A 118,806-nucleotide genomic window follows, 5' to 3' on the forward strand; every position below is an offset into this window, starting at 1 on the left:
AATTTCAAATTCTTCAAGTTTCCTATTTCCAAGGGAATGAAACCATTGATTTGATTAGAATAAAGAAACAAAGAATTCAAATTAGTTAAATTACCCAAAGTGGAAGGGATTGGACCTGTGAGCATGTTAAGATTGAGGTACAAATGGGCCAAATTCTTCAACATCCCTATTTCTGATGGTATGAAACCACTAATTAGATTTCCACGCATTACCAAATAGGTGAGATTGGTTAAAAGACAGAGAGATGAAGGGATTGATCCAACGATTTGATTAAAAGAAATGTCAAACCGTACTAATTTGGTGAGATTTGTTAGTGAAAGAGGCAACTCACCTGTTAGATAGTTGGTAGACAAATCAAGATGAGTGAGTTTGGATAGAGTACCTATCTCAACTGGAATACTTCCTTTAAGTCGAGTCATGTGAAGATCAAGATAAACTAAATTAGGGAAGGAAGAGAGGTTGAGATTAAACTTATCTACGTAAAGCCGATTAGCCAAGTTAATCGTTGTGACACTTCCAGAAGCATTGCAAGTAATACCAGGCCACTCGCAACGAGTTGAGGTATTGTTGGTGTGGGCACTCCACCATCCACTCTCCAGCAAAGCTTCGGCTTCTAATTCCAATGATGATAATTCTGATGCCTCCACTAATTCAACTATACTATTCAAATACATTCCACAAAACAAGAGTGCAATGGAAATGGAAACAGATACGGAGGGCGCCATGTTTGCAAGTGTATGATTGATGAGAGCAATGGCAAAAGGATTAATTGTTATGTTCATGACTCCAGACACTTTAAATAGAAAGACAAAGGGGGCCGGGGCCAGACTTTGTGGACTGGCAGACCAATTATGGGCCTGCAAATTTTCCACCCGTGCTTTCCCCGAGTCGTCTTGGAAATTTCCTTTTGAATCGAAAGTGTATGATTGATGAGGAAAGGACTCATTGTTATGTTCATGACTCTGATACTATAATGAGAAGATATATATAGAGAGAGAAAGTGTGCTTTATGACATATATGTACAACCACGCTCACATTACATTTCCAAGGCAATTAATCCATGAAGTCATACTTACTATCTATATATATATATATATATATATGACCCCTCTTTTGGGTGAAATGTTTGAAGGTGCATGCGCATTTAGAATTCCACGTCTGGAAACGGAATCATCTGGCAAATTTCCTTTCGGAAAAGTGAACGTTTTCGACATTGCCGTCGTGGGTGGATGGATGACTCTTATTCTTAGTCTTCGCGTGCAAAACACGGTCTAACTCTTACTAGATGACTTGCTGCATGAGATGCTTCGACTTCGACTCGGGGCTGCTAACCGTTGAAAATATCTATATTCGACTGGAATTTTAGAATTTAACTAGCACAGGACCGGCGCAATGCGCGGAATTATTTATTATAATTTAATTTTAAAATTTAAAACACATCTCCATTGTATTTTTTTATTATAGGTCAAAAAAGTTGTGTAAAAAAATCTATCATGCCTATTTCAATAAAAAAAAAAAAGGGAAAATTACAGTTTACCCCCCCAAAGTTGTCAGCAATTTGCAATTCCGCCTCCAAAGTTTCAATTTTTGCAATCCACCCCCCTAAAGTTTCAATTTTTTGCAATTCAGGCACTCCGTCAGTCAAACCCGCTTTGACTGACGGAACAGTGACCACGTGCGACGCACGTGGTCACTTTATGCGATTTAGTGCCCAAAATACCCCCATCAATTGGTTACACCTTGACCCACGCCCAAACCCATCTGACCCACGCCCCGACCCTGCTGACCCAACCCAACCCAAACCAGACTTGCAACAAATAAACAAACGTGAAAAGCTACCCGGCATTCTATCATGCACGAGGTTCGTTCACCTTGCTGACTCACGAGCGAAAGGGACCCGAGAGAGGTAGAACCCACCTCTGACAGCCACGCGACAAGCTACCCGACACCCACTCGAGATCAACCCAAAGCTCCATCTTTTGCGCCTTTGTGTACGACGAGGTGAGATTTTGCCCATTTTGATTCGAAAATTTTCACCGAACCATGTAGTAGCTTTCTAGGGTTTTTCGTCAATTGGGGTTTTCTTGAGGGGGTTTTAATTTGGTAATCCCTAACTCTGTGATGTTGATTTATTGTTAACAAAGTTTTGTTTTCTATTGTATATTGATTTATTGCGAAGAGAGAGAGAAATGATGGAGTATACCTCAAGTTCTGGAGCTTCATCTTCACCGCAGAGGCTTTGTTACTGTGAGCGGCCGATGGTTGTAAAAACAGCTCAAACAGAGCACAATTTCGGGAGGAGGTTTGTGGGTTGAGAAAATTACAAGGCACGTTTTATGTTTATGATGAGTGTTGCGAAAATTTGGGCAAGTTTTTCAAACACGTGATTTCTTGTTTATGGTTGTAATTTTTGTAGGGTGTTCTTTAGGGTTTAGGGTAAGTATTGATAATTTCTTGTTTGAATTTCTTGTTTATGGTTTTAATTTTCGTTGTTGGTTATGTGTGTTTAAGTTGAGTAGTGATGGTTGTGGGTTCTTTGTTGGGTTATTTTAGGGTTTAGTTATTTGTTATGATTTGTTTAGGTGTGATGCTTGTGTAATGGTTGAAAACCAAGATTTGTGCAAGTTCTTCAAACTCTTTATCCATTTCTTGTTTATGGTTGTAATTTTTGTAGGGTGTTCTTTAGGGTTTAGGGTAAGTATTGATAATTTCTTGTTTGAATTTCTTGTTTAGGGTTTTAATTTTCGTTGTTGGTTATGTGTGTTTAAGTTGAGTAGTGATGGTTGTGGGTTCTTTGTTGGGTTATTTTAGGGTTTAGTTATTTGTTATGATTTGTTTAGGTGTGATGCTTGTGTAATGGTTGAAAACCAAGATTTGTGCAAGTTCTTCAAACTCTTTATCCATTTCTTGTTTATGGTTGTAATTTTTGTAGGGTGTTCTTTAGGGTTTAGGGTAAGTATTGATAATTTCTTGTTTGAATTTCTTGTTTAGGGTTTTAATTTTCGTTGTTGGTTATGTGTGTTTAAGTTGAGTAGTGATGGTTGTGGGTTATTTTAGGGTTTAGTTATTTGTTATCATTTGTTTAGGTGTGATGCTTGTGTAATGGTTGAAAACCAAGATTTGTGCAAGTTCTTCAAACTCTTTATCCATTTCTTGTTTATGGTTGTAATTTTTGTAGGGTGTTCTTTAGGGTTTAGGGTAAGTATTGATAATTTCTTGTTTGAATTTCTTGTTTATGGTTTTAATTTTCGTTGTTGGTTATGTGTGTTTAAGTTGAGTAGTGATGGTTGTGGGTTCTTTGTTGGGTTATTTTAGGGTTTAGTTATTTGTTATCATTTGTTTAGGTGTGATGCTTGTGTAATGGTTGAAAACCAAGATTTGTGCAAGTTCTTCAAACTCTTTATCCATTTTTGTTTATGGTTGTAATTTTTGTAGGGTGTTCTTTAGGGTTTAGGGTAAGTATTGATAATTTCTTGTTTGAATTTCTTGTTTAGGGTTTTAATTTTCGTTGTTGGTTATGTGTGTTTAAGTTGAGTAGTGATGGTTGTGGGTTCTTTGTTGGGTTATTTTAGGGTTTAGTTATTTGTTATGATTTGTTTAGGTGTGATGCTTGTGTAATGGTTGAAAACCAAGATTTGTGCAAGTTCTTCAAACTCTTTATCCATTTCTTGTTTATGGTTGTAATTTTTGTAGGGTGTTCTTTAGGGTTTAGGGTAAGTATTGATAATTTCTTGTTTGAATTTCTTGTTTAGGGTTTTAATTTTCGTTGTTGGTTATGTGTGTTTAAGTTGAGTAGTGATGGTTGTGGGTTCTTTGTTGGGTTATTTTAGGGTTTAGTTATTTGTTATCATTTGTTTAGGTGTGATGCTTGTGTAATGGTTGAAAACCAAGATTTGTGCAAGTTCTTCAAACTCTTTATCCATTTCTTGTTTATGGTTGTAATTTTTGTAGGGTGTTCTTTAGGGTTTAGGGTAAGTATTGATAATTTCTTATTTGAATTTCTTGTTTATGGTTTTAATTTTCGTTGTTGGTTATGTATGTTTAAGTTGAGTAGTGATGGTTGTGGGTTCTTTGTTGGGTTATTTTAGGGTTTAGTTATTTGTTATGATTTGTTTAGGTGTGATGCTTGTGTAATGGTTGAAAACCAAGATTTGTGCAAGTTCTTCAAACTCTTTATCCATTTCTTGTTTATGGTTGTAATTTTTGTAGGGTGTTCTTTAGGGTTTAGGGTAAGTATTGATAATTTCTTGTTTGAATTTCTTGTTTAGGGTTTTAATTTTCGTTGTTGGTTATGTGTGTTTAAGTTGAGTAGTGATGGTTGTGGGTTATTTTAGGGTTTAGTTATTTGTTATCATTTGTTTAGGTGTGATGCTTGTGTAATGGTTGAAAACCAAGATTTGTGCAAGTTCTTCAAACTCTTTATCCATTTCTTGTTTATGGTTGTAATTTTTGTAGGGTGTTCTTTAGGGTTTAGGGTAAGTATTGATAATTTCTTGTTTGAATTTCTTGTTTATGGTTTTAATTTTCGTTGTTGGTTATGTGTGTTTAAGTTGAGTAGTGATGGTTGTGGGTTCTTTGTTGGGTTATTTTAGGGTTTAGTTATTTGTTATGATTTGTTTAGGTGTGATGCTTGTGTAATGGTTGAAAACCAAGATTTGTGCAAGTTCTTCAAACTCTTTATCCATTTTTGTTTATGGTTGTAATTTTTGTAGGGTGTTCTTTAGGGTTTAGGGTAAGTATTGATAATTTCTTGTTTGAATTTCTTGTTTAGGGTTTTAATTTTCGTTGTTGGTTATGTGTGTTTAAGTTGAGTAGTGATGGTTGTGGGTTCTTTGTTGGGTTATTTTAGGGTTTAGTTATTTGTTATGATTTGTTTAGGTGTGATGCTTGTGTAATGGTTGAAAACCAAGATTTGTGCAAGTTCTTCAAACTCTTTATCCATTTCTTGTTTATGGTTGTAATTTTTGTAGGGTGTTCTTTAGGGTTTAGGGTAAGTATTGATAATTTCTTGTTTGAATTTCTTGTTTAGGGTTTTAATTTTCGTTGTTGGTTATGTGTGTTTAAGTTGAGTAGTGATGGTTGTGGGTTCTTTGTTGGGTTATTTTAGGGTTTAGTTATTTGTTATGATTTGTTTAGGTGTGATGCTTGTGTAATGGTTGAAAACCAAGATTTGTGCAAGTTCTTCAAACTCTTTATCCATTTCTTGTTTATGGTTGTAATTTTTGTAGGGTGTTCTTTAGGGTTTAGGGTAAGTATTGATAATTTCTTGTTTGAATTTCTTGTTTAGGGTTTTAATTTTCGTTGTTGGTTATGTGTGTTTAAGTTGAGTAGTGATGGTTGTGGGTTCTTTGTTGGGTTATTTTAGGGTTTAGTTATTTGTTATCATTTGTTTAGGTGTGATGCTTGTGTAATGGTTGAAAACCAAGATTTGTGCAAGTTCTTCAAACTCTTTATCCATTTCTTGTTTATGGTTGTAATTTTTGTAGGGTGTTCTTTAGGGTTTAGGGTAAGTATTGATAATTTCTTATTTGAATTTCTTGTTTATGGTTTTAATTTTCGTTGTTGGTTTTGTATGTTTAAGTTGAGTAGTGATGGTTGTGGGTTCTTTGTTGGGTTATTTTAGGGTTTAGTTATTTGTTATGATTTGTTTAGGTGTGATGCTTGTGTAATGGTTGAAAACCAAGATTTGTGCAAGTTCTTCAAACTCTTTATCCATTTCTTGTTTATGGTTGTAATTTTTGTAGGGTGTTCTTTAGGGTTTAGGGTAAGTATTGATAATTTCTTGTTTGAATTTCTTGTTTAGGGTTTTAATTTTCGTTGTTGGTTATGTGTGTTTAAGTTGAGTAGTGATGGTTGTGGGTTCTTTGTTGGGTTATTTTAGGGTTTAGTTATTTGTTATCATTTGTTTAGGGTTTAGGGTTTGAACATGCCATACTTCTCGCGCATGGCTTCTAGTGTCAATATATAAGAGCATCTAGGGTTAGGCGTGATGCTTGTGTAATGGTTTAGGGTTTAGGTATCGAATTTTATGTGTAATGGTTTTTCAACTACACTATCATATTCAATAGTGTAGCAAAAAAAAAAAAAAAGATTGTGAAAAAAACTTTAACCATTTACCTATTTTAAATATAACTATAAAAAAAAATGGGTATGTGTAATATTGTATGTGTTTAGATTGGTGATTAATATGTGTTTACTATTTTATAGATCAACCGAGATTGTGGTTACTTTGAATGGGTTGATCCTGAGCTGTGTGCGAAATGTAAAAGGGTTGGAACTTGGTTCTGGCGAAAGCACCAAAAATTGTTGTCAGAAGCAAAGCGGTGTGAAGACATGGTTCAACTTGAAGTCAGTAAGGTGAAGGTAGAAATGGAGAGAGAAAATCTGTGTTTGAAGGTAGAAATGGATAAAGAAATTGTCCGGTATCATAAGGAAGTAGAGATTGGGGAGATCAAACTCCATGCAGTTAAGAAGAATTACCAAACAATTCTTGCGTGTTCCTGGGTAATTTGTTTAAGTGTCATTTTCGTTTTGTTGTTTGGATACACTTCAAGTGGTGCGTATGAATGCAAGCTTGGCCGTTTGAAGTTGAATTGAGGTCTATGTAATTTTGAGATGACATTGTGTTTTTTTATGTTTGTGTTATTTTGGGAGCACAATGTGGTATTTTGTAACATAAGTAATTGTGGGAGCACAATGCCGTACGTTTTAGAGCCGTGCAATTGTAGAAGCTTATTTGAAATGTAATGTACTTTTTAATGAATTTATTAGTTGCTATGAATGTAATTTCCTGTTTTACGTATACACGAATTGCGTGTATGGCATGTCACTTGGGTATTTTGAGTTTTATTTTTTACCTTTTAAAAATAACATTTATCATTTCAATTAAAAAGTGATTTTTTTTTTTTTTTTTTTTTTTTTTAGTAATTTTTGATTCAAACAATATTAAAAAAAAATTAATGTGATGTAAAAAGTAAAAATATTAAGAATTAAAAAAAAAAATTGAGAAATAGTAAGTGGTCAATGCCAAAGGAGCTATTATTATTATTCTATAAGGTGTATGTATCAAAAGATTAAATTAAAAATTAAGAGCATTCCTATTAATCTTTTCAAAGAATTTGAACAGTAATTTTTAAAATGAATCAAATATCAAATTCCTTATACATTTATCTACTTTAGTTAAATGTTATTTTTTTAAAAAAGAATAAAAATAAATATATAAGATTAAAAAATTAAAAAAAAAATTATTTTCGGTACTTGATATTTGGAATTTGTTAAAGGAGTATTTTTAAAGAAAAATCAAATTTAAACACATCAAGAATTCTCTTAAAAAACAACTTCGATTTAAAATTTATTTTTAAAAATAAAAAATAAAAACCCGACAAGTTTGAGTTAACAGGACTTTTTCGTCTTGGGCTACATTTTTGTAAACTAGGAACGTAAGCCGGGTGATCCGCACGAGTCCAAGATGTCAGCCGAAGGAGCTTTTGTTCTGCTGAAACCTGTCTTTCACTTCACTCAGCTTTTCAAGTCAAGTACAATGATATGACAGAGTGATTTTTCTCTTTCGTGGCGTGCCATATCAGCCACTCCACTGAGAATCGGAGCTGATTTCTGAGGGGAGCAGAGTAGCTTCGAGGCATTTCTACCGTTGGATGACAATACTTTTTTAACTATGGCACCGAAGAAGTCAAGGACTCGCCGGACTAGAGTGGTGCCCAACCGGAGGAATGGCCACCGGCCGCCAAGTTGTATGGCGGGTAGGAGACACTTGCACTTCTTCAAGATCATACTCCCCTCTTCCATTGACGGCAAGAAACTGGTAATGCATGCCTTCTCACTACCACATATGCTTGTTGCTTTGTTTCTTTGTCTTTTCATGTCTTGAAAGGGAGGGATACATTGACTTGAAAATCAAGAATTATATCCAACGATTCCCATTTATCGTACCCATTTTTGTGGTTATGGCTATCAACCTACCACACATGATCCAATGCCCAAATACGACATCATATAAATTTTATAATGTTATATATATATATATATATATATATATATATATATATATGGTATGATGCTTGAAAAAGAATGAGAACATTAAAAAGAAAAAGCAGAGGGTCCCCTGAAGGGGTGAATTGCTTGGGGAACCATCCTCGCAACTTTATCAATCGCATGTTGAAACCAATCCACAACCAGGCTTTTAAAATTGCAATACAAAACAAACAACCTTTGGATGCATATATCTTAAAAAATATGTTTTCCTTTTACTTGTAATTTATCTCAACGGCCCTTTTTATCTTCCTGAGATTATATATGAATTAATCTAAATTCTTTGATGACGAGGGCGTGCATTCTCAGGGGCCTATACTTTTTTTTTTATTTTTTTTATTTATTTTTTTGTCGTGGGGCTCCGAGTGGTCAAACTTCCGCATGATCTCTTAACATTTCTTTTTCGATTAGGATTCCGATCCCTTTCATTCCTTTCTGCAATCAAACCATTTTTTTTATAATCTGAAAGAGAAAGCCAATGCCAACATTGTAATCCCATTTCAGCAATTGCGGCACCCACCCTCCCCTGTGTCTCTCTCTCTCTCTCTAATTAATTTAAAAATTAATAATAATAAAAAAAAAGCTGTGACATTGTTTTTCATTGTAACAATTATTGTAACAAAAATTCAATAATTAATTTTTTTCTTTTAGACAAAACATTAATGCAATCAACAGCCAGCACCAACATATTTCTACTAGAGCAAAGTTGGTGCCTTTGGAGTTACTTGTGCCTGAAAACAATGACAATTGCAGTGCACAGTGCCGCTCACAAACAGCTTCTTTTACAAGACGGCGGCATACTACATTGACCGGTAACCCCTCCTGTCCAACAAATGTAAGCCTTCTAAGTAACCAATTGACATAAATAACATAAAGAGTTGAAGCTTAATAAAAATTGATTATGAACAAGAAACAATGCATGGTAAGCAGTACCTGGAAACCTTTTCTCAAACCCTTCCTATAAATCATGCGGCTCCTACTTTCACGGATAATTTAGACAGTATTTCTTTATAGCAATAGTGAAATAAAATAACATGGTTAGCCAAATACTCTTTTTTGCTGGAAAGAACATGACAAACAACCCACTTGAAATGTGGTCCACGAAAACAGTGGAAAACTGTGTGTATAGGATGGATAGTTCACTGATGAAACCGCACAGAAAATTTTTTGAACAGAATAGGCAAAATAATTTTTTTTCTTTCTTCTAGAGTAAACAATTCAATTCACACTAGAAGTAGTTTTTTAACCCCCCCCCTCAAGAGTCAAGACCAACTACTAGTATGTAGGTTAACCCCATTCCAATATTGCTTCAGCCAATACTAGCATATAGGTTAAGTCTAACAAAAAAACAAAAACTGGAAGTAACATATGGTCAGCAAAACTGAAATTATCTTATAATAGACGTCTGCCCATAAATCAATCAAAAGAAATCATCCTTTTGAGGAAAATACATGGCCAAAATTTTTTTAAGAAGATTTCAAAATTGGTCAAACAAAAAAATTTTGTGTTTTACACAATCAAAGCCCATACATTGATCTTTAAAACCACAAAGTATTATTTAACAATTAACATCAAAAGTATTATTTAAATTTTGTGTTTTACACAATCTAAAGTTTTGAACAGTTAACGGCTTCCACAGAAAAATGGAAGCCTATAATCAAATTTTAAATTAAGATAAATTCATGTGTTTACTATCTCCAATGCATATTGCATTAACCCTTCGAAAAATAGACTTGGTAGAAAATAGAAATACAATCTAAGTCAGAAATAGAACCAAATAGAACCTGATATGCCATATATTAAATAAGCATAAAGAAAAACAACTCCACTCAATGAGATTGAACCAATTACACAATAGATTAATTCAAGTTCCACAGCGAGTAAAAATGCCACTTTACTAATGACTTGTCTGAAAGAAAGTGCAAGGATTGATCTTACCTTCAATAATTTGTGAACAAAATCAGCCGAAGTACTTGGTCCAAATACCTAAAACAAAATGAACGTATCATTTGCTGTAATAACAGTAGAATCGAAATAAGAAGATCTGGCTATTGAAGTGAAAATAATAATCTAGACGTGTCAAGATGAAGAACTATAAATTGAACACATACCCCCCAGAGTATGTGTCAAGTGGTGCAAGTAACCAACTAACACATTCACAATTTCCATACAAAAAATGTCCACATTTCCAACCTACTTCCAACCGAGTCGAAACTTACCTGCAACACATTACCAACTTCCTACCACATATGCTGTTATCCATACATATATCCAACAACCAACCGCATATATTGTTATCCATACACATTACAAATGAAAATCACATATATTGTTATCCATACACATTACCAAAAAATAAAACATATCAAAACCACAAAAAACACATAAGGCTAGTTGTCCATGACTTTACGGCTTCCATTGTGGATTGAGCCGTTTCCTCTTGCCTTCCATAATTTCAATACCCTTTTTCTACTATTGTTGCAATGCGTTTTCCTTTCAACTTTGCGATATTATCAGACTTTGCTACAGTACCATCAGCATGTGGAGGTGCAGCAGTAGTAGGTGCAGCTACACCACCTCTGCCTGCACCACTTCTGCCTGCAACACTTATGCCTACTCCACCTCTGCCTGCCCCACCTCTGCCTGCAACATCAATGCCTACACCACCTCTACCTCCACCACCTCGAATTGCAAATCCCCTCCCCATTTTAGCCCGTCTAGGTCCACCACCCATAGTTTTCCGTCCAGTTCCACCACCTCTAGTTCTAGGCCCTGTACGTGAAGGTTGAGTTTCAGCGGGGACCGCTTCAGTGAGGTCAATATGTACAGGAGCCCGGGTCGGTGTACTACGAAAAATACCTCTAATCCTATCAGATGTACGAGTCCTTGATGCAGGACCTCCTGTGACCATTACAGGAATTTCAAGGGCATCTTCTGTACCTTCCACCCTGCCCCATGATGCAGGTAAGGTAATTCCTACCCCAGGTTCAAAGGGGGCGAGATCGTCATTTTGGCCTTCAACAGGTGGAGGTGTTGCGCCTCTTTCAGCTCCAAATCCAGGGGGAGGTGTGTGCTCTCTTTCATCAACAAGTCTGGGGATTACAAATTCACGTGGAGCATATGTAGGCTGACCTTTCCCCTTACCCTTCTGCAAAATCACAACAAATGAATATATATATATATATATATATATATATATATATATATATATATATATATATATATATATATAATACAAAATAAATAAGTACTAGATGGTAGCAAAGATGTTATATGTCATATTAGGGTTTATGTGAATAAATGTACAAAGTAAAGACGGCTATCATATAGTTAAGTACCTTGAGTATGGTTGATGCTTGTGGACCAGCGGTTGACCCAGATGCTGTATTGTTCTTCTTCAAGGCCTCTTTATTCTAAACAATACCATAGAAAGTAAGAACAAATTATGAACTAATAAAAATATACCCATTATGCGTTGGGTATGAGAAAACCGACTACTAAAACAACATAATTTCTAAGTACCTTTACTGCATTTGATGACTGGCTGGGACCACCACTGCCACTACTTTTCACCACCTTAGCTTTCTGATAACATCAAATGTAACAATTGTCAAGTGACTACATTTGCCTACAAACCGTAAAAAAATGGCAGTACAAGCGCCTAAAAATGTCTACCTTGCCCACAACACGTGTCTTGCTTTTACCAGTTGATCGAGTATTGGACCCAACACTTTGTGACTGCATAAAAAATTGGAAACAAATATTAGCATGTCATACAAAGTCTAAAACAAGCCAGTTAAAACCAGGTTATCTATTAAGGACGATTTAATAGGGTTGAATAACACTTACACTTGCTGTAGGGGGGGTATTAAGCTGACTTCCTGAAGATTGATTAAGTGGACAGCTCCTCTTATTGTGACCCAAACCAGTACACTTCGCACATCTCATCCTTGCTCCAAATTTCCTAATTCGGTTAGGATTTTTGGGGTCCCTACTCTCATTAGGAGCCCTCTTTCTTAACCTCTTTGGTCTCCCGGGGGCTACTCTAATTGTAGGTGGTTCCAAATGATCATGTCTGGTCTTTATCCATTGTTCCTGACTAGGCATTGGGTAAATTATTGGTGCATATGCCTTCTTGTACGTCTCGATTGTGTAGCATTCATCAACATAGTCCTCCGGATTCCCACAATCATAGAGTACAGCAGCAAATGCATGGGGGCAGGGGATTCCAGTGATTTTCCATTGCCTGCAACCACATCGTCTTCTACGTAGGTCTACCACATACTGTTTGTTGCTGGGAGCAGAAACCTCAAACATTCCATCACCAGCATAGGTTGCAATGCAGTTCATTGCATCCAAACCAATTGCCTCCAATTTTTGCACAATCCTAGGGCACAACCTCCCTATCAACTTCGCAATCCCTTCCCTCTTAGCCTGATATCTCGTCAACAGCTTTTTTCTTATCATTTCCAACATTGTCAAAATAGGCTTGTCACGAGCCTTGAGGATGTATGAGTTGAAACACTCGCAAATATTGTTTACCAGCAACTCACACCTTGGAGCTTCATTAAACCAAGCTCGAGACCACCCACTGGGGTCAAGCTTGTTCAAGTAATCGTATGCATCCTTACTAAGTTTCTTCAATTCTTCCATATGAGTTGTAAACTCATGTTCAGTGTATGCGGTTGCTGCAGCCCATAACTGCTCTTTCAATGCCAATCCTTTATGGCCCTCCAAGTCTCTGAAGTTGGCATACAGATGCCTAACACAAATTCGATGATCCGCTGTTGGAAGCACAGACTCTAAAACTGGCATCAGACCCTGCACAACAAATTAATAATGCATGAAAAAATGACCAAAATAATACAATTAATTAACAAATTTGTTTAAGTGTGATTTGAAAATTATGAGCAAAAATTAAATGTAACATAACTTACCTTTTGTCTATCCGAAATAAATGTAGGTCTGCAGCCCCTTTCATGCACTCCAAGATCGGACACTAGGGTTTCCAAAAACCATGTCCAAGAGTCCTTGGTCTCAGCTTCGACAACAGCAAATGCGATTGGGTACATATTATTATTCTCATCCCTTCCAACTGCAGCTAACAATTGTCCCTTGAAAGGCCCTTTCAGGAAGCATCCATCCACCCCTATGACAGGCCTACAACCATCAAGAAACCCCTTCTTCATTGCAGCAAGAGAAAAATACAATCTTTCAAACTTTGGAAGCACATTTGGGTTTGGCCTGTCAACCTTCATCATCATACAACTTCCCCTATTCGTTTGTCTCAATGTCTCGCAATAATCCCACAGGTGACCATATTGGTCTTCAAGCTTCCCGAATATTTTTTTACATGCCTTGGCCCTAGCCCTGTACATCATACTTGGACTCACATCCACTTTCCACTTTTCCTTCACTTCATGTTGTATGACATTCAAGGGCATATTCGGGTGAATTCGGAACTTCTCAATCAACTTGTTCGATATCCAAGTTGAGTTCACAATGGAGTTCTTGTATTGCCTACCACACACATGTTTAGGCTGCATAGATCTTATCTGAAATGTTTGTTCATCAGAAACCTGCCTTGCATATACTCGGTACCGACACTTGTCATCCCTACACACAACAATAGACTTTCTTCTTTCATTCTTTTTGAACCTAATTTCCTTGCCCCTCAAAAGATTGTACTCCTTAACTGCTTCTCTAAATGTTTGTATGTCTGGGAAAGTCATGTAGAGATGCAACTCTGGGTTAACTAGGTCCATTCGCTGAAATTCGGGCGTTTTTGTAGATGTCCCTTCAGCTTCTTCATCACTACGGGGTGGTGACTCCAATATGTCACTTCTAGCCAATTCTGAGTTTGTGTCATCATCATCTACTTCTTCAAATTTTTTATTTTTCTTACGCCCACTTTCGGACCTAATAGAAGCATCAGTTCTGCGGGCCTCACCATGGTTCCCATCTTCTTCATCACCTGTTTCTTCCTCCTCACCCTCATTGTCATAACCACCATCACCATCACCAATGGTTCCAGCTTCACTAGTTCCTGCTCCGGTTGCTCCAGTTCCAGTATCGCCTTCGTCAACATCTACATCAAATAAATCCTCGTTATCACTGAGTTTGCCTTTCCACCAAGGGTCATTGTAATCAACCCTTCCCTCCCCTTCATCGTCATCTTCTCCTTCGTAATCCTGAACATCACCCTGACCCTCCCCAAAACACACGACATACAAATGCACAATATATTGCCCTTTATGGCAACCAACCATGAACAATACGTCGGCATCAGAGCTGATTAAATGCAAACCCCCCATTAACGTCTTATCAGGTTCTCTGAAGTATATTAGATCCCCTGGCTTGTACCCGTAGTCTTTACAAATATCTTCAAGCTCAAAAAAAGACAAGTTGTCAGGATCATACCCTTCACCATGAATAGCAACTTCTCCCCCCACGTAATTGCAACCACAACTTCTGTCGAATCTACCGCCATACCTAACCTCGAACACTAGATTCAAAGACATCCTACAAAAATAATGAATAAAATGTATGAGAAGCAGCTTTAAATAAGTTTACCAATATAATTATTGCTTAAGAATGAAGTTATGCAAATCTAAGCACAAACCCTAAAAATACATGCAAATATTTTGGAAGCAAGACAACCAGGTGATAATTCAAATATTTGTTAGGGTTAGGATTTAGGGTTTAGGTTTCTTAATATTTGAGAGGAATGTGTAGCGTGGTGTCTTGTGTGCACATAACGTAAGTTGGAGTGTCACATCAATAATATGAGTTATAATACTACATTGACTGTTAGAGTAAATGATTTTCAACATTGCATGGAATCTAATTTGATTATGTAGCTGATTACAAATTAAAGCCAAATCTGTAAAAATATAGATATGCATAATAGAATAGTGAAGCTAGTTAATTACATTAGAAAGAAAAGGAGAAAAAAAAAAGGAGGAAAGACTGTTAGAGTAAATAATTTTAACCAAAACCCCTAAATCGCACTTATTGAAACCTCTAGCTCAAAAGACCTAAATGGTATAGATTTTACCTTATTATTTATCACTATTTATTAATGAAATACTAAATATTGTTCAAACTTATCCTTACATAAAACTACCCTAGCTATTATAGAACAATCAATCAATCCAATTACATGAAACTCCCACAAACATGATGGTTATTAAAGGTTCATATGTCATACCTTTTTATTTTTTATGTAATACATAATGAAAACTTGAATGAAAACCCAAGTAACTGCAGCTCTACCCAACGACTTTCAAATTTGGCATTATCATCATTTTAGGGTGTTAATTAATTCAGCTTATCATCTCATCTCCTCTGCTTGAAGAAAAACATATGCCATCTTACCTAACACTAACATCGTATTGGAAGAAAATATATATACATGTTTCTGGAAGAACATTTCTATAATATATTGTGATTCTCCTTTTCTTTTCTTGTAATTAAGTCTTAGCGTAATTGCTGACATTTATGCTTCGTGGAAAAAAAAAATTAACGTAAATTTGGAGCAAGAAAGTCATAATCATATAATTACTAATAGATTTTACTTTCAATCTTCAAAAGGAGAAAAAGGGTTGTATAGTAAGAAGATGAAATAAAATTAATGATATATTCTTCCCGTGCACATATAACATATTTCATACTGGTTGATGTAACGTGTTTTAAACGTGATATGAGAAACCACTTAAAACACGTTATATGATGTTCTCAATGGCTAACTCAATCGACTGGAGACCACGTCTTATGAAACGAAAGTCACTAGTTCGAATCTCTCTCTTCTTCTTTTTTTGTCTTTTCTTGATAAATGAATGCAAATAGTAGTATTTTTCATAAAATAAAGAGATAATTTAGTGAATTAAGATAATAAAATTAGTTTTTTAATCTTTTTAGTCGATTTTATGCTTCTTGAAATGGTGGATAATTGGTGATTAAGTTTTATCAATCCTGGGTAAGTTTTATCCAAAAGAATATTTCAATGACCATTAATCAATTAATAAATAATCAGGCTGATCTTGAAATGAGAAAATTACTGTTTGGCGTGGACCCAACTTCTTTGTCTCTAACATGATATATATATATAGGGGTATTAAATTGGGCAGCTAGTGTGAACTGAGTGATGCTGATAATTAAGAATGCTTATAAATTGGGTTATTTCTTTTTAATTGGTGAATTAATTATTGTATGATTGTTGAATGTTACAATCAATGATGCAACTTCTATATAATCAATTTAAAGGATGTAAAACCGTACGAGGTGAGAACTAAAAGCTTGTGAAATAACTTTTATAAAATCTAAAAAAGTACTAATAGATTTGTTTTGTTTTTTACAAGATAAGAAAATGAACTACAACAACAAACAAACCGGAAATAAAAATCAGAAAATATAGAAGCAAATACTTAAGCAATTTAATGATAAAACTCAATTTAGACAAACAGTTAGCTAGCATCTCACTGCTTCGGAGGGAGATCTCCAAAGTGGAAGAAAATTGGGAGTGCAAACTAGAGGACCACTTTTGATATACATGCAAATCAGAAAAGAGGACCACTTTTGATATACATGCAAATCAGAAAAAAACATTGGGACCACTTTTGTTCACACGACAACATTATACAATTTGGGGACCACTTTTGTTCAAACACAAACAACCAAGTTTACTCTCTCTCTTCGCAATAAATCAATATACAATAGAAAACAAAACTTTGTTAACAATAAATCAACATCACAGAGTTAGGGATTACCAAATTAAAACCCCCTCAAGAAAACCCCAATTTACGAAAAACCCTAGAAAGCTACTACATGGTTCGGTGAAAATTTTCGAATCAAAATGGGCAAAATCTCACATCGTCGTACACAAAGGCGCAAAAGATGGAGCTTTGGGTTGATCTCGAGTGGGTGTCGGGTAGCTTGTCGTGTGGCTGTCGGAGGTGGGTTTTACCTCTCTCGGGTCCCTTTCGCTCGTGAGTCAGCAAGGTGAACGAACCTCGTGCGTGATAGAATGCCGGGTAGCTTTTCACGTTTGTTTATTTGTTGCAAGTCTGGTTTGGGTTGGGTTGGGTTGGGTTGGGTCAGCAGGGTCGGGGCGTGGGTCAGATGGGTTTGGGCGTGGGTCAAGGTGTAACCAATTGATGGGGGTATTTTGGGCACTAAATCGCATAAAGTGACCACGTGCGTCGCACGTGGTCACTGTTCCGTCAGTCAAAGCGGGTTTGACTGACGGAGTGCCTGAATTGCAAAAAATTGAAACTTTAGGGGGGTGGATTGCAAAAATTGAAACTTTGGAGGCGGAATTGCAAATCGCTGACAACTTTGAGGGGGTAAACTGTAATTTTCCCTAAAAAAATATATATATATTAAAAGTTATACAACAATATATTACTGAATATAATGACAAAATTACACATAAGATTGTATGAATATATTAATCACATAAAAATATACTATCATAAGAACCATATATAATTTTAGTTTTAATCCATATAAATTAAAACATATTAAAACATTCTCATATGTGTAATTTAAAAATAGAAAGACAGTGTACAGAAGAACAAAAAAAAAAAAAAAAGTAAAAGAAGAAAACCTGGAATGGGTTAAAACATAAGACCTTTAATTAATTTTAATTTAAGCATATTAAAAAAATACATAGTAAATCATAGAAAAAGAAAAAAAAATCAAACTTTGACATCAGTTAAAATATAAGACCCATAAAATATATTAAAATATTTATTCCCATATAAGTAGTTTTATAAAAGAAAGAGATAAAAAATCATGGAAGGAATATTGGAACAAAAAAAAAAAAAAAAATTGAACAACAAAGTCAATTAAATTTACAAAAGAAAAATAAGAAATTTGAATGAAAAATAATATATAAATTAGAACAGAAAATAAGGAAAAAAATGAAAAATAAAGCAACATGAAATAAATATCTCTTTCTCTATATTTTTCCTAGATCCAACGAAATTCAGAGGTATAGGAAAAGAAGTATTATCAAATATATATATCGTAAAACGAACTACTTTTAGGACGCATAGTTTTTTTTTTTCCTATGCGTCCTAAAAGTAGTTCGTTTAGGAAAATAAAACAACAAAACAGGAAAATAAATGCGAAAAACACTCAAAGCGGGTCACGGCAGCCGGAGGAGACCGATCGCGAGCTGGCCGGAAACCGCCGCGGAAGGTGGCACAAAAAGCTTGGCGCGGGAGGGACGCGTGAAAAGACCCGACAGCGAGCGGTGAGCAGCAAAGCGAGCGGTTGATTTGGTCTGTTGTTGATGACTGTATCTTTAGCTTCGGCTATGATTTACTTCAGAGCTTTTTACTCTGTTTGTAAGAGCTTTAGGCTCGCAACTTTTATCAATGAATGAGTATGATATGTTTCAAAAATAAAAAATAAAGAGAGAGAGAGAGAGAATTTCGAAACTTTTTGTTTTCTTCATTAAAATAATTAAATGCATTACAAATAAAACCCCTAGGATCTAAATGCTCAAAACTTGTTCATTCTTTAAAACACTACGTGTTGCAATTCTAAGCACTCTTTAAAACATGGGCTCAGGACACGTGTCGCAATTCTAAGCACTCTCTAAGCCAAAACTCGGCTTTTATGTATATGATAACAACCACTCATCTTATTCGCCAAAGATGGCAGCGTGGCCATTTTATTTTGTTTTTTTTGTTTTTTTGAAGGAGTCACTTTATTTTGTTGAGTTTTTTTTTATTTATTTTTATTAGAAAAATAAGTAGTCTCTACGTGAAAGAATAAATTGATGAAACAATTTTCTTTAAAAACATAAAAGAACTTTCCAAAAAAATTTATGAAATAATTTTCATATATATATATATATATATATATCTTAAAAAATAATACTTTTAAAACTTTATATTACAATCAATAACTTTTTGACATGCATTAAAAAATAAAAATAAAAATAAAAATAAAAATAAAACTTTTTGACATGAACTTAGCTTTAAGGCTGTTTCTCCTGCAACTTGGGCTTGCCCCCGTACCAATATTGGGCCTGGCCCACCCAAAGAGAAATGAAAATTGCATGGGCCGGTCACTCAGGATAAGGGTTTTCTTTAGTTGGAACTTGGTAGCACAGAGAAAATGAGAAAACTATTCCCTTGCTGCTCGCCACCGTCAGTCAGTTTTAAAACCCAGAGCCACAAAGCGCACTCTCGCTCAAATTCTTAGTCTCAGAGAAACATTCGCTATTTTGATCCGTTTGGATTCTCCAGCTTCAAAAGGTAAGCGTTAATCTTTCTTTGTTTTTGTTTTTCTCTCTGGATAAAGAAATGTTTCCCAAAATCTTGATGACAATTGTATTGTTCTTGCTCTAGATATTATTTTAGGGTTTATTGCTTCGAGCCCCAATAAAACAGGAACTTGTGTATGTATATTAGATTTTCGTTGGCTATTTCTTGTTTTTCTTGTTAATGTATAAGCTGATTTAGTTTTAGTCTTTAATCTACGGTTGGCGATTTAGATTGCAGTTCTTTTCTTTTTCAACTGATAGATCATATGGTTAGGTCAAAAGGATTGAATTTTTGTAGCTTACTTGATGATATTACGTGCTGGTTTTATTTTTTAAATTAAGTTTTCATTTCTACTTTTATTTTAATGCCTAACAAAAAGAGTTATATGTGTAACTGCAAATAATTGATTCCTTTGAAGCTATTTCAGTTTTGAATGGAGGGAGGAGACAGCATATTAGAAGCCATCTATGAAGAGGATTACGTGGAGGACATTGATGATGTTGAGATGCTTGATGTCGAAGAAGAATTGGAGAAGCCCAATTCCCAAAATGAGAAGGGACTAAGCAGTGGCGGAGATGTGAATTTAGCAAGTCAAGGATGTCAAAGTAAAAACAGCAAAAGAAGGGCAAATAAGAAGAAGAATAAGAAAAAGAAGGGTGGCGGGGGGCCTAAAGTTACTGACATAAACAGGTAATTTTCTGCTAAAGTGGGAAGAAAGATGGTTTTCCTTTGTATTGATGGAGCGTCTATCCTCATTTAGTTACTTATTTTACATGGCTCTCTGATTCACATATTTCTTTCTATGTTGATAATCTAAAACTTCAAAATTTTAGTGAGTTTCTATATCAATGCGCATATACGTTAAAAGTATCATAGAGTTGTTTCAATTTAATTGCATCACTTGTTTGGTGGTGTTGTCTTTAGCCTTTGCTACATGTAACATGATGACCAAATAATCTTGGCTACCTTTGGTTGACTTGGTCGGTGTTTTCATGCCCTATCTACTAAAGTCTTCATTTATAATCCAATAGATCTGCAATATGTCTTCTTTGATCTTTTTCTTTTATTAATATCGCCGGAAGAAAGCATCATCCTTTTCACCCTCCTCGCATATGTTTTCTTACTTAAGGTTTCCTTTTATGCAATAAACATAAAAAATGGTATTACAAATTTATCAGCATTACTAATTGTTCTGTCTATTTAATTATATAAGGATTTAGGAGTTCATGCTTTGGTTCTAACATTTCTTAATTTCTGTCCTTTGCAGGTTTGTCTTAGATACATGTAAGCGTCTGAGAGAGAGAAAATCGTACATGGTATATGCGGCTGTAGGTTGTTTGGGAGTTTCTGCATTAAGTGATCTTGTCAAAGAGGTAGTTTACCCTTTCATGCAATCTGGTGTTGGATTCACAGGAAAAGCGTAATAGATCAAATATATATCAGCATAATGGGTTCTGTGAGTAGAGGAAACTGTGTCTTAAACTTTAAGTACTCATGGAGAGAAACTGCATTATATAACTTAATCTTGAAATTAATATCTTTCTTTCGTTTCCCTGTAATATGTGCTATATAATTATTCCCTACTACTTTCATATCTTCAGCAAATCTGAAATATGGGTTCCCATCTGATATTTGCCTGGTTAAATGCCTTTGCTGGGTCTTTGTTCCTTGCAACCTTATTCGCATAAAATTATTTGTTTGAATATCCTTTCTATTCTGCCTTCTTGAATAGCGCTGGCTTTTGGCCTCTGTATTCGACCAAAAGACTGTCGTTGGGTGAATGGGCTTTGGACTTAGAATTACGATGAGAATACCCTAGAGTTCACTCTACTTCTTGAGCCATCTGCCTCTTCTTTCAGTTCTCCTTTAAACTATAATATCAAGGGGAAAAGAAATCCTTTGCTATGGGGGTGGTCAAATACGGTTTGCTTGCTTCATGGGATGATAGGTGAGAATTTTGGTTGTGCTTGAATTTGGACTGGCCTAGGGCTGAAAATGCTTATCCACTCTATTTAAGGCCATGCAGCCTTTCTTAGTTTCTGATGCTCAATATTGTTTCCCTACCCTTGCAGATTTCTCTTGCAGAAGCCATTTTGCTCCTTTCAATCATGTGCTCTGAGCTATGATGTCCTCTGGCTGAACCACTTCGTGATTTGCTGTTTGTGTAGGTTGATATCATTTTTTGTCCTTCTAGTTTTGTCAGTCAGTATGCATGTACAAAGTAATCCCTCAAATAAGAAATAAAAATATTTGACAAATATTACTGCTTTTTAATACCAATTGTTGACCAATTTTAGAATTTGAACGGAACAAACATAAATCAAAAATCTCGCTAGTGAAACCAAATATTGTTTGTTTTAAAATTCCTCTATATGGTTAATTTGGTAGATTTTTTATTTTAATATGTAAAGTGATCGTGGCGCCCAAATTATAGCATATTGTGTTACTATTCTTTGCACTATAAATTTGATTAAGTGGGTTTTCTGTCCCCTGTTCATTGACTACATACTGCCCATTAACTTAGAGGAAAAATGGTTACAAATCACTAGATTTAGGGTCTGTAAGAAGTGATTATTTTTAAGGCTAATAGTGTATATAAATTGAAACAGGGTTATGGATTTACATTATGCACATTATGCATTATGTTGTGCTTAGGCTTTTTGGGCAATCATGATTAAGCTCTATGCAGGGATAGCTGACTGAAATTGTGTGTATTAACATCCTTGGCCTTGTTTACATTGTAAAAAGAGGGCATATCTTGAAGTCTCTTTTTTCATTAAATCTTAAAAATTATGTGATTTCTATGCATCAAGATGACTTTTGATATTAGAGAGGAGAGGAGAGGTACTTGATATCTGGGAAAAGGGGCTACTGACTTTTGATACTGTTTCATTTCTCTTTTACTTTCCCATAGTAGCTACCATTCTGCAGCTAGGATATCTAAAATGGTTATGAAAGTTTCAGGTGGATGCGGTTCAGGCTTGTGGAGGTCAGATGACTGCCGATGGCGGACGCTTACGAACAGGTGGTGGTGTATTATGGCGTGTCATCAAAGCCCGAGACCCAAAAGCCTACAAAGATATAATGAAAAAGGCGAAGGAGTTTGAGGTTTGCAACTAAACTTCTTTTATTTTATATAACTTGTACTACCATGCTTAAGCTTAAGTGTTTCTTTTCCCTTTTCTAGTTGCATACATTCAGTTGCTCATATGTATGTTTGCATGTATGCATAACTCCTAGATGTTCATGTTTGCATGTATCGATAGGCTGTGTAGGTTAAAAAAGGTGGATCTTGGAAAGGCTTCCTGAGAAGCCCTTTTATTATGTTTGGAGTGACGAGAGATTGTTTCTTGATGTCAAGTAAATTTCTGAAGTCCACTGAGTATTACATAAAAAAATAATAACCTGGTAAGGGATATAATGTTCTTTAAAGCTTACACTACCTGGAAATACATATACACGCGCAGATGTGCACACACCTACATATTCATATATACATATATATATAAACACGCTCGCAAAGTTAAAGCTTAAACTACGTGGTAGTCCAGAGCTCCTGGTATAACAAATTTTTAATCTGAAAATGTAAATTGAAGTGCCTATTCCACTCGATCATGCTTAAGTTTCTTCTTCATACTCTCTTTCTCGGGTTTTTTTTTTTTTTTTTTTTTCAGTGGGGGGTGTCAAGACGTGTCCACATTTCGTTCATCTACAGTGCAAATATATTTTTCGTGCCTCATGTAAATCTACAATTGCATTGATATCCTTTTCCAAGGTCATACTGAGAAGAGGGTGTGGCTGTTAAAACTAAAGAATCTAGGAGTCAGCTGTCGAGTATTAAAGTGGAAAGACTACATTTCATGTTTTACTAAAATGGTTTGTTTACTTATTGGATCACTGGCTTGCCTTTACCCTCGACCAAAAAAAAAAAACCATAAGAGAAAAGGAAGAGAAGTTTGGTATATTTGTTTGGTAAAGCAATGTGGTGGGTGTTCATTTGTTCCTTTGCTTAAGTAGTGAACACTGCCTTTGTATATAAAATTGCAAATATCAACTCTACCCTCAGCCCGTTATTTTAAATTTTTTTCTTTGGTTCCAAAAATTTGGTGAGTAAGCTTCTTCTTGCACTAGCAGCAGCATTACATTTCTAGTGAACTGAAATTTTAGTTACACCATTCATAATAATTGTTTGAAGTGAATGTAAAGTGTCGACTAATCTTTCTTTATCATTATGCAGAAGCAATTCAAGCAACCAAATATTAGGCAAGAAACGGGGCAAAAGAAAGAGGGTGTCTCACCTGGAACTGCCCATGCTTCTACGAATGGGCCTCCAGTCAATTTTTCAGACGGTTCCCAACCTATATCTCAGGTGCAGAATCAACAGGAGCAGCCAAATACTGATATTAAACGAGTCTCTGTTCATGATAGGTTACGGATACCTGTCTCATATGATGATAGCCTTCTTGGAGAAGATCCTGAGAAAGAAGCTGCTTGATTTTTGGATAAAGGGGAATTTACTTGTGCTTGGCATTGGAAAACATTCAGGGATGGTTGTTGGTTTCCATGCAATAGATAGAACAAAATGTTTAGATGCATTTGGGTGGGGATGGAAAGATGTTCCTTGGAGGCAAGAGCTCTCTCGATTACTTATTTCTTGTTTCTTGAGCAATATTAATTTTGTTGAAAGCAATTGTGACGTGTATTACTTTTCCACTCAACATGTTTTAAAATTGGGCTGGCAATTTTTAACACGATCCACAAACTCAACATGAAATTAATGAGTTAGGGTTAAGAGGTATGACCCGTTTAAATATGATACGCAAACATGAATTTTCACCTCTAGTTTTTAACCAATGGTTACACAAAGCGGTGGCGTTCAAATCTTAAAATAGTACACTTATCAAAGAAAACAAAGATCAAAATTTGTGCCGAGGCCATTGATACGAGCCAAATCTGCTAGCTCAAGCTTCGGGGCACTTCTTTTGCAAAAATAGGCAAACAACACTGCAATCATCTACTTTTGAAGAAGGGTGCCTTTTCCATGCGGTGGTAGCTGCCTCCACCACCATTCTTGCCGCTGACTGTTCGCTATCTGCTACCCAAACAATGGATGCAACTTGATCATTACTGAGCACGTCCCAGACCTATGTTTTAATACACAAAAAAGAACCAAAAAAATAATAAATAATTTTTTTTTAAAAAAAAAAAAATGTTATTCCAATTAGAAATATAAGGAAAAGTTGAATGATGAATTGGTGGTTACCCCATCAGTTGCAAGAATGATGAATTGGTCGTTGGAATTAAGGCGGCGATAGTAGATGTCTGGGATGGCAATGACGCCGTGGCTTTTGAGAATGAAGTCTCCAAAAGCTCGTGACATGGCTAGGCCCGGAGAGTCATCATTGGGCAGCCACACTCGTTGGATGCGTGGCTCTTGCTTTAACGCACCCACTCGCCCATTGCATTTCCTTATTCTTTCTGCTTCAGCTATCTCACAAATTCACAATCAATCATTTTCAATTACTACTACGTGGAAATTTATGTGAAATTGGACAAGTGTTTGAGGTGAATACAAATAATAAAGTAATGTTATATAACCACATTAGTAATTTAATATCTCACTATGCTGACGCGAAGAGACTAGTAGTTATTGAATTTTTATTTTTTATTTTTTAATAAGAGTTGATCTAAGGGTTAGTGTACTCTGCCACATTAGCATAACGAGATATTTGCGAGATATTAGTGTGGTATATAGCATTTAGAATAATGTTATTTAATATATTGTTATGCGGTTGTCATGCAACTTGATGACAGTGAAAATCAGTCATTGGATCAGTATTTGTAAAAAAAATAAAATTCAAAATTTGATTTTTACTACCATATCATCTCAGTTATATCCAGTCGTATAGTCTACTAAATAACATTATTTACAACATTTCTCAAAATAATATATACCCTTTGGTCCCAAGGGCAAAACAGTACCCTAGTCCTATAATTTCTAAAATTGTTAATGTGTTTTCGAGAGTACTGTTTTTTTTTTTTTTTGGTTTAAAAAAATGTAAGAAAAAAAAAAAAAAAAAGCGAAAATATTTTACAACCGTAGTGGTAAAGTCTTACAAGGTAAGCCTGGCTTTAAGTCGGTGGTTAATTAAACGGCCACAACTCTATTATCTGTAATTGTCCCTAAAACCGCCCTTGAGTCCCCGAGATTAGCTATAACAAGATCTTCACCCTGTTTTATAGAAAAAGAAAAGTAAGATTTAACTTCTCCAAATAAATTCAGAAACAAAATGAAGAAAGGCTAGCTAGAGAAATAACTTGTTCATCTTTTTACCTGTCTGATGACAACTACAGCGGCGGTTCCACTGCAAGAGAAGTCCAAACTCTCTTGAAGCTTTATCTCCTTGTCCATCACCTTGAAGGCACCGATACAAGCCTCCTTCCATATATGAAAACTCTTGCTTGGTACAATTTCATGATTTTGGAAGTTTTGATGATCATCTGCTGCTGCTGCATTAATCTGTGCCAGACCATTCTTCTGGCTTAGAATGAGCGATGGCAGACGGCTATTTACTAGCTTGCTCACTATATGACCATTCTTCCCATGCCCATCAAAAACTCCACACAAAGCTCCATCTTCCAGTCCATAGCCCTTATGAAAACAAAAATAACTCATGTTTCAATGGGGGAGCTTAATAACATTACTGCATATATATTTGTTTACTTCCTATGTGACATTAAACTTTCATTGATTTTTACTAACAAATCCAAGATTATATAACGTGATCAAATTGGATTTCAGCTGTGTTGGGTGTCGGGTTCATATTGTGTTGAAGCATGAATATATATAAGACTATATAGGTCAACCTTAATCTGACCCGTTTGATTAAATCGGTCAAACTTCTCGACTCTAATCCGCTTATTTCATGTTGGGTTTGAGTCAAATCGATACATATGTATAAGACTATATAAGTCAACTATAATTTAACCCATTTAATTAAGCGGGTTAGACCTTTCAATCATTCAATTATAACCTACTAATGTCGTGTTAATTTCATGTCAGATTCATAGACCATGTGAAAAATTGTTTGCTTTAGCAAAATAGGTAAAACATTATGATACACAAACATCAAACATAGACCTAATTCATTGCCAAAATCAGAAAGGCTTCTGAATTTTCTTGGAAAACAAAAATCCTTTTCACTTAAGTCGGATAAACCCATTTCATTTAAGACAAACTAGATTAAGAAGTAAACTTTTCTCATGGGAATTATGAAGACCAACTAAATTCTAAAACTGATGAGCATAGATTAAATCTAGTTGATCAGAGACAACCATTGACAAACCTGGTAAAGAATTGCAGCATCTTGGTTTATTCCTTTGCTCCCTTGCTTAGAGCAAAGAGAACCAAGCCCAAGATTTCCTTTAGAAAAATTACTTCCTTCTAAGAACATCACTTTTTCATGGTGAATCTCCCTTGATGAAACTGATGAGCAGATTCCCATTGCAAATGAAAGTTCTTTTTTTCCAGTTATGGCCGAATAATTATAGGAAAAGAGTAGAACTGTAGATGTGGCTCCCAGAGGCCTGAAAGACATCTTTTGATCAAATATTTATTTATTTATTTATTTATTTTTTAATTTGTTGAGGCTACCCCAAGATTCAGTTGAAGGGGCATAGGTGGAGGTGAAAAAGATGGAGACAGTAGTTGACCGTTGACCACCTTGATGCGCTTTACAGGGAAAGGTGATTGGATCCATGGCTAATGGATGTTCTTTTGAGAAATCCCATGGCAATTTTATATTTGCTTAAGAAAAAAGAAAAATTCCATGGCAACTTTGGGATTTTCTACTGGAGTTTGAACAAGTTCATGAAAAGAAGCAGTTGGTCAAAGTTTAGGAAGAATATAGAATTATCAATTGAACGTATAATATTCCTAGTCTTATAGTGTAATCATGCTTCATAATTGTATAATTAAAAGGACCGACATATATATAATACATCATGGCGGTATCTATTTAAGCTGATAAACCTTATCAAACGGATCCTGACCATAGGATCTGAATACTTTTTGAAGATCATCAATAATATATTGAATGATCAGATTAACCTTGTAAGTTGACCTTCTCGAATTTTCTAGATACTTCTATTTAAATTTGGGTCTTGTCCTTCATATATATATATATATATATATATATATATATATATATATATATATATATATGATGTCAACTCCATAATTGGAGACAAAAAATCAGAACTAAAACAAGCGGGAAAGAAGATAATCTTTCATTTATTTTGATGATTGAAGTACACTTTCAGATTAAAAAATAATAATAAATAAAAAAGGAAAAACTTTGATAGGTCATCCTTATAATTGTTCCTACCTTTTCCAATATTCTCCATCCATTCCTTCTATTCAATATTGTCGTACCCATAAAGAGAAAGATCCATGGATCTAGATTGCATTATTGGGAAGAAAATTGTGATCCAATTGTGTCCCATAAGTGCAATGTGTAGGTACTAAATTGTTTAAATTTAAAGTGTGAAGGCTAAATTGACACCTACACCAAAGTTTAAGTGGGATATTTATATTTTTCTAAGAACAAAAGAGCCAAATAATTCCTTCTACAACTTGGGAAAGAAAAAAAAAGGGGGGGACATTTTACAAGTAGAAAGTTTAACCCGCATGATTGTTATAGAAAAATATTCAACTCTCCTCATTATGTAATATCTGTTGTAGCAGATTTTCACATGACTGAACCGAATTGTGAGCTCTTGTAAAACAAACGAAAAGTCATCAAAAAAACGCCTGCTACAAGGGACTAGGGTGCATCTAATGCTTAAGTCAATAAATGGCTTTGAGAATAAAACTAAATTGATTAGATTTAAAGGTCGTTGTAGAGGGCATGGCTTTTTTTGGGAATGATGACTCTTTTAATGCGAGGCTCATTGGATGTGATCCCTAACAGAGTGTCTAATAGTATGCCATCTATGGATTGCTGTTGTACACTAGCTATTTGGTTATATGTCATGCAATATACTATTTTAAGTGGGGCCCATGGTGATTTTTATATATATAAGTTGCCTTCATTCTCAAGGCCGACCTGTCTAACTGGTTGGGTAACTGAGAATTTTGTTTATACTCATGGTAATTTTTATATATATAAGTTGCCTTCATTCTCATGGCCGACCTGTCTAGCTGGTTGGGTAATTAAGAACTTTGTCTATTCTTGTAATTGGGTTGCTTCTGACCTTCAACATTGAGGGTGAAATGTCAATTTTCAGATACCTAGGCGGGACCAGTAAGGAAGTGTCATGCCCTATCCACCTACCATAGTAGCAAATGTCATTTAAGATCACCTAAAACATGTATGCCTTCGGAAGGCATACCTTAGAACATGCTTCGTTTGCACAACATAGAATGACACTTGATAGGGCCCGTGCAGAAGAGAAGATCCTCATAAGAAAGAAATAAACCCCCCAAAGATGAAGATGTGCACCCTTCATAGTTCATACTTTCCTCTCCAAGCTTATTACTCATACAACAAGATTACTGGCTTAAGCATCATAGGCATTTTCCGCCGACACGCCCAACAAGCCTTCGAGCTAACCCCTATTTTGTTTCACAGGCACTCATTAGCTTAGACTCGGGGCGTAGATTTCAGTATCATCATATCATATACTATGGCTCACGTTAACATGTTATAAAGGCTTTACTTAAATTTTTAGATGTAGCAAAGCCTCTTGAAAGTTAAAAGCAACACTTCACGTAATGACTCATTGAGCCCCACTTTGAAGGCCATTGATTAATTGAATGAATTAGTATCTTACCATTTTCAAGAAACGCAGATTTAAATACCTCTGAATAATCATGTATATTATTTTTATTGTTTTTTTTTTTTTATTTTTATTTTTTATTTTTTATTTTTTGAAATTTCAGTGTTATTTGATGGATCAGGAAATTTTGGCCATCTACATGTCAATCGGCATTGCAGCCAGGGAATCAATGAGTCATTAACCAGATTCTCTTTCTCAAACTATCTTGAATCCACTTGTTGTCTTTTATTTGAAATCAATAATTAATCTGAAGATACCAGATTCTTAACATTTTGAATGTCCAAATGAGATATAATTACAATTATCCCAGCCAAATAATCCATGTAATCAGAATTTTGACAAGAAAAAAACTATAAATTTATATAGAAATTGGAAGGTCAAATAGTTTCCTTATTCTCATTTACAAAATGCACGTATCAACTTCCTCCAAAGAAAACATTTAAGTTATACTCACAAAATCAAAAGATAAGAAGGAAGACGAGAATCCGATAACTCATTCAATTGACAAATTCTCATTGGCTTGATATGGGAACACTATCTTCGCCAGGCACCGAGTCTGATGCAGGCGACTTCTTTGTAAGAGACTTGGGTATGTCAACATACTCTTGTGGGCACCGCTGCTGAGGGTGTGATAACAGCACACACATGTGACGGAAGAGCACACGTGCTAGCCCCTGCCCGCTCTCATGTATGTAGCCCTCATATTCACTGACATGCTCAAGGGCATCCACAAGTGCATCATAGACCTCCTGGGGGCAGTTGTCAGGTCCAGGCTTGTCATGGAGGTAAATAACATCCAAAGTAAAGAGTTTCTGGTTTATAGGCCATTGATGTTGTGGCTTTGTGGATGATCTGCAGTAGATAAGAACCTACACACAACAGAATATCACACTGCATGTCCGATTTTAAAGATAGAACAAGCACTAAAGATGTTTCATCCAAGCGACAAGATCACCATCATCAGTAGGTAACAAATTTGCTCCCGTCAGTAGGTTAATCCAAGTCAATTAAGAGAAAATGTCCATGTTGAGGGACACATTCATTAAGAGAACATAAAAAGTGATTCCAACACAACTTACCACCCTAAATATTCGATTCTGAGCACGGGATTTCTTTGCTTCATGAGCTGCCACCCGAAACAGACCGGTAAGATCTGCAGCACCACAAGATGAAGTAGCTGCGAGTCCCCGAAGCGCAGCAATTGCAGAATCAACTTCACTGCTAAACTCTTTCCTAAGCTGCATGATAGCAGAAAGGAAAACAAAACATTTTAGAATTAAACACTAAATCCTTATATTTAAAAAGAAAGTGTAAAAGCAAACTTGTGTTACATCAATATTAATAACAAAGAGCGCATCTCCACAACCCATCTTAACATATCTAATGTATCAAGTGCACAATATGGTATAACTAATGCACAACATGGTGGAGTCTCCTAGAGGAAGGACAAGGGAGATTTGGGTGAAATTTTTTATTTACCTGCCCTAAGAGAGACATTGGTTCACCTCAAAACGAAAGTGTCTTCATGTATTGAGTGGGTTGATTCGGGCCTGAGCCCAGATGGTTTTGGAAGAAGGCCAAGGCCTAGACAAGGTTGTGTTAGTTGAGCTGATAGCCAACCCAAGAGTCAATATTCCATCTAAGCCCCCTATTGTTGTGAGTAGCCCTGGCCCCACTTCCCATGGCCCATTCTAATCCAGTCTCCAAAGGGGTGTGATGGGCTCTGGTAGTCGGGCTAAACTCTCTCTCAAGCCCAGAGACAAACTGTTGCTCAAGTGGTGAGTAAAAGCAGGTTTTGGGTCATCTTCTTCAGGCTCGGACATGGTGAAGGGCCAGGTGCCCGTTCTTTTCAACCCAAAGGACCTACGATAGGCCAGCTGGCAGCTGCGTAGTGCCGTCATCTCTGCCATTGATGTTTAGGCTACGCCGGGATGATGTTTTGGAGAGCTTATCTGTGGCGCTTCTAAGGATTTGGATTCTTGCTCATGGTTGCCGCTGCTTGTGGAGGGAAGCACAGTGAGGTGTTTAGAATTTGCCCGCGGTGGTTCAGAATCTTCGGTTGGCCCAGAACAAAATGTTTTGGTGGATTAAAGTTTCAGAGCGGTATATCGCTAGTGGTTCTTTGTCTTAGGTATTTTCCCAGAAACTCAATTTCAGCCACTAATATAATTCCTGCTCCTCAGATACCACCGACGAGGAGGCAGCATTGATTGCTTTTGGGTATGGGTTCCATGGTGCTGACGATAATGGTGACGTTCCCTGTTCTGCGATTGTGGAGACTTTCACGGAGGTAGAAGGCATTTTAAATTCAAGAATATGTGGTTAAAATCTGAGGGTTTTGTGGATAGGGTGAAATAGTGGTGGACTTCATTTCGTTTTCAAGGCTGTCCAAGTTTCGTTTTGGCTCGCAAGGTTAACGCTTTGAAAGCAGACTTAAAAGTTTGGAATGAGGAGGTGTTTAGCATCGTAGATAGGCAGAAGAGGCCTCATTTGGAAGAACTACAAGATCTAAGAGTTGTTGAAGAAGAGAGGGCCTCAAGCATTGAGGAGAGAGTGAGGAAGGCTAAAGCTGTTAGTGATGTAGAGAGATCAACTCTCATGGAGGAGGTGAGGTGGTGGAGGCAAAAATCTAGGGCCTTGTGATTAAGGGAGGGGTAACAAATGCACAAAATTTTTCCACCGAATGGCCAATTCCAATAGATGAAATAACTCCATTGATTCTTTGATAGATGATAGTATAGTTTCTACCAATCAATCTGAAATCAATGAACACATTGTACAGTTTTATAATAACCTATATACCTACTAGATTAGTTGGCGACCTAAGTCAGCGGGAGATGGAGGCCAATTGGTTGGAGAAAGTGTTGGAGGAAGGAGAGGTTTTGGAGGTGGTGAAAGTTACGAATAGTGATAAGGCCCCGACCCAAACAGCTATTCTATGGCTTTTTCCAAGCTTGCTGGAAGTTTCAAAAAAAGGATATTGTGAAGGTCTTCCATGACTTCTATGCTAGAGGCGAATTTAAAAGAAGTCTAAATGTTACTTTCATTGCTCTCATTCCGAAGACTTCAAGAGTTGCTGATCTTAAGGATTTTCAACCGATTAGTTTAGTGAGTGACATTACAAAATTATTGCCAAAGTTCTAGCTAATAGGTTGAAGATGGTATTAGAGAAGAGTATTTCCAAGTCTCAGAACACATTCATCAAGGGAAGGTAAATTCTAGATTCCGTGCTCATTGCTAACAATTGCCTTGATAGCAGAATCAGATTAGGTGTCAGGTGTGCTATGCAAACTGGATATAGAAAAGACTTGTGATCATATTAATTTAGGCTTTTTATTGTACATACTGGGGAGGTGTGGTTTTGGGAAGAAATGGTGTACCTGAATAGCTCATTCTATTTCTTCGGTACACTTTTCTATATTGGTGAATGGTAATCCCATCGGTCTTTTCAGTAGTTCTCGTGAGATAAGTAACCTTTTGTCTCCATTGCTGTTTGTCATTGTTATGAAGGCTTTAAGGAAGGTGACCTCAGCTGCAAGGAGGGTCGGGTTATTTGGCTTTTCTAGGCCTAGGGTGTTGGTCGGATTGATATCTTTCATCTTTTGTTTGCGAGTAACACCTTGATCTTTTGTGATGTTGACCCAGATCACCTCTGTCACCTGTGGTACTTGTTTTTATGTTTTGAAGTTGTCTCGGATTTGAAGACTAATTTGGCTAAGTCAAAATTGGTCCCTGATAGTAATGTCAATAATGTAGAAAATCTGGCTCATACTTTAGGTTGCAAGATCTCCTCCCCATTAACTATGAAGTACCTAGGTCTTTTGTTGGGCTTCTTTTAAGGCCAAATTTATTTTGGGATGTCATTATTGAGAAGGTTGAATGTCGTTTGGCCGATTGGAAGCGATTGTACTTGTCTAAAAGGGGTTGGATAACCTTGATTAAGAGCACTTTGTTTATTCTGCCTACTTAATTCATGTGTCTTTTCCCCTTCCCGACTAGAGTTGCTAGGCGCAATGAGAAGTTACAACAAAATTTCTTGTGAGGAGGTATGAGTGAAGAGTTCATATTTCACCTAGAAAGTTGACCCAAGGTATGTTCTCCAATTCCTGAGAAGGGTTTGGAGGTAAAAAAAATTTGCGTATGTTCAACCAGGTTCTTCTAAGGAAGTGGTTATGGCGCTTTGCTTATGCGAAAGAGGCTTTGTGGTGAGTGGCGGACTTTAAATATGGTAGTCAGTAAGGTGGGTGGTATTCTAATTAAGTTAATGGTTTGCATGCGGTTGGTCTTTGGAAATTCATTAGAAGGGGTTGGAAGGATTTTTCGAGAATACAAGATTTGAGGTGGGTAGCAGTTCAAAAAATAGTTTTTGGCACAATGCATGGTGTGGGGAACAACCCCTTAAGGTAGCATTTCTGGAGTTGTTTAGCATTGCCTACTAGGGTGCCTCTATGATGGATCATCTTCAGTTATCTAATGGCTCTCTTTAGTGGAATGTTAATTTTGTAAGAGCGGCACATGACTAAGAGATAGAATTCTTCACTTTGTTCTTCAATCAATTGTATTCCATCAGATTGAGATAGGGTGGTGAGTACAATCTTTATTGGGTCCCCTCCAAGAGAGAGTTGTTTGATGTTAGATTGTTTTATATTGCCTTACTTCCCCATGTGAGCAATCATTTCCTTTGGAGGAGTATGCGACTATGCAGTGTAAGGCTCCCTTGAGAGTGGCTTTCTTTGCTTAGTCCGCCGCTTTAGCTAAGATCCTCACTTTCAATAACTTAAGAAAGGGGGATCATGTGCAAGAAGAATGGAGAAACCGTTGACCACCTTTTACTTCATCGTGAGATAGCTAGTGCCTTAAGGAACTCTATCTTCGGTTTTGTTTTTGGGTTAGCATGGGTCATACTTCGTCAAGTGATAGAAGCTTTGAAGATGATGAGAAGATGGCAGTGGAATTAGAGGTCTCCTTCTTCAATACTCTATGCCAGTGGATAGTTGCCTATGAGTTTTTTCATATTTCTAGTATTCATGAATTTCTTTTTATCATTTTTTTATTAGGTGCTTCTCTTATAGACTTCATGTGTACTTGGGTGCGCCATTTGTGTTTTTAATGAAGTTCATTATTAAAAAAAAAAAAAAAAAAAAAAAAAGTAATGATGCGTTGCTAGGCAATTTCTAATGCATGTGTTATGCAATGGAAAAAAGCTAAACATCTTAGTAGCCAAAGGAAAATAAAGTAAAAGCAATTCCTGTAGTAGTGGGGAAGGAAATGGAAGCAGCCTAAACGCGAAAACGGGGCTGTGGAAGCAATACAAGCATCGTGCTACTAGGCAAAGCAGTAGACAGCTGCACCCTAGATGTAATATAAAAAGCATATTTGGGCTTGGTTTGTGTGAGTAGGAAACAAAAAATATTCATTCTAGTTCTATCATCAGCTATGAGTTCAAATATATGAGAAAGTCTAGAGAATGTTTGCTACCCTGCAATTTTTTGTCCCCTTCAAGCCAAAGGGAGGATGAAATTTAACAATGTCAAAGATCTGAACTCTATAAATCCATGAACCCATTTTACAGCCTAAAACTATGTGGGTGTAACATATACCAATGTATTACCCCACATGAATTTGGAAACAATTTCGTAGTTAATCTGCTAGGTTAGAAATGATGTGAAACTTAAATGATAGGTAAAAGAAATCTTGAAGTCATCTACCTTATGTGTGCATCAAGTCCTTAAAAAGAGAATAATAAGTGTGAGGTGGACAATGACTCACAAGAGTGATCAACTACTTTCACATTTTGTTCCATTTTAATCATATTACAATCACCACTTTAGGTAACCCATGTGATCTGTTTATGGGAGGCTAATAAACACTCTCACAGCCTATATAACCATAGTGCCTGGTACTTAAACCTCAGCTTGAAGGGGTGGCCATCCTTAACAAATTGTGGTCTAGCGCTTAGGGTAATTAGGTCCTGTAAGAATAGTGAAAAAAAAGGGGGGGGGGGGGGGGGGGGGGGGGGTGGGGGGAAGGAGAGACTCCATCATCACTGACTGAAACCTGTACCCATTGGAAAACTTTGGGTGCACAATTGCCTAAGCTCTAAAATCCAAAAACTGTAAAGCAATTTTATCAATAGTTCTTTTTTCCCCAAATTTTCCTTCTTTCTTCCATGAGGAGAGATCCTCTTCCTTGTTCCTTTTTTTTTTTACATAAAATAGTAAACTACATGTTACACAACTTTTAAACCAAGCAAAACCCCCCCAAAAAAAAAGAATTGCAAAGAACACATGAACTTATAGAAAAAAATCAAGATCCCACGTAAGTAATCGAGCCATGCTCTCTAATTATAAGCTAATTCAAGATATATCCAACAAAAAAAGAATTTTCAAATTTCGAAGGGAGAGAGAAGTGTGAGTACCCACCCAAGAAGCAGATTTAGAGAGAGTGGCAAAGGCGAAGCGGTGTTCGGGATTAATGGAGAGCTTGGCGTTAACGAAGAGAAGGATGGCTTGCTTGATGGAGTCCAATCTGGTGAAAGGTCGACCATTTGGCCCCATGCTTTTCATTTCCACCAGCGATTCTGCGTCCACGTCTATGCACAACAGTATGTCTTCGTTGCTTATACGCGTCGGTTTTAGCGTGTATCTGCTTGCCCCTGACCCCTCTCCCTCTATAACTACCATTCCTTCCATCTCTCGCTCTCTCTCTCTCTCTCTCACTGTGCCCACCTTGTCTCGAATGAGCTTTGAAGTTATCACTTCCGAGAGAGATGACACAAACGGTGCGTTTCATGTTGGTAAGTGGCTAATAACTGCGATTTTGCACACCTTGGATCCTCTCCGGTTCAAATGGAGAGCCGATTCCTTTAGCGTAAGGGTAGAATTGTTAAAAAAAAAAATTCAGTTCATTTGGACAGGAAAAGATCCAGTCCCACCGAAAAATACGATTTTAAACTTATTGCGAATTGAGTAAGATAATGCATTTTGAAGGACATGTTTGATAATTTTTTTTTGATTTTTTTTATAAAAAATAATAATAATACTACAAATAACTCAACACATAAAACATTTAACAGTTAAAAGACAGAATTTAAAATTTAAAAAACATTAGCAAACAAGCCCTAAAAAATGTACAAAATTATTATTTTATCTAACTTTAATTGTGTTTTTTGAATTTATATTATGTGTTAAAATGTATTTTTTTAAAGAAAAAATGTATTTTTTTAAAAAAAAAATTGCACATTTTTACATCCCAAACTCGAGATATGTTGATTTTGTCTTCCAGAGGTAGTTCAATTAGTTGAGACCACATCTAATAAAATAAAGGTCATTAGTTCGAATCCTCTTCTCTCTACTTATGCGAAGATGTCAAAAAAAAAAAAAAAAAAATACTGATCTTTTTTTATTGAGAATGGGAAAAATCCTCTTAAGTGATAGCTCCCTTTCCTCAAAAAATAAGGAAGAAAAGAATGCCGATTTTTTTATTCCTTATTTCTTATTATAATTTTAAAGAAGGCACCCGAAACACGGAAACGGCGTCGTGCGGGTTGATTGTCAGACAATTTATTCGATCTTCTTGCTTCTTCTTTATTCACTTATTTTTTTTTTCCTAACTATTGTTGCCGTAGTTGTGATTTTTTGGCGGAAATGGCGTGCTTACATGACCATAGTTGTGAAGATCATGATTGTTCATCTGATTGGTCTCTTTACAAGCACGTAGACCTCTCTAAGGTCTGCCTCTCTCTTCTCTTTCATTTTTCTCAGCCTTATGTATAAGTGTTCCTCTTCGTGCGAGTATCAACATTCTGACATTTTGACCGCTTTTTGGTCGTGTTTCTGAAATACCCAGATTGGTTGTTGCAAGGAACAGTGACCCCATGAACCCCCTAAGATGAAAGTCTATTTTTTATTAGCTTAAAGTTGTGAAATAAATAAATAATCCCATAATTTTTAGTCCCCCGTAGATTTTTCTGTTTAAACGTTTTCCCGATAGATATAATGGTAATAAGATTTTGTGTTTGCTGGACTGGTTCTTCTTGATTCCTAAAGAAAAGTAAATTGAATAGGATGCTTGGTTGTTTGATTCATAACTGTATACTGCATCACTGTAAAATGCTCCAACCTTTTTTACACTATTGTTCTTGAACTTTGTAGGACAAAGTTGATTCCCTTTCCCGAGTAATGTCGTTCAATAGGTTATCTTCTTCTAGGTTTTTCTTTTTTTGGTGGTTCTTTTGCTAGTTGGGATATGGAAACTTTGATCATTAGAAAGCAGTATGAGGAAGGGTGAATTTTAATGGGGACGGCAGAGTACGTTTCCTGCCTGTTATTCCTTATCTTTTTTTTTTTTTTTTTCTGCGAAATGTTATTCCTTATCTTTCTGTATGTTGATTGCAAAATCATTCTATTGTAAGCAGAAACTGATATTAGTAGGGATACTCCTTGGACTTAGGTGGATTTTGGGTTGAAGTTTGTGGTGGAGAATCTGGAGATAGATTGAAGTGATTTTGGTGTGTGAATTTGCAAGCTGGGATTTTGGAGTCTGTTTAGGAGGCAGTTGATGTCCTAACCTGAGTTAACATGTTAATTCTGGATTACATCTTGTCATCTTTTTCTAACATAAGGTGGTCGGGATTTGTTTTGACTGGCTTTGAGAGAAGATTGGAAGGCTAAAGGAAGCTCTATCTTTGAAATGATGGAGATGATGACATAGCGTACCTTGCAATGGGAGGGTTGGGTCATATGGTCTTGCAAGTCGTGACAGAAGTGTTAGAAAGCAAGTGGCTGTGGGGGATTGCTATGATTTTCCTTGGAATTCTGGGGTTCTATGCAGTTTTTTCTGTATGTATTTATGAAACGTGAGCTGGACATATGGAACAAGTTAGTGGAAAGAAATGCAAAGAAAACTGAGGTCTTTGTTTGTAGAATTTGCTTTATGGTAGATTGATGGCATTATATTTTCTTTAAGAACAACATTTGGAGTGTTGAGGAACCTTTGCAAATCTTTTTCTAAGGTAAGAAGGATTAGGGTGATTGTGTCATACTAGTATGCTTGAGTAGATCGTGAAGATTTGGATAATCTTATGCTGCACTTTTCTATAGCCTGGGAGTTTTTTTTGTCCTCCAAACTCTTGTTTACTTTAGGAAATCCAAGTGTTGGATTTTTTTTGGGGTGGTCCGTGAACTAGTCTGAGTTGTTAAATCTGCATAATGGAACCCTTTGTCCCATTTTTTCCTAGTTTTTTCTCACAGTGAAATATACGTTGTTGAAAGTATTGCCTCTATGTAAAACGTGGATCAATAAGTGGTGGCATATATTATATTTATTTGTTTATTTACAAATTTTCAAGGAAATGTGCCTCTGTTCCAGATTCCCCGGTTATCAAAAAAATAAAAGGAAATGTGCCTCTGTTGAAATTATGTTTCATAGCTTCTGGGTTTTGCATACCTCACATGTAAATGAGAGGTGGGTGTCTATCCATTGCTTATGGTATATTTACTTTCAACCATCAAAATATATCGATGACAGTTCAGTTTTTTTAATTAATCCTGCCGATTATCTTATGCATCTTGAGTGAAGTTAATCGGCGCCTTGGTGTGATTTTCATTTATGCTAAAAAAAGATCAAGCAATAAAACTCTGTGTGGGCATGGGTGTGTGGGTGTGTGGGTGTGTGTGTTAGGTGGGGGGAATCATATTTGTAATTTCTATAACTTTGTAATATTGTAAATGATATAGATCACTGGAGCTCTTATTTGCTGATTAACAGGATTCCACTTTCATTGGAGTGATTGTTTGATTATACTTTCAACCAAATATGCATAAACCTTGCTTCTTCTGAAAATGAAAAGCATTGGTTATTAATCTTTTTTTTGGGGGGTTTGTTACTTAGGTAACCGCTTTGAATGAGGCTGTTCAAGGAAGTGTTAAGTCAGTTTTTAAAGCTTGGGAGCAGCGCCTTAGTTCTTCTGGGGTAATTATCCTAATGTCTACATCCTCTTTTATCGTCTTTTATCAATGGTAGTTTTTTGGTTTTTAAAGATGTGTATGTAAGTCAAAAACACACACATAGACATATATACAATAGAGGCAAGTCCCTTGGAACAATGCCAAGGCTAACATGGCATCCCCAAATTTATTTTTTTTTTTTCATTCTTTAACAAAAAAGTTATGGATTTAAATTGAAATTAGAAAGAGAAAAAAGGAAGAATGCTGGAGATTTTGGGGTCAATGTGCTGGTCATGTCAACCCTATCTCTCTCTTTACTCAAAATTGTAATTTTCTTTTGCTGGAGATTTTGGGGTCAATGTGCTGGTCATGTCAACCCTATCTCTCTCTTACTCAAAATTGTAATTTTCTTTTTCACAACACAGAGCAGTGGGGCCCATACCTTTCTGTCTAATTACCCTAGTCCATGTGGCTCCTGTTCCCTTTTCCCCCTTCTCCATGTTGATTATTAAATACCAATTGCGAGATTCACAAACTCTTTTCTTTTCCTCCTGTTCCTTTGTGTGTGCATACTCACGTGAGTGCCAAAATGACCCAATATATAGCCTCCACCTGAAAGTTTAAATTTTCCTCGTTCAGTTTTTTTTTTCACACATCTATCTTTCTTTCTTCACATTTTATCTGAACTATATGGAAAGTTATCTATCCAAAATATCTTACAATTATATATGCAGGACAAGGTTTATATCTGCATCACAAGGTCTTACCACTTATTTCACTTGGTTTTGTTAATCCAGCATGTCTGGGATTAGACATAGATGTTGTTTTCAGGCTTGGCTTACCATATACGATTATATCTATTGTATAAATATAATTCCTTGTTGCCAGGTGTATGAAACTCATTTAATCCTCCTTTCTGTGATAGGAGCACTTGGAAAGTAATGAGGGTGATCCAGAGTTACTTGTTTTCATTCCGTACGTTTGCTATCTTTACAACACTAGAAATTGTTCTAAAGAAAAAATTGTACAGAAGGGCTCACAAATATTTTTCATTTCTTTTGTTGGGTTTATTGTGATAGATTTACATCAGATGTCAAGATCAAGAGCATATCAATTGTCGGTGGTGCTGATGGTACAAGTCCTTCCAAGATGAGAGCGTAGGCTTAACCTTTAAAACTTTTCCTTATTTCTCATGGTTTTTTTTTTTTTTGCAGTAGTTAATATTTTGCAAGTTAGAATAAGGATGCAAGAAGGTGTTCTATCAGTTAGATCATATTTACATATATCTGAAAGGACATTCTTTTGTTTTGGTTATAACACAAAACTCTAATCATCCTGCATCATTGTGACATGTATGCAGTCAATAACTTGGTAGAGTTTTTTAATTGGTGTTTTAGCCATAGCATTTTGTAGTTTTAATTGAATTTGTAAAATGCCATATCAAGGGCGGCTCAATATAATTTGAGACCTAAGGTGAAAGTCTCAACGAGGCCTTTATAATTTAACTATAAAAGTATAATCATTTTTTATATTTAAAAACATTGAAAATTTTCATATTAGAACATTGAAACTTAATACTTGACCTTAAGTGATCGAAACTTGGAACATTGGCTCAGAGAATATATAATTTTTACAAAAAGAGATCAAGTGTAGAATGGACAAAGAAAGAGATGAATGATCGATAGAAAAAAGAATGGGAGTTGTGAAAGAAAAGAGGAGGAAAGAGAATTAAAATATAATAGAGTTATGGATAAAGTAGAATGTTAGAGAAAAAAAATTCAGTTTCTATGAGCAGTTAGGTGGACTTTTTGAAAAAAGCCTCAATGCAACTTTCATTCCTCTCATTCCAAAGAAACCCAGGGATGTTGAAGTTAAAATATTTTTGACCCATCGGTCTAGTGAGTTACGCCTCCAAGATTATTGCCAAAGTCCTAGCCAATAGATTGAAAAGGGTTGTAGAGAATATTTCGAAGCCCCATAATGCGTTTGTCAAAGGTAGGCAAATCCTTGAGTCCATTCTTATAGCAAATGAATGCCTAGAAGATCAGATCTGGTGAGCTTGGTGTGCTTTGCAAATTGGATATTGTGAAGGCCTACGATCATGTTTACTGGGAGTTCTTATTATACATTATGAGGAGGTATGATTTTGGGGAGAAATGATGCAATTAGATAGCGCATTGTATTTTTCCAGAGCGCTTTTCTATTTTGGTGAATAACATTCCTAGTTTCTTCAGTAGCTCCCGTGATTTGAGACATGCTTATCCATCTCCTTTGTTACTTGTCATTGTATAGAGGCTCTAAGTAAAATGCTATCAGTTATTGTAGATGAGGGCTTCTTTTAGGCTTTTTTGTGGGGTATAGGAACATTGGTGCGCTTCATATTTCCCATCTTTTGTTTGTGGATGACACCTTGCTATTTTGCGAGGCAAACCCAAAACATCTACGCTTTCTGCGTGCCTTATTCTTATGCTTTCAAGTTGTTTCTGGTTTGAAATTAACCTAAGTAAGTCAGAATTTGTTCGTGTGGGTAATGTCAATAATGTTGACAGATTGGCCAGTATTTTGGGATGCATGGTGTCTTCTTTGCCTATGAAGTATCTTGGTCTTCTGTTGGGAGCTCTTTTTAAGGCCAAATCTATTTGGGATGGTGTTATTGAGAGGATTAAGTGCATTCTAGCCGAGTGGAAGAATCTCCACTTCGACTGAATCTTCCTCCCTCTCTCTCTCTCTCTCTCTTCTTTGCCCCCTTTCCCAATTGTAATATATGAAAATGTTCAAAAAGTTAAGATTATCATGTATTACAGGTACTCCTGAAAATGGAACGAATCAAAATATAAAATCACTCAATCTGATAATTGACATTTATTCTGTACATTACCTGAGATATAAATATGGAGGAAAAAGTTGAATTGTAACTGGAATGCTAGTCACTGCAAACAAGAAAAAGAAACAGGATAAAAGGTCACAATAACTAGAAGAAAATCAAGAAATGGGGCATATATTTATTATATTTTCTTGCTTAAAGTAAATGTTAGTAACTAAGAAATGAAACTGAGTAATGCTTGTTTGACCATCCGAGACTTTTTTCGCTTTTGCCAATTTAGAAGTCATACTTGACTCTGACACTCGGTGAATTTTATGGGAAAATAAGATTGAAGCACTCTTTTGAATAATATGAATTCTGTTAATCTAGTCCCAGTGATTTTCATGTACTTAGAGAGGAAAAAGACACTCAAAATAGTTTGTCACTGAATTAGGTTCATCAATCGAGATGGCATTGACTTCTCGGATGCTCAAAGTATGCAAGCCATTCAGGTAGTTCCTCCTCTTATATTTTCAAGGCATTAATTGTAATTTGAACTCTTAACTTATATGCAACATTTATTCATATTGTTTAAAGGAGTGGGATTTGGCTGAAAATTTGCAAGGAGTGTTAGAATACCAGACAAGGTAATTATTTCTTCCTTTCCTTCTAGTTGATATACATCATACCATGTTTCCTTTTCTTTAGAACATTTCTCTTCATTTTTTTAGTGATAACAAGGTTGGTGTGGTAAGTATAATTAATAGTTAGACTTCCATATGTTAGTAATATAGCATGTCAAGTTGACATATTAGAACTTATGTAAAAACAATTACTGTAATGTATGGGTTTTATTCTTCTGATCAGTTATCTTCTACTTTCTGACGATGTGCTATTTCATATAATTAGATATTCTAAATTTCAAGGTGTGGCAAGTATCACATTGCATTTTCCTGAGAATTTTGGTGGTGACACAACTCAGATACACTATATTGGTTTAAAAGGTGAAGCTACCCAGGTAATCTCATTGCCACAGAAAGGTTTGATGGTTGTTGTTGGTCATACTTACTGAGGGGGAAAAATGGGAATTGTTGCTGGTACTATGATATATTGTCTTGCTTATTGTTACAGTTGAAGAGGGATGTTGTTGCAACAATTGTTTATGAGCTTACGCCGAATCCTTCCGACCACAAGTAACTCTCTCTCCCTCTCTCACTCTCCACACACACTCACACATTGATTAGAAAGTTTTATTTGTCCTTGTGGAATGGTTTCAGTCATTGGGTTTCTTTAGAAAATATTTTTTTGTATGTTCTCTATGCATGACTATGAGAAGATTTGACTAAAGGTTTAATTTTGTAAACCTAAGCTAACCCTCATTCTATTTCTAGCCTTGGGATTATGTCTTAAATGTAACACATATAATGCCCTGGATTAGATTGGATTAGAGAGGGGTAAATTGGATTAGAAAGGTATTGCATGAGTTTGTTCTAAGTCCCACATTGCTTGTGTACTATGTGGAAATGGGTTATATAAGTGATTGCTTTGAGTCTCAACTGTGTTTGGGATTTAGTGCAGATGTGGTTAGTACTTCCTTAGGTCATTACAGATAGTAACATAGTCAATAATGCCATAAGCTTATCTGCCAATGTAATGTGACGTTGAGGCACTGTAGCATAATGTGAACCCTACAAGGATGTTAAGAATTTAAGTAAGGAAAGATTGCGATACCCTTGGATTGGATTGGATTAGAGTTAAGTGGACTGGATCGTGAAGGCATTGTATGGGCATATATTAAATCTCACATTGGTTATATACTCTATGGAACTGGGTTATATAAGTGAATACAAGGAGCCTTACTTGTGACTAGTCCTTAAAGAATATAGCACAAATGTGTTAGCATTTCCTAGATATTGTAAAGGTACTCCTTTTAAGGTAGACTTTTGCGTCTGATCCACTTTTCTCTCCTTCATATTATTTGGCAAAAAAGGAGGAAAAAAAATTGTGCTACATTGGTAGTCCTACATTGGGCCGCTGCTGATCCTTTGGTGATTAGGCTATGTAAAGACATCATAAATTGCTGGTTTTGTATTTGGAAAAATCCCAATTCTTGCTTCCAGTGAATACTGGAGGCGATGAAGGCCCCTTAAGCTTCAGCATCAAACTTAGTTTAGGGGGCAATTGAACACCCTATGGAGATGAAAGTTCCCACACATTTACAGTTAAATTCAAAATCCACAATCTGCCTTTTCAAGCCATTTGAAATCAGAATTGTTGCATACATAAATCAACTCATGATTTTTAAGTTTTTTTTTTTTTTTTTCCCCTCTTTTAATGTTAGTCTTTTGTTTGATACTGTATACTTTGTAGTGGTTCCATCAAAATGCACGGTTTTTGCTAAAAGAAAAAGAATGTTTTGCTCACATGTTATTCCCACCCTTCCTTAAATCAAATTGTTATTATGTTGGGAAAGATTCCATTCCTTCAAATTGTTGAGCATAGTGTTGTGTGTTCACCAGCCAAGAACATTACAAATGATTTAAAGCCAAATTGATGAAAAAATAATTGTGTTGATGTGAACTTGTTTGTTGATTTCTCTTGTTTACTGAAAAGGTTGTGTTCATTTGCAGAGCACGGGCTGAAGGTGGTGGGGGTCTTTCGCATTTGGAATGAAGAGTTGCCTGCTACTTCTTACATGATGCTTCTGGAGTGGATTCTTCTTCTGTACATCTGTTCTTGAATTGTTGTTGCAACTCTTTATTTTATTTTATTTTATTTTTGTTGTGGTACCTCTTTCTACATTGCAATATAACATCAAATTTCATAGAATGCTAATTTCAACCTGTCCAAATTTACCTAGTTCCTATGCTGTTGTAAGATATTGATTCTTTTTGTTTTTTCTTGTCTGAATATCCGACTGTTCAAGCAAATTACTCGTGCTTAACTAATTAACTTAAATGCCTAAGAGTATATTTGTGATTGTGTTTGAGAAATAGAGCTTTTAAATCAAAAAGCGCCTTTTGGCAAGCTTTATTTTTAAGCTTTTACCAAAAATGTGATTTGGCCATTTTTTGGCTTTTTAGATCTTTAAAAGCGCTTTCAATTATTTTTATCAAATTAATACTTTTTTCTTTAAACTAACTTCTTGAGTGTTAAACGTATTTTTAAGCATCTCAAACGTACAGCCAAACATAGCTTAAAGATAATAAAAAGCAATTCCTATACCTTCCTGGCTATGTAATAACATTCGGCTCATTTGGAAGCCTATCCTATTATACTCGTTTTTCTTTTTTCTTTTTTCCATTTTTTTGTTTTTAATTTGGAAAATAGAAAACTAAAACTTCAGAAATTATGTTTGGAAAGTTTGGAAAACCAAAAACAGAATTCGGAAAATACGATTGGGAACAATGGATTATGGGAAGGTTGATTCTATTCTAAAATATCATATTTATTTTAGAATTCATGTAATGTGTTAAAATGAATTAAGCATGCACATCAAAATAACATTATTTTATTTGTACTACAATCAAATATTGTTTCCCGTGATTCTCTAATGAATTTCTTCTTTCTCTCACACGGTGGAATATACTACTAGAAACTATTAAAGTAATATTCATAGAACCTACAGTCAAAGAGCACCAATGAAAAATATTGAAAGAAAGAGTTGTTTTATATTATTTATAGGGAAAAGTCCACATAACCCCTTCAAACTACCACTCAATTGACAATGTACCCCATAAACTTTCAATTGTGACAATCTCCCCCCTCAAACTACCAAAAATTGTCAATGTTCTCCCCAATGACAAAACTACCCTTAATAAAATAAAAACAAAAAATAATAAAACTTCTAGAAAAAACCTAAAACTAATTAAAAAAAAAAAATCCAAAGGGTAGAAAATTAAAAATTAAAAAAAAAAAAAAATCCTTTTTATAAGAAAAAAATTAAAAATTTTCGATTTTTTTTTTGTTATAAAAATTTCATTTTTTATTTTGTTTTATAAATTTTTTAAAATAAAAATTTCCGTTTTTTAAAAAATATATTCGTTTTTTTTAAAAAAAAAAAATATTCTTATAAAAAAATTAAAAAATTTCGTTTAAATTTTTTTTAAAAAAAAAAAAAAATTGTTCTTTTGAAATTAAAATTTTTTGTTTTTTTTTTTAGTTTTTTTAATTTATAAGGGTATTTTTGTCTTATTAAGAAATATATAAGGGCATTTTGATCTTTTTGTTAGTCTTGGGGGGGGACATTAACAATGTTTTGGTAGTTTAGGGTGGACATTGTCACAATTAAAAGTTTGGAGGAACATTGTCAATTTAATGGTAGTTTGAGGAGATTATATAGACTTTACCCTTATTTATATCATTTGTCTTTTCAACCCATCTCATAGGAGGCTATTTATAGCATCAATCATTTTGATGAAAAGAGAGCAATTTTGGTGTAACGTCCTAAAAGTTGCTCACTTAAAAGAATGATATGTAGCATACCTCTTTTAAAGTTACGTCGAAAAATATAAAAGAAGAGTGTGTGTAGTATTTCAGCCCCTCGGTGCAACACGGCACTAAAAAGTTAAATGGCTAATGGTGCAATAATAAAGTAATAAATGATAAATGAGATTTGAAAGAAAACAAAATAAAATATCTTAGAAATCTTGATTTCATGGCTTTATTGCGGATTGATAATTTTCTCCCACAAGAGAAAAAGACATTAGGATCGCCCTTGGATGATTGAAAGAAAAGAATGAAGATAATTTGGTAAAGTCATCATCAGCCGAATTTGAACTCATTGAATTCAAAATATTGGTCGCCATTCAAAAATCGTCTAGACAGAAAAGAGATATGAAGATCTCATACCATGTTGAGAAAAAAAAATATCAGTAGATTTTATATATAGTTCTATTTTATGTACACAAATGTATATATAGATTAGAAAAAAATAAAAAAATAATAATAAAACACATATGAATTATTTAAAGAGAAATGATAGTGTCACAACATGTGCCCAACTTCACTCCTATGTGGCTTTGTTTGGGAAGGATAGTCTTCCCAATTTTTCTCGACTATTTTCTCTTTTTTTAGGTTAATTTGACACTACTAACACTCAACTCAAAATTTTTAATCAAACTAATAAAACACATTAAATCAAAATTTTAAAAATCAAAAAAATTAAAAACAATATATATATACTTTGGAGTGGTGGCCGAACCACCCCTAAGAGTTTCGGGGTGGCCGTTCCACCCACCCACCCACCCCCAAAACTGGTTTTCACCCTTCAAACTAGGGGTGGCTTGGCCACCCCCAAACACCTTGGGGGTGGCCGGCCCCTAAGGGTGGTTCAAAACCACCCAATTTTTTTTTTTCCAATATATATTAGATTTTATATTTTTCAAACAATTCAAACATAATTTCAACTCTTTTTTCTTCTCGATATTTGCAATTTTGAGTTGAATTGAGTAAAATAAAAAAAATTGCATACCCAAACTAGTGTTTTCCCCAAAACCCCCAAAAAAATTTGAAACCTATTACTCTCCCTCTTCCGTTGCTCTCCCTCCCTCGCTCACCCTCTCTCTCACTCCGGCGAGGCTCCGGCCACCGGCAAAGAAGAAGGCTTTTCATCCGAATCATTTGAGGTTTTCTTTTTATCTAATTCTACTTTGCAAAATCTAGGGTTGTTCAAAGGATTTGGATATTTCTTTAGTCTTTTGATTTGGGTATTTCTTTTCATCCAAATCATTTGAGGTTTCAAAAAATTTTGGGGAAAACATGAGTATTGGGTTTCTGTTTTTCTCTTCTTTTTTTCTTTTTTTTTTCTTTTTTTTTTTTTTAAAAAAAAGGCCACGTAGGAGAGAAGTTGGGCAGACGTTGGGCAAATGTTGTAGAACTATCATATCTGTTATTTAAATATTGGAAAATGCTAAAGACCCAACTTTTTTTCCAACTTGGGCACCATTTTTCCCTTCTTTTTTTATTTTTTGTTTTTAAAAAAAGTTAAAAAAAAAATGGTCATTATCATGAAGAAAAATACAGTTTTTTTTTTTTTTTTTTTTTTTTTTTAAAAAAATACCAAATAAAGAAGGACCAAATTGACTGCAATTGCTTTGGAAACCTTCTTTATTTTGATTTTTTTTAATTAAAAAAAGAAGGAAAAAGTTTTGCCCAAGCTAGACAAAAAAGTTGAGATTGTATCATACCTCTTAAATATTTTAAGATTCTATGGAAACAAATTTTAATTTCAGTAATGCTATTTAGCACATTGTTGTACGATTTGATAATGTGAAAATAAAATTTTAGCTATTGGATGTGCACTTTTATTGGCATGTTGTCCTAATTATATGTCAATCATATATCAGTTTACCAAATAACATTATTATTTCCTAATATATCAAGAATTTGATTGTATTTTTAAAAATTATGGAAACTAGCTCATTTTTCTCTAAAAATAACCTGTAAATGAATTTACACAAAAACATTTTTTTAAAAAAAATCTACAAAAGGAATAATAAACAAATCACATTTGATGAACATATCATAAATAGTTTCTGTTATTTTTCTTTTTTTTTTCTTTTTTTTCTTTTTGCTCTCTTACCAATTTAGAAATTTAACTAGTTTCCTATTTTGTCATAAGGTAAAAAGTATTTATTAATGTAAAAAATAAAAAAAAATAAAAAATTGTCTGGCACGATCACAATGTAAACCTCAAACTTTTTTTTTTTTTTTTTTTTGAAGAAATGTAAACTAATTAATGTTTACTAATTAATGTAATTTAAGATTATTATTCACTAAAAATACCTTGCTACTCACATATTCTCATGGGGGATAGGACTAAAAAAGATTTTATTTACAATTATATCCCGCCTTCTAAAATTTCTCTTCTATATAACATGTGATTTGGTTTCCTAAATAAAAAAGAAATAATAGGTGTTAATAATTTTTTTATATTTAGCTTATATTCTTTTACAAATTTAATAAATTAATTATTAAATTTGTGGGGTCTACCATTGACTTAACATAAGTCCACAAATCTAATGATTGATTTGTAAGATAAAATAGCCAAAATTTTAAAATTTTAAAATTTTTTTTTTAAAAAAAAAAATTGACTCCTAACATTTCTCCTTAATAATGTCATCTCCACCAAATTGAAATGAAAGTTTATGGTTCTCAAGGAGTAGCTTAATTTGCTGTGGACCACGCTTAATAAAGCGGATATCACTAATTTGAATCATCCATCCCTTTTCTGTTGCGTAGACATGTAAAAAAAAAAAAAAAAAAAAATCATGGCTTTAAATTTCTGACGTGGAAATTCATGTCATCCCAGTACCTAGTGATGTGGCATTTTCATTTTCATTGAAATTTTTTTAAAATTTTTCTTCGTCAAAAAGTGTGCGGCTCCCCTTTTCAAAAGAACTAGGGTTTAGCTCATACGCGAGAATCAGAGAAATATTTTGACGAAGGTAGGCCTCTCTGTCTTAGTCCTGCGACTGTCTACTGCTTAATTTTTTTTTTTTTTTTGCTCTTTCTCTCGAATATGCATATTCAAACAAATATTTATTTATTTATTTTTTAATGTAAAAAATGATAGTTTTGGTTCCTTGTTTTGTTATTAGCTTCGAATCGATGATTGTATATGACCTTTTAATGCACGTTTGAAGTAATTTAATTGCTTCTGGAAGCAAAATTTTCGCAATCTTTGTTGCGTAAAGAGAACAAAGCTGTTACAAGTACTTATTATGATAACCAAAGAGTGCCGTACTCTCCTTTTGTTTTAATGGTAATTTTTTTGCAAGAAAAGACAACCCCTGAATCTCGTTGAAGTGACATGCTATATGAATCCTGTGCTTTATTGTTAATTAACCATCAAGATGAATAATGGCATTATAGCAATGAAAGGTTTTCTACTAAAAAAACTTTTTTGGAAGTAATTTCTGCTAACCCGAATGGAGCTTAATATTATAGGAATATGTTTTGTCTGAAATATTTTATGTTGCAGACGGAGCTCTTAAAAAAAAAAAAAGTGTAGTTGTTCAATATGGCAGCAAATTACTATGCATTGGGTTGAGTTTTATGCTCATTCTTTTATTTGTAATGTGTAGGAAGGGTGTGAAGTCTAGTATTGGACGCCAAGATGCAGGCTTGTAGTGGAGCTGCAGTGAGGGGTTCGGTTCAACAGCCTGTTTGGACCAAGGGATCAAATTTTATACCAAAAGGGTCCAGTGTTGTTGGATTTCCGCAACATGTAAAAGTAAATTCGCTGAAACCCTGTAGGTGTTCTCGTATTGAAGGAAGTTTGGTTACTGGGAGGCCACCTTCTTCTGTCCCTGTGCCTGAAATTGGAGGTAGCATACTTTACAATGAATTTCTGAAAAAAAATTGTACTTTCTTTTTGTGTATATTGTGTATGAGTGTTTTGAGTTGTTGGAGGTGGCTCACATGAACGCTAAAGGCGTCCTTAACAAGAGGTATCAACATTTGGACTCCACGAGCATATGCATCTAACACAAGCATAATGGTATCCAAGCAAGAAGTGGTTACTGTTTCTGGTTCTTATTAGTGCTAAAATCATAGAGGGTGGGCATTTGTTGGCCTTGGTGTATTATTGGTTTCTTCAATATGCATCCCTGATGATATGGTTGTGTAAATTATATATATGTTCCCAATGTTTTGTTATGTCTAGTCTAGCTTTAGTCGTAGATCCAGCTAGGACAAGCGATGAGCGTTTGTTAGGAGGATGATATGTCGTGTTTGAACACAGAAACTTATTTAGTGTTCGATATTTGTAAAATCTCTGGACTCACTATAACTGTCAATGTCAGGAGAAGCATAAATTAGTCAAAAGTAGATTGATGTCTTCATACTGTCTTTATAACTATAGTGTAATGTTAAGTTTTATCTTGATGACATCAGGATGCCGCTATTACTGGCCATCTTAAGTTAGAAACTGAGCTCTGTTCTACTTTTTGCATCTCTATCTGATCTGACTAGATAAGGATAGGTGTTTTTATTCTTACAGTTTTTCTTCAATTAGGTTCTGTCATCCTTCTGAAAATTTTATATATACTAATTTTGTACTTGTTGAGCATCTGTTTTTAGCATAGGTAAGAATGACTGTTATTTTCTTGCAAGGATATGATTCCATTGGCATACTCATCTCTTGAGGTTCCTACTTATTATCTAATGATAGGTATCAATAATAATTTCTGATAAAATTTATGCTTTATTCACATATAGTGCATTCTGTTAATCAGAAGCATATGAAAAAATTAATCCTTACTGTTGAGAATTAATAGCACACCATTGATTAGCAGGATTTAGTCAAGGCTGACTGTTATGCGTGGAATTGCATGTTATGAAATATAGGTAATGGAAGCAGCTTTGTAGACCATGGCTTGAGTGAAGCTGATCCTGAAGTCCGTTCAATTATTGACAAGGAGAAGGAGAGGCAGTTCAAAAGCCTTGAGCTTATTGCCTCAGAGAATTTTACGTCTCGAGCAGTGATGGAAGCAGTTGGCTCATGCCTGACAAACAAGTATTCTGAAGGACTACCCGGTAAAAGGTATATTTTGTTCATTTAATGCAGGTAGTTATATTTTGTGTGTGTTTGTTTGAGTGTTTTTTTTTTTGGCTAATAGTTTTACTATATAATCCAGGTACTATGGTGGCAATGAGTACATAGATGAGCTTGAGACACTGTGTCAACAAAGGGCTTTGGAAGTATTTCAAGTGGATGGAAAGAAGTGGGGTGTTAATGTTCAGCCGTTGTCTGGTTCTCCTGCTAACTTTGAGGTTTATACAGCGATATTAAAGCCTCATGACCGGTTAATGGTAAATTGCTATCCTCACTTCACTTTAGCTTTTGTTGTTAGAATTTGCTTTCTTGGGATACATGGATTTACAGATCTCTACTTGTAACTTAGGGTTTGGACTTACCCCATGGGGGGCATTTGTCTCATGGCTTCATGACTCCTAAAAGACGGGTATCGGGCACATCAATTTATTTTGAGTCTATGCCTTATCGACTTGACGAATCTACAGGTGCTGCAATTCTGTTATCAAATTTGCTAAGGACAGAATGGCTGATTCATTGACCCGGGGGTTAATTCTAACTTTGTTTAAATATGAAACAGGTCTTGTTGATTATGACATGCTTGAAAAAACTGCTATTCTTTTTCGACCAAAACTCATTATTGCCGGTGCTAGTGCTTATCCTCGAGATTTTGACTATCCTCGCATGAGGAAGGTAAGGGTTTTAGGTTGTTATGCTTGTTTTCCAATAATATCTGTCTTGGGTTGAAGGTTCATATTGTGTCTAGATAACTTTCCCTTTCTAGCAACTTGGTAACTGACCGATTAAGTTTGATATGGAAGATTGCCGATTCTGTTGGTGCTTTTCTCATGATGGATATGGCTCACATTAGTGGACTTGTTGCTGCTTCTGTTGTTGCTAATCCTTTTGAATATTGTGATATTGTGACCACAACAACACACAAGGTATGTGTCACATTCTTCCAATTTTACTGCACGCTCCAATTCAGTTCTTTGGTTTTGGTTTCCTTACTTTTGGTGCAATTAAGTGACAACTGGGTTTTGATCTGAGAGTATACTGATAAAATAACATCAATCCTCTGAAAATCTTGTACCATCTTTCTTCTAATGTGCACAAACATGACCTGATAAATTTAGTCATTTTTCTTTAGTCTTTAAGAGGTCCAAGAGGTGGCATGATCTTCTTCAAGAAGGATCCTGTTCTCGGAGTTGATTTAGAATCTGCCATCAACAATGCAGTTTTCCCAGGTTTACAGGTCAGCTGGACTTTTCTCTTTTGTCTGTTATGAGAAGCTATCATTATTATTGATGTTGATGTTGTTATATTCTTATTACTAATACTATTACTATTGTTACCATTTTTGTTGTTACTTTTGTGCCGTTCCATGTTTAGAGTCTTTTAAATTTTTAAGTTATTTGTGTAACATATTAAAAGGAAAATTACCTATGCAGGGAGGTCCTCATAACCACACAATTGGAGGACTTGCAGTTTGCTTGAAGCATGCACAGTCTCCAGAGTTTAAGGCTTACCAGAACAAGGTACTTCATTTCCCTTTACAATCAGAACTTGGTACCGGGCATGCCATAATAATCATATTTAGCTTAATTATTGTCTTGTAGGTGGTTTCAAATTGCAGAGCTCTTGCTAGCCGATTGACCGAATTAGGATATAAGTTGGTTTCTGGTGGTAGTGATAATCACTTGGTTCTTGTTGATCTAAGGCCACTGGTAAGTTTCTGGCTTCTATGTTTTATTTATTTATTATTATTATCATTGGATAATTGACTCATTCACCCAGCAGAATATGAATCCCATCACTCCCATACATATGTGGAAAGTGGCAGGCCCAAAGACCACTTGCGTCATCTCTTTTTAGTTTGTAGACTTGGATGGTGGTATTTTGCTGCTGATGTAAATGCCGCTACTCAGGATTTGTCTCTTGGCTTATGAACATTTTTTTGGAATTATTACTTCAGTACTTGATTAGTCAAATAACAAGTTAATGCTATAACGTGATGTTTATGAGTTAGGCAAGGAATGGTATGCCTTTCGTGTTTTCCAACAATAACCAATCTTGATCATCTATGACCCCATTAATATTTGGGAAAGGTGTTCTTTCAAATTTTGAGTTTAAGACTGAGTTTTCAATTTGGTCAATTTAACACTAGTTTACAAAGATTTTAAATCTAAGGCCTCTAGTCAATTTTCTCTCAAATAAATAACAAGAATGACATGAAAAGACTATTATACCGTTCCCATTAAAAATTGAAAAGAAACAACAATGCTAGGGTGGCCGTGAGCTACCCCTTTGATTAAAAATTAATTTTTTTAATGACAATGTTATAATACATAATGCATGTCATTTTTGTTATTTATTTTAGGAAATGGTTAGAAGTCCTAGATTTAAAATCTTTGTAAACTCAGATTTAAAAAGCAAAATTTGCAAAAGCACAACGGGTTCTTGAATATTTTCCCTTAATATTTTTGTATGTTTGTTCGGTTTGGTATGACCCCAAAGAAAAAGTGTTGCTGACATATTAACCTTGAGTTTGTCCTCAATTGCTTTTGACTAGGTTATTATTTCAACTATTGAGCAAGATATCTGAGGGAGCAAATCCTTTTTGTGCTATTTACATTATTAATAGTATTTAACATCCCTGTTCTTAATAGGGTATCGATGGGGCTCGGGCGGAGAAGATTCTTGACTTGGCATCTATTACCCTTAATAAAAATTCAGTGCCTGGTGAGACTTGCTTTGGCTGCCCTATCCTATTCCATTTGTTTCTTGTTTGCTTCTTCTTCTCTTGTTGAACTGACACTTGCTAATGTTGAATTACAAAGGTGATAAAAGCGCACTCGTGCCAGGAGGCATTCGCATCGGATCACCTGCTATGACAACTAGAGGATTTTCAGAGAAAGAATTTGTAGCAATTGCAGACTTCATTCATGAGGGTGTGCAGATAACCCTGGAAGCTAAGCGATTAGTCTCAGGGTCAAAGCTCCAAGATTTCATGAAGTTTGTAGCATCCCCTGATTTCTCTTTGATGGATAAAGTGTCGGATCTGCGCCGGAGAGTCGAAGCTGTTACAACCCAGTTCCCTATCCCTGGGGTATAAGATAATGAGAATCCAAAATAATAGCTAAATTAACTTATGTTACAACTGTCTTAATAGATGTGTCGGCTTGATGAGAATTTTTGAAATTGGGGATTGAAGCTACTACTTTATATATCCCTACTCTTTTTTGTTGCTGTGAGGGGTTAAAAGCCCATTTTTAACATTTTTTTTTTCCTAGTTTAGAACCTTTCTTTTTGTCACGGTAAATTTCTGCCGATAATTATACATGTGACAGTTTCTCCCCATCTTTTCACACTTTTCTTATGATCATAAAGTAGTAGATAATAAAATTAACAGATTTAAAATTTAAAATAGTCAAAGCCACCTAGAACTTTGGCGTAGTTTCTCATAAGAACATGCTGTGACTGGCTCACAAAGTTCAACCATTCGAAACTCCGGGCGTAATATGCAAGAAAGCAATTCTTCTTTGTAATATGATATCTTGCAATTTGAATGAGGAGCTTTGAGAAGAATGCAATACCATTTGAGGCTCAAAATTTGAAGATTTTTTTTTTAATCAATGTGCATATTGTTAATACCAACTTCGATCAGCCACGGATAATCATAGTTGAGTAGATTCTGAACCAAGGTGCAATTGCCTTTCCAAATTGCTATAGAAAAAAAAAATAGTAACAAAAATGTGTTTTCTTTTTTGGTACTTACAAAGAAAGTGAATTTGTTCTCCACATTATTAGCAAGGTGTAGAATTATTAGACTTTTCACGATAGGGTCATGACCACATCTTTGACTCACTGTCCAAGCTGGTGATCCCTACTAATAATCCCTTATTCGCAGCAAGTTCGTGATCCTTGATTCACAACAAGATAGTGATCCCTGATTCACAACAAGTTCTATGTACTAAGAGATAACTTCTAGTCCACAGAACAAATGTTATATAAAACCCATCAATTTCAGAGAATTCATACTTCAGGCCCCTCTTTTCATGATATCCTTCTTTGGAGCAAAAGCTTTATATTTCTTCATAATTGAAACATCTAGATGGCCGTGCTTAAGTAATGTTACTTAAATTTAGAGTGACTTTTCGCGTCGTCCAAACAAGTGATGCTTGTGGGCAGTTTTAAAAACAATATCGATAAAGTATAATACAATTGATTGGAAAGGAACTCTGTTTGTATTGTTAGAGACAAAGGTGACTATTGTGACAGGAGTAGGATGAACAATGGGAGTAAGAGGAAATAAATTTGGACTGTTGGAGAAAAAAGTGGCCAATTCTAGTAGCGAGTAAGATGAACAATGGGAGCACACAGAGAGAGGGAGAGAGGAAGTAGAGAGCTCCATTGAGAGAGGTGCAAAGTTCGAAGTTGTTTTTCATTTTCTAATGCACTATACTCAACTGAATTTACTTTGTTTTCATAGACATGCACTCCAAAATTTTATTTTTCTCTTGTATGAAGGCCAAATTGAATTGGAAGATTCAATCTCATTAATTATGAATGCGCTTGGACGTTCAAAATTCTTGGGATTCTTTTAAGTTATATTTGACTTGTAAGCACTTGAAGATATTCATGTTTTGTATCGGTCAAAGAAAATGACCTGATTCAACTCAAAGAAACTAATTACCACCATCATTGAGTTGATTCAAAAACTCAACCCTAGTACTCCATAAATGAAGCCTAAAACAGAGGGCTTTCTTCTTCCACCTCTTTCTTTCTTTCTTTCTTTCCTTCTTTTTTTTTTTTTTTGGGTTGACAAAGGACTGAAGGAGATCAAAACTTCTGCTATGCACATTAAGACAGTAAAAATCAACTCCAATTTTTGAGTCATGCTGTAGCAGTCAAAACTACAATTTTCAATGCTACCATCCCTAGGATCAACTTCACAAGTTGCATAACATACCCCATTCAACTATAATTATGCTGTTTATGCATTTGTTGGCAAAGGATATCATACCTTTTCAATGAGACAGGCAATAATTATTTCTGATTAATGGAACCCTGTATCAGACAAATTTACAATTCTGCACTTGTTAGTTGTCGCAATAACATCCCCAAGATCAACTTCAGAAGTAGTATAATTAAGGCTTTCAGATGCCAATCAATACAGTGCATCACACAAATTCACAAGTAAATGAGATTATAAGAACTGATGAACTAATATTAAAATATATTTCCAAATCCGTATTACCATCACGAATTCAGGGATTGCAAAAGTGTACTCGCATAAAGTTTCACTCCAATGTGTAAGAGGATTAGCTTGACTACACGACTCTATGATATAAAGATGTTAATTATAAGCAGAGACTGATTGGGTAAGATCATAATTAACTTACTTTAGTTCTAGTGTACATGAAGACAATAACCAAAAAAAAAAAAAAAAACTTTGCTCCATAATCCTTGAATAAAAACAAGACTACAGGAAAATCCTAGAGATTCAATGGACCAAAGGAAGCAACTTCAGCCACCTGTCCTCAAAAACAACAAGAACAATCAAAGGGACAAAGCGGGGTACCTCCGGCATCTGCCTTATTGATACCCAACTCCTCTTCCGTGTAGATAGCAAGCCCATCCTTTATCCTCTTTCTAGAACGAGAAGGTGGATCCACAAACCCATCATCATTAGACCTTTTATCCTTCTTCTTTTTCTTCATTTTCTTAGGATTTCCAGTTGCCTCTTCATTTGGCTTCTCAGTCTTTTCTGGTTCAGAGTTCTTCCTCTTTTTTCCTGAAAATATTTCATCAATCTCACTGCTAGCCTTTTTTTGTGCTGAAGAAGGTTTTTCTTCTTCAACATTATTTTCTTTCGTCTGAGTAGCTTTTCTGGAAGAACTCTTTTTTGGCATTGGGAAGAATTAAAGCTGCAGATCCAAATATAATTTATGGTGAGAATTAAAACAGAAAAGAGGAAAGTCTTTGCTCTGTATGGTTTCTGTAAATAATTAGAAAAGAGAGTGGGAGAGAGAAAGACACGTCTATGAATATATTCAACTATTTGATAAGTCATCATTTGGGACCTCAGGAAAACAACACTTCTCAAAGCTTAATACAATGATTTAGCCTAAGTAACTTTTGACTCAAATTATTTTTCAAAACCGAAGCAAGATTAAAACCCAGAAATTTTTGTTTCATATTCTTTCCCTCAGAAATTTGGTTCGAAGAGCAAAATGATTTTGAAATTTCCATCTCAGAAACCAATCAGAAGCTTGCAACAAATAAGAATACCCCAAGGAAAGTTCAAAAAGAAAAAAGAAAAATCCATCAGTAATGCATCAAATTGGCTCCGTTTGGCTGCTCAGAAAACTAGGCGAAAAAAAAGATCTATAATTTCTCGATTACTTTAGCTTCTCTCATGCTTTCAACTAAACCACGAATTTCAGTTTTCTTTTCTCCTTCCACTACTATTCTCAGCAACCAAATCAGATGTAAACGAAAAATTTGCAAGGAAAAATATTAGAAACAATCACACTTATTGATAAATGAATGCACACCAATCATGAACAAAATAGTGGATAATTCTAAAAGAAAAAAGAAATTAAAAAAAATAAATAAATAACAAGAATGTACACAACAGAAAAGTGTATACAGGCACTAATAACATCAATAGCAAAGCTTATCTCACTAAATCAGCCAAGCACTATCTGGCAGTCGATTCCCTTTTCAGTTATGGATTTGAGGACAAGTTTCAACAGAAATTCTCTTAAACCAAATCAGGCTACCAGGTAATCTGGCTAAATCTTGAAACTCATGAGGACGGCCCATGATTGTTAAGGCTCGACTAAGAAAAAAATTCACAAATGTTGATTTTGTGTAATTGAATTGAAAACACCAAGAATGCATCTTTCAAGATCAATCATTCTAATAGTAGTTCAAGACAGAAAATTAGAAAAACAAAAAATAAAATAAAATCAGAAATCAGAAATCGGTAAAGCATCATCGATCCAAATCACGACCAAAAGCATTAACATCCTGTAAATTTATACAAAGTTCAATAAAAATTGAAAAACAAAAACTGGCAGTAAAATTAATAACCCTAAAAATAACAACGTGACAGAGAGGGAGAGGGGCATGTACGGACTGACCTGAAAAGAGAGAGAGAGAGTTTTCGGTTGTCTGAGGAGGTGATGGAATACAGAGAGCGAGAGGGAGACGATGGAGACTCAGTTGGGCTGCTGTTCTGATCTTTAACGGATTTCGATCGCCCCAGCCCACGCTCCGCCCTAATGAACTACTGAATCACTCGAGAAATGTTCTTTAAGGCCGCGCGGTACTTTGATTTCCTAGATAAAAAATTTAGGAGAAATTCAAAACTTCTAAATCACCAAGCATTTTTTTAGAATACCTCTAAATTTTAAAAATTCTTAATTTTACTTTTTAAATTTTGAATTTGATTCTTTTTTTTTTTTTTTTGGCCGTTAAACCCTAAAAAAAACTATTTAAAATACTATATCACCCTTTAATTTTTCCTTTTTTTTTTTAATTTAAAATTTAAAATTTTATAAAATGTTCTTTTCATTACTTTTAACGTCCAAAAACTAAGGAAGAAAATAGATTGTATGAAATTGAAAATTCGGAGCTAATATTGAAACGTTTTGAAATTTAGAAAATCTGGTTGCGAAGTTTCTCATAAATTTTTTAGTCTTCACTTTTTCTTTTCTCACGCCTTCTCAAATTTCCGCTCCTTGCCTTTCCTCTTTGGCGCTTCATTTCCCTCTTCATTTTTTTTAGCGGTAAAACTTTCACTCTCTTCACCCAAACTAATCCAACCTCCAGACAAGTGCCTTACAACCGATACCGCGGCGCCGCTTCCAGCTCCATTGCCCACTTCTACACCAACCTCGGACCTCTAGCCAACTCACCCACCACTTGCTTCGGTACCTCTCTCCCTCTCTCTCTAAATGATTTGATTTTGTTCAATTGGGTATTCTTTTTGATTTCCCAGCTTGGTATTGATTTATTTCCCATGAAATATTGAGTCTTGCTTGCTCTTTGTGGGTATTGCTTGCCATTTGTGAGTTCAGTAAAATTGAGTATTTTCGCAGTTGAGTATTTGCGTAAGAGTCTTGCTTACAGTCAATTTTTCCCAACTGGGTATTTGTTTTTTCCCATGAAAGATTGAGGCAGTGTTTGTCTGCATCCATGTAACCTCGTTGAAAATATTTGAACTAGAGGGAAAATGTTGTTATTTTGCTTGATAATTACCATGTACAGTATCTATAGCAGCTGCCTGTGGCTCTACAATAATTAAAGCAAATCCAATTCCATCAAAATTCCACATTTGATGGAATTGGTTGATTACAGAATTTCACAAGTCATTTAATAGAATCATTTAGCAGTGATTTGTGATCACATTGTGATTCTTTTATTGCACGTTTGAAAGCTACCGCTATAAGATTTGGATATTGCTTGCAACTTGTGAACATTGACCGAGTACAGTGTGTTACCTTCTGAATTCTGATTTTGTTCCCATGCATTTGGGATGGATGGAATAAGTTCTGTAATTTCTGATTTTGTTCTTAGAGGAGTGTTCTCTGTTTTCTCTCTGTTTCTTACGGAAGACACATTATTAGCTTTTGGGATTATTGTATGGTCATCTTCAATCCTTGTGCTATGTCCTCATAAATTGTTTGTTGCACCAAATGCCTAAACAAATAATATCATTAACTCAAGACATTCTTTTCTTACCATTTTACAGAACTGGCGGTCTATTCAAACATTGAAATTGCATTTGAGAAGCGTAAAAGTATTTTTAACACTCATAAAATCCATTAAAAAAAAATTAATCATTTAGTAAAAATATTAAAAGCGCTTTTAAAAGTCAAAAAAATATAAAAATTGTCAAAACACACTTTAAAAAAAAAATTAAAAATAAAACTTTTACCCAAAATCTCTTTTTTGTCTTAAAAGCTTTACTTTTCTAACACAATCTTAAACAGGTTATATGGCAATTCACTTTTCAAGTCTGCAAAGTTTCAAGACAGTTGAGGTGGATGAAGGTTGTTGCTTTTTAAAATAATAATAATAAAAAATATTTAGTTAAAGTAAAGAAATGTTTAAAAAGGCTACCTAAAATAACGAAAATAGAATTTTTTGGAAAATTAAAATCAATTACAAGAAATCTTAAAATCAAATCCCCTTACAGAGAGGATGATAAGAAATGTAGCCAAATTTTGTAGAATGGAACAATAGTGTTCCAAACTATCTTCATTCAGCAACTTCATTTAGGCTCTAAGCGGCAGTCAAGGCACCATAGGTTTGGTTCTTGCTGTTGACTCGTATATAGAGAGCCATCACTCTTTATAATCACAATTCTAACATTCAATCTTTTGGGCTATAATTAAATCCATAAGACCGGACCATCAGTTAATTGGGATATCCCCATTTCCTGTTTTGATTAGATTTAAAAAATAAAAAAAAATTCAAGCAAATTCAACGAACATGCATCAGATTCATGTAAAATGGATTCGTTAACAATTTAGCTGCTTAAAATTTGAAGGAAACCATGGGGTGCTGGCTCCCTCCAATCGTGATCAGTAGCGCTTTCTAGGCACCATGCAAAAGGTGGATTGTTATCAAGTTGATCAACAAACACCCGTGTCTGACTGAGTGCCATAAGACATCAAAACAATTGCGTTTTAAGAAGAATCAAGAACAGCCAACTAGACCAAAACACCTACAAAAATAGAAGGGGGGAAAAAGGCATGAAAATATAACCAGAGTGTTGTGTCATGAAACAACGGTGAGTTTGTTTCAAGGATCTTCGTCCGGTGAGTTCATATGGACTCCAAGCGGCAGACGGGTCACCACCAATGGGCCCCCGCTGTTGACTCAGTAATGGAGCCCGATTCTCAAATCGGACCCATCTCTCAATGCAAAATCATCCGTTTTGGTGGGTTAGATCCCTTTGCACATCAATCAAACATGAGAAAAACACCCAATTCTACCCAAAATCTGAAAACAAACACGAACACAGACGCACACTAAGGAAAATTTTCCAAGGTACCTGCTTGGCCACAAAACTTCAGCTGAAGCGAAACGGATTGACAAGGGCGGAGGACGGAAGCACTGATTTATAGTGGTTCTCGGAAACCCTAAAATGCAGTGGGGGTGGTGAATTACCGAAATGGACATGAGTCTAGAACTGGCAAACGATCCGGCCCACTTTCTAGCCCACTGTCCAGCCCAATGGGCCGTTAAAAGCAACTGCCAGCTGGTCTGGATCTTCTTCCCCAGTGCCCCCACACGGCCCACCGGCACCTGCCGTTTGGTGAAGAGAGAAATGATGAGAATAAGGGAGAAAAAGAAAGATGAAAGCACGTAGGCAGAGAGAGAGAGAGAGAGAGAGAGAGAAAGGTGGCCGAGGAAGTAGCCCAACTTCCACGAAAGAGACCTAAGCTCTAGGCCACCGCCTCACACATAGGGCGAGCTTGGAGACACGTCGCTATGGAGGACTAGGGAGGTTTGGTGGGGGAGCTTTTGACGATTCTTTAATCTCCTTTTTTGACTTTTTCAATTGGCATTTGTTCTTCGTGTTCCAACTAACCCCGCGGAGAAAAGTCTTCCCGACATTCAGTTCCCATTTCTGAGGCACCTCTTTCTTCTTCTTCTTCTTTTATAACGTCTTCTTTCTTGTTTGAAATTTATAAAGGATTCGAAACGCTTCGGGTTTTTAGGGTTTTTATTTCTTAAGAAAAATACCTTTTTGCGATTTCGACGCCATGTCCGCGACGTCAGGCTCCGGTGTTCTTCCCCGTACGAAGGTCTTCGGTTCGACTCAGTACAAATCGGATCGTAGAATTCCAACGTAAGCTTTTGTGTGATGAATTCTCATTATAAATTCTGTGTGTTAGAAAATCCTTGTTTGATGTTTAAAACATTCGGGCTCTCTTCGAATCGGACAGTTTTCAAATCTTGCACCTTTTTTTTTTAACGATTTGTTACTACATGCATATAGATTAAAATGGTGAGCTAATTGTGTTGGATGGTCATTGTACAATGAAGATGCATTTCTGTGTTTCCAGTATTATCCATAAGAAATATTGTTGATCATATGTTACTTTGTATTGGGTTGTTAGATGGATGGTTAATGCTGAGTTAGTCTCTGCAATTGTTGAAATTGTAAGATCACCGACCTTCCTTTAATGGTTTATCCGATTATCCCCTGAAGATTAGATTTTTGCTAGGTTAGAAAAAAAGAGCCATTTACGAACCTTTGAACTAGTGCGGTCAGCTTATTCATCTGTTATCTTCTCAGTAAAAGAGTCTTTCTTCTCTAATATCAATGGACTCTTGGGGTTATGGTTTTCTCACCTGAAGAAGTATGTCGTGAACTCTTTGGAAAAACTGACCATTGATTTTTGTAAAAGATTTCCGTGTACATTTTCATTTTTGTCATAATTAAGTTAAGTAGACGAGCCTTCTCATTTTCTTCGAGTACATTGATTTTTGTGATAATTAAGTTGAGTGGAGAAACTTTTTAGGAGCAATGAACCGACCTTTTTTTTTAAAAAAAAATTTTTTTGTGATGTGCCTGACCTGTTCATTTCCTAGAAGCTAAGGTTTTAACGAAGTTTATTTGCTGGCAGGTCATGCTCCTATACCAGATTTCCCATGTCTGTCTCATGCCACTTATCCGAGGGATTAGAGGATCTTGATAAATCTACATCTAAAGCCTTAGCGATTTCATGTTCTGGCTCAAGTGATAAAAGAAATGGCTTGGTTGGGAGATCAAGTCACTGTAGCCCCATTGAGAAGAGAAACCCAGTGGGGCAAACATTTTACTCCGTGGGAGTATTCACGAACGGTGAAGCTGATATAGGGTCTAATTCACACATTATGGAAGAGAAGGTTGGAGTGTTGCTTCTGAATCTAGGAGGACCGGAGACACTTGATGATGTTCAACCATTCTTGTTCAATCTATTTGCAGATCCTGTATGTTATTGTTTCTGCATCACTAATTGTTTCAGCATCAGTAGGTGCTTTTGTCTCTTTGGGCCATACTAATGGTTTTCATGCTTTGAGTCAGGATATCATTCGTCTCCCAAGGTTGTTTAAGTTTCTCCAGCGACCATTAGCAAAGTTAATATCTGTGTTTAGGGCTCCCAAAAGCAAAGAAGGGTATGCTGCTATAGGAGGTGGCTCTCCTTTGCGGAAAATAACAGATGAGCAGGTAGAATGCATTTCTGGTTGAAATGAAAATGATTTTTTTTTCTTTAATGTTTCTTTGTTTATTTTTTTTTTATGTGTTCTGCAAATATCTTTTAGGTTTGCATAAGTCTTATTTGAGTATAAATTTATTTATGGTTTGTGGTACTTGTTGCAGGCGAATGCACTTAAAATGGCTTTGGAAGCCAAGAACACGCCTGTAAATGTCTATGTTGGAATGCGGTATTGGTACCCATTCACCGAGGAAGCAATTGAGCAAGTGAGTCCCTTATTTTTGTAATGCAGACTATTAACTCTTGGTTGATGTTAAGACACCTGAAAGGCTGTGCGGTCAATTACCTTATTTATATTTAGAAAAAAAGCGATCAATTACCTTATGTTTCTGTAAGCGTCTTGTTTATCAAAAGAACAAAAATAAAAATTTATGTAACATTGTTGAAGTCAATCAAGTAAGCGGTCCCTTCCATCTCCCAATTGGTTGAGTCAAATAGTTGAAGTTTATCTTATCATCTGTGGCAGATTAAGCGGGACAGGATAACAAGGCTTGTTGTGCTGCCCCTGTATCCCCAGTTCTCCATCTCTACAACTGGATCAAGCATCCGTGTGCTCCAGAGTGTATTCAGGTGATAATCTTGTCAGTTTGTGATCTCCCTCTTTAAGCTTGTAATTTGATATTTCTTCCACCTTTTTAAATCTCTTGGAAGTCTGAATGTGAGTCTTCTGTCAGGGAAGATGCATATCTATCGGAGCTGCCTGTTTCTATTATAAAGTCCTGGTATCAACGACAAGGTTACATTAAGTCAATGGCTGATTTGATTGAGAAGGAGTTAAAGAGTTTTTCAAAGCCTGAGGAGGTGGGTTTAATTCTCGCAATGACTGATAACACATGGCTTTTTTGATGTCTGTATCTGTGTCAACTTTATTGTTTTGGTCATTTGATGAATTTTACTTCTTTGGGAACTGTTGCTTATTGTTGTGTGGTGTTTTAGGTTATGATATTCTTCAGTGCTCATGGAGTACCAGTCAGTTATATTGAGAATGCAGGAGATCCTTACAAAGATCAAATGGAGGAGTGCATCTACTTAATAATGCAAGAGCTGAAAGCTAGAGGAACTAACAATGAACATACTCTTTGTTACCAGGTTGGTTGTAGAAATTAAGCTCTCATGTTTCACCCTTGCAGTTCCTTTGCTGGTTCTTAACAGCATCTTGAGTTGCTCTCTTGACACTCCCACTCCCACTCCCACTATAAGATCCCTTTTTCCCGTCACTAGGTTGAGGCTATTTTATCTTTAATTGCTTATATCCTTGTACTTTATTTTTCTTTTTCCTTTTTTCGCCTCTTGTGGTTTTGGAACAGAGCCGAGTTGGTCCTGTACAATGGCTGAAGCCCTACACCGATGAAGGTCTTGTTGAGCTTGGCCAGAAAGGTGTGAAAAGTCTCCTAGCTGTTCCAGTGAGGTATATTCTTCATAGTTAAAGTAAAATTATTTGGTTCGTGTGGATTTTAGTCCTTCATGATACTGAAAAATGTTACGATATAACAATATGCGATCCCTTCTAGGTGCTAGTTTTTTATTAAATAAATACTCTGCACTTATACCAGCCTGCCTTGGTAATTGAATATTTACCTTTGTTGGTGTATTTCCTTCATTTGTAGCTCTGATGAATATGTTAATCTTCATATGAGCTATAGAAAAGTTTCTTAATTGAATGTCTATGTATGTTCCAGCTTTGTGAGTGAGCACATAGAGACTCTTGAAGAGATTGATATGGAGTACAAGCACTTGGCCCTTGAATCTGGAATTGAGAACTGGGGCCGTGTCCCTGCCCTTGGATGCACCTCTTCTTTCATAACAGATCTGGCAGATGCTGTAATAGAAGCTCTACCATCAGCGACAGCCATGTCGACCTCAAGGACCATCTCCAAAGCAGTTGATAATGACCCAATGCAATATATTATCAAAATGTTCTTTGGTTCCATCTTGGCATTTGTCTTGCTTTTGTCACCAAAAGCGGTAATGGCGTTCAGGAACCGCCTCTTTTGAAGGAGATCAAATACAGGAATTTATGTAGTGTCTTGTAGATGCTGGACTCTTAAAGAGAAGAAAAGTTGAAACTAGGTTACAGAACGTGTTTGGGGGTATTGAGGCATTCTCTTGGTTTCGTTTTTCATGGTTTTACTTTTTACACAAAGCTACATAAAGAAGAGAGGATTAGGATTCTTAAATTGCCAAGTTTTGTAAGCAGGCAAGCATAGTTGTGATAAGTGAAAATTTTCCAATATTTTTTTTTCCATGGGTTGTGTTCTTGTGATGGGAAAGCATGGATCTTTCACCATTATCAGTTGAATGTAAAGCATTAGTGCATCAATGTTCTTAATGTATGGGCATCACTAATGAATATTATGATTTGAGTACTTTTATCTTTGCATTGGTTATGATGAATAAACTTATCAAGAAAAAAAAAAAAAAAGGTTACGAACTACGATGAATACTTGGTCAAAGGAATACTTTTCTCTCTAAAAAGAAATATAGAGAAGCTCTCCCATCCCTCTAAGTAGAGATTTTTTTCTCCCCTAAAAAATTTTCATTTTCATTTTTCTTTTGGATGTAAGAGTCTAAGAGATATCACCCTCTGCCTCTTACCTCCCACCTATGTGCTCCTCCACCACTACTAGCGGTTCCATCTTTACCTCTTTATAGTTTTTTCAAATGTTCAAATTTAATTTTACTCCCTCTTGTTTTTCACAGAAAACTTGAAATAACTCTGAACTATTCAAAAATAAATAAATCTCCTCTAATTGTTTTTCTAGCACCTAAGCCAATTAATCTTGCCCCATAAAAAGAAGGGCATCAGTAGTCAATTATTTTCTTTTATTCTCTGCATCTTCTTGTATTGGTAACTGCATATCCAAATGGATTATATTGCGGCATTGTGACATTACCATGGGAAAACGACTTGTATGCCACATTCATCGAACCTCACAAAGTTCTTGAAATCTATGGCAAGTCTGACCCCATTGCATAATTATAGATCTATGGTTTTCTTCGAAGCAACGTTTTTTTATTTTTACTTTTGCATTACAGCATCAATAGCCAAGCATTTTTTTTTTTTTTAGCAACTTAACCAATACTTTACAATAAAACAAAACTATGAAAGGAGGGGTGAGGAACCCTAACACTCTAAAACCAGGCAATACCGCAGGGGCGGAGGGGGGGCAGTCCCCCCCCCCCCCCCCCCCCCACCCCCCTCCCTCTCTCAACTCAAAAAATTTTATGCCCCCCCTCAGCCATGAATTATGCCCTCCTCAGCCATAATTATGCCCCCCTGACCTCTCAGTCTCAACTATGAAAAAGTTTCAGAGAAATGAGGTTGAAGCATCAGCCATGAATTTGAAAGTTTCAGAGAAATGAGGTTGAAGATATACAGTTTCACAACTTTCACTATGCACTGTTTCATTAACAAGAAAAGCTGAAAGGTAAGGCCTACAAGACAAAGAGATGAATTAAAAAAAAAAAAGAAGAGAGAGGCGTATAGCCTGTCAAACCTTCTGACAAGAATAAAAAAAATGTTTTGTTCCTGTCAAAATGTTCTGAGCCACATTTTGTTTCTAACCAAGCTGCAGTTTGGTTTTATTTTGAGAAATTACCCACTTCACGCTCTGCACTTTCTAATCCAAAAAGACAAGTGGGCAATTGTCCAATCTCCTGCATTTTCTTCTTGAGGACTTGCCAACTTTGCGTTTTTTCTTTCACTTTCCAATTTTCAACTTCAATGAGGTATGTAATTAAATTTTTAGATTTAAATTTAAATTGTTCTTGTAAATTAATTGTTTTCATGATGTTGTTTCTAACTTTCTAAGCCACGTTTTGTTCCTATCTTTCTAATCCAAAAAGATTGAAAAGCAATTGTCCAATCTCTTGCATTTCTTCTTGAGAACTTGGGGACATTGGCTTTTTTTCTTTCACTTTCCAACTTCAACAAAAAATTGAGCTATTGGGGTATGTAATTAAATTTTTAGATTTAAATTTAAATTATTCTTGTAAATTAATTATTTTAATATTTATATTGCTAACATGCGTGCGAGAGAAAAATAAAAATAAAAATAAAAAATATAGCGTGCAAATTGCAAAGCACAAAAAGGAGACCAAAAAATCATTTTTTATATTTAATTATTTTTAATTAATTTTATTTTTTTTTTTCATATAAAAAAATATATATATGCCCCCTGAATGAACATCCTGACTCTGCCCTCTGCAATACGGTACATGAAATTAAAACTATAAACAAAACGAGAAATGGATCCAAACAGATTCAGTCCCATAATTCCTTGACCAAAAGGCTAAGGAGAGGGTTGCCTTTATGGTGGTATGTGATGTAGTCCAATGATTAGACTGCTAAAAAAATAGTACACTCACTCTGACTGTGATGAGACGGTTGATAAAAATTACTTTTATTGTATCCGTGAACAAAGGAACATACTCCATGATAGCTTCGAATAAAAGAGAATAATTCTCACTTTATTGAGGAAGAAAGTGGGGATGAACTGTTGGAGGGAAGAGTTAGAACTGAATATCATTGGAGGGGATGGTGGCGCATGTGCCTCACACGCCGGTGGAGGGGGGTGGCGCATTGGCCCCACACGCTAGTGGAGAGATTGCTTAATCCGGCTCATGGTGGATCTGGGGGCAGGGAAGCCAGTGAAAGGGCATGTAAACGGCCAAGGTGAATGGATGATTGTAGATCTAACTACTAAAATTTCAACAACCAAAAAAAGAGAAATAAACATAAAAGTATCAAGAGGCAAAGAGGCAAAGAGAGGAAGAGGAAAGTAGGTGGCAAAGAGGGGAGGGGAGGGAGGGAGAAACGAGATTTGACAACGCCAAGGTAAGCGGCGTGCCGGTGGAGGGACAAAAATGTGGGCCGCTCGTGGTGGGTCAGGGTGCAAAGAGGCCAGGGAGAGGCACATGCAAGGCGGAGGTTAACGGGTGTAAGTAAATTTGTGGGGGAGCGTCGACAGAAACCCACGACAGTTGAAGTGCATTTGATTAAGGTAGGTTTCTGCTTCACTAGCCAAGCATCCTGATTCTTCTACTATAGAACCCGTATTGTTTTATAATTATCTCAAACCTTAGAAACAGTATAGATTATGTATCTTCAGTTTCCGACCATAATGAGTGAGGTATGGGAGTAACGAAGCCAAGAAAACTAGTAACACCAATCTCAAGAACTCCAGGACCCATATTATTATTATATTGACCCTATATATCAGAACCAACCACGATTCTCAAGCCAATATTGACCTGGTTGGATGATCACAGGCGTTCATATAACAGTCGTTCAGTTTTCTTTTCTGAGCATAAGCAGTCATTCCTTTGAAGAACATAAAAGAAGTATATAGATGAAAACACGAAATTAAGAGATTATTGATGCTAATGAATATGTTCATCTACAGTGTTCATATTCTCACAGGAAAACATTTTAACACGTATAGTCATTTGACAGAAGACGATAGATATTAAAACATGCAAAAAATTAAACGATGAGAAGCTCGGTCAGTTCAACTTCAGGAGCAGATCTTCCTGATGCAGCACTTAAACGTAGTAGCCTGTGAATGTAAATCCTCGACCTACAATCTCACCAGCACAGAACCAGGCAAAGCATTCCAATCCAAACAGAGCAGCAATGCCAGCATCCTCAACCTTAAGCTCATTCCTGTTCTTCCACAGCTGCTTAACATAATCAAGCTCCTTCCAGAATGCTTCATTGCGTCCAGGAATACTGTACCACCACAAATAAATTGATAGATCAATTATATTTGACAGAAAAAACCCATTATAGTTTGCATACACTACTCAACTGGAACCACCTTGGACATGTATGACATCCATTGTCCACAATATTTTGACAAGTAAGCAAATTTAATCTAAACACTAATTTGAAGCAACACCATACAAATTTGTCAAAGAGAAAAGCACAACTTTAACAAGAGTGTAAAACAAAGAGTATGGTTGTTATCCACACTAATGCTTAAAAACGTTATTCCTGTTGCATAAGATATAGTTATTAGCTACGATATAATGGGAAGCTGCAAAATTTAGGAAAGAGGAAAGTATGTGCAACTAATAATTGTTACTAATGATATGGTTCTAAAAGTGATGCATGTATAATGCACCATTTTCAGGGGATAAGAAAAGTCTCATCACTATTTGTTAACAGCAATCAACCATCTTCGTAGGTAGTCAGAGTGATGAAGATGAACTCCATATCACAAATCAATTGCTACACAGAGGTTAATAACACCTCATCTCACATTACACAGTACAGAGAATATGTACAACAAAAAGTAATGATAACATTTTGTTCTTAATTAATCAATACATCCAGTTTTAAGCTGGACTATGTATGAGAAGACAATTACAGATAATTCAAAAACATGTATGCAAACACATCTCTTGATTTAACATAGAAAGAAACATGTTCCACTCAACACAAGGTTTCATGCCTGGCTATGGTCAAACAAGCTTTACTCATAAATCAACCCCAAAAAAAATGGTGGATATCAATGACACACAAACTTGTGGGCTTAATTTACTTCTAAAGCAATTTCTTCTATATTAACAAACAAAAACATGTACATCAACGAAGATTAGGCCATGGCTGGCCAAAATTAAATATTCCAACTAATATAACTGTGTAGCATGGGAAAAATCTTCTTTTTCCAATTGACTAATTCTTTATCAACTTCACTGGGGTTGGAAGGCCAACCAAGCTCAGTACATTTAGATTGATCAAATTTTAGACCAAGAGAATCAAGATCAGGTGGAACACCACATTCAATCTTGCACTAATAATCTACACCAGCTGCAAGTAATATAAACCACTATGAACGAGTGAGGTACATATACATATACATGAAATTATGTACACTTGCATCCAAAGCCCCCACCTTGAAAGTTACAAAAGTATGATATCCCAAGCTGTAACATCATAATTCAACAAGTGGAACCACTTTGGGCATAAAATGGACCTTAGGATTCATGCTTCAACAACCAGATTGACAAACTCCTAGAATACGAATCAGATAAAGCGACGGACCTGGCTAGACGAGTATAAAACAATTGCTTTGACAAAAGGTTGCATTTCTCAACGGTAGGTGGCTCTTGAATGTACTGCTTGTTTTGCTCCAATATCTGCTTGTAGTAGGCACCTCCATTCTTGGCCAAAAAGTTCGAAGCTTGAGCAGCCTTGGATTGCAATTGAACCAGCTTGGATGCCATCAACTCCCCAAGCTAAAAAATACTACACAAAATGATACATTTACGCATCCATTAAACCAACATCTCCCCCTTATTAATGGGCAAGCCCCTATTTGCATAAACGGAAAATGTATTCACAATTCACATATTTTCTTCTGTGAGCTAACATTTAACACAAATTCCCCAAAGCTTTACTGTAATTTTGGGAATTAAAATATATATATAATGTACAAAGCCTTAAGAAATATTATAGTCCTAAAAAGAAGCCAATGAGCTATCGCTCGTGGGTTCAAAGCTCACTGGGTGGGTGAGCATGTAACTTACCAATCAAAAAGAAAATCTAAAAAAATTATAGGACTATATCTATAGAAGCAAACAGAAGTATATCTCGGTTCACAAACAAGAACCAAACAAACCCTCTGCACCGCACAGGCAAACCTAGGTGCTCCATCAAAATGGAAAACATAATTGTAAGATCGAACAAATAAATATCACAAAGCAGGAATTAGAGTGAGAAAATTTACACATTGGAATTCCTATTATATTATTGAAATCGAGCACAATTTTTAAGATACATCGGACCCCAATGCGGTCCTGGATATGAATCGATGTGTGTTTGTGTAATAAGCTTCAAGAACCCTAGATTTGCAGAGAGTAAAGAATCAACTAATGAAGCAAGCACAAATTCTCAATGAAAAATATGCAGATCGTAGATATGATGAGCTTATTTACCGTATAAATCTGTTCGTCTTGAGAGAGAGAGAGAGAGGGAGAGAGAGGTTTTGTGCCTCACTCTCACAGTAGCAGCTTGGCTTTCACAAGGTGTTATTCTCCGGTTAACTCCCTCCAGTGTTCCACTGATTACCACTAAAATTCCGCCATGTCATCGTTACGGAACAATAAAATGTTAGACCGGACAAGGACCGTTTCTTCCATTGCGCGAGGATGAAAATCTGTTTTTAAGGCTAAGAAGCTTAAATTCAGTTCCAAAAAAAAAAAAAAAATTCAGCTCCAATAAGAGAAGTCATGGCTTTGAGTTGGTTCAACCACCTCCCAAATGATGGCCTGATCACTCCTTGCATTTTTTTAAAAAAAAATTTTAAATATTTTTTATTTCTTATTAAGTGTCATGTGTCAAATTATGATTAGTGAGGATGTGATATATTAACGGATAAAAAATGATCAATTTGTCTTTTTTGCTCCTAGGCAGAGATAATCACTCTTTAAAGTTCATGGAACTATTGATCAAAACTTCAACCCCCACAAACTAAAAATGCATTTATTCCTTTTTAATAGAATTTTCTCCAACTTCATTAATGTTACTAAAAAAAAAATATGTGATTCATACATGTTCCAGAAACAATCGGGAAATGAACGTACCATGTGCAAAAACAGATCCTGTATCATGAAAACCACCACTGTTTGGGAGATATAAAGTGAATTGGGATGTGGCTCTTGATAACAAAAACAAATGTTTGGGGGTTGGGATTATCGTGCGGGATTACAAGGGATTTCCACATGCAGCAAAGAGTAAAATTTTTCACTGCTTGCATCCTCTAGTTATGGCAGAAGCAATGAGGGCTTTAAGGGCAACAGAACTATGTCGAAACTTGGGTTTCCAAGATGTTATTTTGGAGGGGGATTCATTGGCCGTGGTTCAGGAAATACGCACTTTGGAGTCAGATTGGAGTGTGCATGGACAATTAGTAGCAGACGCTAGGGTGGTTCTTAACTCTCGTAGAAGCTGGACGATTGGGCATACAAAGCGGGATGCAAACCAGGCGGCACATGATCTAGCCAAGCATGCAATAAGGAATCAAATGGATACAATTTAGTTAAAGGAAATTCCAAATTGTATTTCTGCGATTGTTAATTTAGAGCTTATGGCTCTTCTTATTTAGAGTTTTTAATTTTATTTTTTATTTTTTCCAAACACTATATAGAGTTTTTCGCAACTCCAGATGTTTATTGTTTTCTTTAATGAAATGAACTGATAACTTTTCTCAAAAAAAATATATATATAAATTGAGTTTTGTTGGGGATAAAATCTACTATGGGTTCCACTATCTATCAACCACCCTTCATTATCTCTAAACTACCTCCCACTATCCATCAACCACCTGAAGGTGGAACATGGAGAGAGCAGTTACATAAAACCCAATAAAAGGAATTGGTCTTCAAAAGAGACCGAGGGCTCATGCTATATTTTGACTCCACATAAGAGTGTTAACTTTGGCATCAGAGAGTCTCTAGCCAAGGCCGAAACCCTTTGACACTCTTATTATTTTGCAGACAATCTATCGCCAGTCAAGCCGTACCAAAAACTATATCAACAAGTTTTAAATAATTCTTTCAACGAAAAAAAAAAAAAAAAAAAAAAAAAAAAAAGTGTCCTATCTTTCAAGGAACATGCTACTTGGTTGGTTGGTGTTGTTTACTAAAAACGCTCATAAAATGCTAGATTCCAAAATCCTAAACTAAATCCTGAGATTATATTGGAATTATATTAGAGAGCGACTTGGGTACACCTGTTGCACAAAATGTGACTTTTGTGCCACCAATAAGAAGGTAACACCTCAGTCAATTATACAAAACTTACACTTAAATAAAAGACACAACCACACTAGATCATACCAAATAATAAACAAAAACTTGTTTTAAAATAAAAACAAAATGAGGAGGGGTGGCTCCAACCCATGGGGGTGGCCGCCCAGCCACCCCCAGCGAGTTATGGGGTGGCGGCGTGCCACCCCAACCAGATCTGGGGTGGCTCGCCGGCCACCCCTAGGCCACGAGGTGGCCGTGCCGTCCACCTTAGGCCTAGGCCATCTTCTTTCTATTGAGTTCTCGCCAAAGTATCATTCCAAAGACCCATTACATTTTACATGCAGAGAAATCAACCCATCAAAATTGTTCCAAAGAAAGGAATCGAAATCTCAGATGTAAGAACAAGAAGTTAAAAAGGTGGAAACAAGTAGAAAAAATTGGAAAAACCAACGGAACCCATCAATCCCCTTCTCCAAACCCCTCTAAACCAATCTTTACACGACTATCAAAGAATTATCTGAGCCAAAGAATCACAACTAATAACCCAAATACCCAACCAATGCCGGAGGCGACATCATGGAGGAGAATCCAGAAGACTGATCATTTGCTTTGTATGGCTTCCAAAGAATGTCGAGGGGGCAGGATTTATTGGCATCTAGACAAACCCAAGTCTTGCCCTTCCCACTCCAACGGAACCCCATCAATCCCCTTCTCCAAACCCCTCTAAACCAATCTGTACACGACTATCAAAGAATTCTCTGAGCCAAAGAATCACAACTAATAACCCAAATACCCAACCAATGCCGAAGGCGACATCATGGAGGAGAATCCAGAAGACTGATCATTTGCTTTGTGCGGCTTCCAAAGAATGTCGAGGGGGCAGGATTTATTGGCATCTAGACAAACCCAACTCTTGCCCTTCCCACTTCAGTGAAGCAAGCCCTGCCACCCCTTGGCCATGGGGTGGCCGCCCAGCCATCCCTAGTCAATGGGGTGGTTGGGCGGCCACCCCATGGGCTGGGGGTAACTGATCTTTTATTACAAAGCATTTTTATTCTTCTTTTTTCAAAAAAAAAAAATTGACTAAACCTGATATAATCAGGTGGTTTAATTTTATTTTGTTATTATGCTCCATGTTAAGGTGGCAACTCCTCATTGTTGGGTACAAAATGGAGGTTAAGTTATTCTCTTATATTATAATTAAATTTTGTAATTGTCATTGAATGAAGGGCGTGGATCATCATTATAGATAGTTAAAAGAGGGATAGATCTTTGTTATTGTGGCAACATCTTAAGAGACTAAGAGCTGTAGTAATTATTATTGTGTGAAATATATTTTAACTAGTTTTGCGCTGTTGGTTAAATGCCAAATATATTGATGGAGAAGCCATGAGTCAATGAAATGCCAGGAAGATCACCCTAAAATTGTAAGAAATTTTAAACTTATTTATTTTGATTCAATTAACTTGTAAGTTATTTGGTTCAGCACTCTCTTCGCCTTATATTTTAGATTCATCGAGGAACAAACACATCAAAACTGCACGTTCGGAAGTATTAAATTATCCTCACAACTAAAGATCAATAGTTACACAACTTTTCTTGCAAGGGATTTTTGGGCCTCCCTTCCTCTCTGTCATCACGAGCTTATCCCTAGCCTGCCTTCCCTCAATATTCTTCAGCCTGGGTAAAGGATGCAGAACAAGCATCTTCATATAATGGCGTAAGGCGTCTGGATTGCTCTGCATTTTCTGTAATTTTCTTGAAGGGGATAATTCAAGAGGAAAGCATTTTACGTTTGAATTGTCATATTGATAAATTTTTAAACCAATCTTTTGGTTTCTACTGAATTATAAAATCATTGATAAATACGGGTATCTTGTAAAATTGCAAAATTGCTACCAAAAGACGTTTTTTCATAATAGAAATCTTCTATAACTATAGCAATCGACATGTTATATATATATATATATATATATATATATATATATATAAACTCAGAGCATGCCGGAATGTAATTATCACAGCTTGAGTGCCAAGACAGTGAAAATCACAAGGCCCTTGGCCAATTGCTTATCCCACCGTCTCCTTTACCTTCCCCTGCAGCAGTAAATCTGTAATGCATACTGAAACCTAGTTCAGATATCGTTGCATGCACCAACTAGGCCTGCCATATCATATTCTGGTTACAGGCAAAACGCTGCCTCGTGAACTAGAATATAATTATTCCCAACTAGGAAGAAAGAAGGGTTGACCAAACCAAGTAAAGAACATTCAAAAATGCATGATTTAAGGATAAAAGCTGGATGGAGGTGCTTACAGCAAGCAGCATTTAAAAGTAAGGTAACTAGAAACAAAAGGTAGCAGAATTATTTAGAACAAGCAGAGTAAAATATGAGACACAGGTAACGCCAAAGCCAACCATTCCTTACCTTTAACATCTATGACTTCCACAATATAAAAACCTAACTAGACCTAACAATAGGAATACAAAACCATTCATCAAAGCACCAAACTGACCCAACTTACCAGATATCATCAACTCTGGGGCGATGTCTTGGCTACTCCACTCTGCTGAGCAGTCTGAGAAGCAGCAGCACTGCCATCGGCAGAATAAACCGGAGGCTGTGAGTAAGCACTACCATAGGTGCTGTATGGTGGTGGTGCCTGTCCATAACCTGGCTGACTAACAGGAGGTGCACCATAAGATGGAGGTCCGTAACCCGGTTGACCAGCAGCAGCACCATAATTGGATGGTGGGGCACGTTGCGGACCAGAGTCAGGTTGAGCATAACTAGATGTGGGTGGCTGAGAATGGGGATATCCTGGCTGCACAGGGGCAGGCTGGCCATAGCCTCCGGGGGTGCCTGGTGACTGGGTAGCCTGCCCATAAACTGGGGGATTGGCAAGAGGTTTCTGGGCTTGCGGTGGTCCATAGCCAGGCCCATATCCGGACTGAGCCGCTGGTTGATTACCATAACCAGTTTGCGAAGTTGGGGGTATTCCATAACCAGGCTGAGTTGTTCCTTGAGGTGGGTAACTTGCAGGACTTGGGCTAGGCTGTTGAGCACTAGTGTATCCTGGCTGGCTCACAGAAGAAGCCTGGACAGGTGGAGCTTGGGCTGAATCTGCCTGAGATGCATAGGACGGAGTGTGCCCATCTTGTGCTGGGTTGGTCACATTCCCATAGCCAGATGCAGAAGTATAACCTTGCTGCTGATCATACGTTGGTGGCTGACCATATCCAGATTGAGCTGGTGCCTGATACACACCATAGCCATCTTGAGAATAACCTTGTGCCTGTTGATTATAGCTTGAAGGTGGTGGTTGACTATAATTGTAACCAGAATTATCTGCTGGAGCTGCAGTACCACCAGGTGTTTGCTGCTGCTGTGAAGCTGGCTGTTGACTGTAATAATCATAACCACTTCCCTGAGAAGTCTGCTGAGATGGTGCAACAGTTGACTGGTCCCAATTAGAGGCATAACCACCAGAGGCAGGTTGAGGGTAGCCTGGATAAGAGGGCTGAGACATGTTATACTGGGGAGTTTGGCCCGGATATGCTCCAGGCTGCACATATCCATAACCTGGTTGTTGCATGGGAGGAGCCCCAGGTGCACCCCAGGCCGTGGGAGGTCGTGCTTGATAACCTTGCTGAGAATATCCTCCAGCCATTGCTGGATTTCTCACACGATTCTGCATAAAATTGTTTCCACAAATAACAATGGTGAACTTTTCTGCAATGCTACGTACATTTATGCATACAATAAACCACAGGAAGTACATGCATATACATATAAAAAAAATTATAAACGAAACAAATCCAAAAATTCAACAGAGAACGCACAAATAGCAAATATTACCACACACGGATTATTGGATTTCATAGTGTACTAGGAAGGGGGTATAAATGCCTACATACCGTAATGGTTGAGGAGATATTGAGATACTCCAGCAGAAGCCCACCCTCTCCCTATTTGAAGTAAATGGGTACAAAAAGGACCACAATACTGTACATCCTTTTATATAAAAGCAAACAGAGACATACATAGCCTATTGCCGTGAAGAGGCAACAAGTTTATAAAAAAGTGCAACCTAGAAGGCATCTTTCCATAATATCCATTGATGCATTGTAATTAATAAAAAGAAGCATCAGAATAAGAGAAAATATAACATCGAATATCAACATTTTGAGCCAAGTAGACATTGGCCAAGTAAATGATATCTCCTTAAAAGAGCTTACCAAATTTTTGTGAAGACACATTTGCAGCTCGTCATTTTAAACTAATGACATTCTTTTTTTGATGAATCTAAAGACATCTTTGCAATATTATATTAAAAGAACAAAATATAATACCAGCAACTGTCAAGGCTTACTTTTGACTGAAAAGTGCGACCAAAATAAGGATTATGTATGACACTAATTAAATCTCCACGGCTTAAAAATGATTATAACAAAATAAACCGGAAGTATATCAAAAAGAATAAAATAAAATTTACTCAAGTTTACTAATTAAAAAAAGGTGTATGACAATAAAATAAAGTGAACTGGATCTTCTAATTGTTGCTACTGTTGAGCAATGCACTAACAAGAATATAGCTTGTCATAATAGACACTATAAAGGCAATAATCCTTAAGGTTCCTCATCCAATGACAAATAATTCAGTCCAATGACCTTGTACTTCCATCAACAGAAACTCGCAGCGTCTCTCCACAATATATTACTAAATATCAGAAATTAGGATTTAGAACCATACCAGAGTGATGCTGAGGGAACACCAACACAAAGAATTCCATGTTGGTGTCACCAATGGTCCAATAGACACTAACCCTACAATAGTTCCCAATAACATAATCAGTCATAGGTACAGAATCAATAAGCACATTCGACGGTTGTACAAGCTATAATCCCAATAATTATTCACTCGGACATACAGCTAAGAAGTAGATTTGACCAACATTAATCACTTGAGTTAACCTAAACAGAAAAACAAGTACGACAGGCCTGCCTCAGAAACCAATTATCCAATAAATCTGCATAGCACTCAGATATGACAGCAATAAGCACCCTCATTATAGACTGGTAGTTCAAACTATCGAATTTCACCTCTGTCCAATGCCCAAATTCATACATCCACCATCCGCCAATCGACATATACATAAGAATCTTACTGCAGTATATGATAAATTCAGGTAGTAGACAAGTCAAAACACACTGCAGGTTCATAATCTAGATATGAATTCAGAACTCAATCCATAATAGATCCAGATGTATATTGTGCATTGCAAATTACCGTGCAACACAGTTCCTAACTCAAAAACTAGTAACAATACATAATCGAAGAAATCTCAGCCTGAGCCATTAGTAATGCAGAGGCTTAGCTCCTCTTCCAGATTTATTCCGACACATAGAACATGGTCTCCTTGCAAGCCAACGAGAACAGCAGCAGAAGTAACATTCTGGATTTTACAAGTCCAATAAATGGGAGAGAAATTGATGATAAAATAACATATCCAATCCTTCTGAATTAACCAGGTAGGCACTCAATGACAATCCAGAAAATTCTTGATGACATCCACGAAAATAGATAGAAAAAAGATTATTACATGGGATTCATGGGAAAAAAAGTAAGAATGTCAATATCACCTATATCTTTCTTACAGAAAGTGTGAAGGGAGGAATTCGAAAATGTATGGTAGTATAACAATTGAGAGATTATTTGCTGGATAAATCCACTACTGATAACATCATAAATCCTTTCTTCAACAACACAGGCAGCTATGAATTCTAGAAATATTAAACAATAAAACCACAGAACCTATCGAAAGTAAAAAATTATAGAGTAGAAAAGTGACACTGACAAGTGGTACTTTCAGGAAATGAATAAGAATAAACTAGACAAATGGAGAAGCTACTAGCAGAGAAAAGAGAACAGCTGAACCTAAGAGAACAATACCATTAAGAAGATGAACAGGGGGTCGCACAGTACATGTGTGTGTAAGTGTGTATTTAGAGATTATATGAAAAAAATTAAAAGCCAAAAGGAGTTATGTTCCATCTCTAGTCCGATAAACAAGAACCTGTTCATCTAAAAAACAAATCCACTTCCAAAATCAAGAATGCACAATTCATTTGTCTTTCAAGATAAACATAGAATATAGACACACATACACATATATAATAACTGCAATGCATTTTTCTTCTCACTAGAAAATTTTAACTGGGCATAAGAGAAGCAAAGAGTCTTCTAAATCTGCAATCTAACACTAACCAACATACCTCGCTGATGACTTCATTGACCAACTGTTTAGCAGACTCAATTTGTTCATTGGTCCCATCAATCTGTAATGTCCTTTCAATCGATGTATCACCAGGGGGCAGATGCAAAGGTATCACCTGGACAGAAAAAGGAATTCATTCAGAAAAACAGCTTGCCCCAATTGACTCCACAATTAAAATAAAATCAATAAAGACAGCAAATAAATTATGAAAACAAACCTGAATACGAGCTCCAGTCCTGGCTTGCATATTTTTAATTGTTTCTCCTCCTTTACCGATTACCAGACCAACCTGAAACAAGACGCTCATCACAGACCATCCTAAACTGTAACAATAAAAATAAGCTGACAAATACAAAAACTTCTGCATACCTTGTTATTTGGGACTTTCATTACAAATGTGTCAGATCCAGATTGTCCAGTCACTCTTCGCGAAACTATGCCAGAACCGCCAGCTTCAGCCTGGCCAAATACATTGCATGGGGATAAATGATAAGCACAATCACTCAAAAATAATGGAAATGCACTCTGATAAAGTTACTACTATATGCCACTGTCAATATAGCTATATAATACAAAATTTAGTGTAGTATTGTGGCTATTTAGCATAAGGCACTTAAACCACAAAAACACCAATCAAGGTCAAGTTAGCACCACCTCGGAAAGAACTTCACTTATCAGCTGCTCAGCCTTGGCAATCTGTTCTGGACTACCCATGAGCTCCACCATCCTAGTCGGAGAATTGGGATCCGCATCCATATCCCGAGTGACTTGGATCTTCGCTCCAGACTGAAGCTGAAGATATTTAATGGTCTCTCCGCCTTTCCCAATAATAACACCAACCCTACCGTTCGGAATATCAATTTTTTTGCTCGAACTCTGGAACCCATATGAGGCAGGCGCTGCAGGCACCGAGTGCAGACTATGAGGCTTCACATCTGTTTAGATTGAAACAATCACACATTACCCAAACAAATCGACGCAACATCTTGATAAAAAAATTATAACTAATCCACCAAAACACATTCAATTATAGCTCAAAACAAAATAAATCAACCCATTTTATAATTTCATTTAATCTCTTAGGAATAAACATGCTAACACCAACCCTAGTCAAACACTAGAAAGATAAAGAGTCTTAAGAAGAAGAAAAAATGTCAAAATAAGCACTATAGTACAAACGAGTAGATCGAGAACCCTAAAACCAAAACCCTAGAACCAACCAACAAATCCTATACACACAATCCAGAATAGCAAAGGACAGGAAAATAGAACGCAAACCTGATGGAACGGAGCTGAAGCCGGTATCGCTGGAATCGAAGCCAGAAGCGCCATTCTCAATCTTAGGGCGCTTGGCGTCGAGGACACCTGCGCCAACGCCGGCTCCAGAGTTGTTGAAGAGGCGAGCGGCGACCTCCTGGGCGCGCTGCTTGGCGAGCGTCAAGCCGTCGACGGGAGGCGGGACGTTGTTGTAGGAGGGAGGCGGCGCGTGGACCGAGTCAGGCGACTGAGGCGCGATCGGCGCGGAGAAGCCGGTGGGCCTACGAGCACCAGCGGGCGGCGCCGTTGGGTCCTCGTACTTGCGCTTGTTGGTGGTGGTGTCACTGCCGGACGAGTACTGCGCTTCGTCGGCCATTGTAAGCGAGAAAGAGAGTGAGAAAAATGAGAGAAACCCTAGTGGGAGACAGAGAGAGAGAGATTGGGTGGTGTAAGAAAAGGGTGGCTTTTATATATAGCATCAAGCGGCAGCTGTGTATTCTGATTTAATAGAGGAGATTTTTTTTTTTTTGGGGCCGTAATTTTTTTTTTTTTCGTTTATTTTTGGTTGACAAAAGGACGAATATGCCTATTCGCTAGGGTTAATTCTTCATCCATGTTCGTCCTGAGCAGTGAGCACCAATGGAAAGACATCCATATCTTTGCAATTTTTTTTTTTTTTTTTCCATAACATGTAAATCAGGGGTGTAAACGAGACGAGCTTGAGCAATCTTCTCTTGTTTGGGCTCGGCTTATTTAAATTTTATTCGAGCTGAGCTTAAGAATGAGCCAAAAAATCGAGCTTGAACTCATAATAAATCGCACCGAGCCAGTTCACGAGCTGGCTTTTATATTTAATTTATTTTTTTATTATAAATTTAAACTTTAAATACTCTTTAAACGGTTCAAGAAGCCAACTTGCATATGAGCATTTGCTTAGTCTGACTAGCGGAGTATGGAGCCCGAATCAATACAATAAGGCACTTAGTTTCGAAGAGAGGATATGCATCATTTTATAATAAAATGATGCTATTAAAAAAAAAAAAAATTCATCAATTTTTAATATTAATATGAAGAATTATGTGAATAACTATCAATTCGAGCCTTATACGAGCTGCTCACGATCTTAGCCGAGTCGAACCGAGCTAGCTTGGTTTAATATTCAAGCCAGGATTCATGTTCACGAAATATTTCATTTAATATTCGAGTCGATCATAAGCCAAGTTTATGTGAGCTGAGCCCGAGCTTGCGAGGGAGCAGCTTGCTCTCTTAACAACCCTGTGTACAACCGGTTGCACAAGAAACCCCAACCGCTGCACCCAACAAAAAAAATTTCATTGGCGGTTATTGAAAATCAGTTCATAAATAGCTTCACCCTTTCAACAAAAAAATAATAATAATAATAACTTCATCATTTTTTCTTTGATATAAAACTTCAAACCGTGAATTCAAATGAGAAATAATGTTCATATTTCATAATATATTGTTAAGGAAAATGCTATGTATTTTTCTAGTGTTTTCTTAGTATTCTTCCAACTGTGATATGTCTTTTAAAATCACCAATAGATTAAAAGTCAATAATGATAATCTTAAATTCAACGATAATTTTAAAATTCATATCACAATTGGGAGGATACTAAGAGAACACTAGAAAAACACCTAACATTTTCCTATTTTTAATTCAAACTACTAAATATTTGGATTTATCTCATATCTCATATATCTAATGTAAAGATTGCCAATATATGAGATATGAGATAAATCCAAATATTTAGTAGTATATGAGAAGTGTGGTTTTCAGCCGGTTGAACTACATCTTAAGAACAAGTAAAATAGAGAGAATTCATTTTACGATCAAAAATTTGTTATGTTGCATTTAATAGTATACATGACGCTACATCATTTAAAACTTTAAATAGTATAGTAGTGCATATATATATACTATTAAATTTGTGAAATTTAATCTTATCATCAAATAAAACCTCTCCATTTCACTTTAAATAAAAACGATCATTATCCCCAATGATATGCAAATTTCACCAAGATTTGATTTTTATTTTCTACTTTAGAAAAGGTAAGAAGCTGAAAATGTGTAAGAATAATGTGGCAGCCGCATTTCATCTTTATGTACAGTGAAAAGAAAATGCTTGAGATAACATTTTTCACTATAATTCCCTTAAATTAATGCCACATCACATAACACAAGTGAAAAAAGTTAACCAACAAATTTAACTAAAGAATTTAATTGTTTAGCAACTTAATACATTAAGTGACACATTGATAAGTCAATTTGTAAACAATTTATAATAAAGATTGAAATACCCCAACAACACTCGCAATGAAAATATCAAAGAGGATGGTCGTTCATGATTAGTGCCTGAAAAATGCTGCTTGATATTCCAGTTTACCATGTCATCGAATTTGAAATTAGCAATACTTAGACCCTAGGGGGTGGCTTCGGCTACCCCCAAGGACTGGTTAGGGGTGGCTTCATGGTCCCAGGGGGTGGTTTGGCCACCCCCTAGGGCCAAGAATAGGATCCTCTCAAATTCATTTTGAATAGGAGAATATTCAATTTATAGCTAGGATTTCTTCTTAAAAATTCTAAAGCCATCAATAGGACACTTGTCTACTAACTGAAAATAATAATAAAATATTATTTTAGATTTAAAATAATAATAATAATAATAATAATAAAAAATTAGAAAATATTTTTAAAAAACTAAAGGTGGCCGGCCAGCCCATGGGGGGTGGCTGGACCACCCCTGTTTGCCTGGGGTGGCCGAGGCCCATGGGGGTGGTTCGGCCACCCCCAACGGCCTAACTAAAAAAAAAAATCATTTGGCCCTAGGGGTGGCCAGACCACCTCATTGGGCCATGGGGTGGCCGAAGCAATCCCATGGCCCAACAGAGTGGTCCAGCCTCGGCCGGTCTAGGGTGGCCGAAGCAACCTCATGGCCCAACGGAATGGTCTGGCCACCCCCTAAGGCCAAACTAAAAACAAAAAAACAAAAAACAAAATTTAATGGGTGACCGGTCTGGGGGTGGCCGAAGCCACCTCATGGCCCAACAGGGGTGGTCTGACCACCCCCTATGGGCTGACCAGACCACCCTTAGTTTTTTTAAAATATTTTCTAATTTTTTATTATTATTATTTTTGGTTAGTAAACATGTGTCCTATTTATGACTTTAGAATTTGTAAGAAGAAATACTAACCATAAACTTTTTCAGTCCATTTTGGACTAGAGATGATCCTATTCCCTTGGGCCAAACCCATAAATTTAGAGGAACAAGATCCATTTCAGTTCAAATGAACGATCCAGTTAGTTATAATTTAGAGATGTTTGTGTATTTTTACTTTTTGAGAAAACAAAAATACCCATCCACTATAACTAACTGTATATTCTCTACTGGAGAATATCCTAATTGATACTTAGAAGCAACTTATACAACCACCAATTCCTGATTGCACAAACGTGAGCCATTTTATTTAACACTTGAACAAGTAAATATGACAATAATTGATACTTCATGCACTTCCAAGTTAAAACAGAAAAAAAGATGGAAGTTTTACAGTATATGGAGCCACCATAAAAGCTCCCTAATACAACAGGAAACAGAGGCAAAAACACTGACATATGACATCCCAGGATCTAAATTCATAACATGTAAAAAACACTTCTTCTCCCTTTACATAGCGCTTGGGCAGGGCAAGCATAAGCACAGATTGAGTTATTATTGTCATAAGGATGCAGCTAAAAAGCTGCCTAGAAATATGAATGCCCTCACTTGGTCCACCACATGTGGAAATCCTTGCGCCTGTTAATCTTCTTCTGCAGCTGGAGAAGTCCATAGAGTAAGGCCTCAGCAGTAGGAGGGCAACCTGGAACATAGATGTCAACAGGGACAATCCTGTCACAACCTCGAACAACCGAGTACGAGTAGTGGTAGTATCCACCACCATTTGCACAGCTTCCCATGGAGACAACCCACCGAGGCTCGGGCATTTGGTCATAAACCCTGCAACCAAATTTCAGTATGAAACTCAAAAAAAGTTACCTCTCCCTTCAAATATTACAAAGGACAATAACATATAAATAAGTGAATAGTGGTATTTGAAGCAAGTTCAACTGTCAAAATCCTTCGGATGTCCTGATAACCCTCCCTCCCCCCTCTGGGGCAGGTGGCAGGCGCGAAAAAAGGTACTTATGTTGGTGTTTAGGAGAAATTATAATATATTCCATACCTCAAGAGTGGACAAACAACATCACAAGAAAAGTGTGTTTATTTACATAATTCAAAGCAATGAAATTAATGCTGTCTACTAGAAAGCTTAAAATAACAATAAAGCAAGCATGCGTTTCCCATGTAACTAGCTCCTGTAACTGTTCCTTACAGCCCCGCTTGCAAATTTTCATTTAAGCTCCTTCACCAAATCCTCTATTAGGCTCATATTCCACTCAAATTACTTAAGTTTTGTCCAGGTCTTCAGTTATTTTCTCCACGACCTGAGTTTGAGTGGCTTTTTGCATTATATTTTGTGTATACTTATGTATCAAAATGCCACCAACAGAATCATGAACAGCCCAAGAATGTCTTTTCGTTCAAGCATATTCGCCAGCCTCAACAAGCCAAGTTGAAAAGCTTGATTCTATAAAAGCAAATTTGAGCAACTAAAACCTTGGGTAAAAAGGCTGTCAAAAACTACTTTAGCAGTTGCAAATCTTAGTGCCTAGGGGTGCCCAGTGAGCTGGTTATAACCGGCCTGCCCACCAAGCTGCACCCACCCGTAAGGGTAATGAGTGGATTTTTCCCCCATTACCCAAGTGGGCAGGATCTTTTTTTAAAAACTGCCCAAAATGAACGGATAGTTGGTTAAGGGTATGTAGTTGCGGATAATACCTGCTCATCCATTTAATACTATATTATATATATATAATTTCTAAAAGGTAAAAAAGAAAACATTTTTAACTTCTACCAAGACCAATAGACGCCATCTGCACACATCATCTGTCATGCATCTCTTATCTTCTCCAATAACCAGCTGGCGTGCCTTTCCTTCTCCCAATACTTTGTCAGCCACACCAGTGCACCTTTCCTGCAAAAATTATTTCCTTCTCCGATGCTTCACACTCTCTCCCTCATAACAACTCTCTTCCTCCTCACCCACAAAAACCCCGACTCTCTCTCCCCCTCTCCCAACCCCAAACCTCTCTACCTCATGTTCCACACCTCCTACCGTGAGAACCTTTGCTACCTTAGGAGCCTCCCGCATACAAAATCCCACCACCACCAACAACAAGCAGCTTCCCTCCTCAGGCACCATTGACCACGTCCTCACCACCATAGACTTCCTCAAGTCCAAGGGCTTCACCAACCCCAACTTCGCTAGCCTCACCTTCCTCTACCCCAGGCTTTTCTCCTCCACCTTCGAGCCTAACAAGCTTCCCTCCTTGGGCACCATTGAACATGTCCTCATCACCATAGACTTCCTCAAGTGCAAGGGCTTCACCAACCCCAACTTCGCTAGCCTCACCTTCCTCTGGCCTAGGTTCTTCTCCTCCAACTTTGAGCCTACCGACATTGCTTCAGTCTTAGACTTCCTGGCTGCCGACCTCCCCGCTTCCCCCGAACAATCTCACAGCATGACCCTCTACTAATCGCATTATTTTCACTGACGTTGAGTTCTATCTCCGACCAACTCTCAATTACTTGAGGTAGTTGGGGGTGGACAATCTAAGCTCGCCCAGTAACCCGAATGCCCATCTTATGAACATGCCCACAAGTCAAGCGAATGGGACCTATAAAAATACCCGTCCACTAGGGTGGATACGGCTGGTCTCCACCCCTGTGAACATAGAGCGGCCAATTTTTGACATGACCAACGAATCCAATACAAAATTAGTGGGTTAAGAATGAAGAGTCTTACTCATTTAATTAAATGGGTTGGGTCAGGTTGATCTATATAGTTTTATACACATACCTCGGCACGATCCGAACCCGATGCGCAACATTTAGAGTTGACAATTTTTGACACAGCCTGTGAACCTAATATGAAATTAGCAAGTTAGAGTTGTGAGGTTTAACCCGTTTAATAAATGAGTCGGATTATGGTTGACTTATACATGCCTCGACACGATCCAAACCCAATATGCGAACACGATGCTACCCCTACGTGGACGGGCAGACGACTCCAGAAACTGCCCCTGCTAGGAGGCATATATGGGGCCAGGCAGGGCAGGGCTGAAATCTGCTCGTAGGGCGCAGTGTTCAGTTCTATTAGTGCCACAACCTCCTGGAATAACTTTTGAAAATAAATAAAAATATAAAAAGAAACGTAGACCCAGTGAGGCATGATAAATTACTCTATTATGCAGCACTAGGAGCCATATAACACAGACATGCAAGCTCCAATGCTTCAGAACAAGCACAAACATGGCAAAGCCAAGATCAACCAACCTTAAACGTGTTTAGTTAATGAAACTGTCACGCATTCTAGATTAACATTTGAAGATATTGAAATCATTTATTATACAGAAAATGCCCAAGGCATATGGATCCCAACTTGCTTGCTTAATAATTAGTTTCTTTTGTAGAAAAGGAAGCTTTACTAAACCAGTTCTATTGATAGATATTTGTAAGCCTCTTCCCCCAATACTCATTCATGGTTCATAACAGTGAAGTTACTGTTTTGGCAATTCATATCCTACTCTATCTAATATCAAATATGATTCACGACCATATTATGAAGCTCATTCCAAGAGCACCATGGTACCAATTGAGCCCCTGCCACCTTTGCCATACCTTTTAGAGAAGAGTACTTTTTGATAACTTCTCTGACCTTCCAAACCCTTAGCACAACAATTGATTACTCTAACCATCCTTTGCATCTAAGCCCCATTAAAATCACCACGCTGTGGTCATACTACTAATATCTACTTTCAACTATTGGAAAAAGAGGATCATGGAGCCATAAATTATCCACCTTATTCTGAAAGCACAATCCCTAGAAAATAAGATCTAGCAGACAACAATTTCTGAGCCCCCATCCTTATCACTTTCTATCTTTCACAGAACAATTTCTGTAACACCATTTGACCTTCGATGCAAGCGAAACTGGCAATCGCAATTGCAAACAAGTGCCTAAGAAATTAACGCGGGTCATCAAAATTGAATCCTACACAGTAATCACATCCTCTTACGGAACAATTTCCGACTGCGAAACACGTCCAAGCCTCAGATCAATAGTTTAAAACCCTAGAAACCTAAACGAATCCAACAATTACAAAAACATAGCAAACCACTGGAAGACAAAAAGAAAAAAGAAAATGAAAAAGATAATGTAGTCAACCTAAGATCCCACACATTCCATTTTCTCTGCAACCAAGCAGAAAATTAACCGAAAAAAAAAAGGAAGGAAAAGCCTACTTGCGGAGTGCAGGGGCCATCTTGTTGGTGAGAGTGCCGGCGACGATCATGCAGTCAGACTGGCGTGGGCTGGGGCGGAAGATGATACCGAAGCGGTCGAGATCGTAGCGGGCGGCGCCCGTGTGCATCATCTCCACGGCGCAGCAGGCCAGCCCGAAGGTCATGGGCCAGATGGACCCCCGCCTCGCCCAGTTCATCAGATCGTCCACTTTCGATATCACAAACTCCGCCGTCTTCGAAAGCCCTGCCGGAGAGGCAGAGGGAGGTGGGGGCCGCGCATAGGGAGCCGGGGTGCTGGGGCTGGAGGAGAGCCCAGGCACGCTGGAGTGGAGGGAGAGAGCGCGCTGGGCCGAGAGCGAGAGTGGGAGCCGCGTCGAGGCTCGGGTTAAGAGAGCCATGGCTGAGCCCTGAGAGAGAGAGAGGACGAGGGTAACGGAGAAACAAAGGTTTGAGGATGCCTGTTTTGTTTTTAGATGTTAATCATGGAACTTGTTTGCGTATGTACAATAATAATAATAATAATTATTATTATTATCTGAGCAGAATCGGATGCGTTAACTAATGTGAAAAAAGACAAATACAGAGATATGAAATAGAAAACAAGAAACTCCGGAAGTGCAGGGAGAGGAACAAGAGGATGAGAGAAAAGAAAGTGTGTGAGAAACGAAGGATTGAGGTAAATTAAATGATAATATTTATAAAATTATTGGCAATTAGAAAGGAATTTCCTTCTTCTTTTTTTTTTTTTTTTTTTTTTTTAGAATATTGTTATAATTCTCATTTCTAAAAAGCATTTCCAAACAATATTATGTAAAATGATTTATTAGTTTTAAGTACAATTTTGTAAGTTTAGAATTCTGTTTATTCAAAGACTGTTGTCCAGCGATGGCATCGTTTTATGCTATTCTTGTATAGTAGATCGTTGAGACGAGGGGTTAATGTCGATGGGAAAGATTCAATTTGATGTGAATGTCAAATTCCTATAAAAATTATTCTCATATTAGATTTCCCGGACCAATTGCAGCAACAGAGTAATGCGATGAACTGTAATTTTGTTGAAGTTACGATGTTCTTCCTGGAGCCAAATTACAATGGCATGTGTATCAAGCTGCACGCCCACTTCTTGACCCAAGATGAATAAATTAGTTTTAATTGAAATTGAGTTATAGCTCCCTGTCATTTTCTCTAAACCTCATTCTTTTGGTCTCCTTACATCAGCAAACCTTAATGGATGGTAATGAACAACATTGAGACACAGCGGTGCTAAGCTGCCCACGTTTCCTCCCCATATGCCTATAACATTATTCAAACAAGCTTTTAATGAGGCAAGCAAATGAACAACAACATCACTAGGAACTTAAATTCCTCCGTCCGGCTTCAATTTGAAGTTATGTTTCAGGAAGCATTTAAATCAGTATGTTTTCTTTGGCAACCAAAGACCCAAAAAAAAAAAAAAAAAAAACCCCACAATTTGCCTTCACCAACACACCCAACCTCAGAAAAATAGACCTATCAAATAAAAGCCACACATTTGGGTTGAAAGGATGCCCATGAGGTGTTCTATTCTGAAGCCAAATTGACCATTACATGGCAAGGATAACAACAAATCAGCAAATTCTGAAAGAGGAGAAAGAATGGTTAGAATGTACGACAACAACAATCATGATAAAAATTTCACAATCCCTATGATTTGGGTTCAAATAATACAAGGTTGAAGGCCCAGGTATCAAAAAGAATTGATGCAACATAATACTTCCGTCTCCTAGCTTTTATGTTAGGACCCCGCTGGTCTGAAACCTGCAGCGCCATTGCGCACCCTTTCTTTCAGTTGCAGAAGAGTAAATATCAGATCTTCGACCTATTAAGAAATAGCAAAACAGCAATGTCTAGCCTGCCTGGAGCAAAAGGTTAAGTCATTTCCTTGACAGTTTCCACATCCCCCAGATTGAAATCATAAGGTTTGGGAAAGGCGAGATTTGTAAGTGTTAGGTATTCTGAAAAAATGGCGCAGAATTAAACATCACCAGTTTGGGGCAGAAGGCAAAGCAGCATTTGCCAAAGGAACCCAGAAGAGCTTTTGTCTGGCAAAAGTACATTCTCCCAAGACCATCTTTACGCATAATACATGTAGAGGCTATTTGAAGCAGCACAGGCAACTGAGTTCTCAGTTGGATGCCATGCTAGGTGTAGCAACTTTGTGGAGAAATCAAAAGCACTTCCATTAGCATCCGCCCCAGAGGTATCAGCTCCTTTTAGAGTTGAAATGGAAAAAAGATGCGCCAAGCCACAAGTCAAACATTAGAACAAGATTAAGATTATAAACAAAATGTCCTGACGGATAACTATCACAGGTATATTGCTCTTAAAAATGAACTATGTACCTCATACAAAATGCATATAAACTGAATCACAACTCGCCATCACATGAACTAGAATCTCAACATAATTAAGTCACCAATTAACCAATCAAATTGAGCTTAGCAAATTCATTGTGTACAAGTCAATGTAATATCGTTGGGAAGACAAAGCCATTCGGCAGTCACCTGCACGAAGTTTCTACGACTTTGGACTACATTGTATATGAGTTGCAAGTGAACAAAGACATACCTCGCCTGAGGACACGGGGAAGGGTGCCCGGAGGTTTAGAAGGCCTTGTTGGTGTTTGGACTTGTCTCCTGGAAGTGCATGAAATAAATAAAATCACATTTAAAAAAGAAAAAAAGAAAGAAGATGATTTTTTCTGACAATCATATAATACTATTCACTCGGATAGAGTACCCTGTCAAACTAGTTTAAGTTCAGATACAGCTCTTTTTCGCATTATTATACACCTAAACTAGCACGATATACATTTCCAGAGAATACCTCGTAGGGTTTTTGCTGGCTTCCAATGTTGTTGCTTCTGTGCTGCCTTCAGAACAACCAAACACACGGAATAGATTGCTGGAATCATAGGAGAAATAATGCATCAAATGCTAAGGTTGAGGGATCACGAGTAAGACTTTTACTTACGCTGTTAAAAAAGAATCAATCAAAATATGTTTAAAGCAGACCTGTAGGAACCTGTTGCCACATGACGTCCATCTCCACTTAGACAGCACTCAAATTTGTCGAAGATTGAATCATTTTCATATAAATCACACAGCTGACCAAAATAAAGAACTAAAATAAATTGCATTACATGTTATAAATGTACCAGCTCCATTCTACATCACCAATAACTGATAGAGGCTTTCTGTGGAATACGTCACCTTAGGTCTTAAATATTCATGAACCTGAAAAGTTGTAACTGGGCCACGATCCATATTTATGTCCCATAGCTGTCAACCAAGAAAACAAAACCATTTGAGTGAACAAAATGAAAGGAAGTTGTTGGAGTAATGAAATGGAGAAACTTGGAGATCAGAAAGAACTTTACATATATACTTCATTTGAATTCTATTAAGAAGTCGATCTTAATTTAGGTTAGGGAACTACAATACCACTTTATCAAATTTAATCAGAATAATTTATTACAAATCTTCTCAGATTCAAACTGAGACCAAGTATATTGCTCTAACTCATTATTCATTCTCAATTAACCCGTTGCATATTATATCATATTGACCATCTAATCCATTTGCTAAAACTGTAACCATGCCCAGTACTTCAAAGATATTTCAGAACACAGTTTTATACTACTTTTATGTAACTATGATAAATAGAAGAGACTTGTCTTCCATAGAAATTTTCAAACTTCTAGCATACAAATTTTTTCCTATTAACCACAATCATCTCAATCATAAAAACTTCTATAAAACATTACATAGAGACAATTCCCAAACACTAGTCCAATTCTCCCCCCCACCTGCCAAGAAATAAAATGTATCAAGTCTTTCAAAACATTGAATACAGCTGACTCATAGCCATGAACTTCTTTTATGCATAACCAGATTAGAATGAAGAAACATCCAACACTTCACAGCTTCATTTTTAGATATGATGCAAACACAGTTTCAACCGATACATGGAAATAGAAACTGAAACGAATAGAAAATATGAACCTTAAGAGTCATGTAGTCTCGACTAAGTATATATCTTCCATCTTTAGCAAACTTAATATCTGAAATTGAGGCTATTATCTCAGTGAAAAAAGACCTTGAACCAGGCACTTCCTGCTCCTCAAACCTGTACCAATAAAAAGCATAATAAATAAGTAAAATTTTTCCATATATGAGAACATGCTCATGCCTGGTTGTAAAACACCACTCGCGCACCCATACTGAATTGAACTTAAGACCTCACCCTACTTCACCTTTTTCTTAATGACGGGAGGAAATGCTATTCGGACCAAGTACTCTTCATTTATATTCTCATGCTTTTTTCTTTAAGACGCAAACAAAAGATAAGGAATATAAGTAGACAAAAAACTGACAGAAAGCTTACAATTTGCAATGAGTATCACACAAAGCTGACTGCCACATCAATAAGTCAGATCGAGCCCCATGAGCTACCCTATGCTAACATGTTACAATGAGTAGGGTGAAGCTCTTCTTTTCTTTTTTCTTTTGGTTGTAAAACACCACTCGCACACCCATACTGAATTGAACTTAAGACCTCACCCTACTTCACCCTTTTTAATGACGGGAGGAAATGCTATTCCGACCAAATACTCATTATTTATACTCTCATTCTTTTATCTTTAAGATGCAAACAAAAGATAAGGACTGTAAGTAGACAAAACACTGACAGAAAGCTTACAATTTGCTATGAGTATCGCACAAAGCTGACTGTCGCATGTCAATAAGACGGATCGAACCCCTTGAGCTACTGTATGCTATCGTATTACAATGAGTAGGGTGAAACTCTGCTGATGTTATCACCTCTGCACGTGTAAATTCAAGCACCGTGGATACAAATATTTAAATATAGAAAGCTCATTGACCACATTAGCACAAATTATGTACGAAATTAGGTTGACTACATAACTAGAACATTTCAAAATCCAACAGAAACAGCTGAGAGAAGAACAGACAATGAAACAGATTAGATGTCATCTCATCCCCTCACCCCAGAAAAGGAGAACTTAAGGAAGGAAGGTCACAACCTTGCATAACGGGAAAAGTAAATACTAAGCGAAATGGAGACACTAGAAAGAATGCTGATTTATCTACTGGAATAGATTTTTCTTTTTACACTTCCAAATCCTTTAACAGTTCAACTAGAAATGATAAAAGATCCACCAAATCATGTAATTGCCACTCAGGATGCCATGAGTTCTACCAGTGAGATCCTCCATGTTTGCAGGCTTCACGTCAACAATATTGAAACTTTGACTGCTAATTTCTAAGTTCCAAAGATTTATTCGCAGATCATCCGCGGAGATAAAAGTTTCACCATCACTACAAAAGAAAAGAAAAATATTAAGCGATCGGTGAACATCATAAACAGGATAGCTAAAGGAGGCACTCCAGATATAATAACCAGCCATCACTACCGACATGCATATTGCATAGAAGAACACATCAAGTTAGGGTTAAATCCTTTTTTCTTCTAAATAGTGCCTTATAACCATATTGCTCTCAGTTTCACATGCCATGCAGGGAAGAAGTGAATCGACATTTATAACTTGCATCCTTATTGACCAGGAACTCGTAGAATAGGTAGAAGGCAAATTCAGTAAAAATACAAGCACAAAAGTCAACATGAATATGCTAGATAATAAAAGACATGCTATACAGACAAAGCATTTAAGATGAAAAAGGTTAAAGAATACATCCTATCAGTAAGCACCTGTTATTCGAAATAGAATTGATATGATAGTCATGTGCATGAGCATAGATTCTTCGACACTTAGCCACAGGGCTTGTCTCATGAGTGGTCACCTGAATGTAACAAAGGTGTTAGTGTTAAAAAGCAAACCACATACAACCATAACAAGAAAACAGTTAATGCCCTTGCCAATGCTTGAAGCCCGACAACAATGGCATGCTTAATAGCTGCCAAACAAAACTATTTCTTAACTCCAAAACCATTTGGTGCCAGAAAATAAGTAAATCAGATTGAATACAACTACCACAGGCAGACGTAAGGGCGGGACACCCCCAGATGGAAGTGAAGCATCAATGCTCGAATAACCAGAGGGTCTTTCATTACATCCTCCATTCTCCATGCACTGTTTGGAGCTTGCTGATTTACGTGAACAAACAACTGGACCATTTCCCATAGCTCTTGAATGATCCACATTCAAGTCACATACTTTCTTTACCTTCTTCTCTTGGACCTGCCCAGCATTAAATCAATAGCAGCAGAAAACACCACTTATCAGTCTCATCTTAGGAAGTTCCAATTCAACAAAATAGACAGTTGATCTTTCCAGGACTAGTATTGCTCACTAAGTTGTTATACCAGTTAGTGCAAGATCTAACTATGCTGTATATATGCGTGTTGAAAAAAAGAAGGGGGTACATGTTCAAAAGGCTGGCCTCCTAGCTGTCCTATGAGATATCAAGAAATCAAAAGCTTTAGGGTTAAATAGCTCACATTAGAGGCGGCTTTACAAGTGTTATTAACGAAAAAGGGGGCTTTCTATGGTCCTTTTTTCCTTTTCCCCTTAGGATAACAATGGTCCTATATATATATTCAGATTTTCTTAGGAAACCTAAGACAGCTGTCTCTCCAGGATGCATTCTTTATGATCACCCAGATCAAATAAAGGCACAAATTATCCAGCAAAAATTGTCCTCTTATGTAGAATTGTCTATCTCAATGCATTAAATTTCGGGGAAACTTCACTAAGGACCCCCAAACTTCCACTCGTTTTGAAATACCCTCCCTGAACTTCAAAATCTCTCAATTTAGTCCCCTGAACTTTCAATTGCTTTCAATTTGGACCCCTCCGTCAGATTTTAAACGTCACATGACGTTTATACCCCTGACTTTTGTATAAAATTTCAACTTTTAAAACGTTTTTTTATTTAAAAAAAAAAAAAAACAAAAATCAGGGATATTTTGGTCTTTTTTTAAATTTTTAACGGCTAAAATTAACGGAAAGGTCCAAATTGAGAGCAATTGAAAGTTCAGAGGACTAAATTGAGAGATTTTGAAGTTCAAGGGGGGTATTTCAAAACAGGTGGAAGTTTGGGGGTCCTTAGTGAAGTTTCCCCTTAAATTTATTTCCTAAGACTCAATGCATTAGAATTTTCTGATCCCCATCAATAATATCATGCACGTTATCTAGACAAGTGCCCACATATTTAACTCAGAAATAACTAGTTCGGACATCTCTTATATTTCTAAATGGGCCCTCATACAGCAGTGACTAACCATAGCATAATAACTGTCACTAAAATTCTTATTTTCCATTTTTTTTACACATATCCTTTTAGTTAACTACCATCTCTTCAGTTACATTTAGATTATCCAATAGTGAATCAGTGCAACATGAAATGTCCAAGCATCCACAATTCAAGCCCTAAAAGGTGACATGATGATGCCACATCTATAGCATGGTTAGATATGATTCATATGAAGCATCCTCTTTGGAAGCCTAACTCCACGGTAAAACCAAGCAAAAAAAGCCTTTTCAGTCCAAGAACGAATGCCCATTATAGTTAATTAGATTAATACTATTTCATTTCATTTTATTTTATATTTTGATTTCTGTAGACTCGATGGTATTTTCATAATTCTCCAATTGTGAATTGTGTAACATAGTTGTGGACCCAGGGTTTTATTTTATAAATAAAGAGTTTTATTTAAGCTATAGACTTTAATTATGGGAATTAGTCCAGTCCAATCAAGAGTTTATTTACTAGTCAAAGTAGGTTCCAATCCTATGAAGAGAAGTTAAGACCTAGGGTCAATATAAGTGTGCCTTTGTACTCTTAACAATTCGGAATTAATTAATAAAAATGAATACATTGATTTAGGGAAGGCTTGTATGAGGAGGGCTTCTTACTTTTCTGTACTTTCTAGGATACTGTTCATGAGTACTGTTTCACGCCAGTAAACAGATTCAATCTTACTTTCTTCTTATGAGAAGAATGTTGTTTGCCACTGTGGATAGGGGGCTTTGATCAGGTTTCTCGGTGGGGTCCATGAATAACAAAGAGCTCCTAGTGTCTCATCTATTATTTGCAGATGATACCTTGATTTTTTATAAGGCCAATTAATCATCTCCCTTATTTGCGGTGTCTGTTTTTATGCTTTAAAGCTGTCTTGGGGTTGAAAATTAACTTGGCTAATCAAAGTTGGTCCCAGTAGGTTCCATGAAAGATGCTGGAGGCTTGGCTAGTATTTTTTGTTGTAGGGTGTTCTCTTTGCCTATGAAGTACCTGAATCCTCCGTTGGGGCCTTCATTCAAGGCAAAATCAATATGGGATGGCATTATTGAAAAGATGGAACATCGTTTTGTGGGTTAGAAAAGGCTTTATTTATCTAAAAGAGATAGGATCACTTTGATTAAAAGCACTCTTTCCAACCCTGCCCTTCTCGTCCCTTTGAGATCACGATGAGGCCTCTGCGTCCCCCATTGCGCCACCTCCAAATACCAGCCTAGCCTATTGAAGCCTCTTTGAATGATAAAGGCCTTGGACCCCTCCCTAAACGAATGGATAAAATCCTTCGCCTCTGGATTATGAACCAGTGCCTCCACCATGGATTTTAGCGAAGCAACACAACTGGCCCAAAAACGCAACTCAGGAAAATCCACTTCTCCATTCTACCAAGCTAGCGGATGGCAAAACCCCCTTCAACCATCGAAAGCTCAAAAGCTTAAGCCTCAACGTAAAACCAACTCACAAAACCCATCTTCACCACTTAACTCCTAAAAAACACCACCCACTAGCCCACACGCGCCACCCAACTCCTACTACTAACCAATGCTAGAAGGCAAGCTGAAGAGGTCACCGATGCAGAGAGTCAGTTCACCACAATCAATTCTCTCTAGGATGCTGCCAAATATTTTAAAACTAGCAAGTGCATCCCTCAGGTAAGAGTGTTATCATTACTATGTAACGAAAGGGTTTGAAGGCACATATAGCTTCTAGTTCAGCCCCTTGTCGCTCAAGTACAATGGGAGATTTAAGTCAGGTTGCATATCAAATGAGGAAGAATTGAGAAAGAAGGTAGTACTCAAAGCTATATGGAAGTAACATACAAAATGGGAATAAATCTTCTATGGGCTTCCCTCAAGAAAAGTCTGAGGAAAAGCTTGGAAATAGCTCCAACTTTTCTGCCGCTAGACCATCTCGTTCATCTAGTTCTTCTGCTGCATAAAGTAACACAAGCTCGAATCTGAAGGAAAAGAAAAACCAATGCTCTAATTGCAAAGCATTTCAGCTCAACGCCCTAATAAGTTGGTATGATATACTATTGGACAGTAGAAGTGTAACACCCTGGTCTTATATTGGGAAGAGGAGTTGCCCACATAGAAATTAATGGTTTATAGAAAGACGCTCATGGGTATTAAGTTCCACATTACTTACTAGGTAAAATTGGTCTTTTTTTTTTTTGATAGGTAAATATGTATATATCAAAATTGGTCTTTATAAGTGATTATAGGAAAGCTCCAAATTGACTAGTCCTTTTGGGGTGATAACACAAATATGGCCAAAACTTTTTCTTGAGTCGTTACAAATGGTATTAAAGTCACCTAGTAATGCCATATGGTACTGTCAGCACCGCATGACATGAGCCAAACAAGGATATCAAGGGCTTAAGGAGGGGAGTTTGTAACACCCTAATCCTATATTAGGAAGAGGAATTGTCCAAATAGAATAGGTGATTTAAAGAAAGACACTCATGAGTGCTAAGTCTCACATTGCTTAATTACTAAATGAAACTGAACTTTATAAGTGATTTTAGGGAAGCTCCAACTTGATTAGTCCTTGAGGTGATAGCTCAAATGTGACTTATGCTTTTCCCTAGGTCATTATAAGAAGGAAGTGACTATTTGTGCAATGGAAGAAGATATAGGTAAAGAAGTGGAGAGTGTTGAAGAGAAACTTTGACTAGTTCTTCGACCTTCGCTTTTAACTAATAAAATTGAAGAGGACCAAATGGAGAACACTATATTTCAAACAAGAGTGAGGTGCAATAATAAAGTTAAAGAAGATGGTAGGCTCCTTTCTCATCAAATGAGTCAGTTCCATTTCTGATGGATTATTGGCTTTTGCTCCAAACTTGATAGATTCGAGTTTTTTGCAAAGGGGGAGAATTGATGCTGCATATATAGCTGGCTAAATATAAAGCATCCTCTTTGAAAGCCTAAGACTAAGGCAAAACCAAGCAAAAATCCTTTTTGGTCCAAGAACAAGTGTCCATGGTTTGGAGCAATAATTCATTTATTTTGTATTTCCCTTTTTTTAGAGTTGATGATAATATATAGGTGGTGTGTGTCATAGTTGTGGGCCTCGTGTTTTTTTTTTAATAAATAGGTGAGTCTTTATGTATAGCCTTTCGTCCAATCCAATTCAGAGTTTTTTGTTACTAATGAAAGTAGAAATTCTAAATTGATTAGGAGAAGTTAAAATCAAAACCTATATAACTGTGCCTTTGTACTCAAATAATTTACAGTCAGATTAACTAAATGCATTGATATATGGAAGGCCCTTATGTCTAGAGTGCTTCTTAGTCTTCTTAGTCTTCTTTCCTCTCTCTGGTACTGTTCACTGCGGACAGATTCAATCTCAGCTTCTCTCACCTCTCTTACAACCCTAAATCAAGCCTTTTTCCGGAACCATATCAAAACCTCAAAACACTACATGTATTCCCAAGCCTTTACCCATAACTAACCAAAGAAACAAGCCCCAACATACCTAATTTTACTGCCGCCCAGAATTCTTTCCTTCATTCTAAAATCCCAAAGCCTAGATCCACAAATTCTTCTAACCCTAAGCCCACCACAAACACACCTGACTGAATTCCTAATTTTCCTATGTCACATGATGCAAGCATTTGTAATTTGTGGAGTAATTATAATTCATGTATCACATTTTAGGAATATAATTGAAAAGAGCAGTTCATGTAGAACAGAAAAGTTCAAAAAATTCAAAAGCGCTTTCCCTACCTTCCAAAATTTGATAGTTTTATCGTTGGTAGAGAGAAGAAACAGGGCACCATTAGCTGCGTGGCACCATCTAATCTTGTTAATTTTCTCCTCAATTTCCAAGCTCTTAAGATAGTCAAACTGAGTTTTGAAAAGGTAAACAAGGCAACAAAAATTATTAAATCCGCATTCCAGCAAGGAGGTTATAACTATATGCAAATAAACAATTATCATAACTAGCCAGTAGAAGTAATACCTCAGGTTCATGGCTCTGAAACTCAGTTTTATAACGAAACTCAGGATGCCTACTGATTAAATAATCTGTCCTCTCTAGATCTCTTCGATGTCCATAATGCTACATATTTTATGTTTATATCATAGACTATATTACAAGATCGTAACAAGAAAAACATTATGGAAAAATACTATCAACAAAACATTACAAAATCAACAAAAGCATCACAAACTTACATCCTTTGCATCATTTCTTTCAAATAAAACCACCCGACCTCCACGATCTCCAGTAGCTAAGTGGTCCCCAGTTCTATCAAATTCAATAGCAGAAATGATATCGACTGCAGATAGAACAGTCATCATGTAAACAGGTCAAATTAGTAATACTCTCAAACACTATAGCCATTCGGGTAAAAGAAAATAGAAGAAGAAAGTATTCAAGCCAAATCATCAAGTGAATGATGCTTATGACACATGATACATTCAAAAAAAAAAAAAAAGACAATTTTTATTCCAAATAATTCTGTCTAATCCCTCCTAACAAGAAGAGTAAAGGGAAAACCTTACCAATTAACTTGTAGGGTTAATATCCACCAGCTCCAAACTTCACACACAATAATTCTAGTGATTGTAAGGAACTAAAAACTTTGGTACATAATTAATAGACACAGACCACCGAGCAAGATCGAGGACTTAACACCATTTACCCAACTACTAAGCTGCTTCTAGTCTTTCAGCTCAAACAATAAATCCACTTTGAGTCAACTTGATGTGACTCACGTAGTTCTTCAAACTGCTTTGATTATAACACCATGTCAACATGGTGGTAGCTAGCACAGTGGAAAAATACACAAAATTTATAGTCTGAACTGGTGACTTGGCCTCAGAATGTGTTCTGCTGGTGTTCAATGCCATAGTTTAAATATAAATCTAGTGTTTTTTAAGTTAAAAATAGAAAAACACCTGTAGTTTAATTGTAAATCTTGTGTTTTTGAAGTAAAAAAAAAAATACAAAACCATCTGTATTAATAAGGTTACTTAGATCTAAATAGGTTCTCGATTCTAACCTGGCCAGCAATTTCTTGCTAATATTCTCCATAAAACCTCTCGAATTGTAAATCTATCATACCAGCTAATATCTAAACTCCTAGTCCTTAATAAGTTGTTCTTCTATCCTGAATCTCTACAATATTCCAATACAAATCCTAACTAATACTCCCCACTCCCCACCAAGTAATAGTGAATTCTCAACCTTAGCAAGCCAAAGGCTGTTGCATGTTACAAACATATAAATAACTATAATAAAATACTCTTATAAACAAGAAAAGTATAAAACCGCTGCATATGCCTCATGCATAAAGCCTAGTGTCTATAATGTACACATTTGTCTTTTGCAGACAGCATATGCTCAGTCAACAAACATAATAAGTCAGCCATACAGTCATAAACAAACCATACCAATTATCAATAGTAACCTTTTGACATTGAATTTTCATAAGCAACCAAATTAGAGTCACGAATGCATTTTCAGTAGTTTAAGGACTAAGTTAGCCACAAATCCTCTCATCACAGAAAAATCATGAGAACATAGCAACTCTCACCCGAACTACATTATAAACCAGGAGCCATTCGGATACAATGACCATAGCAGATAACTAACTCCTATCCTCAAACTAAAACCCACTCTTATCAGTCAAACTCGCGCAATACGATTCTAGCATTGAATGCACAAATCTCGCTCACCAAAAAGGGATATTGACAATTCATTAGTAACTTAACACAATAAAAGCACATTAAGAAACCATAACAATCAAGCCCTAACAAAAATCTAATCGATAAATTCAAAATCGGAATTGAAAACCGAACCTTCCTGAACTTCTTCCCCAGCCGCCCGTTCGCCGAATACCTGAGAGAAATTCCACTCCAGCGGCTGCGGCGCCCCCGCCGCCGGCGCCTTCGTTGCCTCGTCTCCGCCGATCATTTCTCTCCCTCTGTCTCGCTCCCTCTTTTCGGCAAAATCCGGAACCAAATTAACAATGAAATCAGTAACGAAATACGCAACTCAAATGCACAAACCAGTCGATCTGAGACTCGGCTTTTTATAGGAGTCTCACGGACTCAGGAAATGCAGTCTCGTCCTTCATCATCGTCCTCTCCAATCATACGTGTACGGACAAGAATGACGAAGAAGCCTCTCTCTCTCTCTCTCTCTCTCTAAAGCTATCACTGTGAAATTCACATCGATGAGATTTCACTCACCCTCTCTCTCTCTCTCTGAAACTCAATCTGTCTCTGTGGGATGAGAATCGATGAGATTTTCTCACGCACGAACACACACACTCTCTCTTTTTCTAATTTTTAACTTCTTTTTTTTTTTTTTTTTTTCTTTTTGTGGATGATGATGACCAATGGGGTGACAAAAAATGAGAAAGGAAAGACAGCGATGGAGCAGCGAAAACGTCGTCGCTTCCAAGTGTTTTTTTGGCGGATTGCGTACCTCTGAATTAGTATAATTATTACAAGCACTTCATTTACTAGTATTATTTAATTAATTAAATGCTAGTTTACTTGTCTTCGCGATTTAGGTGAGTGGGGATGGGTTAAATGAAAAATAAATATATCATTTACGCAAATCGTGGCAGACAGACGGGATGGAGGGTGACGATAAGTTGTTCCACAGATGGAAATTAATGATGTTAAGTTGCTGAAAATGACAGACCCTTGCCCGCCCAACTCAAGCTTTTATGGATGACTATGGCGTAGATTACAATGATCTTGTATTTATTTATTCCCTTAATCTTTTTATTGGATTGAAAATAAATAAGTTATCTTATGTACTTTTTTTTTTTTTAATCTTATCTGAATATTATTTTATTAAATAGTAAATTTTTTTTTTAAAATAATAATATTCACATACATCAGGAGAACTATAAGAAAAATCGTAGTATTTTTCTTTTGTAAATGATATGTCAATATATTCATCACCTAATATTTATATCATTGGGAAGAAGATCCTCTCCCATTCAAACTAATCGAAGAGGATCCCGTTGATAATAATTTAGGGGTATTTTTATCTTTTCATTTTTTTATGGAACAAAAATACATTTTCACTATAACTAACTAGATATTCTAAAAAACTGAAGAAGATCCTAATTCATATTACACCAATAAATACAATAGCATTAAATTTTAACCATAGAAAAACGCATATTCATTTTAAATAAAATGAAGAAAATTATATTCAAATAAATCAAGTGCTTGCATTTCAATCATTCTTAACAAGTGCTCAATATTCGGCAAACATCAGCCAGGACAAAATAATCTGAAAATCAAAAGAGCATAATAGGATACATTTTTAGATAACATTTTATATAGGGGTCTTGCCATAAATCAAGTTATTTGTGCCCTCTAATATGAGATTGGCACGTCAGTTTTTCACACCAAATGAGATTATGATGAAAACATATGATTTTTTCATATTCTCTTAATCAATAGACAAAATCCCTTTTTCCTATTTAAGAGAAAATCCACATCACCGAGCCACACTACCCACGCCACCAACGAACGGTTCCTCCACCCCTGCTACACCACTAATAGTTATGGGTATTCATTCTTTGGAGGATATTTTCAAATTTGGTTCATTTTATCTTGTTCTTCAGTTTTTATCATCTGGGTTGTTGGGCTATTTGTTTCTCGTTGAAATCTTTGGATATTTTTCTTTAGTAGTGTGTGTTGGTTGCTGAAAATTTTTTTAAAGCAAATAAGGAAATTGTTACATAAAGATTGGGAATGCTTCTCCGAATGCCTCCGGAGAAGCGGCCATCGAACTACATGTGCACAATAAAGTGCACTACAAAGGCAAATACCAAATCAAAACAGAAACAAAAAAGAATAGACTTCTTCAGCTTGAGAAGCAACATGACCTTCACCAGCTGTAGCAGCAGACGAGAGGCCCTTGATGACAGCATGAAAAATTTTACTGTTAGAGAGCAGAGGAATGAAGTTTTGCTACTGATGTTTACAGAGAAAGCAGAGGAATGAAGTTTTGCTATTATTTAAGTATTGTGTTTGGTTGTAAATTGCCAATTGCAGCTTTCGATCTTTTTTTTAAAATTTTTTTAAGCAAATAAGAAGCGGGTACAAGGATTACAACACCAAAAAAGGGGTAGGCATCCTAACAATACACAAAAAACGAAAATTACAGTGTAAAAAATACACACAAATAGTAGGCAATGGGTCATAAATGACCCAAGCCTCTCTAGAAGGACCGCTAAAATTGGTTCCAAAGGCAAAACTCGGAGCTATCCAAAGGTACCTCACAAGGGATCAGCGAACAAGGCATCCAAAAGGATGCCAATGGAAGGTAGGCACTGAAACCATTCGAAATGGGTCTATCAGAGAAGCAAACCAACATTTGGCAATAAAAATCCCTACAAACAAGCTCAAACAAAGCAGTAATCTAATTTAAAAAGCATAAACATAGATCCAAACCCAAAAACCAGAAACATCAGCAAGGGATTCGGGCAAGTCGCACCGGATCGAGGTTGGTTGGTTAGTTGTAGTTGAAGAAGTTTGTATGTGTATGGAGATTTTAGTAGTTATAGTTAAAGAATATTGTAAGGATCTCTAAAATGAGTATTAATAGTAAAGAACTTGAGATAATGTCATGTTGTGATGATTTTATTAAAGAAGGACATGTTGACAATAAAATGGTAAAATATCAAAATGATTTGAAGCAACCAATTGTCAACTTTTCTTCATATAATGATCAAATGGAACCATGTCTTAGTACGGAATTTGATAAATTAGAAGATGTCCATACATGTTATTGGTGCATATAACATCAAGTTGGCTAAATTATTGAGAGAGAGAAAAATGTAATAAATTATGGGCACATCGGCCATCGCTGATGAAGCCGATATAGGAGACAACATGGGCAATGGTGTAGCCACATAGAGTGTCGTTTGGTGGAGAGAGGGCATCGTTGGCCTAAGTGATGGAACACACTGAAGGAGATGCATAGGTTTGTGCCTACTTTGAACACGCTGACGAAGCCAATATGAAAGATGGCATGAGAGGCAGCGTAGGATGGCGTTCGATGGCGGGGAGGACGCCGCTAGCTTGGGCAGTGGCAGTGGTTTTTTTTTTTTTTTTTTCTCCAGTGCTGTGAGAGCTATATTCATAGCATGACGAACATGGGGATTAAAGATTATCCAAGGATGATATTGAAATCTTACTAGAAAAAGAAAGGCGGAAAAAAAACTGCAATTTTGCAGTGAAAGTTCAAGCCGAATATCAAAGTGAAAGTTGCAGATCTCTTTGCCCCGCCTCTCCTGACTCAGTCACATGCAATCAGGCTTTTAACTCGGCTAACTCTCCGTTCTGTGTTATTAGGTAAATGAGGATGATTTTTTTTCGACGAGTGATAGAAGATATCAAATTTGATATTTTTCATAACAAAGCCCTTTGTCATTACATGTTGATATGTCAACCTTTCAATGAAGGGCGCAAAAGACTTGATTTGTGTTAAGATCTTATAAAAATTATTCTTGTATGTTGAATGCTTCACAAAAATATGTGTTAAAAAATAGAATACGTTCTTAATTCAAAATCATTCGAGAAGAGGTCAAATCAATCAACCATTTTGTATCAAACAAAACACTACAAAATTTAAAATTAATGAATCTAAGGTTGTATATGAAGTCAATACTAATACAGTCAATATTAACCGTCTTTTAAATTTTTTAAATAATGTCAAATTATCTATATATTTATATGCATCAATTTTAAATCGTAGCCCTTAAATAAATATTTTCATTTGAAATTGAAAAAAAATCATTCTCTAATAATTTAAGGGGTATCTGTAGTTTTTTCCTATCAAATATCAATGAGTTTATCAAAATCTTACTGGTTCAAATTCAAAATGTCGCGCTGTTACCAAAATGCCCCGAACTTCCCTCCCATTTTCCACTTCCAACACCACCCGCAAACCTAGGGTTCGAGACTTTCCAATTCAAACACCTCCTTCAATTTTTCCCCATTAACGTTCATTGGCTTTCCCAATTTGACATTCCACAATTTGCCTTCACTCTCAGAAAAATGAATCCAAACGCGCCAGACCCATTCCAAACCATGCTAAAAGAGTCCGTCCACCGGTTCTTAGCCGAATACCGGAAGGGCGCCACCGATTTCTCTAATTTCGGCTCCATCTTTTCCCGATTACTGCAAAATCTACCCGATCCACCCCTCGAATTCGTCTGGTTCTACTCGGCGCTAACATTTCACTCGGCCAAGCTCACAGGCACAGCCCAAGATGATTCTTCAAAGCGGGTCTCAGTAGTTAAAGAACTGTTCCAATTACTGGTCTCATGCTCGTCTCCCTGCGGCGAGCCTAAAAGAATTGCGATGCTCGCTCCGGTTATTTGCGAGCTTTACTGTTTGGTGCTCGATAAGAAAAGTTTGAACCCGGAGGTGGAGAGTTTACTAGAGGGGCTTGTTTGTTATAGTAGCATTTGCTGCGGTGCGGGACTTGAAGAAGAGGACGCGGGGTTTGCGGGTTCGGGCTTCTCGGACGTGTTGCATGCGTGGACGGTTGATAAAATTGGGATTGGGGATGAGTTGAGAGTGGTTTTTCCGATGGTGAGCGATGGAGTGCGTAAGGCGATCAGGATGGGATGTGGGGTTGGTTACTTGGCTGGGGTTGTGATGTGTGAGGCTTTACTGTTGAGGTTGTGCTTCAAGTTCTGGCTCGGGTCGGGTAGTTCAAGAATGGAGCTAGAGAAGGATGTGCGCGATTCGGCGATTCATATGATAAATGGGTTCCGGAGCTTTTGGTTTCTTGGTGAGAGTTATTCCTGCTTGCTTGAAATCTTGGTAACTTATTTATTTATTTGCTTGTTTGTAATTATATACGCTTGTTGTTTTGTAGTTCAATCCACATGTTGTTAAACTCACTTTATTGTTGAAATGGTAAATGTAATTATTTAAACTAATATTTTAACACTTCTCCTCACTCTTGAGCTCAAACTCTCATTCGATGAGTGAGAATCAACACTTGGAAGAATATTTAACTGAAATGGGGTGAATGACGGAGACAAATTTTGAATTCAAGACTTTTGCTCTGATATCATGTCAAATAATATACTAGAGATGGTTTTTGCCAGAATAATTCATCTAGTTGCAGTGCTTTCTATTCAAAGAAAAATTACAGTTAGTTGTTACATGAGATAACTTCAAGTCCTCTGCCAACTATACAATTAGAAGTAAAAAATAAAAGATAACAATCAAATTTTAATTACAAATAATAGAAGTTACAGATGATATATACGTTAGCTAACTCAAGATAACATCTTTGAATGAGTGAGTTGCTGCTGGATTAGGACTACTTGGATCCATAGGTGCAGAAGTACAGACAGAGACAGAGTTGGAGTTGAACACTGTAGCAGCAGAGTTGGAGTTGGAATTAGTTTCTAATTCAGCATTACTGTTGATAGACTCTGAAGTTGTCTGAAGTGAATCTCTTACATTAACATTAATTGCATACTGATGACCCAGAGTCAGTATTAGTAATCTTATATGCTTCATTGAATATATATTAGGGACTGGCTTATAGATTATATATCATGTAATGGTTGAAACCTAGCCTACTTATTGTGATCACTAATATTTTCAAAGTTTTAGTTCCTCTTCTGTTGAAATACCTTTGTGGTGAGTGAATTGCTGGATGTTAAATTTCTCTTGGGAGATAAATGGGTACTTCTTGAAACTGCTTCTGTTGTCCATGACTTTTGGAAAGAATAGTTTCTCTTAGGACCCAACCGAAATGATTTATTTATTTATTATTATTTTTTTCATTTTTCATTTGTGATCTTCGTGTCTCGTTAGTCCTTATTCATTTTTGTTGCATATCAGATACTCTTCTCAAGATGCTGTTAGAGCCAAATTTTCCATTCACTTCCCTACTGGTCAGTACGTTTACATCTTGCTTTAATTTATTGTCCTCGTACCTTAGTATTGTAAGAAAATCAACATAGGCAAAGCTCCTTGTCCTCCCATGAAGTGTCATGGGAATCTCACAGCTTAATGCATAAGTGATATAAATTTGGACCCTTCAAGAATAAATCTAGAACCATATAGCAAAGCAAAAGTTATGAAGTGTGAGAGTAAATATGGAGAGATAAGGTTAGGAACATATGAGAAGCTTCTGCTCCTCACACAATGTGTCATGTAAGCCTCAATGTGACACATTAGTATGTCACAGATTTGGGTTTCTAATTAGCATTGTATGTGTAAAAATGGTTCAATCTTGAGCTGTTTGTCTCATGTGCCTGTCAAGTCAGTTATGCCTCAACGTATTAATTCAGCCTTAATTTGTATCTGCCTTACAAAAGCATAATTTGTAGTTAATAGGATTGAACTTACTTGTCCTGATCATGTTCGCAGGCTCACATAGTTTCTCTACAATACCCTTTTTTTTTTAATTATCCTTTCTTTTTCTTTTCCACACTTTAACATAACAAGAAGGATTCATGTAGCCAACCCCCTAGTTGTTGAAGTGGGGATTCCTGTTAACGGATTAGCTATTCTTCATAGCCAATGACCTTTGCACCAAATGGCATCTCCACCCTCCAAAACCATGGAATGGAACGAAGGTCACAGGCTCGAGTAATCTTGTATGCATGAGTTAATTGATCAGTTCACCATTATCCTTGGGTACTGTTAGCTGTTAAGTTGCTGGTATACTTTAACAGAGAGCTTATTGCTGTTGGCATTGAAGGAGTATACAAAATATTAATTTGATTATCCAGTTTTACATTCATGCTCAATATAGAATCTATCTTATCAGAGTTCTGAAGATGAGGCTCTTTTACAAGAAGTTCTGCATGATGTTGTCATAAGGTTAGGATATCCATTCCTTGAACCTCCAAGAGGGATTCAGCTGGCCGAAAAACACTTGAAAAATCTTATTCTGACATGGTTGCTCGTTGTTGACACTGCCATACATTCTGTTAGGTAAGAGAAGATGACAATTGTGGCTGTGATGAATAGTTGCTTTTAAGAAAATCTTGTCTGATAAATCTCATAATCTCATTGGCCACAGGGAAAAAGGTAACCAGGCCAGAGCCTTTTCTTATATTAATGCCTTCTCTGAATCTTGCTTACCTTCTCAGTTGATCAAATGGGTCTCTATTCAGACTATTACCAGGCAAAAAATAAGCAAACCTGACGCTTCCACTCCTGTAACTCTTCTTAGTAAGTTATCTTGGTATTTCTATGCTCTTGTATTTATTTACATTTTTTGCTAAGGATTCACATCCCTTGCAATGGTTTTTCTGGTCATGATTCTCAGTTTGCCATGTTAAATATGTTGACACTGTTACCATATAACTGTAAAAGTGGAGCAGGAAAGTTAGTAGACAATCCATCTCCTATGTGGAGTATGGCAGCACCCGCTGCTGTGAACATTTTTACTGTGTCATTGTTAACTGGATAAAAATTGGAGAAGGGCTAGTTAGATATGAGCTGCTCATATTGTTTTCTTGTTTGTCAGATATTTATGATGATATATCTACAAATATAAACTCATAAAGTTTTATAATCTCTAGGGTGGCTACTAATTCTAGAAGAGCAAGGGGTTAGAGTATTTGATTGTGACATCTTGAAGCTCCAGGTCAAAGCAGTAATTTGTAAGTCGAAAGTAGAGTATGTTCTTCCAGAACTAAAACCAGAAGGCAAGAACCTGGATGGAAAGCCTCTGTTTAGTTCTTCTGAGGATGTGAGAGAGGAAGATAAATTTGATGGTGATGTAGAGATGACTGATTCTGTGGAGACTGCACTTTTGCTGGCTGATGGCATGATGAAGACAACAGCAACTAATGGCACAAGAAAACGCAAAGAAGGGACTCAAGATGAAGAGGAACCATATTTTAAATTTGTCAAGAATCACTTTCATGAGAGTTCGGTGAGAGAGAAGTGTTCATGTATGGGTAAAGACGATGGTTTTAACAGAAGTGAGATGGACAATTCAGTTTCGGTGAAGCTATGGAAGATGTAAGGAAATGAATTTTGTTTGATGCAACAGTATGGGGACTGGAGGATTAGCAAGCCATAATTGCTGCTATCTGGATACCATTTTGCCAAAATAGCCTTGCGGCGTGATTCTTGTTAGTTGTTACTGCAGCCTGTTTCCTTGCTTTTGGGTTTTGCTATCTTTGTTGTGATATAAACTTTGGGAATAGATTAGAAAAGCTTGAGCAACCAAACATTTCTGTGATTGATCTTTGGTTTTATTCCTTGGAGAGATGCTGAGAAAATGTAACACTGGCCTATTGTCATGCTGACAATATTGAGGCTGATTGCCATGTGCTACTCAATACTTGAGCTGAAAAGCCTCTTTTGAACTCAAATTACCTTTGTATTAGAGATGTTTCAGTTTATGATAGCATTATATTCAAGTGTAACATTTTGACGTTGAATGATTAATATTAGATGCAAGCCCTAGTAAATTTTGATTTCCTGGTTTTGTTGTACCAAGGTCTTGAAAGGCGGTGAGACATTGTTCGTTAGATGTACCCGTGTCGGGCAAGTCGGAGGTAACATCATCATTGTTGCGGACACTTTTGGATTGTGTGTTCGCCATTTGGTCTTTTGTCAAGGAACTATAGTCTGTTCCCGCAAGATGTTCAAAATGTTTGCCAAACGGATCAAAGCGATAGGCGATAAAAGACAAATATTTGATATTTCTTCTAAACCAGTCTAGAAAAAATATATTCTTAAACTCATTTAAAATAGTATCAAGTGTCTAAACATTTAAAATGTTTGTTTAAGTTAGTAAACTGCTATTAATGACCTTAAAAATTTAATGTGCGTTTTAAATGTTTATAGACACTTAGCACTATTTTAAATGGGCTAAATGATATTTCTCCCAAATTTGCTTGGAGAAAATTTTTGTCCGACAATAAATGAGACTCTTGGACTACACGTGGGCGCAGTTAATTTATCACGTGTAATATGGAGTAAGCAACTCCTGAGAGATCCATTGCTCCACCATCTCCAACCGTAAAAGTATTTATCTTATAACTTCTTTTCTTTTCTACTCTTTTCCTTTTTTTTCATTTTTAAAAAGATGTAGAATAAATTATAAATATATATGGCTTCATGTAAAAGAGTCACGCAGATTAGAGAAATGGGTGTATATGTATGATGGTGCAATCGCCCGTAACAGAAGCAAAGCTGATGGAAGCTTTATATATATATTCAGCTTGAGGCGGGGGGAACCCAACATTGATTGGGGTAGCAACTACCACACCCTTTCCAAAGTTGAGAATTGAAAGTGATGGTCATAACTTTTAAGTGAGGGGAACATACACAGATTATGAAACCTCACCAACCTTTCTATTTTTTTAGAAAAAATGCAATCAATACTCTCGTAGGTTGTTTTCCAAAAACTCTATTGAATTCAAAATTTGGTTATAATATAAGAATCATATAGATTTTAGCAATTTTTCAATCAGATCTTTTGGTTATATTTTTGGTTGGTTTTTTTTTTTTTTTTAGTGAGAAATGTTATATGATGTGGTCGGATTCTTTAACTAAAAAATTTATCTTTATTTACCAAATGCTACGAGAAATCACGTTACATCAAATTTAGTTGATGAAAAGTAAATACTTTGCATTTCTCTTTTTTAACGGAGTCGGCACCATGTCTTTGAGCATTACCGATAAATGCCCAATAACCCATCTTTTCCTTATATATAAGAAAACCTTAAAAAAAAAAAAAAAAAAAAAAAAATCCTCTAAAAAAGTATCATGCAACAAGTTTTCCATTGCTTTTTTAAGCATTGAAAATGCTACCATGCTTCTCGATTCAACTTTAGCTTTCCTTGGCCTTTTTATTCATATTTTAACACAAATGTTTCTCACTCCTTTCTTTTTCTTACGTAAACAAACGTGCTAACATGATGGCATAAATGTTCCTATTTTCACTCCCTTCTATGAATATCAACGAGGGTTTTTTCTTTCAACATTTTTTACTTTATATTTATATTTTACTGTTAAAATTTAAATATAAAAAGATAGAAAATAGTAAAAAATTTCATAAACAGTGACGTGACATATTTCCTTTTTGCTAGTCATATAACACGTGCATTCTGCCACATACATAATTCATTAAAAAAATTGTGTGACATAAGCTTCTACGTCATAGTGACTTTAGAGCTTTCACGAGCCACATCATCGATCGGTTAGTAAAATGACTAAATCAACATGGTTAAATATTTAGGGATGATATTAAATTTAATCAGAAAATTAGGACCACACTGATAGTTTAATCTTAATTTTTTTTATGGAGAAAATACATTTTACCCCTCTAAAATATTCACTCATTTGCACTTTTAACCATAATGTTTAAAAAGTGACACTTTACCCCCTAAACTTCCAAATTGTTGCAATTCGACCATTTTAACCTTTTTTTTTTTTTTTTTTTTTTTTTACCAAAATGCCTCCATCCCTAGTTAAAAAAATATATATATTAAAAAATTAAGGGGTGGCCGGCCACCTCAGTTGGGCCCGAAGCCACCCCAGACTAGCCACCCCTTAAGTTTTATTTATTTTTAACTTTAGATGTGGGCATTTTGGGAAAAAAAAATTTGAATGGTTGAATTGCAACAATTTTGAAGTTGGGGAAGGTAAAGTGTCACTTTTTCAACATTTGAGTTAAAAGTGCAAATAAGTTGATAGTTCATGGGGGTAAAGTGTATTTTTTCCCTTTTCAATGTTCCTAGTAGACAGTTTTAATGCTCAGACCGGATTTTTTTTTTTTTTTTTTTAATTATTGGACTGGATTAATTGATTGTTTGGATTATTTAAAATCCTAGCTCGATCCTATTAACCATGCTTAATTGAAAAACTAAATGTAGCCTTTACCATCAGTGAACGTGATATTATGAGCAAAATATTAAATAAAAATTATAAATTTATATGTATAATGTCTCCAAGAAACAACCTATCACAAGAATTGAAAAATATATATGAATGCTGCAACTTAAAACTCAAACCTTATAGTTATTTTACTAATAATAAACTAACCATTACATCAAGACTTCTCTTAATAGTAATTTAATCATGTTTATTGTATAAGTATAAAAATATTTTTATCATGTCACAGTGTCCAACCCTGGTTGAACCCCAATTGAATTAATCATGCGAGGAAGTATATTTTCTAAACCTCCTTACCAATTTTATTGGTTTTTTTTTTTTTTTTTTTTTGCTGCATGAGGAGGGATATATCATGCTGTTATCTATTGTATTATAGCACATCACCGACACATGTTAATGGGTTATTTTTAAACAATAAAAATTCTCCTATTATTTGAGGGATACAAAAGACAATTAACATGGAAAGAGAGAAAAGACTTCAAAAAAAGAACATAGAGGGAAAAAGGAAGAAAGGAACAAAGCGACGATGGGGTCCGTTGGGTACGTAGGAATTAATAAAAGAATGAATGCGGTGCTGCAGCCTGCAATGATTTCTCTTAAGATTTTCCATTTTCACACGTACAAAACACAATCTAGAAAAGTGATATATTCACGCTTGGTTTATATATATATATATATATTTTCTTTATTTCTTTTATTATTATTATTTTTTGAATAAACTTGTTCTCTAAATTTGATTGTTTACTAGTTAATTAATTAAGTCAATATTGATATTCAATAGAATAAAAGAAAAAGAAAAAAGAAGTCAATAATATCTTTACGACAATAACATTGCACACCATCTCCGTCTGGCCGTTTCATGCTTACATATATATATATATATATATATATAACACAGCAAATGTTTATGAAATAAAAATCCAAGGAATTTTTAAGGCATTGTCGGTCGATTGGATTTAGTCTGGACCTCGTTCAGGTTGTGTCGGTGCTCCAAGTCAACGTTTCAAGGCTACCTAAAAGAGCATGGAACCTGAACAATGAAATGAACATCAAAGTCGAACAGAGTGACAACATCACGTGCAATTCATTGGCGATGAGGCAGTCAATTAAGAACAGAACCTTTTTTTTTAAATATATATATATATATATATATACATGAGGAATTTTAAAAACCACAATTATTATATTAAAGTTATCCCATAATGTTGGTGTCATGGTGTGTCAAGTAAATTTTTATCATGCTTTACTCATGCAACACTGCTAATCAATTATTGTTAAAATATATTTAAGGGTCTCTAAGAGATAGTTCAATCGGTTGGAACTACGCTTCATAAAGCAAAGGTCACTAGTTCGAATCTCCCTCCCCATCTCTTGTGTGGACATATCAAAAAAAAAATAAAAAAAATTAAGAACCGATTGACAGTGACAAATCGACGTATTCAATGATGGGTTGAGATTAACATTATGAAATAATTGTGAAATAAAAATATAATTTCTATGAAAAATAAGTAATATCCATGAAGAAGGAAATTGATAAGATCCTGTTAGTAATTAAGAGCATGAGTGAGAAGGATGAGGTAAAGTACAAAAGGCCCCATAACATGATATTTATGGCAAGGGGTGCCCATAAGCCTACTACACCATGTGGTTGTGGATTAACGATTAGTGATTGAGCATCCATCCGTCTTCATAAGGACCATATATAACTTATTTTATTATTTTATTTTCTTGTGATCTTTATCGAAAATATATAATCCAATGTGTAGCACGTGATATGCAAGAGACGAGAAGGAATTGATTTAGTTAATTATAATTAGATCGAGGAATCATTAAATGTTGTTGGAGGGTTATATTAAACGAAAGGACATTGGAACTTACGATCTATTGACTCTAAGTTCCCTCTCAATTCTCAAATCCACCAAGATTTGAGTAATTTCAATATGAGATGATTGAGCTCCATTTCCATTGCTGCTCTATTAATTAATTCCTTGTTACCCTGATTTACGAAAACGCCACTATTAATCTCTATACGGCTCGATGAGATACCAAATCTTTTATTAAGAGATGTATTAAATGCAATACCCTTCAAAATGCACTAAATGGAGGAAATGGAGGGATTTTGAAATGGAGAGGATCCTATTCCATTAAACTGAGGTGAAACTTATTTATTGGTACTCATAACACTTTTTATTATTATTATTATTAATTATTTTGATCATCTTCAGTAAATGAACTCAACATCAATTAATATTGATACTTATCTCTTGGTAAAAGATTTGAAAATGAAAATCAACTAGAGATGGGCCGGTCCCCTTTAGGTGGAGGGTAAAATTGTCTTTTCACATTTTTTGGGGGACAATTTTACCCTCCACCTAAAGAAGACCGGATTTCAACTGGAGAGAAGTACGTATGGCCAAAAAAAAAAAAATTACGTGCCAAAAACTTGGAGGCGAAAGAATCTAGAAGTTGATTAAAAGGTTTCGTGTTTTATTTGACATAAACACGTATATATTTGTCGATCTTCTTCATTTTAAGTGAAATAGAAATTTTGTCGTTGTACTTCATTTAAAAATTTTAAACCATGAACGTGTCAATATATTCAGTATTGATGTAATCATAATTATTTTTTCAGTGTTTTGTAGTAGTTGGTTCGCATCAACTATGTTGCACGGTAATTAAGCACTATTAAATTTGTGAAATCGGGTCTTATACGGCTAAAAAGAAAGTGTTTAGTCTAAAAGACGAAAGTATTTAGAGTTAAAAGTGTGTTGAAAAGAGAATATTGGAGAAAGAATATGAGGTAAACAGGGTACCCGAAACCAGCTTAGAAAGTGATGGACAATTATTGAAGCAAAGCAATTAAAGGAAAGGGCTGAGAGAAAAAGATTAAAAAGGGAAGAAAAGGAAATGTAGATGCAATTTGGTGAAACAAAAGGGCGCAGTCAGTACTGGATGCTGTTTTTTCTCGTGGAGTATTATATCAATTCTTGTTCAGAACTCATTTTCTGACTTGGAAAACGTTTCACAACAAAGACTGGAAAGGAACGTTTTTGTGAGAGTCTGGTGAATGGTAAAGACAGATACCAACTTAAGAGGAAAGTGATATCGTTGCAATGGACCCCATCTTGACTAAATTAACCCCATTTTTATATAATGTCTCAACTGCAGAAACCTCTGGTCGAAAGTCACTTCCCATCTTTTACAAAGTCTTCTAAAATCTAATATATATATATATATATATATATATATATAAAAGAATGGCATAAATAAAATCTTTTGTGTATTATTTAAACATTAAATTTTTATCTTTATCTTTTGATTTGTTCTTTATTTCATGTTTTTTTGAATTCTGAATTTTGTGGATAAGGAATAAATTTGGTGTTTCTACGACACTCACTTTTGTTGTTCCATACTGATGTGAGTTTGTAAAAATAAAAATCAATGGTTGATATTAACTGTCACATCATCATAGCTGTACGATAGTCTACTAAATATTATTTCCTCTCTCTCTCTCTATATATATATACACTGATGTGAGTTTATAAAAATAAAAATTAATAGTTAATATTAAGTGTCACATCATTATAGTTGTATGAGAGTCTACTAAATATTATTTCCCCCTCTCTCTATATATATATGAAAAAAATAGACATATACTCTTCTCAAATTAACATACAATTTGTAGTGTTTTTCCCAACTTTCAATTAAAGCAATGTCTTTTCAAATTATCAAGAAATTATAATGTACTCATTTTGTCTTTAAAAAAGAAAAAATAAAGCTCATAAAAAAAAATGCCTCTCTAATTTTTTTTTTTTTTTAAAAAAGAGAGAGAAAAGCATGGTGAAGACCCAATGCACTAATTTTTTTTTTCTTTTTTTTTTAGTTAAATATATTTTTGTTATTTAGGGTACATTGCAATTTTTATAGTTTGGAAGGACATTACTTCAATAAAAAATTTGAAAAATTACTGCAAATAATATATATACTTTTTCTGGTAAATATATACAAATGTATGTATATATGGACGTTGCCGCTATGAAAAAAGATTCATACGTCTGTTTATTCCAAAGAACATGCATATATCATTGTTAATGTAAAGAAGCTTATGGACAGAAAAAGGAAAAGAACAACGACAACAAAAAAGAGACAGAATAAAAGTAACATTTATTAATGATTTGACTCATAGGAATGATTAAAATTTGTGTGACGTGTGTCTTCGACATAATCCACGTGTGTACATGTTATGATGAAGGCAAAATTAAACTAATATTCATCCAAACATGTCCATCACTGATCACTATCATAATAATATTTCTTATTTCTTGAAATAAACCAGTAATTTATTGCTCAATTCCGTCAGAGCCCTTGCACGGTAAGTCGGCAATTCTCTATTGTTTTTTTTTTTTTTTTTTTTTTTTTTTTTTTTTTTAATATCATGCCTTTTTGAAATCAATATTCTTATGCACTAATAATTTTTTAATGCTAATAATTTAGCAGAAACACCGCATGAATTAAAAAAAAAAAAACGCTTTTGCAATATATATATATAAATAATTCTCTTATACATGAAAATTGATTATTAAATTTTATTTTTACTATTTTAGTTGGAATAAAATTTAGGAAGTGGTAATATTAGTCAAAAGATATATTGATACAGATTATGACAAAGATAGTAAATAATAAATTGATCAATCTAGATTATAGGGCTAACATCAGTTGGATTAAGATTTCTAAAAATTTATGAGGAGCGACCCATCTTGAATGAGATATGAATTTGAACTAGAGAGGAGCCAACTTCCTTTAACTGAGGAGCCTTTCGTATTTTTCGATTTTTAAATGGGAGATATCGTTGGTTAAAAATGAAGATTTAAGGATGATAACTAAGCTATGGCATTTGTTGTTGTTTTTTTTTTTTTTTTTTTAAATGAAATTAATAAGACGTCAAGTCTAGTCTACATCATTTTTTTTTTTTTTTTTTTATTTTTTTCAGTCTTGAATAGCCAGAAGAGGGCAATGTGAGATTCGTTAAAATGTTGATTAAATTTATATATTTTTATCATGGTATAAAAGGTTATTTAACATGATATCATAGTCAAAAGCAAGGGCATAACCACCTTAGCCCTTGAGGGCCTAAGATGGTCCCAAAAAAAAAAATATATTCTTTTTCAAATATATATATATATATATATATATAAATAATAGACTTTGAAAATTATTTTTGCCCCCCAAATATATATTTGTTTTAATTTTGCCCCCACAAACTAAAACTTCTAGTTCTGCACTTGGTCAAAAGTATTGAGTTCGAATATTGACTCCGTTATTTACCTCAATTTTAATTAAATATTTTATATTTGTTTGAGAGAGAAGTGTTGATTAAATGATTAAATTTTATATATTTTTATTAATTTAAGCTTTAAAAATAAGTAGCAGTTTAAACTTTTTGAATAAACAAATTTTTTGAAATAAATAATAATTTAATAAGATAAGTGATAATTTAACATGATGCAGCTGTTCTTGGTTGGAAGCTCAACCTTGCAAACAACAAGGCTGAGGGTCTAGCTATGGACCCCATGCTACGGTCTTGTGGTTGTTCACTTGTGAAATAAATAAATAAATAAATAAAGGGTCCACGTATTGGGAGGAAATAAAGAAAAGTGATGTTAACAAGACTTGAAGTCTCATTAAAGGCCTTTTTTAAATTATTATTATTATTTTTTTTAAGATGAGTGACGTGGCTTAATTATGATTCTTAGATTATCCTATTTAAAAAGGAGAGGATGAAGAAGCTCTCTACTTGAAGGTTACATACTCAACTCTTATTACAATTACAATGTGCATAATTCCTTGAATTAGTATTTATGCAATACACTAACCCATTTAGACAGGAATATAATGAAATTTAGTATTATTTAAAAAAAAAAAAAAAGAAAAAAAACTCAACCACTTGTTTAAATTCAATAGTTGAAATCTTGCTGGATAATGTGGATAATGAAATTTATCCACATTTTTTGAAGTTAATAACTGCTAACATGACAACCCCTTTAAGGTCTTCAAATAAATAAATAAAACAGGTAATATGACAACATGTCAACTATCAAAATTGGAACCAATGATTATCAATAAGTTGAGATTTGAAAAAATCTAG

General features: G+C 36.0%; 12 protein-coding genes, 1 long non-coding RNA gene and 1 pseudogene across 18 annotated transcripts; 6 read left to right on the forward strand and 8 right to left on the reverse strand.

The window, feature by feature from the left end:
* Window positions 1-10,505: 10,505 nt before the first annotated feature.
* LOC148584646 (uncharacterized) lies at window positions 10,506-13,371 on the reverse strand. Its single transcript, XM_088518555.1, has 6 exons — window positions 12,988-13,371; window positions 11,900-12,871; window positions 11,726-11,788; window positions 11,573-11,635; window positions 11,389-11,463; window positions 10,506-11,198 (listed from the first exon to the last, which is right to left on the reverse strand). Exons 1-6 carry the CDS (start codon window positions 13,312-13,314, stop codon window positions 10,506-10,508), a joined length of 2,193 nt encoding a protein of 730 aa, XP_088374681.1. The 5' UTR covers window positions 13,315-13,371.
* A 5,819-nt stretch (window positions 13,372-19,190) lies between these two features.
* On the forward strand, window positions 19,191-24,025 carry LOC132183591 (phosphorylated adapter RNA export-like protein). 2 transcript variants are annotated; one of them, XM_059596934.2, is made up of 5 exons: window positions 19,191-19,320; window positions 19,748-20,019; window positions 20,597-20,702; window positions 22,294-22,437; window positions 23,567-24,025. In XM_059596934.2, the coding sequence occupies exons 2-5, from the start codon at window positions 19,763-19,765 to the stop codon at window positions 23,822-23,824; spliced, it is 765 nt and encodes a 254-aa protein (XP_059452917.2). In that variant the 5' UTR covers window positions 19,191-19,320; window positions 19,748-19,762; the 3' UTR covers window positions 23,825-24,025. The 2 variants fall into 2 exon arrangements, with proteins under 2 accessions (XP_059452917.2, XP_059452916.2); XM_059596933.2 differs by having other exon boundaries at window positions 19,757-20,019; window positions 23,567-24,022.
* A 265-nt stretch (window positions 24,026-24,290) lies between these two features.
* On the reverse strand, window positions 24,291-26,834 carry LOC132185118 (Protein phosphatase 2C family protein). Its single transcript, XM_088518556.1, has 5 exons — window positions 26,676-26,834; window positions 25,664-25,981; window positions 25,493-25,561; window positions 24,593-24,820; window positions 24,291-24,473 (listed from the first exon to the last, which is right to left on the reverse strand). Exons 1-5 carry the CDS (start codon window positions 26,832-26,834, stop codon window positions 24,291-24,293), a joined length of 957 nt encoding a protein of 318 aa, XP_088374682.1.
* Window positions 26,835-29,502: 2,668 nt separating this feature from the next.
* On the reverse strand, window positions 29,503-36,025 carry LOC132184685 (BRISC/BRCA1-A complex protein). The gene is made up of 3 exons (XM_059598404.2): window positions 35,592-36,025; window positions 30,249-30,407; window positions 29,503-30,038 (listed from the first exon to the last, which is right to left on the reverse strand). Exons 1-3 carry the CDS (start codon window positions 35,859-35,861, stop codon window positions 29,682-29,684), a joined length of 786 nt encoding a protein of 261 aa, XP_059454387.2. The 5' UTR covers window positions 35,862-36,025; the 3' UTR covers window positions 29,503-29,681.
* A 749-nt stretch (window positions 36,026-36,774) lies between these two features.
* Window positions 36,775-44,798, forward strand: LOC132185596 (PITH domain protein (DUF1000)). Its single transcript, XM_088518201.1, has 9 exons — window positions 36,775-36,899; window positions 39,061-39,141; window positions 40,042-40,091; window positions 40,196-40,273; window positions 42,374-42,431; window positions 42,517-42,566; window positions 42,829-42,937; window positions 43,051-43,112; window positions 44,550-44,798. The coding sequence occupies exons 1-9, from the start codon at window positions 36,816-36,818 to the stop codon at window positions 44,590-44,592; spliced, it is 615 nt and encodes a 204-aa protein (XP_088374327.1). The 5' UTR covers window positions 36,775-36,815; the 3' UTR covers window positions 44,593-44,798.
* Window positions 44,799-49,259: 4,461 nt separating this feature from the next.
* SHM3 (serine hydroxymethyltransferase 3) lies at window positions 49,260-54,704 on the forward strand. The gene is made up of 12 exons (XM_059597790.2): window positions 49,260-49,367; window positions 50,007-50,249; window positions 51,271-51,466; window positions 51,561-51,735; window positions 51,828-51,945; window positions 52,038-52,150; window positions 52,279-52,401; window positions 52,608-52,712; window positions 52,909-52,995; window positions 53,077-53,184; window positions 54,127-54,199; window positions 54,298-54,704. The coding sequence occupies exons 2-12, from the start codon at window positions 50,039-50,041 to the stop codon at window positions 54,570-54,572; spliced, it is 1,584 nt and encodes a 527-aa protein (XP_059453773.2). The 5' UTR covers window positions 49,260-49,367; window positions 50,007-50,038; the 3' UTR covers window positions 54,573-54,704.
* A 6,227-nt stretch (window positions 54,705-60,931) lies between these two features.
* Window positions 60,932-61,640, reverse strand: LOC148584647 (uncharacterized). Its single transcript, XR_015912910.1, has 2 exons — window positions 61,530-61,640; window positions 60,932-61,428 (listed from the first exon to the last, which is right to left on the reverse strand). It is a non-coding gene; the product is annotated as an uncharacterized LOC148584647 (long non-coding RNA).
* A 206-nt stretch (window positions 61,641-61,846) lies between these two features.
* LOC132184053 (ferrochelatase 1) lies at window positions 61,847-66,114 on the forward strand. The gene is made up of 9 exons (XM_059597534.2): window positions 61,847-62,330; window positions 63,112-63,457; window positions 63,552-63,695; window positions 63,849-63,950; window positions 64,211-64,314; window positions 64,419-64,545; window positions 64,681-64,833; window positions 65,052-65,152; window positions 65,424-66,114. Exons 1-9 carry the CDS (start codon window positions 62,245-62,247, stop codon window positions 65,737-65,739), a joined length of 1,479 nt encoding a protein of 492 aa, XP_059453517.2. The 5' UTR covers window positions 61,847-62,244; the 3' UTR covers window positions 65,740-66,114.
* A 2,978-nt stretch (window positions 66,115-69,092) lies between these two features.
* Window positions 69,093-71,792, reverse strand: LOC132183635 (uncharacterized). The gene is made up of 3 exons (XM_059596997.2): window positions 71,686-71,792; window positions 70,793-70,996; window positions 69,093-69,475 (listed from the first exon to the last, which is right to left on the reverse strand). Exons 2-3 carry the CDS (start codon window positions 70,972-70,974, stop codon window positions 69,289-69,291), a joined length of 369 nt encoding a protein of 122 aa, XP_059452980.1. The 5' UTR covers window positions 70,975-70,996; window positions 71,686-71,792; the 3' UTR covers window positions 69,093-69,288.
* A 3,969-nt stretch (window positions 71,793-75,761) lies between these two features.
* Window positions 75,762-81,501, reverse strand: LOC132183632 (KH domain-containing protein). Of its 2 annotated transcripts, none has more exons than XM_059596992.2 (6): window positions 81,059-81,501; window positions 80,432-80,715; window positions 80,150-80,239; window positions 79,998-80,069; window positions 79,779-79,895; window positions 75,762-77,193 (listed from the first exon to the last, which is right to left on the reverse strand). In XM_059596992.2, exons 1-6 carry the CDS (start codon window positions 81,411-81,413, stop codon window positions 76,036-76,038), a joined length of 2,076 nt encoding a protein of 691 aa, XP_059452975.2. In that variant the 5' UTR covers window positions 81,414-81,501; the 3' UTR covers window positions 75,762-76,035. The 2 variants fall into 2 exon arrangements, with proteins under 2 accessions (XP_059452975.2, XP_059452976.2); XM_059596993.2 differs by having other exon boundaries at window positions 80,435-80,715; window positions 81,059-81,500.
* Window positions 81,502-84,500: 2,999 nt separating this feature from the next.
* Window positions 84,501-89,057, reverse strand: LOC132183634 (NADH-ubiquinone oxidoreductase 20 kDa subunit). Its single transcript, XM_059596996.2, has 2 exons — window positions 88,463-89,057; window positions 84,501-85,054 (listed from the first exon to the last, which is right to left on the reverse strand). The coding sequence occupies exons 1-2, from the start codon at window positions 88,858-88,860 to the stop codon at window positions 84,820-84,822; spliced, it is 633 nt and encodes a 210-aa protein (XP_059452979.1). The 5' UTR covers window positions 88,861-89,057; the 3' UTR covers window positions 84,501-84,819.
* Window positions 85,215-88,437, forward strand: LOC148584648 (uncharacterized; annotated as a pseudogene).
* A 902-nt stretch (window positions 89,058-89,959) lies between the features above and the next one.
* Window positions 89,960-102,081, reverse strand: LOC132183633 (serine/threonine protein phosphatase 2A 55 kDa regulatory subunit B beta isoform). Of its 4 annotated transcripts, XR_009440498.2 has the most exons (15): window positions 101,592-102,081; window positions 99,963-100,066; window positions 99,748-99,846; window positions 99,513-99,632; window positions 94,515-94,724; window positions 94,235-94,326; window positions 93,725-93,843; window positions 93,203-93,326; window positions 92,506-92,629; window positions 91,714-91,782; window positions 91,516-91,607; window positions 91,328-91,405; window positions 91,070-91,137; window positions 90,487-90,711; window positions 89,960-90,357 (listed from the first exon to the last, which is right to left on the reverse strand). XR_009440498.2 is itself a non-coding variant. In XM_059596995.2 (14 exons), exons 1-14 carry the CDS (start codon window positions 101,704-101,706, stop codon window positions 90,575-90,577), a joined length of 1,548 nt encoding a protein of 515 aa, XP_059452978.2. In that variant the 5' UTR covers window positions 101,707-102,081; the 3' UTR covers window positions 89,960-90,574. The 4 variants fall into 4 exon arrangements, 3 of the variants coding, with proteins under 3 accessions (XP_059452978.2, XP_059452977.2, XP_088374301.1); XM_059596995.2 differs by having other exon boundaries at window positions 89,960-90,711; window positions 94,518-94,724; XM_059596994.2 differs by having other exon boundaries at window positions 89,960-90,711.
* Window positions 102,082-105,662: 3,581 nt separating this feature from the next.
* On the forward strand, window positions 105,663-110,217 carry LOC132184734 (SNF2 domain protein). The gene is given in 6 exon segments (XM_059598470.2): window positions 105,663-106,566; window positions 107,637-107,689; window positions 108,571-108,737; window positions 108,826-108,977; window positions 109,331-109,756; window positions 109,759-110,217. Coding segments are annotated over 6 exon segments (1,569 nt in total). The 5' UTR covers window positions 105,663-105,824; the 3' UTR covers window positions 109,788-110,217.
* Window positions 110,218-118,806: the final 8,589 nt, after the last annotated feature.

The sequence above is a fragment of the Corylus avellana genome, chromosome 7 (genome assembly GCF_965113065.1).
Source record: "Corylus avellana chromosome 7, dhCorAvel1.hap1.2, whole genome shotgun sequence".
In the NCBI taxonomy this organism is placed as follows: domain Eukaryota; kingdom Viridiplantae; phylum Streptophyta; class Magnoliopsida; order Fagales; family Betulaceae; genus Corylus; species Corylus avellana.

Bases quoted from the DNA above. Each gene is read 5' to 3' on its own strand.
- LOC132184685 (XM_059598404.2), bottom strand. From the start codon at position 35,861: ATGGAAGGAATGGTAGTTATAGAGGGAGAGGGGTCAGGGGCAAGCAGA. The intron at 30,408-35,591 runs GTGGGTACTCAC...GCTATCATGCAG, and splicing joins TCTCTAAATCTGCTTCTTGG to CTTAGGAAAGAGTTTAGCAG. The intron at 30,039-30,248 runs GTAAGTTGTGTT...TGTTGTGTGTAG, and splicing joins AGAATCGAATATTTAGGGTG to GTTCTTATCTACTGCAGATC.
- LOC132183635 (XM_059596997.2), bottom strand. From the start codon at position 70,974: ATGGCATCCAAGCTGGTTCAATTGCAATCCAAGGCTGCTCAAGCTTCG. The intron at 69,476-70,792 runs GTCCGTCGCTTT...GTGGTGGTACAG, and splicing joins TTTTATACTCGTCTAGCCAG to TATTCCTGGACGCAATGAAG.
- LOC132185118 (XM_088518556.1), bottom strand. From the start codon at position 26,834: ATGGGAATCTGCTCATCAGTTTCATCAAGGGAGATTCACCATGAAAAA. The intron at 25,562-25,663 runs GTAAAAAGATGA...TCTATAAAACAG, and splicing joins CTGTAGTTGTCATCAGACAG to GGTGAAGATCTTGTTATAGC. The intron at 24,474-24,592 runs GTAACCACCAAT...ATTAAAACATAG, and splicing joins TCATTCTTGCAACTGATGGG to GTCTGGGACGTGCTCAGTAA.
- LOC132183634 (XM_059596996.2), bottom strand. From the start codon at position 88,860: ATGGCTCTCTTAACCCGAGCCTCGACGCGGCTCCCACTCTCGCTCTCG. The intron at 85,055-88,462 runs GTAGGCTTTTCC...ATTTGGTTGCAG, and splicing joins ATGGCCCCTGCACTCCGCAA to GGTTTATGACCAAATGCCCG.
- LOC132184053 (XM_059597534.2), top strand. From the start codon at position 62,245: ATGTCCGCGACGTCAGGCTCCGGTGTTCTTCCCCGTACGAAGGTCTTC. The intron at 63,458-63,551 runs GTATGTTATTGT...GCTTTGAGTCAG, and splicing joins TCAATCTATTTGCAGATCCT to GATATCATTCGTCTCCCAAG. The intron at 64,315-64,418 runs GTGATAATCTTG...GTCTTCTGTCAG, and splicing joins GTGCTCCAGAGTGTATTCAG to GGAAGATGCATATCTATCGG.
- LOC132183633 (XM_088518175.1), bottom strand. From the start codon at position 101,706: ATGATCGGCGGAGACGAGGCAACGAAGGCGCCGGCGGCGGGGGCGCCG. The intron at 99,633-99,747 runs GTATTACTTCTA...TTCAAAACTCAG, and splicing joins TTCAGAGCCATGAACCTGAG to TTTGACTATCTTAAGAGCTT. The intron at 91,138-91,327 runs GTATTCTCTGGA...ATGCACTTCCAG, and splicing joins GCCAGCAAAAACCCTACGAG to GAGACAAGTCCAAACACCAA.
- LOC132185596 (XM_088518201.1), top strand. From the start codon at position 36,816: ATGGCGTGCTTACATGACCATAGTTGTGAAGATCATGATTGTTCATCT. The intron at 42,567-42,828 runs GTAATTATTTCT...TCATATAATTAG, and splicing joins GTGTTAGAATACCAGACAAG to ATATTCTAAATTTCAAGGTG. The intron at 42,938-43,050 runs GTAATCTCATTG...TTATTGTTACAG, and splicing joins TAAAAGGTGAAGCTACCCAG to TTGAAGAGGGATGTTGTTGC.
- LOC148584646 (XM_088518555.1), bottom strand. From the start codon at position 13,314: ATGATGATGAAGGTTGACAGGCCAAACCCAAATGTGCTTCCAAAGTTT. The intron at 11,789-11,899 runs GTAAGTGTTATT...TTTTTTATGCAG, and splicing joins ATACCCCCCCTACAGCAAGT to TCACAAAGTGTTGGGTCCAA. The intron at 11,464-11,572 runs GTACTTAGAAAT...GGTATTGTTTAG, and splicing joins AGTCATCAAATGCAGTAAAG to AATAAAGAGGCCTTGAAGAA.
- LOC132183632 (XM_059596992.2), bottom strand. From the start codon at position 81,413: ATGGCCGACGAAGCGCAGTACTCGTCCGGCAGTGACACCACCACCAAC. The intron at 80,716-81,058 runs GTTTGCGTTCTA...CAATCTAAACAG, and splicing joins CTTCAGCTCCGTTCCATCAG to ATGTGAAGCCTCATAGTCTG. The intron at 80,070-80,149 runs GTATGCAGAAGT...GTCTTGTTTCAG, and splicing joins TGAAAGTCCCAAATAACAAG to GTTGGTCTGGTAATCGGTAA.
- LOC132183591 (XM_059596934.2), top strand. From the start codon at position 19,763: ATGGAGGGAGGAGACAGCATATTAGAAGCCATCTATGAAGAGGATTAC. The intron at 20,020-20,596 runs GTAATTTTCTGC...TGTCCTTTGCAG, and splicing joins AAAGTTACTGACATAAACAG to GTTTGTCTTAGATACATGTA. The intron at 20,703-22,293 runs GTAGTTTACCCT...TGAAAGTTTCAG, and splicing joins TAAGTGATCTTGTCAAAGAG to GTGGATGCGGTTCAGGCTTG.
- SHM3 (XM_059597790.2), top strand. From the start codon at position 50,039: ATGCAGGCTTGTAGTGGAGCTGCAGTGAGGGGTTCGGTTCAACAGCCT. The intron at 50,250-51,270 runs GTAGCATACTTT...TATGAAATATAG, and splicing joins CCCTGTGCCTGAAATTGGAG to GTAATGGAAGCAGCTTTGTA. The intron at 52,713-52,908 runs GTCAGCTGGACT...TTACCTATGCAG, and splicing joins CAGTTTTCCCAGGTTTACAG to GGAGGTCCTCATAACCACAC.